This window comes from Hyperolius riggenbachi, unplaced genomic scaffold, assembly GCF_040937935.1.
Source record: "Hyperolius riggenbachi isolate aHypRig1 unplaced genomic scaffold, aHypRig1.pri scaffold_134, whole genome shotgun sequence".
Classification (NCBI taxonomy): Eukaryota; Metazoa; Chordata; class Amphibia; order Anura; family Hyperoliidae; genus Hyperolius; species Hyperolius riggenbachi.
The window spans coordinates 162,501-304,506 of NW_027152350.1; the positions used below are offsets into that span (position 1 = coordinate 162,501).

Consider the following 142,006-nt stretch of genomic DNA (forward strand, 5'->3'; position numbering starts at 1 on the left):
CATGTAGCTAATTCAGTCAGATCTGACAGTGTCAGAAACAACTGATCATACTTGTTCATCAGAGGCAGAGAATCAGCAGGACAGCCAGGCAACTGGTATTGATTATAAGAAAATAAATATGCCATATACCTCTTGCTACAGTTGTCCTTTAACCACTTGCCGACCGCCCACTACCGATGGGCGTCGACAAAGTGGCACCCCAGAACCGCCTAACGCTGATCGGTGGCGGCACCTGGGGGACTGATTAGCCGGGCATCGCACGCATAGATGCGCACGCATCCGCTGGCATTAGGCTCTGCCCACCCGCGAGGTCAACCAATTAGCAGCGCGGTGGGGGATGGGGGGGTTGTTAACCCTCGATCTGCCGCTAGAAAGTGTATAATACACTTTGTAATGTATATGTGGAAAATGACACTTGGTGAAAAAAAAAAAAAAAAATCAATTTCCGCTAACTTGTGACAAAAAAAATAAATTCTATGAACTCACCGTACTCCTAACGGAATACCTTGCGGTGTCGTCTTTCTAAAAAGGGGTCACTCGTGGGGTTCCTATACTGCCCTGGCATTTTAGGGGCCCTAAACCGTGAGGAGAAGTCTAAAAACCAAATGCCTCAAAATGACCTGTAAAATCCTAAAGGTAGTCATAGGACTTTGGGCCCCTTAGCGCAGTTAGGGTGCAAAAAAGTGCCACACAAGTGGTACCGCCGTACTCAGGAGAAGTATTATAATGTGTTTTGGGGTGTATTTTTTACACATACCCATGCTGGGTGGGAGAAATCTCTCTGTAAATGGACAATGGTGTGTAAAAAAAAAATAAATAAATACAAAAATCTCATTTAGAGATATTTCTCCCACCCAGCATGGGTACGTGTAAAAATATACCCCCAAAACACATTATACTACTTCTCCTGAGTACGGCAATACCACATGTGTGGCACTTTTTTGCAGCCTAACTGCGCTAAGGGGCCCAAAGTCCAATGAGCACCTTTAGGCTTTACAGGGGTGCTTACAATTTAGCACCACCCAAAATGCCAGGGCAGTAAACACCCCACAAATGACCCCATTTTGGAAAGTAGACACCCCAAAGTATTCAGAGAGGGGAATGGTGAGTCCGTGGCAGATTTCATTTTTTTTGTCACAAGTTAGAAGAAATGGAAACTTTTTAATTTATTTTTTTTTCACAAAGTGTCATTTTCTGCTAACTTGTGACAAAAAATAAAATCTTCTATGAACTCCCCATGCCTCTTAGTGAATACTTTGGGATGTCTTCTTTCCAAAATTGGGTCATTTGGGGGTATTTATACTATCCTGGAATTCTAGCACCTCATGAAACATGACAGGTGCTCAGAAAAGTCAGAGAAGCTTCAAACTGGGGAAATTCACTTTTTTGCACCATAGTTTGTAAACGCTAAAACTTTTACCCAAACAAAAAAAAAATCCAATAAGTGTCTATTTATTGATGAAAGACATGTAGCACAATAAATTTAGACAAAAATGTATATAGAAATGTTACTTTATTTGAAAAATGTCAGCACAGAAAGTTAAAATTCATGTATTTGATGAATATAATAAAAACTAAAAATCACAGCAGCAATCAAATAGCACCAAAAGAAAGCTGTATTAGTGACAAGAAAAGGAGGTAAAATAGTAGGTTGTATGACCGAGCAATAAACCGTTAAAACTGCAGTGGTCTGAATGGAATAAAAGTGTCTGGTCCTTAAAGAGACTCCGTAACAAAAATTGCATCCTGTTTTTTATCATCCTACAAGTTCAAAAAGCTATTCTAATGTGTTCTGGCTTACTGCAGCACTTTATACTATCACAGTCTCTGTAATAAATAAATGTATCTTTCCCCTGTCAGACTTGTCGGCCTGTGTCTGGAAGGCTGCCAAGTTCTTCAGTGTTGTGGTTCTGCTATGAACTCCCCCTTCCAGGCCCCTCTCTGCACACTGCCTGTGTGTTATTTAGGATTAGAGCAGCTTCTCTCTTATCTTTTACAAGCTGGATAAATCGTCCTCTGAGCTGGCTGGGCTTTCACATACTGAAGAATTACAGACAAGGGCAAAGCTGTTTGCAGGAAGAAACAAGCAGCCTGAAACTTCAGTGCATGAGAACAGGGGGAAAGAAACACACAAATGATCTCTTGAGATTCAAAAGGAAGGCTGTATACAGCATGATTGTGTATGGATGTATTTTCTATGTGTGGACATACTGTACATCAACCTACTTCCTGTTTTGGTGGCCATTTTGTTTGTTTATAAACAAACTTTTTAAAACTGTTTTTAACCACTTTTAATGCGGCGAGGAGCGGCGAAATTGTGTCAGAGGGTAATAGGAGATGTCCCCTAACGCACTGGTATGTTTACTTTTGTGCGATTTTAACAATACAGATTCTCTTTAAAGAGAACCCGAGGTGGGGTTCTGACAATGCTATCGGCATACAGAGAGTCTGGGTCTGCCTATACTGCCCAACCTCTGTTGCTATCCAGATCCCCCCTGTCGACACGCAGCGGGCTGTGTTTACCTATGTACTGTCAGTCTTGGCGCTCCCCCTGCCTCCTGCATAGCTCTGGTCCCCGCCCGCGTCCCTTCCCTCCCCGCTGATTGGAGGGAAGGGACACGGGCGGGGACCAGAGCTATGCAGGGGGGACCACCGAGACTGACACTACAGAGGTAAACACAGCCCGCACAGCGCAGCTGTGATTTATTGGGGATAGCAGAGCACAGGGGGGCTTAGGGGGCGATCTGGATAGCAACAGAGGCTGGACAGTATAGGCAGACCCAGCCTCTGTATGCAGATAGCATTGTCAGAACCCCACCTCGGGTTCTCTTTAAGAGGTTTTAAGGCTGCAGTTTTTAAGTGGTTAATGATCGACGCAAAATGGAAAAAATACACCTTTATTTCCAAATACAATATTGTCACCTTACATTGTACTAGGGAAATATTGTAAAGGTTGTAATAACCGGGACAAATTGGCAAATAAAATAGGTGGGTTTTAATTACAGCAGCATGCATTATTTTAAGACTAAGATGATTGTTTTTCCATTTTTTTTCTTATTATTCCCTTTAAAATGCATATAAAATAATTCTTAGAAAAACATACCACCCATAGAAAGCCTATATGGTGGTGAAAAACAAGATGTAGATCGTTTCGTGGTGATTAGTAGTGATAAAGTTATTGGTGAATCAATAGGAGGAGCGGTATACCTGTGAGAATTTGCATACATACTTGCATCACTCAGTATGCAGTAAGCTGTGTATGTGGAGCAAGCAGACTCCGGAAAGGCTGTGCAGCCGAAAGGGCTGCCAGGCCTGGAGCAGCAGGGAAGCTGATGTAATGTGCTGGAGGGAGTTGGACTCCAGTACTGATAATCCAGGAGAAGCCTGGGAAAGGTGAGTGGCCCAGGACTGCCATTAGACCCGTGGCTGGGTGTCACTGAAGAGCCGGTGTGGCTGTTAAAAGTACAGAGGGGTGGTATGCAGTAACCCCAAAGGTAACCCAAGGTCAGGGTTGACACAGAAGCTGAGTGCTGTACATACAGTGCGATAAATACCCAGTGTGGTGGATTTATGTTGCGGTTTTGGACATTGATTGACAATAAAAGCTGTACTGTTTTATTTTAACCCTAAGCAGACTCACTGTCTGGTATGTTGTGACCCTTGATACTGCTGACCTACTCTACCAATGAGCTAAAACCCCCAGAATATCAAAACAGTTACTGGTGCTGTACTGTATGTGGTACCCAGTCTATAACAGTATATAGGGATTGACTGGTTGGATTGGTCAACTCTCCCTCTCCCTAAACAGATCGGTCAGCTCTCCATGTCTCCCAGTTTATCAGAGCGGTATGGAAGAATAGATCGTGCTGTGCCCATAAAACACACCTCTTTCACCCTTCTGGCCCGCCCTTGTATCCTATTTACCTCCTTCTCTGCCTCTCAGATCTCACACATGTGCTCCTGCGCCGCTTCACTACAGTCCTCAGCAGTGAGATCTGAGAGGCGGTAACAGGATAGGGCGTAATCACCCGGCATTTAAGACGACCCCTGACTTTTCAGAAGATTTTCAATAGTTAAAAAGTAGTCTTATATGCCGGAATATACAGTAATTGAAAGGACTAATCAGAATGAAAATCGCTAACGGCAAATCAATATCACAATCGCTGCCAAAAAGCTTACACTTGTTAAAAGTTTTTACAATGGACAAACACTGACTAAGGAAAAAAAATGCATAAATGATTATAAAAAAAAAAAAAGGCAATTTTATTACTGTAATTACGTTATTTTGACTTTAGTTCCTCTTCAAAGGAATACAATGTACATGAAGCCTACAGTCAAATATTTTTAATTCATGCCTTACACTTTGGTGATATAATACACAGAGGATTCTGGTTGTTGTCCCGTAGAGACATTTCATAGAAGCTGGACAACAATGCTGTGGTGGAGTTTCTGCAGGGAGGACATAGGGGGATCCTTCCGTCAATCCTGGAGAGTGTGGACCAATGGCAGATCAGATCTTACCCCACTCTCTGGTATTATTCAGCAGGGTCATAGGTGACTGGAAGTTGAGACCGATGTCTGGCCATTGCCTCAATGTTGTTCATCCAGGCGCACTGTCATTGGACAGAAAGGGGGAAAATCTCAGACAACGTGGTCCAGGTTAACATCCACACACATTACCATCACTTTTCAAACTAATTTTCTGGGTCAGAGTTCCCTGAAGGATGGGGCTAGATTCTTAGTGCAATACTGCAGGGAATGACTGCTATAGGCATGTGTACTGCCCAAAAGCCACACCAAGTTGTGCTTCATTGCTAATGCACGGCCTGGCGCACTCCCATCCCTGGGAGTGTTCTGCACATGTGCAGTAGTACTGCGCAAGCCCAGAACGCTCCCAGCCACGGGAGCGCGCCTGGCCAGGCATACGCAACAAAGTGCAACTCGGCCAAACTTTCAGGAACTACTGTGGGTGACAGAAGCCATCTGGGGAGGTGGCAAGAGACGAGCCTCAAGGGGGCTTAAGGAAGCCCCAGGTATAAGCCCCCAGGTAAGTATGGTTCCTTGAGATGCTTTTCACCTCAGGTACACTGTGTTAGTGAGACTCAAACTGGACGTTTGAGTTAACTAGCTAATCAGTGTGGCTAACAGTACAACACTCTATTGCCAACACAATCAGGACGCACCGGTACATCCTGTCAATCATGTCGCTTGTTCATGGTGGGACTTACACTTTGGATTTGGTGAACAGAAACATGTGTTCCCTGAGCCAATTGAAGTCCCTGTATATGAATGAACATGACTCAAATCAGAAGCCATGTTCATTTATAATAATGAAAGGATTGAACACTTCCTGGCAACCCAGGACAGTGCGTAGCTTCATCTTGTGGCGAAAAAGATTAAAGAGACACGGAAGCGAAAAAAAAAAAAATTATGATATTATGATTTGTATGTGTAGTACAGCTAAGAAATAAAACATTAAGATCAGATACATCAGTCTAATTGTTTCCAGTACAGGAAGAGTTAAGGCCCATACACACGTCGGATTTTTGCGAACGGCCTGTCGTTTGAACGTTCCGTCGTTCGCAAGTCAAATCCGGCGTGTGTACAGACTATCGTTCAGGTGATAAGACTGGTTTTCAGCGATCCGCCGGGCGGATCGCTGAAAACCAGTCTTATCACCTGAACGATAGTCTGTACACACGTCGGATTTGACGTGCGGACGGAACGTTCAAACGACAGGCCGTTCGCAAAAATCCGACGTGTGTATGGGCCTTTAAGAAACTCCAATTGTTATCTCTATGCAATAAAGCCAATAAGCTCTACGACTTTGAAAGTCGGTGGAGAGGGCTGTTATCTGACTTTTATTATCTAAACTGTTTTCTTTTTCTCTGCCAGAGGAGAGGTCATTAGTTCACAGACTGATCTGAAAGAATCATTTTGAATGTTGAGTGTTGTGTAATCTGCACATATTAGTGAATGATGCAATGTTAGAAAAAAAACACTATATACCTGAAAATAAAAATATGAGAATATTTTCTTTGCTGCTAATCTTCTAGTAATTATTCATAGTACACAACCAATTCATTATATCATTTTTTTTTTCGCTTCAGTGTCTCTTAAAAATACATACAAAATGATATTTAACCTCCCTGGCAGTAAGCCCGACCTACGTTCAGGCTAGCCGCCGGAGGGGATCGCATAGCCCCTGGAGTTTTTTAAAATAAAATTTGTTTTAAAAAGGTTAAGCTAGCACTTCGCTAGCTAAATATCCCTCCCAAGTGCCTCCGGTCCCCCCCGATCACCGCCGGTATACTTATACCCCAGGGATCCCGCAACGGCGCAGCCTCCCAATCCGCTCCAGGCTTCACTATGGGGAGGATCGGGACTGTGCATGACATCATGACCCGCTCGTCGCCATAGCGACGAGTGACGCCGATTGCTGAAGTTGCGGCTCTCCCGGGATCGCGGACGGGTAAATATTACCGGCGGCGATCAGAGGGGAGCCGGGGGGCTTGGAGGGAATATTTAGCTAGCGAAGTGCTAGCTTAGGGGTTAAAAACAAAATTTAAAAAAAAAAAATCCTCCCGCGGACGCAGCATCGGAAACTGCACACCGCCAGGGAGGTTAATATAGTTATTACCTCCTTCTAAAATGAATGGAAAGTGCGCAGAAAGGTGAAAAGGGCTCTTAGCGGTAAGGTAAAATAGCCTGTGGGGTTAAGTGGTTAAAGTCAAAGGAGGTGATCCAACAGTAGTGATTACAATTACTCAAATTTGCAATCACAATGCCTACAGCATTTTTGGAGCGTTTACACAACCAAGTATAGGATCGCTGCAAAATCGCTTTTCAATGGAGGGAATTTGGTGCACTTTTACCACCCCCAAAAAATCACAAATCGTTATACAAAACCCTTGAAAATCGCCAGAAGATACTACAAAAACGCTTATGCAATTACAAATAATAGTGGGCCCCAGTTGGCCCTATCCTGTTTACACCTTTCTGGTACCTAGAGTGCTATCCAGAGATAGAAAGATAGGCAGGGTGAGGCCGAGAGAACAATCCTCATACACGAACGCTGTAATTACAGCGCAGGAGATGTGGGCGCAGCCAACGCCACCATAGACCATATATAGGAATTACAGCTATAGCAGCGCACAGTGAGTAACTTCTGCGCTGTCAGAAGACGGAGCTGAAGTTACTTTTAAAACACTAATTCGGCCGCCAGCAATTGCTGGAAGCCAAATTACATCATTCCCCACTATCTATGGCGACCTAGAGGGAATAGTAATTAACGCCGCCAGGAACTTGTGCAGCAGGATAAGCCATATCAGCTGTATCCTGCGCCCAAGTCTCCTGGCGGCGAATTCATATGTATATGTTACGGCCAGAACCCGAAGTGTGGCCACTTCTAGTTCTGGCCGGCCACTTCGGGTTCTGGCCGGCCAATGCGCGAAGTGGCCGCAGTGCAGCGGCCAATGTTAGAAATGGAATGTTTCCTTTTAATATTAATATAGTTTTCCGGCCGTCTCTGGCCAAAATGTAGCAAAACAGTTCGTTCAATGAATGAAATGAAGCTGGCGGCTCCGCCTCCACTCCTCCGGGCAGCCGGCGGGGACACGCGTGTCCCCGAGAGTCGTTCGTGGCGCCAGGAAAGCAGAGCGGGGAGGCTGCAGACATTGCTTCTGCCAGCACCCGCTCTGCAGGGACGAACGACAGGATTGCCTGCCGCGACGAACGACTCCGGGGGGGACACGCATGTCCCCCGCTGCCAGTATCGGGGAGAAGAGAGAGAGGCAGGGGCGGAGGAGAGGAGGCGGAGCAGAAGCCGGGCGGCTTCATCCTTCTACATTGCCGCCAGCTTCATTTCATTTAATGAACTAACTGTTTTGCTACATTTTGGCCAGAGACGGCCGGAAAACTACATTCATAATAAAAGGAAACATTCCATTTCTAACATTGGCCACTGCGCTGCGGCCACTTCGCGCATTGGCCGGCCAGAACCCGAAGTGGCCGGCAAGAACTAGAAGTGGCCACACTTCGGGTTCTGGCCGTAACATATACATCATACAGCACAAAACAAACAGCAGTCAGATTAGAGCAGGGGACAGGAACCTTTTTGGCTGAGAGAGCCATAAACGCAACATATTTTAAAATGTAATTCCATGAGAGCCATACAATATGTTGCAAATTGGGACAGTGCGCATGCGCAGCAGAGGGCTCACGTCCCTGTTGCCATGGTGATGTGTTTACAGTTGATCCGCAGCAGAAGTGTCAGATAAGTCTTCAGCTTCTCTTGGGTTTCAGCAACATCAGCAATTTCTCCGAGAGCCAGACAGGAGAAATACCGACTAACAGCTTGTACAATTATCTAGCTGACTTGCGGGTCGATTCACTTTGTAGGACGAGATCCCCGCACTTTGGCCCAATTGGGCCAAAGTGCAGGGATTTCATCCTACAAAGTCACCAGACCTGACAGGATCCAGAGTGGACAATTTGAGTAGCGGTTCATTTTGGGGGGAGCGCGAGTAAGTTAGTGTACGCTACAGCAGTAGGGTGCCAGTTTTGAAAGTTTACTTGCGCTGCCACACTAAGCTGTGCTGCTTGGGCCGTGTAGCTTAGTGAATCAACCCCTACTGATTTGTCTGTGTGCCAGATGTAGTCATCAAAAGAGCCACATCTGGCTCCCGAGCCGTGGTTTCCCAACCCCTGGATTAGAGGAAGGAATCTGCAAGCCTCTCTGCCAAACCCCTATTCTGTAGGCAGTTTGTGGGGAAAGGGGGGGGGGAAATAGCTCTAATGGGATCACCACCGTAGGATTACATTAAAGGGAACCTGAAGTGAGAAGAATATGGAGGCTGCCATATTTATTTCCTGTTTAAAGTGAACCAGAGACGAAGCACCCTCATGTATTTGACCATATACTGTATATCAGAGGGAACATTGGATAAAACACCTACCCTGCTCTCCATTTCATTCTTCACTGCTCAGCTTGCTTCTTATCAGCCCTGATAAAATCCCTGACTGCGCATTCAGTCTAGCTTTGCTCAGGAATCATTATAGCTAAGTCTGTCTTCTGCGATGTCTTTTCAAGCCCAAGCCTGCCCCCTTCTGGCTCAGCTCAGGAATCATTATAGCTGAGTCAAAGCACAGCCAGACTGAATGCTCAGTCGGGGATTTTATCAGGGCCGATTAGAAGCAGGCTGAACAGTGAAGAATGAAACAGAGAGCAGGGTAGGTGTTTTCTCTAATGTTCCCACTGATATATATATGTATGGTAAAATACATGAGGGTGCTTCGTCACTGGTTCCCTTTAACAATACCAGTTGCCTGGCAGCCCTGCAGATCTATTTGGCTGCAGTAGTGTCTGAATCACACCAAACACAAGCATGCAGTTAATCTTGTCAGATCTGACAAAAATGTCAGAAACGTCTGATCCGCTGCATGCTTGTTCAGGGGCTATGGCTAATAGTATTAGAGGCAGTGGAGCCAGGCAACTGGTATTGTATAAATGGAAATACATATGGCAGTCTCCACATCTCTTTCACTTCAGGTCTCCTTTAACCTACCAAATTATTTCCAGATTTTAGGGTCTAAAAGAGGTACTTTTTTTAAAATTAGATTTTAGACCCTAACATTTTTTTTTTTTACAGAATAACACAGCAGAGATCTGCAGCAGCTCTGCACATTACTCACCTTCCCAGGATCCAGCGCTGCAATTTTCCCTCTTGCCCTCCAGGTGGTGCTCCACCCCTATGGTGAGATCACCGTCTGTCATCACGTGCAAAGCGGCGATCTCAGCCGAGAGCCTTCGACGCCCAGTAGAAGATGGGCTGTAAGCACCTGGATTCCGTGGGGAGAGGAGTTCTAACTGTCCCCATACTTCTTTGCCGGCTACCCCGAGCCAGGCTTGGGATTACCGCTTCTGGCTTTTTTCCACCCCGAGTCTCAGGGTTACTGCCAAGGAGGTTAAAGGGACCTCTCATGGGTATGCCTTTAAAGAGACTCCGACCAGTACTGCAAAGTACTTAAAGGGACACTGAAGCGAAAAAAAAATTATATGATTTGTATATGTAGTACAGATAAGAAATAAAACATTAAGATCAGATACATCAGTCTAATTGTTTCCAGTACAGGAAGAGTTAAGAAACTCCAGTTGTTATCTCTATGCAAAAAAAGCCATTAAGCTCTACGACTTTCAAAGTCGTGGAGAGGGCTGTTATCTGACTTTTATTATCTCAACTGTTAGTGAACAAATTTATTTTTCTCTGCCAGAGGAGAGGTCATTAGTTCACAGACTGCTCTGAAAGAATCATTTTGAATGCTGAGTGTTGTGTAATCTGCACATATTATAGAATGATGCAATGTTAGAAAAAAAACACTATATACCTGAAAATAAAAATATGAGAATATATTCTTTGCTGCTAATCTTCTAGTAATTATCCGTACTACACAACCAATTCATTATATCATATTTTTTTTCGCTTCAGGGTCTCTTTAAATATACATACCTTGCTGTAGCTTGTGCTCTCATCTTTCATTTTATGCCTGAATCACCGTTCTACACCAAATAGTTTTCATTCGATTTCAATTTAAAAATCACGGCTGCCATCTTGGCTATGTTATAACTTCTGGGTCACCCCTGTCTTCTCTGTTAGAGAAGTGCATCACTGAATGAAGCAGGAAGAGGAAGGGACACGCATGGCCATTGCAAGAGGCTCCTTCAGAGAGGTCATAGCACGACTTTGTTGGAAGTCGCCTGGCTTAAAGGCATACCCATAAGAGGTGCTCTGAGTCCCTTTAATAAAGAACTTTTGGAATCCCCAACAAATCGCAGTCAATGAGAAAAATGCTGAAAAGTACTTGTAGTAGTGTGACCCAGTCCTTACTGTAGTTGTTGTGCTCTGTAACTTACCAATACTTTGGTGACCTCAAACACAGATTTCTGATATTCTGCCAGCCCCTGGACATTGTGGTTCAGTCTGCCCAGCTCAGAGCTCAGCTCCTCCATGGCTGCTTCAAACTCTACATAAACAAAAAAGAAAGTCAATCTATAAGCAGTCACTTGACCAGCATAACCATCAACCCATCCATCAGTCACATGACCAGCTAACCTCAATCCTCAGCAGTTACCACATCCTCCCACGCCGTGCTCCCCAGTTACCACATCCTCCCACGCCGTGCTCCCCAGTTACCACATCCTCCCACGCCGTGCTCCCCAGTTACCACATCCTCCCACGCCGTGCTCCCCAGTTACCACATCCTCCCACGCCGTGCTCCCCAGTTACCACATCCTCCCACGCCGTGCTCCCCAGTTACCACATCCTCCCACGCCGTGCTCCCCAGTTACCACATCCTCCCACGCCGTGCTCCCCAGTTACCACATCCTCCCACGCCGTGCTCCCAGTTACCACATCCTCCCACGCCGTGCTCCCAGTTACCACATCCTCCCAAGCTGTGCTCCCATTTACTTCAAATTCCCACACTGCACTCCTTAATTACCATAACCTACCATGCCGTGCTGCCAAGTTACCACAACGTCCCACGCTGTGCTCCCCAGCCAGCGCTAGTCTAGTTTAGGGGACCGAGCAGGAAACCTCATAGTGGCATTCCATTAACGTGATTGAGTGGACAGCACCCTTTTAAAGGCCTCTTGCACACTGCATGCATTTCCGCTTTTTAATCGGTTTTTACATCCGTTTCAGATTTTCAATCTTTACTGCATACTGCGTTTTGAATGTATTCAGGGAAAATTGGAATTTAAGATCGGAAACGGAAATCAGAAACGCAAAAAGGGATTTGCAGTGTGCAGGGAGCCGAACTGCTAGGCTTCAGATAGGTTGTATCAAACTACACCCACACTATTTGGTCAATCACATAGCTTCATGTTGAAGAGAGTGCTGTGATTGGGGGACTGTTCCCCATGAGGTTTTCTGCTTGGTTCCCTAAACTAGACTAGTGCCTCACAACCTCCCATGCCATACACCCAGTACTGCAACCTCTCACGTTGTTCTGCCCACTTTCTGCAACCTCCCACACCATGCTGCCCAGTTACCACAACCTCTCATGTCATACACTTGGTACTGCAACCTCTCAGTTACAACCTCCCACGTTGTTCTGCACACTTTCCACAACCTCCCATGCCGTGCTACCCAGTTACAACAACATCCCATGCCATACACCTGGTACTGCAACCTCTCATGTTGTTCTGCTCACGTTCCGCAATCTCCCATGCTATGCTTCCCAGTTACCGTAACCTCCCATGCCCCCCAGTTACCGTAACCTCCCATGCTATGCTCCCCAGTTACCGTAACCTCCCATGCTATGCTCCCCAGTTACCACAACCTCTCATGCCATGCTACCCAGTTACCACAACCTCCCATGCCATACACCCAGTACTGCAACCTCTCATGTTGTTCTGCTCACTTTCCGCAACCTCCCATGCTATCAGTGTTGCCAACTCATCCCTTTAATTACTGACACATATGAATTACAGGTTTTGTGGCTAGGTAGATGCAGTTAAGGCACTGATTATGTGCAAATAGCCCTAGAACCTGTATAACTTAGATGTGTCAGTAATTAAAGGGATGAGTTGGCAACACTGCATGCTATGCTTCCCAGTTACCGTAACCTCCCATGCCATGCTCCCCAGTTACCACAACCTCTCATGCCATGCTTCCCAATTACCCCCCACGCCATGCTCCCCAGTTACCGTAACGTCCCACACCATGTCCCCCAGTTACCACAACCTGCAACGCCCCACACACTGACCCCGTTACCACAACCCACCATGCCCCCCAGTTACCAGAACCTCCCACACCAAACTCCCCAGTTACTGCAACCTCCCACACTGTGTTCCTGTATAACCTCCCAGGCTGTGCATAGGTGTCACTACTGCTAAACATTCCTCAAACGTGTGCACACTAAGGATGGACAATGTGTGGGTACAAATAATTCCAAGCTGATGCATAAATAACTATTAATGGATTATGAAAGTGTATGCAGCTTGACAATATGACTAACCAGATCCTGCCAAGGTGGCATGCATACATTTGCATAATTGCATGGGAATGACCATCACTAGCACACACCAGTCCGAGGATCTTGTTTCCACCTTCTAGTCCTGGCCCCGCCTCCCGCACACCTGAGCCGCATCTCTTCTTCTAATCCCCCAATACCCGCACCTCGCAAAGCTCTGCTAGAATCCATCGTGAATATTTTCCCGCCTGAAACCGACCAATCAGCAGAGCGAGGCATGTAATGAGCGCTTCAGCCATTTATGGTGAGAGGTCGTGGCTACTGGCGCAGCGGCAGCCATCATTAGTGAGGGCGCAGTTAGCGGAGCAGCAATTAGCCATCATTAGCAAGGGCGTGGCTAGTGGCACAAAGGGAGCCCTCATAGGTGAAGGCGTGGCTAGCGGGAGCCATCATTACTGAGGGTGTGGCGCAGTGAGGGCCGGTGTCATGTCAGCTATTGCAGCCTCTCAGATTTTGCAGCCCCGCATGCGCAGTAGGAGCCTGCGCCCCATTACATTGTGCAGCCACGTGTGAAACGTCCTAAATATCTCCGCTTCCGCACCACGTACACCCCCGAAATTTTCAGGGGAGGGAGGGGACCCCCACATCTAGCTCTGTGCCGAATTGCAGCCCCCGAGCCCCGCTGGTTCCCGAGATTGATTGCAGCAAACCTATCTCGGGAACTACCGGGGCTAGGGGGCTGCAATTCGACACAGAGCTGGATCTGGGGGTCCCCTCCCTCCCCTGAAAATTTCGGGAGTGTACGTGGTGCGGAAGCGGAGATATTTCAGCTAAATAATGTCTAACTTCCCACTGAGCATGCGCGATACTCAGTGAGGAAGGCTGCTTCCGGGCTGCAATATCTGACATTACTCCGGCATCATTCAGGGCGTGGCTGGTGACGCATCGGGAGCCATCTTTAGTGAAGGATATGCCAACATGACGTGAGGTCTCGGACACTCTGTCCCTCCTATATTACAAATGGGACCACCGTGCACACCCATATATATTTAATCGTTGGGGTGATCCTGCTGGTGTCCCTTTGGGCGCCCTGATGCATCTGTATCATGATAGTTCATCTGTGAGGTCACTTCGTATCCCTAAGGGTACGTTTCCACTTGTGCGTTGCGCTTCTGACGCGAAAATCGTGGCAACGAATGCGGGTGCCGATTCCTTCGGGTTTCTATGCGGATTTTCACGCGGAATTGCTCGCGGTTTGCGCGATGCGATTTTAACCATGTCAATGCCGGTAAGCATTGACATGGGTTTTTATGCAACGACGCACGTGAAAACGCATGGAAAAACGCAAGACAAACGCTTGCGGTTTTCCTATTAAATTACATTACCGGCGATTCACGTGCGGGTGTGCGGCATGCAAATTCTGACAGGTCTGCCGTGCAGATTTTTTCTGCACAGCAAACCGCACAGAATTCCTGACAAGTGGAAACCGGCCCATCCACTTGTATTGTTTATGCGAATTTGCATGTGGGCAACGCATGCAAATTTGCATGTGGGCAACGCATGCAAATTTGCATGTGGGCAACACATGTGAATTTGCGTTAGTGGAAACGTACCCTAATCTAGATTTTCTACCAGAAGGATAAGCTATGCTCCAGCATGCAGGGCTGGGAATCGCCTGATTTTTCTGCACCCCAATTACCTGGGGGTGTGCCTAGTCTCTGTTAACTCAGTATTAACTAGGAAAAGCCTGCTGCTTGTGTACCTTTCAGCAACTGAATTCACTGACCCCTCACTACCTCTGCATGCCTTGATTGGTGGTCACCCTAATGTACTATCATTTAATATTCCATCAATAGTTACGTCACGTGGACACCCAGTGCCACACTATTGTCAGCCCTCAAACAATTACTCCTGCACTGTGATAGTGGCTGCAGCGTGCTTTGAGTCCGCCAGGACAAAAGCGCAATGTGTCTTGTCTAATGTGATACTCCATAGCTGGAGATACCCTTAGGGCCCGTTTCCACTTGTGCCGCACGCGTCAGCGAGACGTGCGGCGGCACTGCCGGGTATGCAGACGAATCCCATCACCCGTGCCATGCACGGCTATGGAATTCGCACCATTTCGAATGGAGATGCTAGCCGAATCGCTAGCGCAAGCATTTCGGCCAGCGCCGCTATTCATCCTTATGGCAGAGTTTCCATGCGCGATTTGCCTGCTGGGAAACTGCGGATTCGGTGCGGGCCCTAAAAGACACTGAAGCGAAAAAAAAATTATGATATAATGATTTGTATGTGTAGTACAGCTTAAGAAATAAAACATTAGGAGCAGAGACATAAGTCTAATATTGTTTCCAGTACAGGAAGAGTTAAGACACTCCAGTTATCTATGTAAAAGAGCCATTGAGCTCCACCACTTTCAAAGTCGCAGAGAGCTCTGTCTTCTGAAGCTTGTTATATCAACTGTCAGTCTGTAACGATCTTACCTTTCAGCGGCAGGTCCTGCGAGACTTCCGCTCCGTCGTCTTCTGATGGCATCCTCGGCATCCCTCCGGCGGTGGCACGCGTGTGCAGACCCTCCAGTTGGACGCGCGTGGAGCAGAGCAGCCTTTATAGGCTGAGGAGGCGTGTGTCTGACGTAGGGGCTGTCATCCTGGGGGCGGGATCCTGCTCTAACTTGTGGGTATATTAGGCCAAGTGAGTCAGTTGCTCACTGGCCTTGATAGTAATCAGTTCGCTGGTTCTTGGCCTTCGCTAGTGTCAGTTTAAGAGCTACATTAACCCTCCTGGCGGTTCATTTTTTTTCTGCCAAATAGGCAGAAATCCATTTATTTTTTGTTTGTTTGTTTGTTTCATGTAAAGCTACCAGAGTGGTAGCTACATGAAACACCACTAGAGGGCGCATGTATCCCTCTAGTGCGATCGTCGCCGGCATCCATAGCAAACAGGGGAACGCGTATATAACGCGTTCCCCTGTTTGGCTTCTCCTGTTGCCATGGCGATGATCGGAATGACGTCATAGACGTCAGCTGACGTCAGACATCTCCGATCCAGCCCATAGCGCTGCCTGGAACTCATTGGTCCGGGCAGCGCAGGGCTCTGGCGGAGGGGGGGCCTCTTCCGCCACTGTGTGCGGGCGATCGCCGCAGAGTGGCGGCGATCAAGCTGTGCGCGCGGCTAGCAAAGTGCTAGCTGCGCGTACAGCACTTTAAATGGGGTGAATCGCCCCACCAGGGGCTGAGATATCCTCCTGCGCGCCATAGCCCGAGCTCAGCTCGGGCTTACCGCCAGGAAGGTTAATATATTGCTCATCTGCGTGATATATATGTAATCTAGTCAGTCAGTATTATATATTTTAATATCGTAATATTATCTATTGTAAAATTGTAATAAAGTAATATTGTATATTATTTGTATATTGTATATAATTTGTGTACCGACCTTTGCCTGCCTCTTAACTAACTGCCTGCCTCTTTGTACTATAGCCTTCTGATCTCTGTGTTCGACTTCGGCCTGTTCTGACTACGCTTTCTCGCTAATTTGTGACCTACACACATACACTAGTACTCTGCACGCACCAGCGTGATAAAGTCACTGTATCTTCTTTGTCTCTCCAGAGAACAGGTCAATAGTTCACTGGCCTGCTCTGTAAAATCATTTAGAATGCTGAGTAGTATCTAAACTAACATATTAGAGAATGATGCAATGTTATAAAAAACACTATATAACTGAAAATATGAGAATATTTTCTTTGCTACTAATGTTCTAGTAATTACTTGTACTGCATAACCAATTCATTATATCTTTTTTTTTTTTTTTTTGCTTCAGTGTCTCTTTAAACTGCGCTGTATCTCCCTTATGTCATTGGTAAGTGTTCTACTACTTATCTATGGGTATGGGTGTACCTGCTTCAGGATTTCCTGTGTATGAAGCAGAGCAGTGGAGTCGGAGCAATTTTTGAGTACCTGGAGTCAGTCTGTGGTTTCATAAATGTCGGAGATGGAGTCGGATTTGGTGGTGGTAATTATTATTATTATTTATTGTATTTATAAAGCGCCAGCATATTACGCAGCGCTGAACATTAATTTAGGTTACAGACAATATTTAGGGGTGACATACAGCAATATAATAATACAGGAATACAAGAAAACCAGATCACACAGCACAATTATTATTATTATTTAGTATTTATATAGCGCCGACATATTACGCAGCGCTGTACAATGTATATATATATCTTGTCACTAACTGTCCCTCAAAGGAGCTCACAATCTAATCCCTACCATTGCCAAATGTCTATATTATGTAGTGTAAGTACTGTAATCTAGGGCCAATTTTAGGGGGAGCCAATTAACTTATCCATATGTTTTTGGAATGTGGGAGGAAACCGGAGTGCCCTGAGGAAACCCACGCAGACACGGAGAGAACATACAAACTCTTTGCAGATAGTGCCTCGGCTGGGATTCGAACCAGGGACCCAGCGCTGCAAGGCGAGAGAGCTAACCACTACGCCGCCGTGCTGCCCCCAAATGGCGAGATTTGGTGGATGGACCAGATTGGTAGTTTCAGTAGGGGGATTTAGCAACAGACAGACGGATTGGTTGACGTTAGCTGCAAGGGGTATGTTAGTGTTAGGTAGGTGGGTGTTGTGTTAAGCTTTGCTGAAGGGGGGCGGGTTGTTAATGTGAGAGTCAGGTTCCCATAGGCAATAGTAGGTTATTGGTAACATTATATTCATCTATCAGTATATTAGCATGCCAAAATTTCCAAGTGCTGTTGTTACGGTTGCCACTCCTACGCCCCCTATCATTGTGGCCACCTTAACCATTGTACCCCTACATTCCATAATTGGGGTTATTCCAGGGGCATAACTACAAATCATGGCACCCCCAGCAAAGTGTTGATGGGGCATCCCTAATGTCCACCCCCTTGCCTACCCTTGGTGACCCTCACAGCCTGGGGGCTCTTTCACCCGAGGATCTGATCCATGCGTTTTGTCCGATCGCTCCTAGGATGCGGTTAGAAAGGTAACATGAAAGTCTATTTGACTTTTATGTTAACTTTCACATTAGACAAAGCGTGTTCCGTGATAACGCATCTGGGAGCTTTGAATTGTCCAGCCGCTGCGTTTTCCCATCGTGGGAATTAGAACTTCCGCCGCTAATCGGCGTCGCACTGCAGGTTCCTGACGTCGCGCCGCAGGCCATAACGATTGCAGGAAATCGGGTTCATGCACGCATTATGTAATGTGAAAGCACCCTTGCGCCCATCTTGTAAGAGTCATGAAAAAGTGTGGCCAGGATAATATTTACAACCAGAACTGGTGTAGCCACAAAAACACCCGATCTGGAGGATGGACCCCTTTATTGGAGGAAGGGTAGGTTAGCAGTTGGGGCCCCTTACACCCCTCCCCCCCCCCCCCCCCCCGTGTGGTCTCTGGGGCTGGTCCCCTGTAGTTAAGCCCCTGGGTTATTCTGACACCCCCATACTTTGTATGGGATCTCCCTAACACTCCTGTACCCCAGATATTCCATGACTTGGCTCACTTGCCAGGCGATTCCCACAATGGCCATAACTGGGCTCACGAACACCAATATTCCATAGCTGGAAATACCTATTACATTCGCCATATGATGTGCAATTAGTGTAAAGGGGCCCATACATTGGTCAATTTTAGCCATCGATAGATTCTATAGAATCTATCGATCAGAAGTCGATTCTTTCAAATCAATCTATGCATTTGTGACCGATTTTGATGGATTTGATCTATCTGACAGGATGGAAGATCTAGGTCGATCTGCTGCTGGCAGCAGATCCATGGCCCTTAAGGCCATACACTTTATTATTATTATTTAGTATTTATATAGCGCCGACATCTTCGCAGCGCTGTACATAGTATAGTCACTAACTGTCCCTCAAAGGAGCTCACAATCTAATCCCTACCAGAGTCCTATGTCTATGTATGTATCGTGTAGTGTGTGTATTGTAGTCTAGGGTCAATTTTAGGGGGGAGCCAATTAACTTAGATGTTGGGAGAACAGGTAGGCACTCGGGGTTCACTGTGTTGGTATATGCTGTGCTTCACCATCCAGGTATAATGACTATGTGCTCAAGACTATAGCAATGCGTTACATCAATGTCCATGGAAGAAGAAGAAAATCTGGCACTATAGTTTATATTAGCAAATTAAAAATGCAGAGGTTTGTACAAAACGTTGCTGTGCAAAAATACAATGTACAATGCAAACTGCCGTGCAGTGCTTTTAGACATGCATTGAAAGAATCAAGGAAAACAAGATCCAATTGCTGTACCTGGGTGGTAGGAGGTGGCAGCTGTGGGCGCCGCTGGTGCACGGCCTTACGACCGTTTCGCTAGGCTGAACGCCAAGCTTCTTCTGAGGTGGAGTGTGCACATTGTGGCTAGAACGGCGGCGAGTTTAAATGCAGAATTGTGGCTGCACTTCCGGGTCGCCGTGAAAGAGAGACGCCCTTCCTAAATGATTGGCCCAAAGTATCAAGCCCTGTAATGGGGGTGGAGAGGGGCGCGGCCAGCCAGGGCAGTCATCCGAGCGCGTCATCAATGACGCTGCGATCAGATGATCCCCGGCTGGGCTTCCGCCCTCAACACCTTTGTAGTAGGTTCTTTTGTAGGGTTCCCATGGCAACCCAAGGAAGCTCTGTGCTGCGGAGTCATCGCGCACGCACAGAGCAAAGAGAACCTTTTAAACGTGGAGATATTCTCTCACGTATTGGCGTATTCGCCTATAGTTAACGTATTAATGATACGGGGGCAATGGCACAAGAAAGGGAAGGGCGAGGGGGAGGTGTTAGAGTCACCCAAGTGAGAGAAAAAGAAAAAAGGGGTGGAGCAAGAATGGCAAGAAAAGTGAACAAGCCAAAGAAAAAGAGAATAGAGATGGATGCACTAACCAAGAAATTGCGGAAAAGAAAAGTGGATAAAGTCTGAGAGGAGAACTTACACCATATCAAAAGAGAGGTGTTGGAAGAAAAATATATTCTATCTGGTTATCCTTATGGCAGGAGTAAAAACGTCTTAAACAGACGTAAAAATGATAGTTATGTAGTAACTTTATTAGGAAAATATACATAAAAATGGTTCCTGGAGAAAGAAACTTGTCTCCTAAGGAAAGAAAGAGGCCTTAATAAAGGACAAAAAAATCCTGCCAAGGTGAGGACCAGAAACAGAGGGGCAACAACCGGTAGCCATAGGGAGAGAGAAGAAAGAAACCGGGAGTCATTAAGGGTCTAAGAAACAAGCAAGATCGATATAATCGTTAAGACCCAAAGCGCCCATCGCATTGGTGCGTAAAATCCAGTGTGCTTCCTGTCTGAGTAGGAGTTTCTTTCTGTCACCCCCACGTCGGGGGGTGTTGCAGATATCTATGCATGCAAATGAGAACAGGTTGGGATCACTTTGATGGACTGTAGACATGTGCTCGACTAACCGTGGGCATCCTTTGCCCTTGGGTAGCAGTCGTACATGCTCAAGGATACGTTCTTTAATCATTCTTGTCGTCTTACCGATGTAGAATCTTTGGCAGGGGCACCAGAGCGCGTACACAACGTACTTAGTTCTGCAAGTCGCAAAAACCGCTGTGTTACGCGATATGGGGCCAAGTTGGAAGGATCTACCTGTTTTCATTAGATGACAGGCCTTGCAAAAGCCACAGCGATGATTGCCAGTAGAGGCAAACTCGTTCAACCAAGTACGCTGTGGACTTTCGCGAAAATCACTGTGTACTAAGGAGTCACCAATAGTGGGTGCTCTTTTAAACGCCACTAGTGGTTGAGCTGGTAAACTGCTCTTGAGGACTGGGTCCTCAAGTAATAATGACCAATTCTTACTAAAGGTCCATTTTATTTGTTTGGCCATAGGTGAAAAGTCAAACGTAAAAACGCCTGATCCTTTGGTGGATTGTTGATATTCCCTTCTCTTGACCAATGCTGACCTATCTTTTGTCATAGCTTTCTTGATCGCCTGGTCCAGGACACTCCCGCTGTACCCTCGAACCAGGAGTCTTTGTTTAAGATCCTCCGCCTGTGACAGAAAGTCTCCCAGATTAGTATTGTTTCTGCGTAAACGCAGAAACTGACCAAAAGGGAGAGATTCTGTGACATGTTTGGGGTGATAACTATTGGAATGCAAAATAGTGTTGGAAGCTGTGGGTTTACGATAACCTCTCGTGAGGATTCTTTCTTGTGAAACAAACAACTCAAGGTCCAGAAAGTAAATCCTTTCTGTTGACCATTCCATCGTAAAGTGCATGTTAACATTATTACAATTCAAATAGTTCAGAAAACAATTAAGAAGTGGCAAGCCACCTGACCAAAATGTCAGGACGTCGTCCACATATCTAGACCACATCCTCAGAGCCGAACGGTAGGGATTGTTGGGCGAGTGTATGTATATTTCTTCCCAAGCACCCAAAAAAAGGTTGGCGTAGGTACATGCGACCGGGGTCCCCATCGCAGTACCCGAGACCTGCTGGTACCAAGTATCCCCAAAAAGGAAGGCATTATGCGTGAGAACAAACTCCAGACATTCACACACATAATCATTGTAAAGTGCATCCTTCCTGTTTCTATCGAGATACATTCTTACAGCACTTAGGCCGTCAGCACGTGGAATCCTGCTGTAAAGACTAGTGACATCAATGGTCACCAACAGGTCTCCCCTGCACCACGACGAGGACCCCAAGCCTTCAAGAACGTCTATGGTGTCACCAAGGTGGGAGGGGATACGGGACAGCAAGGGTCGAAGGATGTGGTCCAGATACCTGGAGAGTCTCTCCGTTACCGACCCCAAACCCGACACAATGGGCCGGCCTGGAGTGTCGGCCACAGATTTGTGGATTTTTGGTAAGCAGTACCAGACAGGTTTGACTGGAAAAGAGGGCAGCAGATTATTCGCCAAGACAGGTGAAAGAAAACCATTTTCTACCCCTCTTCTGAGGAGTGACCTCAGGGCAGATTGATATCCCACCGTGGGGTCTCCCCTGAGGGGTTTATAGTTGGTGATATCTGGTAGTTGTCTTAGAGCCTCGGCTTAGTACTTCACAGTGGAGAGTAGAACAACTGAGCCGCCCTTGTCTGCTTTGCGTATTGTTAGATCTGGGCGATTTTTAAGCCAGGCGAGGGCCCTGCTCTCAACTGGTGTTAAATTAGGGGGTTCGGTGGGATAGACTAGGGCCTTAATCTCACTGTCCACTTGTTTTTCAAAAAGATCAATGCAGGAACCCGCTGTAGTGGGGAAGGGCACAGTAGAGCTACATGGTTTGAACCTAACAGGTTCTTGCGATGGTTCTTCAACCAGGGCTGAGTCTGCTAAAAGTTCATTTCAAGGCGGAAATCTCCCCAAGTTCCTTGTCATTCCAAGACCCAGTCGGGCAAAAGCCCAATTGGCCTATGAATGTTTGCTCGGTGGTCTGGGGGCCCATTAAAGATGCAGTTTTCTCCTTCTTCATTTTCCCGAAATGATGTTGTATGTTTAACTTCCTAATTCCTTTGTACAGATCTACTTTAAATTGTGAATAATTAAACTGTTGGGTTAAAGAGAAGTTCAGTCCCTTATTAAGAAGGCTCTCTACTCCCTCCGGTAGCTCCACTGTGGTTAAGTTCACCAAATTGGTTGTGATGTTAGAAGGCATCTTAGTCAACGAATTATCTTCCTCTTTTTGCCTTTCCCACGTGGCTTGTCCTCCCAGGTTACTCTTCTGTCTTTTCCCTCTCCCTCTCCCCCGCCTGATGCGCCGCCTAAAGGGGCGTCAGCTGGATTGGAGGTTGGTTTCTTTGGGTTTCGCTTAGGGTGGGGTTTCGGAGTGTCTTCGCTACTAGATTCTAAGTCAGTGGTCCAATAGCCTCTAGGTTTTTTAGGGATGTTAGGTTTACCTCTAGGTTTAATCCCAGGAGTCTGTACCCAGGAAAAAATTCTACCAAATTTATAATCTTCCCTGTCGCGGAGGAATTTGTGCAGTTTACGAGCTTTAATGTTGTCCTGTACGGATGTCAGTTTCTTATCGATTTTCTTGGTGGCAATCTTAAATTGTTCCTCAGTGACAAGTTTTTTGTATTCAGCTTTATTTTCAGTAATCGCAGTGGTAAGTAAGTCCAATTCTATTTTACTACTATTAAGCACAATGTCCTGTAGACGGGCTGAATGTTCTAGGAATTCCTGTTTCCAGGTTTCCAAGAATTTGGGGTCCTGCCTGTACTCGGACGGCTCCTGGTATCTTCTGAAACCCCTGGCCACCAGCTGCTCTCCCCTATACCTCTCCAAAGTGGTGACGGTCCAAAAGACTCCCACTTCTCTTTCCCACAATCTCCCCAGGTTTTGTTCTAGCACTTTGGCGCCCACAGAGCTGTTAGAACTGCCAGATCCTCCAGTATTAGTAAAGAAACTGGTAAGGTCAGACCTCCCTGCGGTGACGTGATCACCATGCACATTAGTAAACTGATCAGTGATGTCCAATTCTTCAGGAGGACTATCCTCTCCAGAGTTAGACATATCCGGTGCTCAATACCAAAGCAAACAAGCAGATGGATAGATGTTGGGAGAACAGGTAGGCACTCGGGGTTCACTGTGTTGGTATATGCTGTGCTTCACCATCCAGGTATAATGACTATGTGCTCAAGACTATAGCAATGCGTTACATCAATGTCCATGGAAGAAGAAGAAAGTCTGGCACTATAGTTTATATTAGCAAATTAAAAATGCAGAGGTTTGTACAAAACGTTGCTGTGCAAAAATACAATGTACAATGCGAACTGCCGTGCAGTGCTTTTAGACATGCATTGAAAGAATCAAGGAAAACAAGATCCAATTGCTGTACCTGGGTGGTAGGAGGTGGCAGCTGTGGGCGCCGCTGGTGCACGGCCTTACGACCGTTTCGCTAGGCTGAACGCCAAGCTTCTTCTGAGGTGGAGTGTGCACATTGTGGCTAGAACGGCGGCGAGTTTAAATGCAGAATTGTGGCTGCACTTCCGGGTCGCCGTGAAAGAGAGACGCCCTTCCTAAATGATTGGCCCAAAGTATCAAGCCCTGTAATGGGGGTGGAGAGGGGCGCGGCCAGCCAGGGCAGTCATCCGAGCGCCCTCAACACCTACGTAGTAGGTTCTATTGTAGGGTTCCCATAGCAACCCAAGGAAGCTCTGTGCTGCGGAGTCATCGCGCACGCACAGAGCAAAGAGAACCTTTTAAACGTGGAGATATTCTCTCACGTATTGGCGTATTCGCCTATAGTTAACGTATTAATGATACGGGGGCAATGGCACAAGAAAGGGAAGGGCGAGGGGGAGGTGTTAGTGTCACCCAAGTTAGGGAAGAGGGGAGAAAAAGAAAAAAGGGGTGGAGCAAGAATGGCAAGAAAAGTGAACAAGCCAAAGAAAAAGAGAATAGAGATGGATGCACTAACCAAGAAATTGCGGAAAAGAAAAGTTGCTATGGGAACCCTACAATAGAACCTACTACGTAGGTGTTGAGGGCGCTCGGATGACTGCCCTGGCTGGCCGCGCCCCTCTCCACCCCCATTACAGGGCTTGATACTTTGGGCCAATCATTTAGGAAGGGCGTCTCTCTTTCACGGCGACCCGGAAGTGCAGCCACAATTCTGCATTTAAACTCGCCGCCGTTCTAGCCACAATGTGCACACTCCACCTCAGAAGAAGCTTGGCGTTCAGCCTAGCGAAACGGTCGTAAGGCCGTGCACCAGCGGCGCCCACAGCTGCCACCTCCTACCACCCAGGTACAGCAATTGGATCTTGTTTTCCTTGATTCTTTCAATGCATGTCTAAAAGCACTGCACGGCAGTTCGCATTGTACATTGTATTTTTGCACAGCAACGTTTTGTACAAACCTCTGCATTTTTAATTTGCTAATATAAACTATAGTGCCAGACTTTCTTCTTCTTCCATGGACATTGAGCCAATTAACTTACCTGTGTGTTTTTGGGATGTGGCAGGAAACCGGAGTACCCGGAGGAAACCCACGCAGACATGGGGAGAACATACAAACTCCTTGCAGATGTTGACACTTATAGATTTACAGCAGCTTCGACCATTAGATAGATTTCTGTCAGATGCCTGTCAAGTCTAATCTGACAGGAATCTGATGTGTGCCACACACTAAAGGGGCCCATACACTTGCTCGATTTCCCGCCACTGTGATCGAATCTGCTGTGAAATCGATCCCGTCGATCTGTCCACGCTGAAAATTTCGCTTAATCGCCGGCAGGTCGGGAGTGCGTCGATAGCGGCGTTCGAATGTCCGGCGACCGACGCTAGCGGCAATACATTACCTGTACCGCCAGCGCATGTCCCCGCGGTCCCTTCTCTGCGCTGGGCTCCGACTGGCTTCACTTACTTCCTGTCGGGGGAAGTTTAAACAGTAGAGTGCCGTTTACTGTTTAAACTTCCCCTGACAGGAAGTAAAGTGAAACTGAAGCCCAGAGCGGAAAAGAGACAGCGGAGACTGGGGGACTTGCGCTGGCCGGATCAGGTAATGTATGCAGGGAGGGGGCGGCGGCGGCTCCACAGATTGTGAATCGATTTCACAGTGAAATCGATTCAAAATCTGTTTGCAGTGTAGGCAGCCAATAGATCCCTCTTTGATCAGATTCAATCACAGAGGGATCTATCTGCTGGTCGATCTGGTGGCAATCGACCAGTGTATGGCTGCCTTTAGAACAGATTTCCAATAGATTTCAGAATGAAATTTATTGGAAATCTCTTGAAAATCGATCTAAATGCATTATTGGACCATTAGATGCAATGCAACTCTATGGGCCATCGATCTGCTGCCAGCAGTAGATCGACCTAGATCTTCTATCCTGTCAGATCAAATCGATCGAAATCGTCCATAGATTGATCGACTAATCGATTTCAAATCAATCAATTCGATCGAATCGATCATTCAATCAAAGGCTGAAATCGACCAGTGTATGGGCCCCTATAGAGTTGCATTGGATCTAATGGTCCAATAATGCATTTAGATAGATCTCCAATAGATTTTATGTTATTAAAGTGCTTGTTTCAGGTCTGGGATTTAAAGCGGACCCAAACCAAACATTTTTTTTAATTCAAAATATTTAGTTGCACCACTCTGACACATACAAATATAAATAAACACTCCTTCAAGCCTATGAGCATTTCAGTGCCTGCTTTTCACCCTTCTCTTTTCATTACTAGGGTTATACAGGTGGCAGCCATTAGCAATTCCTCCTTTGCTGGACACCATCTACTCCACCAGTTTGCCGGATTCTGTCCCGGCAATATGAAAGGAAGGGAGGGGTTTCTCCAATAAATGTAAAATAATTTATATTTGTCATCATGCAGCTGAAAAAAAGCTGCTATTTATTATTATAATTTAGAAAATATATTTTATTTCTGAAATTTTGTATTTTTAGTTTGGGTCCACTTTAAGGAGCCCAGTAGCGGTACAGTATTTTTTTGGGATGCAAGCATTTAATCAGATTTTTACGATCGAACCAAGCAGTATGTGTAGAAAATCGATGTGAAATGATTCTTTGGTTGATTGGAATACAGAATTTTGTCGATTGGAATGTTGGATTTTATGAATGTATCTGAAGACAAACTGTGCCCTAATTTTCTGGTTTATGGGAACAATTGATAATTACCTTCCGATTACTTACAGTTCCTTAACTCTGATCGCATCTGAGGAAAATATTATAATGTTAATGGCCACCTTTAGTTACTACTGACCAGAAAGATCAGCAGGATGCCAGGCAACTGGTATTCTTTAAAGTGAGTGTTTACCATTTAAAAAATAAAAAAGTCGGATACTCACCTAAGGAGAGGGAAGGCTCGGTCCTAATGAGCCTTCCTTCTCCTCTCCCGGTGCCCGGTCCCGCGCAGGATCCCCCGTGGCAGTATTCGACCAGTTCGGTCAAATACTGCCACTTCCGCATGCCGAAGGGAGCTTTCGGAAGCCTTCGGGAGCACTCGGGCTCCCGAAGACGGGCCGCTCCATACTACACATGCGCGAGCGCCCTCTATGACGCACTCGCGCGTGCGTAGTATGGAGCGGCCCGTCTTCGGAAGCCTGAGTGCTCCCGAAGACCTCCGAAGTCCCTGCGGCGGCGGACGTGAACGGGGGAGCCAGCGCAGCACCGAGGGCACCGGGAGAGGAGAGGGAAGGCTCATTAGGACCGAGCCTTCCCTCTCCTTAGGTGAGTATCTGACTTTTTTATTTTTAATGTGATACCCATTAGGATTAGCCATACTATGACAGGGAAAAAAACACATATATAAGTAGATAAATACCTGATCTACTTACATAACACATGTATTGTACTGTCCATGGTTTGATTTCAGTGAATGTTATATAGTAAATGAAGATAATTCTGTTCCTTTTGGGAACCATGTCTTTTGCCCACAGTTTGAGGCTAAATCCTGATGTCATTTCTGCCCTTTACTTTTTTTACTTTTCTCCTCCAATCGCTGAGTCACCTCAGCCTTGCTTGTGAACACAAGTGAGCAGGGGATCATATTTCAGCTAGGCAGGGAAATAAAGGCAAGAGGAGGAATATATTATAGATAAAAATAATCCCCAGCATGCAACTGTTTGGCAATGACTACTAAAGGGCCAGTGCACCTTAAGTATATGATAACTCCAAATCATAACAGCAGAAAAAGTTTTGAATGCAGGATTAGCATCTTTATCACTTAATACACTCAGACCAGTTGCTGTTGATATTTGATTTTTATGGTGACAATCCCACTTTGAAGAGAATTATAAAAAAAGTGCCCCTAGGGCAGTGATGGCGAACCTTTTAGAGGCCAAGTGCCCAAAATGTGACCCAGAATCCACTTACTTATCACAGAGTGCCAACATGGCAATTTATATGGAAAACTGCAGTTTTAATTAAGAAAAAAACAACTCGTACATTTAAAATGCAGCAATATCCCCACATATGAAATGCAGAAATTACCAATCACTGAAGCGCGCCTCTGTCTCTTCCCAGCAGGAACTATAAGTTAATTGTCAGGAGGGGAACAGGGAGGTATCAATGCGCAGTGAATCGGCAGGTTAAAATATTGTCCTCTTTCACCTGCCTGCCTCTGCGCTGTACTAGACTAGATGGATTTGGAGGGTATGTAAGGGGGGGGGGGGGGGGGGGGGGGGTAGAAATACTTATTTTAATAATGAAAAAAACAACAACTCTACAATATAGCGGCGGTGGCGACCAGCAGTGCGTGCGCCCACAGAGAGGGCTTGGAGTGCAATCTCTGGCACCAGGCCTGTATTTACTCCACAGGAGTCTATAGGCACATATCTCCTGGCACTCTATACTACGGCCTCCATGTACCTACAAACCCCCGATGAACTGCACTGCAAGTGTGCTGGCTGTCCCAGCTGACACTTCTCCCTTACTTCCCTTGCCCGCCATAGATAGCTACAGGTGCCCCTTAGTATTAGGTAGCCAGAGGTACCCTCAGTATTAAGTAGCTAGAAGTGCCCCCAAGTATTAGGTAGCTAGAGGAACCTCAGTAGTAAGTAGCTAGAGGTGCCCCTGACTGAAGGGAGATCTCATCAGTGGAATGCTGAGAGCCAGGTGAGCAAACTCATTTACACTCTCATCAGGACTCTGCATAAAGAACGAGAGAGGGAGCCGCCTTTCCATCATCAGGCGCCTGTAGGCACGTGCCTTATGGTAAATCCAGCCCTGTCTGGCACGTGTGCCATAGGTTTGCTGCCGCTGCCCTAAGGGAACTTACCTCGGGATCCTAATGATGCTTCCCCCGTCCTACTCTGTTCCAGCGCTGTCAGCCGAAGATCCATCGTGGCTCCTGGATCATAATAATCCTGTGCCTGTAGCGTAGCGATTTTCCCTCGGGTTCAGGTGGAAATAGCCGAGCCCGTTCGGATCCACTCTGCTGCGCACGTGCAGATACCGCATGCCTGCGCAGTAGGGCGGATCTGACTCGGCTATTTCTGCCTGAGCCCGAAGGAAAACTGCTCCTGCGCGAGGCTCACACAGGATTGTTTTGATCCTTGAGCCATGGTGGTTCTTCGGCGGCCTGCAGCGATTTTTCCTGTGATTTTAATAAAAGTGAGTGGGAGCGATTTTTAAAAAGCGCTAATCAATCACAAGCGCTCAGAAAAAGCGCTTATACTGTGGATCCAGCCTTAGGGCTTGTTCACACTATGAGCGGTTTCTTTTTTTAAGCGCTGGCGATTTTGTAAATCGCTCTAAAAGTGCTTGTGCAATGTGCTTGTGCTATGTGCAATGATTTCCTATGGGAGTGTTCACACATAAGCGTTCCACTTTCTATTGAATCGCAAATGCGGCTCCTGTACCATTTTCTGAGTGTTTGTGTTCAATCGAAAGTATAGTATTCCCAGAGGCATCCCAGCCACCAGGCAAGGACAAATGGTGGCCTGGAGCGCCGGGTGGGGGAGGAGCGCCGCCGCGGGGGGGGGGGGGGGGGGGGCGGTCTGCCACCTTCCCCCGCCAGACTGTGAGACCCCTGTGGTGAACTGGCCGCGGTGTCTAATAGACGCCACGCCAGTTCATCCCCGCAGCTCACTGCTCCAGCTCTTCCGGCAGGCAGAGCAGGGCTACGGCAAGATGGCGCCCAAAGCCCTGCACTAGAGACTAATTGTGTCTCCAGTACAGGGCTTTATGCTCCATCTTCCTGTAGCCCTGCTCTGCCTGGCAGGACTTTCGGACGCTGGCTGCGCTGCTGCAGGAAGATCGTCGGGGGGGGGGGGGGGGGTGTGTGTGTGCTGCGCCCAGGGAGAGGAGTCTTCTGCAGGTGGGTAAATGCTTTTCTTTTTATAGATAATTATACATTTTTAGTGAAACGCTGGCCACGTTAGGATAATTTCCTGGTGAATGCTGGCCACATTACGATTATTTCCTGGTGAACGCTGGCCACATTACGATTATTTTCTGGTGAATCATTGCTGCGTTATAATTATTTTATGGGGAATCATTGTTGCGTTTTGATTATTTTCTGGTAAAAGTTTGCCGCATCACTTTTATCTTATGGTGAAACATTGGCGCGTTATGATTATTTTCATCAGGGGGCACCACACCTGGGGTCGGGTTGCGCCACAGGTTTTCTCGCCTGGAGTGGCAAAATGGCTAGAGACTCCCCTGCGATTTCCTGAGTGCTTTAATGAATAAATACATTGTATTTATGCATTTCCAGGTACAAGAGTTCACTGAAGTGTCAAAATTAATGGCTCAGCAAAAGCACTTCTCTAAGTGCAAAGCGCAGGGAAAACACTCCACAAATCGCTCAGCGCTTGCGATTACTTCAATATCTTTTTTTTTTTTTATTGAAAAAGTTATCTCTGGACTTGCTGAATGAGGGTAGCCTGGTTCTAGGTTTCTTGGATACAGAGGTGGTCTGGTTCACATAGCTGACCCCCCGCCCCCACTTCATAATTATCCCATAGGTGGAAATAGCCTGATGATCCAGCTGTATGAAGACAGTCATGTCATTAGAAGAACCTGAATGTTTTTTTTTGTTTCATAGTTGTGTTTTTCTGTCACCACATGGTGGTGCTGCAGGGTCAGGCTAGGTACTACTAACTACTACTGGTCCAGCATTGTAGTGTACTTGTACCTTTGCACCTTATCAGCTGCTGAGCACAATGCTGGCTGCTTCCTACAGAGAGTGTTTTCAGAGGCATTCATCAATCATGCAGTCTAGCACTCCATGCCTTCCAGACGTTTTTACACTGCTTTTCTCCTGTCTGCTTCTGATGCTATGTTATGGTGTATCAGTGTTGTGCCTCTTGTAGTATTTCTCTGTCTTCCCCATACTGTTTAGCTGCTGCTCCTCCTGAGGTGGTATTACCTCCTCCTGTGCTTCTCCTCACATGGAGCACTGATCCTGCTGTTCCCGTGATTTTTCTCCCCTCCCATCTTCTGCTTTTGTGATTGCCTTTGGTTCCCTAGCATCCTCCTGCGTGTATCTGGCAGCATCTCTGTTATCCTTTCTCCTCCCTCCTTGTCATTGCTCGCCTGGATGCCCCCTCCCTTCTTCCTTTCACAAGAGCTCTTTTCTCTTGCTTACCTCTTGTCAGTCTTCATTTCTCCTCCCTCCCGTCAGCTCACCTGGGTGTGAGCTGCAGCTCCCTTGGCTCTGCTGCTACGCGATGTCATGGAGATAATGAGCTTATTTGATGCTCTTCGCAGTGGAGGGCAGAGCCGGTCGGTGAAGGACGTCAGGCCGGAGCCCTCGTACTGACTGGAATATGGGGACTCCGATGAGGACTTCTGACTGAACACCATGGATGCTCGGAATGGGCAACACTCCCAGGCCAGCCGTGTGATGGTGGATGGAGAGGCTAGCATGGCCAGAGAAGAGGTGGCAGTGGTGTCCGGCATTCAGAGCCCCGGAACGGCTCAGCAAACTACATCGTCCATTCTGGCACAGAAGATTCCCACTGCAACAGTTGCTCAGTGTCCGGCAACTTTTACTCAGTGTCCTTTCACAACCGGACTGACCCAAAAAGCTCCGGGCACTGGATCACCTACCATCCCCTCTCCAGCAGTGCAGCAGCAGATCCTGACTTCAGTCCAAGCTTCATCTGCTTCCTCACCTAGCATGCTTACCCCTGACAGTCATACCTTTCCCGAAACAAACCACACTTCAGCTCCAGGATCAAGCCAGACATTTTCTCTAGAACCGACCAAACAAGCTGGTACCACAGTGTATGGTAAGACTGCTTCTACTACAGGTAATGTGGCTCCTGCCCCTACGGCCGTCCCACTTCCTACTTCTGGACTTGGGCAACCTCGTCTACTGGGAACAATGCAGTCCTCTACCAGACCACCGTTACAGCCTTCTGTCCCAGGATCTCTGCAGTCTCCCTCTCCAAGACCCAGCCAACCTCCAGAACCAGTGCCAGCCTTCACCCCTGCACTCACACAGCCAAATTCCCTGAAACCTGTGCAGCCTTTGATCCCTGCAGGCATGCACCCTGGCACTACAGGACCCACACAGCCTGTTGCTTTGGGATCCACATCTACTCCATCATCAGGACCAACTCTGACTTCAGCCTTTGAACCCACACAGCCTACAGCACAAGGTACCTTTCACCCTTTGTTGACAAATCTCATACAGCCCCCAATGACAGCAACAGATCAGGCACAATTTCTTGCTACGGCATCGATGCCAGTTCCTAGACAGACTTCCATTCCCAGGCCGAACCATGCTTTAACCTTCAACAAGACTGCACCAGGACTTCAGCAGCTACCTGCTTTAAGACTTGGACAGTCTGTTGTTGCAGGAGCAGTTCAGCCTCCTGTATCGCCTGTGGTCCCTATATCAGCAGCACCTAGTCAGCCTTTAAGTACAGGTCCTTGCCGCTCTCCTACCCCAACCAATGTGTCTAATCAGCCTTCAGCACTCACACAGAACCAGCTTCCTCCTACAGGGACCAACCAGACATCTGTTTCCACATCCAACCAGCCTTCTTTTACTGGACCAAATCAGACCTCTACCCTTTCACCCAACCAGTCTCCTGCCAGTCTGACCAACCAAACTGCCAATACAGGGGGTACTCTCCCTGCATCTACAGGATCCAGCCAAATACCCGCTGTTGCACCTGGACAAGCTGTTGCAAAAAGATCCAGCCAGACACCTTCCCCTTTACCAAATCAGGCATTTTCCCCTTCTGCCAACCAACCATTTTTCAATGGATCCAATCAGTCACTTTCCTCTTCAACCAATCAAACTGTTGTATCCTCTCGTAACCAGCCACCAGGTACAGGTCCAAACCCTACTCAGACCTCAGGAAGTGGTCAGCAGCCAGGCCCCTGCCAGCCCCTCAATCCTGATTCCAGTCAGACTCCGGCCACAGGGCCTAGTCAGCCTTCTGTGGGCCTCAGTCAGACCTCCTCTGGACTAAACCAAATGCCGGGTCTTGTGGAAAGTCAGTCTCCGGGTTCAGGTCTGAGCCAGTCCTCGGCACCCGGGTTCAGCAACCCTCTTCCTAAATCTGAGGCCCCGGAGCAGATAGAGTCGGAGGCGTCAAGCACCTTCATGCAGCGCCAGTTCGGAGCCTTCTTGCAACCGGCCGTCAACAAGTTTTCCCTGCGGATGTTCGGTAGTCACAAGGCGGTGGAAATTGAACAGCAGAGGGTTAAGTCTGCCGGCTTCTGGATCATCCATCCCTACAGTGACTTCAGGTTAGTACAACAAAATTTTGTCTCTATTTCACCTCATTCCTGCTGGAATAATTGCACTAGAAATAGTCTTGTTTCAAAAAATATTTTACTGCATGAATGCTAGTTAGCTAGATTGTTAAAATCGCATCCTGGTGGCTTACCATAATCCCTTCCAGCCTGGTGATTAACCTTAACATCACCATTCCTCCCCAGCCTCCTCCTGGTGCCTAACGTAACTCCTCCTTCCTAACCTTTACCACTTTCTGCCTATTGCCTAACCCTAACCTGCCAGGCCTGGTAACTAAAATTAACATGTTAGCTTGATCCCTTATCCTAATTACAAACTTACCTGCACAGAACATGCCCCCTAAAACTGCCATACATACAATGATTTTCTGGGCCCAACAACCGTCCAATTCGATAATTTTATCGAATCAGATAAAATTGGCGCTTTGAGTCCGCCAGGAGAAAAGCGCAATATAAATGTTATTTGTCTTGTCTAAATGGCGCAACATGACTGCTCGATAGATGGGACATGCTGGAAAATCTCGGTCAAAAGTGCTTGATTAGTTTCCGTGATGGTAATGGCGTTTGATACCGCGGTTTATGCGAGTGACCCCCGGCCGCGGTCCCCCTGAAGTATAAAATCTTGCCCAGTGCCTGTGTGCAGTGTTTTTTTTAAATTCTCATTTGACCTCTAGTGCGACTCCTCTGCCGTCACCGCCGTGTCCACAAGGCTTATGTGATGTCACACGCGCCTTTGTGGTGATGGAGGAGGAGACCGGGAGTCACACCAGCGTGACAAGTGAGAATTTACAGAGCATGGGCACCTGGGGGGACATTTTCATACATGGGGAGGGGTGGCAAGGCAGGTGGCAAAGGTGGCACTAGGCTGATTTCGGATAGATTTCATGTTAAAATCTATCGGAAATTGGTCTGCGGTGTATGCAGAGATGGATAAAGATGTAATGGGGGCCTAGGCAAGTTAGTAGATTTTGGCCCCCTTGTGGTGTTTTTGGTAAGCTACAGTGGAGAGAGGTCAGAGAAGGTGGCTGGTAGGCCCCTTGACACTTACTAGGCCATAGGCACCTGCCTAGATTGCCTGGTGGATGATCCGGCTCTGGGTGTATGGGCAGGCAACAGATCCTGTTCTAATCGGATTTGATCAGAGAGAACTGGTTGATCTGCCCAGAATACATTGCATGATGTATGGGCACCTTAGGTAAGTGTCTGACTAGGTGAAACACTAGGACAAGGAGATTATTTTGTCAGAAGACAGAGTACACATGCAACAGTCTGCTTCAGCATACAATCTCACCAACGTCTGTGTAACAGGAAGGCTTCACCTGAAGACCCTGAGTCTCTTTATTCCTCCTATGCTACACGGGGGCTGGTGAGATTGCTCATGTGTGACCTCCATATTTGTTTTTAGTTTAGCAGTGAGTAATATCAAGTAATCCTGTGCATATCGCAGCGCTGTGCTGTCACCCCAGTGCCGGCCTGTAAGAGTATAATGATCAGAGTAAGATTAGAGTGTGAGGATCTGACTATAATAGAGTACATATACAGCGCTGTGCTGTGACCCCAGTGCCAGCCTGTAAGAGTATAATGATCAGAGTAAGATTAGAGTGTGAGGATACAGCTATTATAGAGTACATATACAGCGCTGTGCTGTGACCCCCAGTGCCGGCCTGTAAGAGTATAATGATCAGAGTAAGATAAGAGTGTGAGGATCTGACTATAATAGAGTACATATACAGCGCTGTGCTGTGACCCCAGTGCCAGCCTGTAAGAGTATAATGATCAGAGTAAGATTAGAGTGTGAGGATCTGACTATAATAGAGTACATATACAGCGCTGTGCTGTGACCCCAGTGCCAGCCTGTAAGAGCATAATGATCAGAGTAAGATTAGAGTGTGAGGATACGGCTATAATAGAGTACATATACAGCGCTGTGCTGCGACCCCAGTGCCAGCCTGTAAGAGTATAATGATCAGAGTAAGATAAGAGTGTGAGGATACGGCTATTATAGAGTACATATACAGCGCTGTGCTGTGACCCCAGTGCCAGCCTGTAAGAGCATAATGATCAGAGTAAGATTAGAGTGTGAGGATACGGCTATAATAGAGTACATATACAGCGCTGTGCTGCGACCCCAGTGCCGGCCTGTAAGAGTATAATGATCAGAGTAAGATTAGAGTGTGAGGATCTGACTATAATAGAGTACATATACAGCGCTGTGCTGTGACCCCAGTGCCAGCCTGTAAGAGTATAATGATCAGAGTAAGATTAGAGTGTGAGGATCTGACTATAATAGAGTACATATACAGCGCTGTGCTGTGACCCCAGTGCCAGCCTGTAAGAGTATAATGATCAGAGTAAGAATAGAGTGTGAGGATACGGCTATTATAGAGTACATATACAGCGCTGTGCTGTGACCCCCAGTGCCGGCCTGTAAGAGTATAATGATCAGAGTAAGAATAGAGTGTGAGGATACGGCTATTATAGAGTACATATACAGCGCTGTGCTGCGACCTCAATGCCGGCCTGTAAGAGTATAATGATCAGAGTAAGATTAGAGTGTGAGGATCTGACTATAATAGAGTACATATACAGCGCTGTGCTGTGACCCCAGTGCCAGCCTGTAAGAGTATAATGATCAGAGTAAGAATAGAGTGTGAGGATACGGCTATTATAGAGTACATATACAGCGCTGTGCTGTGACCCCCAGTGCCGGCCTGTAAGAGTATAATGATCAGAGTAAGATTAGAGTGTGAGGATCTGACTATAATAGAGTACATATAGAGCGCTGTGCTGCGACCTCAATGCCGGCCTGTAAGAGTATAATGATCAGAGTAAGATAAGAGTGTGAGGATACGGCTATTATAGAGTACATATACAGCGCTGTGCTGTGACCCCAGTGCCAGCCTGTAAGAGTATAATGATCAGAGTAAGATTAGAGTGTGAGGATACGGCTATAATAGAGTACATATACAGCGCTGTGCTGTGACCCCCAGTGCCAGCCTGTAAGAGTATAATGATCAGAGTAAGATTAGAGTGTGAGGATACGGCTATTATAGAGTACATATACAGCGCTGTGCTGTGACCCCAGTGCCAGCCTGTAAGAGTATAATGATCAGAGTAAGATTAGAGTGTGAGGATACGGCTATTATAGAGTACATATACAGCGCTGTGCTGCGACCTCAATGCCGGCCTGTAAGAGTATAATGATCAGAGTAAGATTAGAGTGTGAGGATCTGACTATAATAGAGTACATATACAGCGCTGTGCTGTGACCCCCAGTGCCAGCCTGTAAGAGTATAATGATCAGAGTAAGAATAGAGTGTGAGGATACGGCTATTATAGAGTACATATACAGCGCTGTGCTGTGACCCCAGTGTCAGCCTGTAAGAGTATAATGATCAGAGTAAGATTAGAGTGTGAGGATCTGACTATAATAGAGTACATATACAGCGCTGTGCTGTGACTCCAGTGCCAGCCTGTAAGAGTATAATGATCAGAGTAACATTAGAGTGTGTAAGGATCTGACTATAATAGAGTACATATACAGTGCTGTGCTGCGACCTCAATGCCGGCCTGTAAGAGTATAATGATCAGAGTAAGAATAGAGTGTGAGGATACGGCTATTATAGAGTACATATACAGCGCTGTGCTGTGACCCCAGTGTCAGCCTGTAAGAGTATAATGATCAGAGTAACATTAGAGTGTGTAAGGATCTGACTATAATAGAGTACATATACAGTGCTGTGCTGTGACCCCAGTATCAGCCTGTAAGAGTATAATGATCAGAGTAAGATTAGAGTGTGAGGATACGGCTATTATAGAGTACATATAGAGCGCTGTGCTGTGACCCCAGTGCCAGCCTGTAAGAGTATAATGATCAGAGTAAGATAAGAGTGTGAGGATACGGCTATTATAGAGTACATATACAGCGCTGTGCTGTGACCCCAGTGTCAGCCTGTAAGAGTATAATGATCAGAGTAACATTAGAGTGTGTAAGGATCTGACTATAATAGAGTACATATACAGCGCTGTGCTGTGACCCCCAGTGCCAGCCTGTAAGAGTATAATGATCAGAGTAAGATTAGAGTGTGAGGATCTGACTATAATAGAGTACATATACAGCGCTGTGCTGTGACCCCCAGTGCCGGCCTGTAAGAGTATAATGATCAGAGTAACATTAGAGTGTGTAAGGATCTGACTATAATAGAGTACATATACAGTGCTGTGCTGTGACCCCAGTATCAGCCTGTAAGAGTATAATGATCAGAGTAACATTAGAGTGTGTAAGGATCTGACTATATTAGAGTACATATACAGCGCTGTGCTGCGACCCCAGTGCCGGCCTGTAAGAGTATAATGATCAGAGTAAGATAAGAGTGTGAGGATACGGCTATTATAGAGTACATATACAGCGCTGTGCTGTGACCCCAGTGCCAGCCTGTAAGAGTATAATGATCAGAGTAACATTAGAGTGTGTAAGGATCTGACTATAATAGAGTACATATACAGCGCTGTGCTGTGACCCCAGTGCCGGCCTGTTAAGGTGGCCACTAATGGTCCAATTTCTAGCGAAAAATCGTTTTAGCGATCAAAAATTCTGATTGGAAGAAAAATCGTTCACTACACCATCAACGAACCAATCTTTACTTCCTATCTACCACAACCAATCAAGAAAATCCAAATTTTGGCATGGAGACCGGGACGGCAGCTGCGGAGAGCGGAGTGGTTGGCGTGGGACAGTCAGCTTCAAGGGGCTGCAGAAAGCCCCAGGTGAGTAAAGCTCATTTTGTATAATTTCCCTGATAACTCCTTTAAGAGTATAATGATCAGACTAAGGCCTCAATTCACGAAGCTTTATCAAACACTTTATCAAACGTTTGATAATTTACCTCATGGGTAAAATCTAATTTAGAATTCACTAAGGTGTTAAAGAGTTATTGAACGTTTTATCGATAAAACATTCGATAGAAATATAACACCTTAGTGGATTCAAAATTAGATTTTACCCATGAGGTAAATTATCAAACGTTTGATAAGGTGTTTGATAAAGCTCCGTGAATTGAGGCCTAAAGGTGCGTACACACATGCGACTATAGTCGTTTGTAACGATCGTTCCCCGATCTTTACCAACGACGATCGTTACAAAAAACGAACCACCGACTATTAAGGCAAACGACGAACGAGCCAAATCGCTACAAAAGAAAGTTCTGTCTCGGCGGATTTTTACCAACGACGATCGTTTGCAAAAGTAGTACATCGTTGGAAACGGTCGTTCGCACTAGGCTTGACATGCGCATTTCGCTATTTCTCCATGGAACTTCTCATTTTTATGCGCAGGCGCAATAGTTGCTTTATGTGATGTAACGTTCGTTCTAACGATCAGATCGTTACACACCTTTTAAAACTAACTTTACTTAGGTCGTTCTTTCATCAATTAAAAGTTTGTCCGTCGTTCTCAACGAACGATCGTTGTCGCATGTGTGTACGTAGCATAAGACTAGAGTGTGAGGGGATCTATCTTCTATATATATAATAGAGTAAGTGCCTCAACCTTCGAGCAAGAAGAAGAAGTACTTTGCATGAGAAAATGTATGCGTGCTCAATCACCAAGTTTTAGGCTTCTTTTCCACGGACTGTTGAGCTGTGTGCTCAGCAAGCAGTTACCAGGCAGCAGCAAGCAGTTACCAGGCAGCAGCAAGCAGTTACCAGGCAGCAGCAAGCAGTTACCAGGCAGCAGCAAGCAGTTACCAGGCAGCAGCGAGCAGTTACCAGGCAGCAGCGAGCAGTTACCAGGCAGCAGCGAGCAGTTACCAGGCAGCAGCGAGCAGTTACCAGGCAGCAGCGAGCAGTTACCAGGCAGTAGTGAGCAGTTACCAGGCAGCAACGAGCTGTTACCAGGCAGTAGTGAGCAGTTGTAAGAGTTTGAGAGGCATGTTACTGCCTATCAACTGTCCGTGGAAAAGAGGCCTACCCTAGCAAGTCTGGCTTTGCAAATCTGGCCTAATTGGCTATTCATGAGGCAATGCTCATGCAAATATGCATTTGCTTTTGCATGCCAAACTATGCAGGGTCAAAGCAACACTGCTACATGCTACATTAGCACTATCCAGGAGCGCCACGGGGAGGATTCCCAATGCCCCCCTTTTATACAACCGGGGGGACCACAGGGTCCTAGGCTCTCTCACTGCCTGGGAACCACAGCGACACCCCAGAGGGGGAGGCGCAGGCGACCCCCCCCCCCCCCCAAGCGTGGCCAGCGTCGGGGAGAGCCGTCCACACCCACCTCCCAATATTAAAAACAGGCACTTACCTTAACATCCATTGCGTTCTGCTACATGCGCATTAACTTGGGGGCACCACATGAGAAAGGAGTGAAGCATGGGTCACCCCGAGCTTTAGAGCTCAGGGCTGGCTCACATACAGCACTCCAGAGGGGGGGGGAGGACAGGTGCAGACAACTCACTCCAGGGCTCACACCACCGGAGCAACCCATCCACCACCTGCCTCCAAAGGATACAAACTGCAAAAAATGCTTTCCATGAGAAAATTAATGCGCATGTAGCAGAACGCAATGGGCGTTAAGGTAAGTGCCTGTTTTTAATATTGGGAGGTGGGTGCAGACGGCTCTCCCTGGCGCTGGCCACGCTTGGGGGGGGTCGCCTGCGGCACCTAGCCTCCCCCTCCGGGGTGCCGCTGTGGTTCCCGCGGTCCCTCCGGTTGTATAAAAAGGGGGCATTGGGAATCCTCCCTGTGGCGCTCCTGGATAGTGCTAATGTAGCATGTAGCAGTGTTGCTTGCGAATTTTCGCCTGTCATTTTCGCATCGAAAATCCTGTTTTCGTTTTTTGGCGAATTTTCACGAAAATCTTCAGAAATATTTGTGTTTTCGACCAGCATCGAAAATTCATTGTATGCGGATGCTTATGCCTTTATGCGGAAAAATGTCCACAATAATCCGCATGGAAATATAGACTATGAATGTATTTTGTAGGTACTGATCTTTTGCAGGAACGGATCGTTTGCAGATAATGATCTTTTGAATGTGTACAGCAACTTTGTGTGCAGCATCTTGCAAATATTTCTATCTAATGGGGAGTGCAGCTCAATAGAATAGACTGTGTAGGTGTGGCTCTGATACTACATGGAAGGGGGTAAAATTGGTCTGTGATCTTTCATTTTTCCAAAGACTTTTATCTGATGTGTGTACCCACCTTTATTCTTCTTGCTTCAAGGTTGAGGCACGTACTCTATTAGATAGATAGAAGATGCGGCGTATGCTACGACGCGGGACGGCTAGTATGGCTATAATAGAGCACATACTGTATATTCTGGCGTATAAGACTACTTTTTAACCCAGGGAAATCTTATCAAAAGTCGGGTCATCTCATACGCCAGATGTCGTCTTATAGGGCCGGTGCTGAAACTTTTGAGCTGGACTGGAGAATCTGCGGTTGCCACATACAGTGGGGGGAGCTCAAAAACGTCTGCATCCCCACCATATGCGGCGACTGTATGAAAGCAGCAAGGGCGGTGCTGTATAAGTATGGTAGATGATCCACTCACCAGGATACCTGGAAAGAAGTGACTTAACGCGGTCCTGATGACGAGGTGAGGGGGTGCAGCTTATAGAATTGGAGGGGCTGCTACACATTGAGGGCTGCACATGTAAAGGGTGTATCTTATAGAATGGGAGGGGCTGCTACACATGAAATAAGAACCTGTATATAGAATGGGAGGGGCTTCTACACATAGAGGGCTGCACATGGAAAGGGGTGCAGTTTATAGAATGGGAGGGGTTGCTACATATTTGGGGCTGCACATGGAAACAGGTGCCGCTTATGGACTGGGAGGGGCTGCTACACATTGGCGGCTGCACATGGAAAGAGGGGCAACTTTTAGAATGGGAGGGGCTGCTACACATGGAATAAGAGTCTGTATATAGAAAGGGATGGGCACCTACACATAGAGGACTGCATAAGGAAAGGGGTGCAGCTTATAAAATGGATGGGGCTGCTACACATTTAGGGCTGTACATGGAAAGGGGTGCAGCTTATAGGATGGGAGGGGCTGCTACACATTGGGGGCTGCTCATGGAAAGGGGTGCAGCTTACAGAATGGGAGGGACTGCTACATATTGGGGGCTACACATGGAAAAGGGTGCATCTTAGAATGGGAGGGGATGCTACACATTGGGGCTGCACATGGAAAGGGGTGCAGCTTATAGAATGAGAGGAGAGGGGCTGCTACACATGCAGGGTTTCCCATGGGGAGGCTGCTGCATATGGCAGGGGCTACACATGGAAGGAGGGACACAGGAAAGGTAACCCAGGCAGGCAGAAAGTATAATTTCTGTGGAAATAGCGGAGCTGCTGGTGACGTGCCCAGCTGTGCTGAGTGCAGAGTCTGTACATGGAACGTATGCCACACGAGGTGCCCAGCTGTGCTGAGTGCAGAGTCTGTACATGGAATGTATGCCACACGAGGTGCCCAGCTGTGCTGAGTGCAGAGTCTTTACATGGAACGTATGTCACACGAGGTGCCCAGCTGTGCTGAGTGCAGAGTCTGTACATGGAACGTATGCCACACGAGGTGCCCAGCTGTGCTGAGTGCAGAGTCTGTACATGGAATGTATGCCACACGAGGTGCCCAGCTGTGCTGAGTGCAGAGTCTGTACATGGAACGTATGCCACACGAGGTGCCCAGCTGTGCTGAGTGCAGAGTCTGTACATGGAATGTATGCCACACGAGGTGCCCAGCTGTGCTGAGTGCAGAGTCTGTACATGGAACGTATGCCACACGAGGTGCCCAGCTGTGCTGAGTGCAGAGTCTGTACATGGAACGTATGTCACACGAGGTGCCCAGCTGTGCTGAGTGCAGAGTCTGTACATGAAACGTATGTCACACAAGCTGCTGGGACATCGATTTACATGAGTAACCGCGTTAACTGCCTGCTGTGTGCATCAGTGATGTGCGTATATATCCATGCGTAGCATCACTCTCCATCCTCTGCTGACCTCCTGTTCAGGCCACATGCTCCGCATTCCTCAGGGGAACAGGAACTGCTCTTTCATTGGGCAGAACCGCCACTACTGTCAATTATATTATTTCTGAGGAGCGTTCCTCACACTGTATACGTTGTGTCTACAGAGCAGAGATGTCATTTCTATAAGACACAACTTACATCTGGAGAACAGTGATGTCACTTCTATAAAATATAACTTACATCTGGAGAACAGTGATGTCACTTCTATAAAATATAACTTATATCTGGAGAACAGTGATGTCATTCCTATAAAATATAACTTGCATCTGGAGAACAGTGATGTCATTCCTATAAGATATAACTTATATCTGGAGAACAGTGATGCCACTTCTATAAAATATAACTTACATCTGGAGAACAGTGATGTCACTTCTATAAAATATAACTTACATCTGGAGAACAGTGATGTCACTTCTATAAAATATAACTTACATCTGGAGAACAGTGATGTCACTTCTATAAAATATAACTTACATCTGGAGAACAGTGATGTCACTTCTGTAAAAGATAACTTACATCTGGAGAACAGTGATGTCACTTCTATAAAATATAACTTACATCTGGAGAACAGTGATGCCACTTCTATAAAATATAACTTACATCTGGAGAACAGTGATGTCACTTCTATAAAATATAACTTACATCTGGAGAACAGTGATGTCACTTCTATAAAATATAACTTACATCTGGAGAACAGTGGTGTCACTTCTATAAAATATAACTTATATCTGGAGAACAGTGATGTCATTCCTATAAGATATAACTTACATCTGGAGAACAGTGATGTCACTTCAATAAAATATAACTTACATCTGGAGAACAGTGATGTCACTTCTATAAAATATAACTTACATCTGGAGAACAGTGATGTCACTTCTATAAAATATAACTTACATCTGGAGAACAGTGATGTCACTTCTATAAAATATAACTTACATCTGGAGAACAGTGATGTCACTTCTATAAAATATAACTTACATCTGGAGAACAGTGATGTCACTTCTATAAAATATAACTTACATCTGGAGAACAGTGGTGTCACTTCTATAAAATATAACTTACATCTGGAGAACAGTGATGTCACTTCTATAAAATATAACTTACATCTGGAGAACAGTGATGTCATTCCTATAAGATATAACTTATATCTGGAGAACAGTGATGTCATTCCTATAAGATATAACTTACATCTAGAGAACAGTGATGTCACTTCTATAAAATATAACTTACATCTGGAGAACAGTGATGTCACTTCTATAAAATATAACTTACATCTGGAGAACAGTGATGTCATTCCTATAAGATATAACTTATATCTGGAGAACAGTGATGTCATTCCTATAAGATATAACTTACATCTAGAGAACAGTGATGTCACTTCTATAAAATATAACTTACATCTGGAGAACAGTGATGTCACTTCTATAAACTATAACTTACATCTGGAGAACAGTGATGTCACTTCTGTAAAATATAACTTGCATCTGGAGAACAGTGATGTCATTCCTATAAGATATAACTTATATCTGGAGAACAGTGATGCCACTTCTATAAAATATAACTTACATCTGGAGAACCGTGATGCCACTTCTATAGAATATAACTTACATCTGGAGAACAGTGATGTTACTTCTATAAAATATAACTTACATCTGGAGAACCGTGATGCCACTTCTATAGAATATAACTTACATCTGGAGAACCGTGATGTCACTTCTATAGAATATAACTTACATCTGGAGAACAGTGATGTTACTTCTATAAAATATAACTTATATCTGGAGAACAGTGATGCCACTTCTATAAAATATAACTTACATCTGGAGAACCGTGATGTCACTTCTATAGAATATAACTTACATCTGGAGAACAGTGATGTTACTTCTATAAAATATAACTTATATCTGGAGAACAGTGATGCCACTTCTATAAAATATAACTTACATCTGGAGAACCGTGATGCCACTTCTATAAAATATAACTTACATCTGGAGAACAGTGATGCCACTTCTATAAAATATAACTTACATCTGGAGAACCGTGATGTCACTTCTATAGAATATAACTTACATCTGGAGAACAGTGATGTTACTTCTATAAAATATAACTTACATCTGGAGAACCGTGATGCCACTTCTATAAAATATAACTTACATCTGGAGAACAGTGATGCCACTTCTATAAAATATAACTTACATCTGGAGAACAGTGATGTCACTTCTATAAAATATAACTTACATCTGGAGAACAGTGATGTCACTTCTATAAAATATAACTTACATCTGGAGAACAGTGATGTCACTTCTATAAAATATAACTTACATCTGGAGAACAGTGGTGTCACTTCTATAAAATATAACTTACATCTGGAGAACAGTGATGTCACTTCTATAAAATATAACTTACATCTGGAGAACAGTGATGTCATTCCTATAAGATATAACTTATATCTGGAGAACAGTGATGTCATTCCTATAAGATATAACTTACATCTAGAGAACAGTGATGTCACTTCTATAAAATATAACTTACATCTGGAGAACAGTGATGTCACTTCTATAAAATATAACTTACATCTGGAGAACAGTGATGTCATTCCTATAAGATATAACTTATATCTGGAGAACAGTGATGTCATTCCTATAAGATATAACTTACATCTAGAGAACAGTGATGTCACTTCTATAAAATATAACTTACATCTGGAGAACAGTGATGTCACTTCTATAAAATATAACTTACATCTGGAGAACAGTGATGTCATTCCTATAAGATATAACTTATATCTGGAGAACAGTGATGTCATTCCTCTAAGATATAACTTACATCTAGAGAACAGTGATGTCACTTCTATAAAATATAACTTACATCTGGAGAACAGTGATGTCACTTCTATAAACTATAACTTACATCTGGAGAACAGTGATGTCATTCCTATAAGATATAACTTATATCTGGAGAACAGTGATGTCATTCCTATAAGATATAACTTACATCTAGAGAACAGTGATGTCACTTCTATAAAATATAACTTACATCTGGAGAACAGTGATGTCACTTCTATAAACTATAACTTACATCTGGAGAACAGTGATGTCACTTCTGTAAAATATAACTTGCATCTGGAGAACAGTGATGTCATTCCTATAAGATATAACTTATATCTGGAGAACAGTGATACCACTTCTATAAAATATAACTTACATCTGGAGAACCGTGATGTTACTTCTATAAAATATAACTTACATCTGGAGAACAGTGATGTTACTTCTATAAAATATAACTTACATCTGGAGAACCGTGATGCCACTTCTATAAAATATAACTTACATCTGGAGAACAGTGATGTTACTTCTATAAAATATAACTTACATCTGGAAAACAGTGATGCCACTTCTATAAAATATAACTTACATCTGGAGAACAGTGATGTCACTTCTATAAAATCATGGACTGCTCTCTTCAGCGTTGTGTAGGCTTCTGCAGTCAGAAGCACTTGAGCTTCCAAAGACGGGATGCTCCATACTGCGCATGCGCGAGCGCCCTCTCTCTAATGCACTTGCGCGTACAGAGTTGCCGGTCTTCGGGAGCCAGAGTGCTTCTGAAGACTGCACAATTCTCTCGCGGCGTGAAAGATTCAAATCGGAGGAGCCTGCGGGGAACGAAGATACCGTGAGGAGAATGGGAAGACTCTATAGGACTCTGGGCCTTCCCTCTCCTTAGGTGAATATCTGTTTTTTTTATTTTTAAATTTGCTTCAGACTTGCTTTAACCACTTCAGCCTACAGTGTCGAAAATCATATGCATCCGAGCAACGTTCACCTCCCATTCATTCGCCAATAAGTTTATCGCTACTTATCACAATTAATTGATCTATATCTTTTTTTTTCCACCACTAATTAGGCTTTCTTTGGGTGGTACATTTTGCTAAGAATTATTTTTTTCTAAATCCATTTTAACAGCAAGATTAAGAAAAAAAATGGAAAACATTCATTATTTCTCAGTTTTTGGCCATTATAGTTGAAAATTAATACATGCTACCGTAATTAAAACTCATTTATTTTATTTGCTTATTTGTCCCGGGTTATTACACTGTTTAAATGATGTCCCTTTCACAATTTATGGCGCCGATATTTTATTTAAAAATAAAGGAGCATTTTTTCAATTTGTATCCATCACTATTTACAAGCTTATAATTTAAAAAAATATAATTCGATACTTTCTTGACATGTATTTTTAAAAAGTTCAGACCCTTAGGTAACTATTTGTTTTTTGTTTTTTTTTATTGTAATTTTTTCTTATTTTATGTTTTTGTATTTGGGTAATTTTTGGTGTGGGAGGGAAACCGATAATTTTAAATGTAAAATAATGTAATGCTTTAAAGAGACACTGTAACAAGAAAAACGTCCCCTGGGGGGTACTCACCTCTGGGTGGGGGAAGCCTCCGGATCCTAATGAGGCTTCCCTCGTCCTCCTCTGTCCCATGGGGGTCTCGCTGCAGCCCTTCAAAGCCGGCCCGACAGATCTGACAGCCTGTTCAATATTTACCTTTCCAGGCTCCAGCGGGGGCGCTGTTGAGGCTCTTCTGATGGAGTCTGCAGGCGCAGACGGAGATCGGCTATTTCCGCCTATCTCCGTGTGAAGGAGCGGATACTGCGCTTGCGCTGGAGCCAAAAGGTAAATATTTACATCGCCGCCGCTCCAGGAGGATTTTCGCCACCACCGTGGGACCGAGGAGGACGGGGGAAGCCTCAATAGGATCCGGAGGCTTCCCCCACCCGAGGTGAGTACCCCCTAGGGGATGTTTTTTCGTTACAGATTTTCTTTAATAAAAAATGTATGTGGGTGTAGTTTACTATTTGGCCACAAGATGGCCACAGTCAAAGTCCTTGAAGCATACGATCACGCTTCCAAGAACTACAAAGCGGAAGGGAAACTTTATTTTGCAGAAATACCGCGGTCTCTGATAAGAGACCGTCGTTTTTTCTGCTTGGGACTTAGGCTGTGGGAGCAGCACAGTCTATCTGGACGGATATATCTGTCTGTCCAGATAGACTGAAGAGGTTAAAGAGCAAAATAATAGGCTACATGACCTGGGGGGCTAAGCGGATCAGGTAGCCTTCATGGCCCACTTTCACTTTCGTGACTTCTGGGTCACGACGTTGGAATGAGATATATTCATTCTCTCATTCACAGCATGCTGGGAGGCGGGGGATCGGCAGGGGCGTGGCAAGGGAGAGACAGCTGCCCAATGGCAGCTCTGGGAACCCTCAGGAAAGCCCTGGTGGGCGTTTTGAACAGGGAATCCCTCTCCCTGTGTTTACCTCCGAGATAGCGACAAATATTGTCACTAATCTCGGGGGAGCTTTAGCGTGGCAGTAGGGGGGGCAGAGAGCGGCGGTTGGGGGACACAGAGGCATGTCATGAGGCAGAGAACATGCCTCTGTGTCCCATCTGCTCACCCCCCCAAAAGAACACATCGGTTTCTATTTAAAGTAGTTGGAACACATGTGCACTTCTTATTGTAGTCTATGCCCCCTTTGAAAACATTCCCCTTATGCTGTCGCCGGGCAATCTGGTTGCTGCATCGTTTATTTAGTATGAGAGCACTTCTAAGGAACCTGATATTCAATCTGTTCCGGCCTCGTCCTAAGCAGTATACTGTATGTGGTATGAGGAGGAATGAAAGTGATTAAGGATTCTTTCATACAAGAGGCTGAAGGTGATGATTTCACTGCCTGTCTACTTCTCTCCTGCTTGGCACATTCTATTGACCCGAGGAAGCAATCTGGTACAGCGAAACGCGTTGTCTGTCTTTTTGTGCTTATATCCATTCAAAGCAGTCTTCTAAGAAGTAAGAGCAACGCTTACCTTTCTTTAAGTGTTATTTTAAATATTTTATGCATCTTTAGGTTCCTCTAGTATCACTGTTGTAACAACAGGCATGTTGTTACAAACGCTGCCATTCGGCTGCATGATATTGCAGCTGAGAGGCGCTAGTGGCCAAGAGGAGGCTGAACTACCTGACATGAGCACAGTTCAGCCTCCCGTGTGAAAGAGCCCTGAGGCAGACCGCAGTCAATCCAGTCTGTCTCAGTCTGGTTTAACGGCATACAAACCATCAGAAGCAGCATAGAATACAACATATAGTCATACAGGAAGGGGACGCAAGCTTGCAAATCAGCGCAACAACGCTCGACCACGGAAGGCAAATCTATGTGTGACGGATTCATGTTTGACTGCCTGCTGGCCAGAGAACCATCTCAGCAGCACGTTATTCCTACTACAGTGATGTGTTGAGAGAGTGATTGGGTTACACAAGGTGCTACAAGGAGCCTGTGCTTAAAGGGGCACTATGACATAAAACTGTAAAATTTGTGTACACGTATACCTAAGATGTACATTTGTTCCAGAGTAAAATGCACTGTAAAGGGCTTGTTCACACTAAGGGCGTTTTTGCGTTTTTTTAAGCGCCAGCGATTTTCAAAATCACCCTAAAAGCACTTGTGCAATGATTCCCTATGAGAGTGTTCTGAGCAGTTTGCGTCCGATCCGCTCACCAAAAGTGCTGACTGTACACTTTTTGGGGATGATTTCCCTATAATGGAAGGTATAGGGAAATCGCAAAACGCTTGAAAAAGCGATTGGTATAGCTGTTTCCCCAGCGCTTTTAAGAATAAATACATTGTATTTATTCTTTTCCGGGTCAAAGTGAAAAAACAAGTCGCTCTGCAAAAGCGATTTGATAATCGCTTTACAAAAAAAACGAAGCACGCAGGTAAGTGACGGGACATGGAAAAAAAAATCACTCACAAAATCGAAAACGAATAAATCACTGGCGTCAGCGATTTCGATTTTACATGTGAACAAAGCCTAAATGACTTTCTTTCAAGGTAGCTGTCACTTACAGAGAGTGTTAGTTCTGACCTGTTAGCAACAGGTTTTGCACTAGTCTATCTCCTCATGGGGGATTCTCAGAATATTCCTTATTTTCAAAGGCAGGAACGGCAGTTTCTCAGGCTTACTGCAAGAATATGCGAGTGTGGGGGATGGGCTGGGTGACTACTTGGTTGTGATCCTTAAAGAGTACCTGAAGGGGGAAAAGGGTCCCTAGGGGGTACTTACCTTGGGAGGGAAACGTCTCTGGTCCCTCAAGAGGCTTCCCCCATCCTCTTCAGCAGAGGGGATCCAGCACTGGGACCTCTAAAGTTCCGCTTGTGAGGAGCCTTGCGCAGGCGCAGTATCAGCTTCACCACAATAGCCGAGCCCTAGAGTGGACCTGATCCGGTTCGCTCTTTCCCCCGGAGCCCGAGGGGAAAGCCGGTACTGCGTATGCGTGGAGAATTGTAGCTCGTTGTTTTTTTCTTTTTGGGGGGCTGCCAGCGCTGGGACGAGGGGTGGAGAGGAAAGTCTCATTAGGAAGGATCCAGAGGCGTCCCAACACCCCCCATGCACCCCCCCCCCCCCCCCGAGGTAAGTATATGAATTTTATTGAAGTCACAGGTTTTCATCTAAAGGTCAACTGAAGAGAAAGGGATATGGGGGCAGCCATACTTATTTCCTTTTAAGCAATACCAGTTGCCTGGCTGTCCTGCTGATCCTCTGCCTCTAATACTATTAGCCATAGACCCTGAACAAGCATGCAGCAGATCAGGTGTTTCTGACGCTATTGTCAGATCTGACCAGATTAGCTGCATGCTTGTTTCTGGTGTGATTCAGACACTACTGCAGCCAAACAGACTAGCAGGGCTGTCAGGCAACTGGTATTGCTTAAAAGCAAATAAATATGGCATCCCCGATATCCCTCTTGTTACAGTTGTCCTTTAATTGTAAAACATTTTCCTGTGCACCAAGTCCAAAGGCACGTAAGTTTAAGAATAGAGGATATGTAATCACTACAGTCAACAGAGAAGAACTGGTTCAAAACCTGTCGGTCGCAGGTAAGAACCATCAGATTATATATACTTACTGTAAAAGTTGTGGAAAGTTACATAGAAATAAAGTCATGTACAGCACATTATACCCTGGAACAAATGGGTTGAAAAAGTATTCGGCACCCTTGAGGTTTTCCACATTTTGTCACATTACTGCCACAAACATGCATCAATTTTATTGGAATTCCACATGAAAGACCAATACAAAGTGGTGTACATGTGAGAAGTGGATCGAAAATCATACATCATTCCAAAAATGTTTTACAAATAAATAACTGCAAAGTGGGGTGTGCGTAATTATTCGGCCCCCTGAATCAATAATTTGTAGAACCACCTTTTGCTGCAATTACAGCTGCCAGTCATTTAGGGTATGTCTCTACCAGCTTTGCACATCTAGAGACTGAAATCCTTGCCCATTCTTCTTTGCAAAACAGCTCCAACTCAGTCAGATTAGATGGACAGCGTTTGTGAACTGCAGTTTTCAGATCTTGCCACAGATTCTCGATTGGATTTAGATCTGGACTTTGACTGGGCCATTCTAACACATAGATATGTTTTGTTTTAAACCATTCCATTGTTGCCCTGGCTTTATGTTTAGGGTCATTGTCCTGCTGGAAGGTGACCCTCCTTCCCAGTCTCAAGTCTTTTGCGGACTCCAAGAGGTTTTCTTCCAAGTTTGCCCTGTATTTGGCTCCATCCATCTTCCCATCAACTCTGACCAGCTTCCCTGTCCCTGCTGAAGAGATGCACCCCCCGAACATGATGCTGCCACCACCATATTTGACAGTGGGGATGGTGTGTTCAGAGTGATGTGCAGTGTTAGTTTTCTGCCACACATAGCGTTTTGCATTTTGGCGAAAAAGTTCCAGTTTGGTCTCATCTGACCACAGCACCTTCTTCCACATGTTTGTTGTGTCCCCCACATGGCTTGTGGCAAACTGCAAACGGGACTTCTTATGCTTTCTGTTAACAATGTCTTTCTTCTTGCCACTCTTCCATAAAGGCCAACTTTGTACAGTGCATGACTAATAGTTGTCCTATGGACAGATTCCCCCACCTGAGCTGTAGATCTCTGCAGCTCGTCCAGAGTGACCATGGGCCTCTTGACTGCATTTCTGATCAGCGATCTCCTTGTTCGGCCTGTGAGTTTAGGTGGATGGCCTTGTCTTGGTAGGTTTACAGTTGTGTCATACTCTTTCATTTCTGAATGATCGCTTGAACAGTGCTCCTTGGAATGTTCAAGGCTTTGGAAATCTTTTTGTAGCCTAAGCCTGCTTTAAATTTCTCAATAACTTGATCCCTGACCTGTCTTGGACCTGTCTTGTGTGTTCTTTGGACTTCACGGTGTTGTTGCTCCCAATATTCTCTTAGACAACCTCTGAGGCCCTCACAGAGCAGCTGTGTTTGTACTGACATTAGATTACACATAGGTGCACTCTATTTAGTCATTAGCACTCATCAGGCAATGTCTATAGGCAACTGACTGCACAAAGATCAAAGGGGGCCAAATAATTATGCACACACCACTTTGCAGTTATTCATTTGTAAAAAAATGTTTGGAATCATGTATGATTTTCGTTCCACTTCTCATGTGTACACCACTTTGTGTTGGTCATTCATGTGGAATTCCAATAAAATTGATTCATGTTTGTGGCAGTAATAAGACAAAATGTGGAAAACTTCAAGGGGGCCGAATACTTTTGCAACCCACTGTATGTATGTATGTATACATATGTATATTAACCACGCCCCCCAGCAGCACACATGCATACGGGTCCCGAAGCATTGCTGCACAGTGAATATTTATAAAACGTCCTATTTGCACTAAGTGGTTACATTGTACAGTTTTCGTCATGGTGCCCCTTATTGCAATAATCCATCCTTCTTGGCTAAAAATAGCTGCCTATATTCCAACCTGTGAACTGCATCACAACAGAGCTATTCATGCCCGCTCTGCACATAACGTTTATTACTGGGACTCAGCGCCTTGCCGAAAAATGTGTGCAGCCTCATTAGGATCCAGAGATTTTCCTCTCCTTAGGTGCATGTCTCTTTAAACTGGACCTAAACTCTTGCACAGGGCAGAAGGAAAACCTAGAGCAGGGTCTCAAACTCAATTTACCTGGGGGGCCGCAGGAGGCAAAGTCAGGATGAGGCTGGGCCGCATAAGGAATTTCACAATCGCGGCGCATCGCCGCCTCTGCCCGCCCCTCACTCTTCCTTCACAGAGAGGGGCAGGGAGAGGCGGCGATCCGTGCGGCAATTGACGTCAGGAGGGGCAGAACTGAAGCTGAAAGCTCTGCCCTTTCCAGGAAATGCCGGCGGATTGCCCCCCAGGCGATTTGGGGGCTCTGCAGCCCTCGTTTAGCGGCGGAGATGCGGCGGATTACTTGGGAGCACTGAAGCGAACTATAAGGAAGCTTTTGCCGGCGAGGGCCACAAAATATTGTATCGAGGGCCGCAAATGGCCCGCGGGCCGCGAGTTTGAGACCCCTGACTTAGAGAAATGCACCCTTTATGTATTTAGAGAGTTTAGTCTGTCTAATTCCCCCTCATTTGTGACTAAGCACAGGTTGTAATTTGATCTAAATTTAAAAAAATGGATCGTATGTTACAAAAGCCGGCGGTATTCAGTTCACCCATGACACACTTTCCTCCGCCGAACTGGTCCCTTCCCTACCCCAGAGCAATCAGCACAGCGAGCAGACATCTCATGCATCAAACTTAATTGGGAGCAAATTGGGGTCCTGAACCTTTTCTAGAGGGAATGCACGCATCACGCGTCCAAGCAGCTCTTCCAGGAAACAATCAACTCTCAAACCCACAGCAGCATTCCGAGATAAATGAGCTGCAATGGCAGGAGGACGAGAGCCACACGGCTTCATAACACTGTCCCAGGAATAGAACCAGGGATGGCATATCTCTTAAAGCAGTATTGTCACCATACAAATCAAATTTCACAGCAACTGGTCTGAGTGTATTAAGTGATAAAGATGCTAATCCTGCATTCAAAACTTGCAAAAAAAATTCTGCTGTTATGATTTGGAGCTATCACATACTTAAGGAGCACTGGCTCTTTAATAGTCAGTGCCAAATAGTTGAATGCTGGGAGTTATTTTTATCTATAATATATTCCGCCTCTTCCATTTATTTCCCTGGGTAGCTGCTTTTCAGAAACACCCTCTGATCACTTGTGTTTACAAGCAAGGCTGAGGTGACTCAGTGATTGGATGTGTAAATAAAAAAAAGACAGTGCAGTTGTTAGTATACACCTCAGTGGGATTGTCTGAAGACTCTGGGAGGAGGGCAGCTAATGAATACACAATGAGCAAGAGAAGGAAGGGGGGGGGGGGGGAACGAGAGTGAGGGAGGATATGATGTCAGTGTTAGCTTAGCAAGATGGCCACTGCCTAGAATAGGATTTTCTGCTTTTCCTTTATAAAGTTCACAGGAATCATTACGTGGATAGCACAATACATCTGTTATGTAAGTAGAAGTAGTATTTATCTATTTATATATGTGTTTTTTATTTCTATGTTAGCATGGGTGTCACTTGTTCTTTAAACCAAAAGTGCCCACTAATGATTCAGGGCTCGTTTCCACTACTGTGTCGCGATTCAGTCGCGAAAAACGTGAACGAATTCGCATGCGGTCGCGGATTCGTTTGTGTTTGTATGCAGATTTTAACGTGGATTCGCTCGCGATTTGCACTATGCGATTTTAACTATGTCAATGCCAGTAAGCATTGACCTGGGTTTTTATGCGAAAACGCACTGAAAACAACGACCAAAACGCTTGCGGTTTTTCTATTACATTACCGATGAATCACGTGCGTGTGTGAGGCATGCGAATTCTGATGGGTCTGCCATGCAGATTTTTTCTGCACGACAAACCGCACAGAATTCCGGACAAGTGGAAACAGGCCCATCCACTTGTGCTGCAGATAAGAAGACAGAGGGATGACTGGCACTCATTGCTCACTGGATGTTCAGCAATTGGATGTTAAAACCGATTAGACTGTGCTCACCACCCAGGAGAAAATCCATCCAATATACGAGAAAGAAAGTAGGTCTGGCACCAGTCTACTGCTTCAGTGAAAAATGTACTCCAATAGGTACAGTAAGGTTTGCATCAAAAAGTACCTCTGAGGAAGCGGGGAGACCTGCGAAACGGCTGTCAGGCCATCCACTTGTATTGCTTATGCGAATCTGCATGCAGAAAACGCATGCAGATTCACTGTAGTGGAAACGGGCCCTCAATCTTATGCCTGGTACACACCATGCAAATTACTGTCACATGGGTAGAATTGATTATTTCCGACAGTCCCGATTCCGATCGATTTTCCGAAGAATCTATCAAAAATCAAATTGGACTTGTCGGAAATAATCGATTCAACCCGTCTATCTGACGGGAAATTGCATGGTGTGTACCAGGCATTACCACTTCTATGTAATATAAGGGACCACCTTAAAGAGGAACGGTAGTGAAAATAAGAGAACATGCATTTATAGATTTAGTCAGCGTTTGGCCACTGTAAAATCTTTCCTCTCCGTTTTACCTTCTGACATTTATCCCTTGTTTTGTTCTTTAGTTCTGCCAGGTGATCTGTACGGAATGTTTGTTACTGAGAGTTCTATGCAAAGAGGGAGATGCTGCTTGCTTGGCAGTGGAAAAAGCCGTTACTTCCCAAAATGCAACAATGTTCACAGACGGCAAACTGTCAGGCCCATAGTCATAACATCACACCATGGGAGGGCTTTCTGCACAATATCAGCCATACAGACTCCCCTGATGATCTATTCCAGAAAAGGGACAGGTTTCTTATGGGAAAGGGGGTATCAGCTACTGATTGGGATGAAGTTCAATCCTGAGTTAAAGTTCCCCTTTAAGAAACCATTTAAAGAGGAACTCCAGTGAAAATAATGTAGTAAAAAAAAGTGCTTCATTTTTTACCATAATTATGTATAAATGATTTAGTCAGTGTTTGCTCATTGTAAAATCTTTCCTCTCCCCGATTTACATTCGGACATTTATTACATGGTGACATTTTTACTGTGGGCAGGTTATGCAGCTGCTCCTAGCTGTTTTGGCTGTTAGAGACAGCTGTAAACAGCTAATTCCTGTCTGTGAACATTGTTACATTGTGGCAGTTCGCCCAGAGTACCGCGGTACTCAGAGCTTCTTGTAGGAGGGTTTTCAGCACAAAATCAGTCATACAGCGCCTCCTGATGGTCTGTTTGTGAAAATCATTATATTTCTCATGTAAAAGGGGATATCAGCTACTGATTGGGATAAAGTTAAATTCTAGGTTGGAGTTTCTCTTTAAAGTCTATTCACTCTGTTTACTCTTCTATTACATAGATTTGGTAGGATTGTACAATCAAGATTGTTTCATTTGAAGGCACCTTTAAGCTACGTACACACGATAACTGTCGGGGATTGGGAAGCGATCCCTCAGGCAAGGAATGGGAAAACGATGTGTAGACACATCCCTAGCCTTGCATAACCGCAGGAGTACAACGGTAACGTGTTATTGACATGGGGGTGGGGCGGTGGCCGATCGCGAACCTCTGCCGCAATGTGACGCAGTAAGTGTGCTAGGCCCCATTGTCGTGCATTGTCACTGGGTTACACTGCGGCAAAACCGGGTAATGCAACACACACTTGTAAGGCAAGTGCAAAAGGGCCTTAAAGTCCTTGGATGATGAGGTCAGTATTATTTGCATATCTCCACCTATTACATTGGTCCACTCTGCTTATTACCTAATATAGCAGCATAATGCATAATATAGTCTAGAACATACTGTATATGTCAAACTCCGGCCCTCAGAGCCATTAAATTTGGCCCCCAAGTGGTCTCCCCACTTTGCATTATGTTTGGCCCACTCTAGACCACCAGGGAAGATATATTAGAGGTGAAGCCCTAGAACACCAGGGAAGACATGGGGGAGGTAGAGTGAAAGCAATAAACACTAGGGAACTGTATAGGGGAGGGTGGGGGCCTGTAGACACCAGGGAACTGTATAAGGGATGCGATGGGGGGACCACTAGTAGGGAATTGTATTGGGGAGGGAGGGGGTCCACTAGACACCAGGGAACTATATTGGGGAGGGAGGGGGTCTACTAGACACCAGGGAACTGAATAGGGGAGGAGGGGGTCCACTAGACACCAGGCAACTGTATAGGGGAGGGAGGGGTCCACTAGACACCTGGGAACTGTATAGGGGAGGGGGCCAGTAGACACCAGGGAACTGTATAGGGGTTTGATGGGGGACCACTAGACACCTGGGAACTGTATAGGGGAGGGGGCCAGTAGACACCAGGGAACTGTATAGGGGTTTGATGGGGGACCACTAGACACCTGGGAACTGTATAAGGGAGGGAAGGGGTCCACTGTATAGGGGAGGGGGCCAGTAGACATTGAGGTTGGACCGCTACTTGGTCCCAGTATATAATTTCGGCCTACTTTGTATTTGAGTTTGACACCCCTGGTCTAGAAGGATTTTTTCTTTTAGCCTTTGAACAATGGTACTTCCCGATGAGTGAGTCACATAGTTGCAGTGTATCCTCTTTCTGTTTGCTTGTCAATAAGGTGCTGTTTGTCATTTGTATCCTGTTACCGCCATAACACAATCCTTGGATACGCTGACATGTATCGGCTATGTATACCTTACCATCCTGTTCTCATAAACGTAGGCCCATTCATTCTGCTGTAATATATGGGTGACAGTATAAAGAGCTCATTTATGAGGGTTTTTCATGATGAGCTTGTACTATAGGTTTCACTATAATAGATGCAATAAAAAATATACATTTTTTTGTGTGCACTGTGAGTAACTTTGGGCCCCATTGCAAGTTTTATGCTATTTATAGACTCTAGATTAACCACTTTGGGACCGCTCTGGCGCCTTAAAGGACTCCTAAAGCAAGTAGCATAGGGAGGCTGCCATATTTATTTACTTTTAAACAGTACCTGTTGCCTGGCAGCCCTGCTGATCTATTTGGCTGCAGGAATGAGTGAATCGCACCAGAAACAAGCATGCAGCTAAACTTGTCAGATCTGACAATAATGTCAGAAACACCTGATCTGCTGCATGCTTGTTCAGGGTCTATGGCTAAAAGTATTAAGCCTCATCTACACTGTACAATTTTCCATCAGAGAGACGGATCTATTAGATAGATCTAATAAAAATTGCATTATGTGTAGACATCCAAATTGTTTCAGATCAATTTTGCGATAGATTTTGCTTTGACAAGTACCCAAAATCTATTGTAAAATCTGCAATCCGATTGGACCGGTTGGAAATTATCTAATAGAGCTGTCTAATAGATCCGATCTGACTTAAAATTGTACTGTGTAGATGAGGCTTTATGCTGGGCGTACACGGCTCGATTTTTGCCGATCGATTCCGCGGGCGATTCTCTTCCGCTCGTTTTTCTTATTTTTTCCATTGTGTTCAAGGAAGAATAGAGCGGCAAAACGATCAGGCGGGAGATCGGACATGTTGGACATTATCTATTGATGGCTCAGAATTGAGCCGTGTATTCCCAGCATTGGAGGTAGAGGATCAGCAGGACTGCCTGGTAACTGGTATTGCTTTAAAGGAAATAAATACGGCAGCCTCCATATACCTCTCATTTCAGGTTTCCGTTAAGGACCAGAGCCTTCCTTTCCCTTTATAAACCATGATCACTGCAATTGACTCACAGTAATTACGAGGTCAGGAGTCAATGAAATTGCCTGCTGACCGAGATATGAGCTCTTCTTTTATGGTGACAACCAAGCGAGCAGGCTGTAGTGTCACAGTATCGGCGCCAACAACAGGAACAGCGGATTGTAGAATTTGAAATCTATGTCCTGGCAGGCTAATGCTGGATACACACCATGCGTTTTCGCGTTCGATGCGGCCGTCGATTCGCGTCGATTCGATTATTTCCGACATGTTAGATTCAAGCTTCGATGGATCGTTAGGTCGATTTGCCATACTTTACATGGCATTCGACCTAAAAATAATCGAAATTTGTTCGGAAATGTTCGGAAATAATCGAATCGACGCGAATCGACGGCCGCATCGAACGCGAAAACGCATGGTGTGTATCCAGCATAAGGCGGACGTAAATGGGTAGTCATAGTTGTCCATTACCCCCCCCCCCTCCCCAGCTAAATCCCTGATCTGAGTCTGAGGGTGAGCCAATGTTTTCAGGAGGCAGGTACGGTGTGCGGGAGCCAATTGTGGGGCTACAAAATCCGATGGCTGGGACATCCGGCGATCCACATGGGACATATTTGTGGCTGGTACGGGCATTCCGAATTTTGGAACATGTTCCAGGTAAACTGGGGTCGTCTGGTCACTGTAGTGAAAAGGACCTCATGCTTGTATTATTGTACAGTACATATAATGCATTGATTTTCCAGACCAAACTAGACTGAAAGTATCATTTTTACAGCTTTATACCTGTGGATCCTCCATATATTCCATTTCTGTGCACAAAATGCCTCTGGCAAGTCTGCTATCAGAAAAGACCAGGAAAAAATGTGGCCCCCGGGGTCATCGCTGTGGGAATTAAAAAAACAAGACGAGGCCTGAAACCTGAATGGCGACACGTGTTCTGCTCATGTCTGCTGTGTTTTCTGCTGACTAACGAGCGCCGTCTGTTTCCTGCTGCTCTGCACGTCTCGCTCAGCCATCTCTTCTGTCACATATCTGATCTGCCTCCTGTTTAATGATGTGCCTCCTGCCTCTCATCACTAACTCCGAGGTTCTCAGCGATTGGTGCAGGCAGCCATGTTTATTCTGCAGCTCAGTACTAATCTGTATATGAACTGACGCAGTGTCAGATCATATACAGATTAGTACTAAGCTGCAGCTCAGGGCACTGTACATAAGCGTGTGACTGGCTCAGTGATTATGTGAGCAGCCATGTTTATTCTTCAGCTGTCATGTATGTTATCACACACTGCCTGCAGCTGAGGGCTCTCTACATAATGGTGTGACTGGCTCAGTGAGTATGTGAGCAGCCATGTCTATTTTCCAGCTATGCATTGTCCTGTATGTTGTCACACACTGCCTGCACCTTAGGACTCTGGCTCAGTGAGTATGTGAGCAGCCATGTTTAGTCTCCAGCTCTGCACTGTCCTGCATGTTATCACACACTGCCTGGAGCTGAGGGCTCTATACACAATGGTGTGACTGGCTCAGTGAGTATGTGAGCAGCCATGTTTATTCTTCAGCTGTCATGTACTATATGTTATCACACACAGACTGTAGCTAAGGGCTCTCTACATAATGGTGTGACTGGCTCCGTGATTATGTAAGCAGCCATATTTATTCTCCAGCTCAGTGCTGTCCTGTATTGTTATCACACACTACCTGCAGCTGAGGACTCTCTATAGAATGGTGTGACTGACTCAGTGATTATGCGAGCAGCCATGTTTTATTCTCCAGCTCTGCACTGTCCTGTATATTATTGCACACCGTCTGCAGCTTAGAGCCCTGTACATAATGGTGTGACTGGCTCGGTGATTATGTGAGCAGCCGTGTTTATTCTCCATCTCAGCACTGTCCTGTATGTTATCGCATACTGCCTGGAGCCAAGGGCTCTGTACGTAATGGTGTTACTGGCTCAGTATGTGAGCAGCCATGTTGATTCTGCAGCTGTGGTGTATATATTATCACACACTGCCTCCAGCTGAGTGGTCTGTACAGAATGGCATGGCTGGCTCAGTGAATATTTTCAGGTATTTTTATTCTGCAGCTGTCATGTTGTCAGCTGAGGGGTCTGTACATAATGATGTGACTGGCTCAGTGAGTATGTGAGCAGCCATGTTTAGTCTCCAGCTCTGTACTGTCCTGTATGTTATCACACTTGGGGCCTGATTCACAAAGTGGTGCAAACACTTTGCACGCCTGTGAAAAGCCCTTTATCACGTCTAAACTTAGTTTAGGCGTGATCTGAAGTAACTCGTGCGAAGCTCCCGCGCGCAAAGTCTTGCGTGCGCAATCGCGCAGGCGCGCGCATTAAGCCCTATGGGACTTTGCGGGCGCGCCTGCGCGTTTGCGTGCACAAGACTTTGCGCGAGTTACAGCACAAAGCGGTGATAACTTTGCTAGTGCAAAGGTTATCACGCCTAAAGTATTTAAGGCGTGATAACTGAGTTATCACCGCTTTGTGAATCAGGCCCACTGCCTGGAGCTGAGGGCTCTGTACATAATGATGTGACTGGCTCAGTGACTATGTGAGCAGTCATGTTTCTTCTCCAGCTCTGCACTGTCCTGTATATTATCACACACTGCCTGGAGCTGAGGGCTCTGTACATAATGATGTGACTGGCTCAGTGATTATGTGAGCAGTCATGTTTCTTCTCCAGCTCTGCACTGTCCTGTATATTATCACACACTGCCTGGAGCTGAGGGCTCTGTACATAATGATGTGACTGGCTCAGTGATCATGTAAGCAGCCATATCTATTCTCCAGCTCTGCCCTGTCCTTTATGTTATCACACACTGCCAGTAGCTGAGGGCTCTGTACATAATGGTGTGACTTACTCAGTGATTATGTGAGCAGCCATGTTTATTCTTCAGCTGTCATGTATGTTATCGCACACTCTCTGCAGCTCAGGGCTCTCTATATAATGGTGCGACTGGCTCAGTGATTCTAGCAGAAAAGCATTTGAGCGAGATGCCGGGCTGCTGGTTGATATGCCCGTCGCCCGTCTAAACCAGCCTTTAGATTGTAAAAAGCGGGGCAGGGATTACTGTGTAGTATAGACTGAGTTACAGATTTCCTAGCAAGCTCGAGGTGCACCAGAACTCCCAGGCTGTAAGGGGGCTATAAAGGACCAAAGAGCCCCCTTACTAAAATGCTATGCAAAACAGAAGTGTGCCTTCTTAAAACAGAAGGTATTTGGAAATATTCAGGCAGAATTGAGCATATGATGTCTTCCACAATGCATCAATGCTGAATATGCAAATCATCCCTTTGTTGTCCCTGAAAGCCAAACACAACTCCAGAGCTACTGGAATGCATGATGTGTCAGCTTGTTAATATACTGTAGACTGAGTGAGACTTATAGTATGGTGAAGGACAGACTGACATCACTGTGTAGTATAAAATGAAAGTAAAAAAGATGCTTAGGGTTTATTGTATAGCAAGGCCGGATTTACCTGTAGGCATGTGTCTATAGGCGCTTGATGATGGAAAGGCGGCTTACTTCCCTTCCTGCTTCCCTGTGCAGAGTCTTCATGAGAGTGTAAATGAGAGGTTAATCCCCCAGCTCTCAGCATTCCACTGATGAGATCTCCCTTCAGTCAGGGGCAACTCTAGCTACTTAATACAGAGGGTTCCTTCGCTTCCTAATGCTAAGCAGGGCCGGGCCGAGGCATAGGCTGGAGAGGCTCCAGCCTCAGGGCGCAGTGTAGGAGGGGGCGCACAATTCATTCAGCTGTCATTCCTAATTGTGTTTGAAGCAGAAAGAAATAAGAAAAGGGGATACATGGCAGTGACTGCAAGCCAGATAACTAGATATTAAGGTGTTGGGGAGGTTGTGGGCCCTGTGGCCCTCTTAGTCTAATAGCAATCAGTGTATGATGGCTGGGGTGGCAGGGATGGAGGGGCACACTTTGGTGTCTCTGCCTTGGGTGCTGGATGACCTTGTCCCAACTCTGATGCAAGTTTTGGATGCCAGGACATTTGTGCCTATAGGCTCCTGTGATGTAAATCTGGGCCTGATTGTATAGCATGTTTCAGAGTGAGAACAATGAGCAAGGGGTCATTATATATTATAGCACACACTGACCAAAGTGAGAATAGAGGATCCTGGGAGTGAAGGATAACTGACAGGTACAGGTTTTGCCAATACTTGTCTCTATATAACACCCAGAAATGTACCTGCCTCCTATATCCATGGCTGCCGCCTGCCCTCGCCAGCGTCCCCTGCACGCTCTAATCAGCAGCATCATCTATAAGCTGCGTGCGGAGATTGAAAGTCATCCTGCTGCTGGAGGGCAAGCGACTAATCTCCAAACAATATCTTCATTAAGAGCCAGGATTTAGCTGCAGCGGGAGCCTCTGCCAGTCGTCCCATCTGACCTGGAGGCACCCCTGACATCACAAGCAAGAGATGGCCTCAGTGTCAGGAGTGTGCCATTATCACTCGCGTACGAGTCCATTACCCGACCGTGTGACGTCCAGACTGCTGATCTTCAGAGACTCGTCATTTCTGCTTTATAATCTCGTCTTCATGGCGTGCGCTCGTCTTTTTCAGCCATAAATTGTTGCAACGGTAACATTTAGGAAAGTTTGACCGCAAATTACATTTATGGCAGCAGGACAGAAACCGCTTCATGTTTCTGACAGAAGGAGTTTATGGGAGAGAAGGCAGCTGTGATGGGTCAACAGGTTTGTCCTGCCATGTTAAAGGATACCTTACCGCAAAAACTGGAGGAGCAGGCATGTGTAGTGAGCTCTCCTCATGCCCACTGCTCCCCCACGTACCGATGCCCCGAACTTAGTTCCTGGTCCAAGTGGTTGTGGCTGACTGCGCAGGCGCTGTCTGGTGATGCACATGCTTGCTCCCGCGGCCAGGTCACTCTGCGTAGGAACACTACCTCACAACTACAAATTGTGCCTATGTAAAATGCTTGCGAGCAAGGCAGGGCCGGGCCGAGGCATAGGCTGGAGAGGCTCCAGCCTCAGGGCGCAGTGTAGGAGGGGGCGCAGAATTCATTCAACTGTCATTCCTAATTGTGTTTGAAGCAGAAAGAAATAATAAAAGGGATACATGGCAGTGACTGCAAGCCAAATAACTAGATATTAAGGTGTTGGGGAGGTTGTGGGCCCTGTGGCGCCTCTTAGTCTAATAGCAATCTGTGTGTGACAGCTGGGGTGGGAGGGATGGAGGGGCGCACTTTGCTGTCTCAGCCTTGGGTGCTGGAGGACCTTGTCCCGGCTCTGGAGCAAGGATGCACGTTGCTGGGCAGTGCCTGTGCAGTCAGCTGCAACCACTTCAAACAGGAGATAAGGTTGGGGGATCAGTATGCAATAACGGAAAGGAACAGAGAACGGGCGGGGGGGGGGGGGGGGGGGAGGGAGGGAGCAGTGGGCATGAGGAGAACCCACTACACATGCCTGCTTCCCCTGTTTTTAAATAGTTTTTGCACGGGGGTATCCTTTAATGGACACCTGAAGTGAGAGGGATATTGAGGCGGCCATATTTATTTCCTTTTAAACAATACCAGTTGCCTGGCAGTCCTGCTGGTCTGTTTGGCTGAAGTAGTGTCTAAATAACACCAGAAACAAGCATGCGGCTAATCTTGTCAGATCTGATAATGATGTTAGAAACAACTGATCTGCTGCATGCTTGTTCAGGGGCTAGGGCTAAAAGCATAAGAGGCAGAGGATCAGCAGGATAGCCAGGCAACTTAAAAGGAAATAAATTGCTTAAAAGGAAATAAATATGGCAGCCGCCATATCCCCCTCGCTTCAGTTGTCCTTTAACCTCCTTAGTGGTAACCACGAGCTAGACTTGGGATGGAAAACTGCAGCTCAGAGCAGTAACCCCAAGCTACACTCAACTGTCGGGAGGTCCATGCAGAGCATTGTGCACAGTGGGCGATTTCACTCACCTCTCGAGCGATCCAAATGCTGGCGGCCATTACTCTTTCTGTCCACAGCGGCTCTGCATCCCTCTGGTGAGATCGCCGACTATCATCATGACGACCACTGGCAATCTCACTATAGGGTTACAGTGCCACCCAGAGGATGGAGGGAGAACTGCAGCGCTGGATCCCAGGGAGGTGCATAAGTGCAGGGGTTGCTCCAGGCTCGCTCGTGGTATGATTTGTTTCTTCCTTTTAGGGTCTAAAAGCACATGAAAAATTTGTACCACTTTTAGACCCTAAAATCAGGAAGGAATCAAACCCCCAGGAGTATGGGGGAGTTTAAACGTGTTACACTCTTTCAATTATGATTGGCCAATCACTGGCCGTGTTTACCACCTCCATGTAGTATGGGGCTTTACCTACACAACCTGCTTGTAATTAGGGATGGCCCTGTCTAGGAGAACTCATGGAGAAGCATGTGATCAGTTTAATCAGCTGATAGATTTGTATGGTTCTGATTTGCTGGTCATGATCATGTGTTAAACCAGGAAGTCATCACAGCAAATCAGAACCTTACAAATCTATCAGCTGACCAAACTGATCACATGCTTCTCCATGAGTTCTCCTTGGCAGGGCCATCCCTACTTGTAATATTCAATATCTGTTCACCCTCCTACTACATGGAGGTGGTGTAATTGGTTGGTGATTGAACAATCATGATTGAAAGTGTATACCAGGGTTTTGATTGACCAACGATTGGCCAAATTGCCCACTTTCATGTGGTATGAGAACTTACGTACTCAGGTTTTACTCTTCATACCAGACGATCAGCAATGCTTGAAAAAGTGATCGAATATATATAAATTCTTATTTGACAGGAACTGGAAATGTGTGTTGGTGCATCTAAAAATGTACCGGTAAATAGATTAGTTAATTGCTTGTCAACTGTGATCAGCAGCCAGATAATGGGATCAACAATTGTCAACGCACATTTCTGGTTCCTGTTGCATGCTTGATTAAGTTGTAGCACGTCGCTGCAGAGGAATATGAGATAGGAGCCATGATAGATCAGCAGCTGTATTCTCCTGTAGGATGATGTGAGGACTGCATAGCGCCGCCTGCATGTTTCCAGTAATGGAGTACACCAGGAAGTAAGGAAGATGCACAGAGCTCTGGAATTCAGGGTGTGTGTACAGCAAAGCAGGGCGGCTTTGGACCAGGAAAGTTTTACTTTGACATGTGGATTGTTATTTCTCCCCAAGTCCTGCAGCCCTTCCTTCTGCTTTTTCAGCTCCCAAGGCCATGGCTTTTGTGGCAGCCATGATGGATCTGCAGCTTTATCCTTCTGCAGGATAATGATTTGGACTACTTAGCACCTGCATCATGTTTCCAGTAGCAGAGGATTTTGAGATAGAAAGAAGAGGTGGCAGCCGCCCGTGATAGATCAGGAGGTTTATGTTGTTGTAGGATAATGATAGGTCCACATGGCACCAGCTTCATGTTTCCAGTAGCAGAGGATTATGGGTAGAAAGAAGAGGTAGCAGCAGCCATAATAGATCAGGAGGTTTATCCTGTTGTAGGATAATGATAGGTCCACATAGCATCAGCCCCACATCTCCAGTAATTGATAATTATGGGCAGAAAGTAAAGGTAGCAGGCATGATAGATTAGCAGCTTTATCCTCCTGCAGGATAATTATAGAATCTCATAGTACCAGCTTCATGTGTCCAGTAACAGAGGATTATGGGATAGAATACAGAAGTGGCAGGCCTGATGGACCTGCAAGATTGTTCTCCTACAGGATAGTTATATGACTAGTCTGTATGGCCGGTGCTAGTAGAGATAAAACGCACACACGTACACCGGGAGCCTGCTTTGACGTAATATAGCCAGGTAATGGACAGAAGAATGTATGTAGAAGATATATACTCACAAGTGTGGGTTGCTCCAAGAGGCAACCACTCCTATGGGCTTGTGGGGAAGTAACGTCCTCACTCGGCCTTTGGGAAGAATATACTGGTCTCAGCTGCCAAAACAGAGGTCCACGCCACAGCCAGTTTGAGGGGTGAGTCCCCTTCCGAAGTAGTGTAACTGAGATAAACCGAACAGACAAACAGGTAGTGCCCAAAAGCGGAAGCTACTGCAGAAAAATAATAATTTATATATCTGGACTGAGCCTATCTCGGGCACCCGAGATTCATTTCTTCTATCCAACAGGCACGCTAATTGCCCTGAGGAAGCGGCTTCTGCCCTGAAACACGTTGTCCTAAGTGCCGAATAAAAGTTTGAACCTTTTTTTATTATGTATTTTGAGCCTCCTTCTTGAGATAGGATCAGTCTTTTTTACACTCTTTTATGATTTATAATTTTTTTCTTCACTGAACATTGCAGTACCTTACACTTTTGCGCACCTCCTGTTGGTCTATCTAGTCTGTATGGCCTTTATTAACCACACACAGTACATGCACAGCACTGAAAGTTGTCCCTGGACCTACATTCACCTGGGTGATTAGATTATCATTGGCAAATATCCAACATGTCTGAATCCATGACCTATTGGTGGAATATATCACAGTCTTTTCATGACCTTTTTTCTCCATGTTGGTTTTACGTCACATAACTCTAGAGGCTGTTCTTGTATTAATGTGTCCTTTTCTTCTTCTCTTTCTTCCTCTCTACTTTTCTTATCTGTTGTCTGTACCCTGGGGTGCTTTTACTGTTTATATTTTGTCTGGGTTTATCTCTGTTAATGCAATCCCTGTTGTCCTGTTACCATCATCCTGATCACACTATGCTTTGAATGTCCTCCTTATATTCCATGTGCCATTACTGCCATTCTGGTTCTTGTTGTCTTATAATTGTTATTCTACTCCTTGCTATCTTGTTACGGTTATCGCATTACTCACTGTTGCTATGATTGTCATCCTGATCCTCACATGTGCTCTCTTTATTATGTCCATGGCTGCAAAATCTTACTCACTGTGGGAGGATTTTGGCTTTCTTTCTTGTGGACTATACTGTATCTGTGTTACTTCCATCAATAACTTTGGCCATGCTGCTATTCTATTCCTATGTCTCTACTTCCTTGAGTCTGTTTTTTCTCTTTCCTGACACTTCCTTGCTTCATCTGTCTCTTTCCCCTTCCTGTTTCTTCTTCCTCACCCCACCTACCTCTTTCCCCTTTCTGTTTCTTCTTCCTCACCTCACCTACCTCTTTCCCCTTTCTGTTACTTCTTCCTCTCCCTGTCTTCCTTTTTCTTCTTCCTCACCCGCCTACCTCTTTCCCCTGTTTCTTCTTCCTCACCACGCCTACCTCTTTCCCCTGTTTCTTCTTCCTCTCCCTGCCTATCTCTTTCCCATTTCTGTTTCTTTTTGTTCTTCGCCCAACCTACCTCTTTTCCCTTTCTGTTTCTTTTTCCTCGCACCGCGTACCTCTTTCCCTTTTCTGTTTCTTTTTCCTCGCACCGCCTACCTCTTTCCCCTTTCTGTTTCTTCTTCCTTAACCTGTCTACCTCTTTCCCCTTTTCGCTTTCTTCTTCCTCGCCCCGCCTACCTCTTTCCCCTTTTTGTTTCTTCTCCCTCGCTCTCCCTACCTCTTTCCCCTTTCTGTTTCTTCTTCCTTACCCCGCCTACCTCTTTCCCCTTTCTGTTTCTTCTTCCTTACCCCGCCTACCTCTTTCCCCTTTCTGTTTCTTCTTCTTCGCCCAACCTACCTCTTTCCCCTTTCTGTTTCTTCTTCTTCGCCCAACCTACCTCCTTTCCCTCACCTCTTCTACCTCTTCCCTTTCTGTTTCTTCTTCCTCTCCCCGCCTACCTCTTTCCCCTTTTCTGTTTCTTCTTCTTCCTGCCTACCTCTTTTTCTTTTCTGTTTCTTCTTCCTCGCCCCACCTACCTCTTTCCACTTTCTGTTTCTTCTTCCTTATCCCGCCTACCTCTTTCTCCTTTTTATTTCTTCTTCCTCGCCACGCTTACCTCTTTCTCCTTTTTATTTCTTCTTCCTCGCCCCGCCTACCTCTTTCCCCTTTCACTTTCTTCTTGCTCATCCTGCCTACCTCTTTCTCCTTTCTGTTTCTTCTTTCTCCACCCATCTCTTTTCAATTTCCCTGTCTATTTTCTCTATTTCTTCTTCTTCCACTACTGTCTCTCTCCCACCAATGGTCGATTTCTTTCCTTGTTTTCCTACCGTCTTATCTTTCGTCGTTATCTTTCTCTATACTCTCATTCCCTATCTTCTACCTGTTTGTCTCTTCTTCCTCACCACCTGTTTTTCCCACTTTTGTTTCTTTTCCATCTCTACCTGTCTTTTTGTCCTCCTATCAAGCTCTTCTTCCTCACCACATGTTTCTTCCTTATCTGTCTCTTTTTCATCCTCACCTGTCACTTCCTCTTCCTATATGTTTCCTCTCCCTCCCTACCTGTCTTTTTCTCTCCCCATCTATCTCTTCCTCCTCCCCTTCATTCAGGTTCTATTGGGACCTCATCATGCTCCTCCTCATGGTGGGGAATCTCATTATCCTGCCGGTGGGGATCACCTTCTTCAAAGATGAGAACACACCACCCTGGATTGTCTTCAATGTTCTTTCAGACACATTCTTCCTGGCGGACCTGGTCCTGAACTTCCGCACAGGCATTGTAGTGGAGGACAATACAGAGATCATTCTGGACCCACACACAATCAAGATGAAGTATTTGAAGAGCTGGTTTCTGGTGGACTTTGTATCCTCTATCCCTGTAGACTACATCTTTCTCATTGTGGACCTGGAGACGCGTGTGGACTCTGAAGTCTACAAGACGGCCAGGGCTTTGCGAATTGTGAGGTTCACGAAAATCCTCAGCCTTCTGCGGCTGCTTCGACTCTCACGACTCATCCGATATATCCATCAGTGGGAGGAGGTGAGACAGTAGCACACACAAAAATATATAGACATCCTACAAAGTATACCCACTGGACTCAATGGGGAATTCTTAATGCCATTTGAGTATAGATAGATAACATTTTGTTTCTGTAAAAATTATGTATACACCATACTGTGCTGTACCTTCAGTTCCTTATGGAAGCCATCAACATCTAAACAATCAACTACCAGCTTTCAAGACAGATGCTATAATATGTTATCAGGTGTGTCAAACCGAAATACAAAGTGGGACGAAAGTGGCGGGCAAACTTTAATGTCTCGTGTCCAACTCTCTCCCTTTTAAAGTTCCCTGTGGTCTAATGGCCCCCTTCCCTCCCCTATACAGTTCCCTGGTATCTAGTGCTTTTTCCTTTCCCCATATGGCTTCCCTGGAGATCTAGGACTTGAGCTCCATCCAGTTAAGCTTCCCTGGTGGTCTGGAGTTGGCCCAACATAATGCAAAGTGGGAAAATCACTTATGGGATAAATCTTATGGCTCTGCAGGCCAGATTCGGCCCACAGGCCAGAGTTTGACATGTATGTGTTAAATTCTTTCATGAGCCTGAGTCTACTCTTTGAAAATATCTGAAATAAGAACAGTCAGTGTTGCACTACAGCTGCTAACCAGATGCACTGTGAAATAACAGATTTCGAGTCTTTGCATCTGTTTGGTTTCTATGGGTAATTCATGCAGTAGTTAGCGGCTTTCAAAGAATAATAATAATAAAATATATATATAAAACTATCCCCAAGTTATATTTGTTATTGTTGTTAAGCTTTACATTCCTTTTGTTCTTTTCCATGTAAATGGCTTTGAGATATTGCTCACGTCCCGGCAGGCTGGTTATAGATTTCTTGTCGCCTGTGAAGCAATACATTGTGAGGACGCCCCCCCCCCCTCCAAGACAGCATCTCCTCCCTGCTGGCCCGCAACATCTGGTCCCCAGGATGCCGGGTATGTGCTGCACTGGAGGAGCCACATCACTCACCCGCTCTCAGCAGATGAGCGATGGGATCACCAGCCACATGTGAAGTCCTGCTTCCTCTCTGACTACAGAGGCGCCTCATGTGACCCGGCAGCATGTAACAGGTCCCATGAGGCACCGCTGTAGCCATAGATGCTGGACAGGCGGATGGAGATCCCATCGCTGGGAGGCTGAGATCTCGTGAGTGAAGTGGCACCGTGCATCTAGAGAGGAGGAGACAGGCAGTGCGAAGAGGGGGACATTTTGGTTGGGGAGCCACCTCTTGCCGCCCGGCGCCCTTTAATTGTTGCTGCCCTGAAGCACGTGATTCACATTGCTTCACGGAAGAGCCATCACTGTGTCTCGGGCCATGTTATGCTGGAGGGGAAACGTATTCAGACTGACGTATGAGCTGTACCATTGGCAGGGTTTGTTGCATGGTCTGCTGTCATTTTGAATTGGAGGCATGCCAAATGAATGGCAATGCAAACCACAGCATGCAGGTAAGAGTTGTTTCACAACTGACAGCAACAGATTCAAACAGAATTTGTTGTTATTATTATTATTATTATTATTATTAGTATTTATATAGAGAACTTTACAGAGTATATAATAGTCTTGTCACTAACTGTCCCTCAGTGGAGCTTACAATCCAATCCCTACCATAGTCGTGTGTCCATTGTAACTAAGGAGAAAAGCTGGCCCTTTAAGAACCGCACCGAACAAATTGAGTCTAATCAAAAATAGCCTTTATTTGTATACGAAATGAAAAGATTGAAAACATATAAAAATAAAAACAACTGGATGGCAACAGCCCAATATGATTGCATAATATATTGCAGATAATGGAGCATAACACATGCACAAACTCCTAACCTGGGGTGCACAGAGAGAAATTGTAGGTGCACATACAAAGGCAGGAAGTGGTGCTAGAAGAGCAGGTGCAATGCACACGAAAAGGAAGGAAAGAGGGGTGGAAAGGTGCAAGCCATGGGAGGATAATGGTGTGCAAAGGAGAGAGGTCAGAGACCGATGGTGGCCAGGAAAGTGCCCGTCCAAACCATAAAGGCAGAAGAAAGAACCACAAGTGCCAGTCAGGGTGGTAATGCCGCCAGTCAGTCAGGGCCGGAGCTACCATAGGAAAAAATGGGCAATTGCCCCAGGGCCCCAAAGCCTGTAGGGGCCCCCAAGGTGTCCCTCCCCATCTTAACTGTTGCTCCCCAGGGACTCTGCAGTCTGTTAAGTTGGGAGGTGATTTGGGGGGAGGGTCAGCAGCCAGCTCTGGAGCCCAGGAGGGAAATTTGGCTGCAACAAAGGGCCTCTAATGACTCTTTTTGGTCGGGGGGTGTCTGTTGGGGGGCACCCAGTCTAATTTTTCCCTAGGGCCTAATTGTTACTTGAACCGGCCCTGCGGTCAGTGTAAGTGCACGCTTACCAGTGAGGAGAAGAGAGGAGCAAGGACCACCAGCGTGGACACCGTCGTGATTCTTCCGGGCATGCGACTACTCGGCTGTGACGACAATAAATTGAGTCTCAGCGCGCATTGGAGGGTGGGCCGGGGCGTGCCCAAAAGTGTTGCTGGGTGTGCGGGGCAATGCATGTGTCCATTGTAGTCTAGGTTCAATTGGGAGGAAACTGGAATGCCCGGAGAAAACTCACACAGACACAGGGAGAACATACAAACTCTATGCAGATAGTGCTCTAGCTGGGATTCAAACCTGGCTGGGAAACGGAATGTCTGTGGTTAGAGTATTAGTAAATATGAAAGACTCTGCTACATAAGGGTACATTTGGGTCATGTTTAATGTTGTTCCAATGTACAGCCCACTGAATTAATTTACAATCCTTTGTCTCTCAAAAATGTGTTCTAGAAATTTGCCCCAAGCAATTGATTTTGTTGCATGAAATCAAATCATTGCTACATGGTAGTTGTGTGTCCCTGTATTGTGTGTCCCTGTATTGTGTGTCACTGTAGTGTATGTTCATTTTGTTTCATTCTATGACTACGAAGATGACTGTAGATTGTGATTGAATGAGTGGGTGTTTTCTTTCAAGTACAGTACCAGGAGTTTTAGTAAACTTGTTGTAGTTTTGGTTAGTGTGAAAAGGAATGAGAACCATAGGGCAAGTATAGCGGAGGCAATTGCCTGACACTTTTATCATTTAGGGCTCGTTTCCACTAGTGCGGTGCAAATCGCCGGGATTCCACCGCTGACAAAATTGCATGCAGATGCAATTCCGCGTGTGTTTTTTGCCGCGATTTCGCATGCGATTTCGCATAGGCAGGGTATATGCAAATTTAAGCATGTCACTGCCTGGTTCAATTTACATTAGTTTTCATGCGAATTTGCACGCAAAATCGCGGGAAAAACCGCATGTGCGTTTTCCCCATCAAATACATAGCCTGCGAATCGCCTGCATTCCACACGCAGGCGAATTCTGCAGGCTCTACCGTGAAGAAAAATCCTGCACAGAAAAATGCAGGAAAAAACTGACAAGTGGAAACAGTGCCATCCACTTGTATTGGTTATGCGAATCCGCATGCAGACAACGCATACGGATTCGCTCTAGTGGAAACGGGCCCTTAAAGAGTACATAGTCCTGTCACTGACTGTCCCTCATAGAGGCTCACAATCTAATCCCTACCATAGCTAGGGATGAGCGTAATGACCTAATTACGAATTTCCGAAATTTCGCGAAATTACTACAATTACGATTTTAGCAGTAATCGAAATTTCGTAATTTTTGCAAATTACGCAAATTTTCGTAATTACGATTACGAAATTTAGTATTTTAAAGTTTGCAAAGGTTTCTATCCCTCTAGATGCCTAAAATGAATAACCAACCTCCTCCTCCCTCCCTCTCTCTCTCTCCAGAGATTTGTAGTATTTCAAAACCATACTCACATTCATGACATGTCCAGGGATCAAACCCAGGCCAACCACATGGAAGACAGCTATGCTCACCACCATACCACCAAACACACACTAAATAGACTGCTAACCTAAATCTTACTTGTAGACAGTCATATGAGACACATGCTGGGTGCAGGGCTTTGTGATTGGACCATGCGATAGAGTGAGGTGCAAAAATGAAATCATGCCTAGCAGAGGATGGTTTCACAGTGCTAAATGCTAGGCTGGCTGTGGTGCAATTGGTTAGTGTGTCTGGCTGGTAACAGCAAGGTTACAGGTTCAATTCCATCCAGGCATGTCTTTTCCTTTTGCGTTCAACAGTTGTCCAAACAGAGCCAACAGAGCCCCAGATAGCCATGTAGAGTTAGGTCACAGCTAGCCTGGCTGTGGTGCAATTGGTTAGTGTGTCTGGCTGGTAACAGCAAGGTTACAGGTTCGATTCCATCCAGGCATGTCTTTTCCTTTTGCGTTCAACAGTTGTCCAAACAGAGCCAACAGAGCCCCAGATAGCCATGTAGAGTTAGGTCACAGCTAGCCTGGCTGTGGTGCAATTGGTTAGTGTGTCTGGCTGGTAACAGCAAGGTTACAGGTTTGATTCCATCCAGGCATGTCTTTTCCTTTTGCGTGCGCGCGCTGCGCCATTGAACCCCATGGGGTATTTTGCGTGCGTAAAACTTTACGCATGCAAAACTTTGTGCTCGGTGTTTGGACAACTGTTGAACTCAAAAGGAAAAGACATGCCTGGATGGAATCGAACCTGTAACCTTGCTGTTACCAGCCAGACACACTAACCGATTGCACCACAGCCAGGCTAGCTGTGACCTAACTCTACATGGCTATCTGGGGCTCTGTTGGCTCTGTTTGGACAACTGTTGAACGCAAAAGGAAAAGACATGCCTGGATGGAATCGAACCTGTAACCTTGCTGTTACCAGCCAGACACACTAACCAATTGCACCACAGCCAGCCTAGCATTTAGCATTGTGAAACCATCCTCTGCTAGGCATGATTTCATTTTTGCACCTCACTCTATCGCATGGTCCATGGTCCAATCACAAAGCCCTGCACCCAGCATGTGTCTCATATGACTGTCTACAAGTAAGATTTAGGTTAGCAGTCTATTTAGTGTGTGTTTGGTGGTATGGTGGTGAGCATAGCTGTCTTCCATGTGGTTGGCCTGGGTTTGATCCTTGGACATGTCATGAATGTGAGTATGGTTTTGAAATACTACAGATCTCTGGAGAGAGAGAGAGAGAGAGAGGAGGAGGAGGAGGTTAGATGAGACTTTTGGTTGCCTGAGTTCTGGATAATGGGGACTTTGCTGTACCTCTGTGTGTTGTCTTCTCCTTTCTTCAGTCCCTCCAGCCTCTCTCTAATCAATCCTTGAAAAGTATGACTTTTGGCTAAAGTCATATTTTCAGACAGGAAGCGGCAGGCTTGCCACGATGGGAGTAAATGGTAAGAGAAGAGGAGGGAATGGGAGCGGGATAGGCAGGAACATCACAGCAGGCCTGCCTCTTCCTGTCTGAATATTTGACTTAAAGAGAAACCATAACCAAGAATTGAACTTCATCCCAATCAGTAGCTGACACCCCGTTTTACATGAGAAATCTGTTCCTTTTCACAAACGGATCATCAGGGGGCTTTGTATGGCTGATATTGTGGTGAAACCCCTCCCACAAGAAACTCTGAGGACCGTGGTCCTGGCAGTTTCCTGTATGTGAACCTCATTGCATTGTGGGAAATAGCCGTTTACAGCTGTTTCCAACTGCCAAAAAAGCAAGCGGCATCTCCTTCCAGTGACATCATCTGCCAGCAGTAAAAATTCACCATGTGATACATGTCAGAATGTAAATCAGAAAGAGGAAAGCTTTTACAATGGGCAAACACTGACTAAATCAATTATAAATAATTATTGTAAAAATGAAGCACTTTTTTTATTACATTATTTTCACTGGAGTTCCTCTTTAACTACTTGCCGACCACTCCACGCCAATTGGCGTGAACGCGGCGGCAGCCCCAGAAACGCTCCACGCCTGCTTAGAAGGTGGAGCTCCACTCCGCCTTCAGTCTTCCAGCGGTGATCGCTGCTCGGAGACTGTTAGACACCGAAACTGCCGTCCATAAACATTGTACAGCGCTGCGATCTGCGAGCATCGCTGTACTGGGGACAACCGTGTGACACGGCTGTCCCCTCCGTTACTGCGGAAGTGATCCGAAGCCGATCAAGCTGATTTGCTAGCGGGGGGGAGGGAGAGGGAAAAAAGAAAAAGAAATATATTATAAAAATAATAAAAGAAATATTTATTTAAAAAGAAATAAACACATGGGCGATCAGACCCCACCAACAGAGAGCTCCGTTGGTGGGGAGAAAAGGGAATCACTTGTGTGCTGAGTTGTGCAGCCCTGCAGCTTAGCCTTAAAGCTGCAGTGGCCAATTTCAACAAAAATGGCCTGGTCTTTAGGGTGGGTTAACACTGCGGTCCTCAAGTGGTTAAGGCAATAGTCACATTTTTCAAAGGCATGATGACGAAGACTGGACGATGCACAGAGGTGTGTGGATTCAGCACGATCATACCGTTATGCATTCAGTAGCAGGGCCGGATTTGTACACTTTACCGCCCAAGGCCAATGTCACCAACCGCCCCCCTTCAGTATAGGAAGCGAGAAGGCCCCTCCTCCTTCCCTCCAGCATAGGTAACCTGATGACTCCCTTAATCCCTCCCTTTCCCACTCCCCCTCTTTCAGTACAGCTCGTCTCCACACCTGCAGCGGCCATCCGTGTCACTCACTACTGTGCTCATCTCCAGTGCAGAAGCTTCCTCTTCTTCTTTGTCTCCAATGCTACCCAAGTCCATAGCCGCCCGCCACAATGCCATCGTGCAAAGAGAGCAAGGTGGCTGCTGCACAGGTGGCTGGCAGCAGGGAGATCAGGCCCTCACCTGATCTTCCTGCATTGCAGCATTTTCAAGCTTGCAAATGCTGCACCAGTTTAGTCTGCTGCATTGGTGCCCCTGCTCATGTGGTGACCTAGGCCATAGCCATTAGGCCTAGGCCTAAATCCGGCCATGCTCAGTAGGTAGCTTTGGGTTGGGCCAGGTATACTTTAAGTGATATCTTGCCATCTTGATTTAAACAATTGTACTGTATACCTCTCCTTCTGGGTGCTAGTTGAATGTACAGTAGGTGATCATTCAAAGAGTGATGAGCGTGGCCAGAGGAAGGCGTTTGAATTAGAGATGTGATAATCCTGATGTCATGCAGAAATGTCTAATAGAGGTCTAACGAATGTAATCTGTTGGTCAGATCTTCCACATGACCTATGACCTGGCCAGCGCTGTGGTTCGGATCTTCAACCTGATTGGGATGATGTTGCTGTTGTGTCACTGGGACGGTTGCCTGCAGTTCCTGGTTCCGATGCTCCAGGACTTCCCGGAGGACTGCTGGGTCTACATTAACAAGATGGTGGTGAGTGATATGCCTTATCTCAGGCGGCGTGTGCTTGCAACATCTCATGTAAAGAGTTAATATCCTCGGCCAAGGCAACAAACGGTGAAAAACAATGATTTGGCGCACTCCCCGGCGCTCCTCTCGGCTCCAGCAAGCTTGCTGGTGACTATGTTTGGCCAGATGTCTCCCTCGACGTTTCTGGCTCAGCACTTGCCGAGCTGTTTCGACACACAGTGTTCCTGACGCTCAGCAATGCCATCCCTGACTGCTGACTATCCCGGGGGGGGGGGGGGGGGGGGGGCTGTAAACGTCAAACACAGCAGCAATCAGCTCTCACCTGCAAGTCTTCTTCTCCGGCTTGCAGGTACTGTGAGAGTGTGAAGGAGCTCGGCCAGGCTGAGGAACTACAGTTCCAGCATGTCCTGCCACTGTTGAACCTTGGTGATGTCGTAGATGGTAGAAGGCACAGCTGTTTGCAAATAACCTGTCATCTCAAGAGAGGAAATTTCATGTCACATCGTTATTACATATAACATCTGAGACCCATTAATGAGTGTTGCTCATCTGCAGGTGACTGAACCACTGGAATCTGTCACTGCTGCCGTTACATCATTCTATGCATCAGATCAGGCTATCGGTACTGACTCTGCATAAACAGTATTCTCACACAGGTGCATCAAAGCATATATGCCAAAGGCTTCTGACCATTCATTTGAGCTACCCTGCTATACAGTAGTAGAGACACAGGAGACCAGAGGGTGGCCATGGTTGACACAGGAGACTAGAAGTTGACCATAGTTGACACAAGACCAAGGTGGACAAGGAGGGGATTGACTGTAGTTGACATAAGAGACAGTAGGAGGGCCAAAGTTGACATATGAGACTGGAGAGTGGCTATGGGTTGCATCGAAGAGTAAAGGATGACTGTGTGTGATACATGAATGCAGAGCATGGGTATGAGTTACATAGGAGGCTGAAGGGTTACCATGGTTGACAAAGGAGACCATAGAAATTGATCCTGGTTGACACAGGAGCCTGGACGGTGACCATGGTTCATGTAGGAAACTGGAGGATGACTGTGGGTAACACAAAGGACCAGAGGATGACAGTGGGTCACACAGGAGACCTAAGGAAGACAATGGGTCACACAGGAGACCAAACGATGACTGTGGGTAATACTGGAGACAAGAAACTTACCTTGGGCCACACAGGAGACAAGAAGATGACCATACGTAACAGCAGAGGAGGACAGCAGGAAACACAGGAGACCAGAGGATGATCATGGGAAACACAGAAGACCAGGGGATGACTTTGGGTAACACAGTACACCAGAGGAAGGCCATAAGTCACACAGGAGACTGGAGGGTGTCCAGGGGTAACATAGGAAACCTTAGTATGACTGCAGGTAACACAGGAAACCAGAGGATGACTATGGGTAGCAAAGGAGACTAGTGGAATACTGCATGTAGCACAAGATACCAGAGGAAGACTGCAGGTAACACAGGAAATCAGAAGAATACTGCATGAAGCACAGGATACCAGAGGAAGACTGCGGGTAACACAGGAGACTAGAGGATGACCTTGGGCCACACAAGAGACCAGGGATGACCGTGGGCCACACAGGAGACCGGGGTGACCATGGGCCACACAGGAGACCGGGGGATGACTGTGGGCCACACAGGAGACCCGGGGGATGACCGTGGGCCACACTGGAGACCGGGGGATGACCGTGGGCCACACAGGAGACCCGGGGGATGACCGTGGGCCACACAGGAGACCCGGGGGATGACCGTGGGCCACACAGGAGACCCGGGGGATGACCGTGGGCCACACAGGAGACAGGGGGATGACTGTGGGCCACACAGGAGACCCGGGGATGACCGGGAGCCACACAGGAGACCCGGGGGATGACTGTGGGCCACACAGGAGACCCGGGGATGACCGTGGGCCACACAGGAGATTGATGGTTGACTGTGAAAGTGATGGAAGGGGGGGGAGGGGGCAAAGGTGTCCTGATCTTTTCCAGCGTTCTCTTACATAAACCCCTGTTCTGCACCCATTCTTACAGCTTGTCATGTTACTTCACACAAGCCTCTGAATAAATTACAATAATTTCTCTTTCTGTACTTTTGTTTTTTAGAGTTCTTCATGTATTTTATACTTTAGCCTTTCATGTCTGTGAATTGTGATTCATGTCTGTGCATTCGGATTCAATTTAAAACGGTGGTTCTTCAGTATATGACTAGGTAGCCTATTTTTACATGGAAGGACGATTTTGTAGATTTAACTATGCTTTTATGATGTGTAATTCCTATGGCAAGCTCACATTGACAAAATAGCTCATATTGTCAAAACAGTCTTTATATATAGATCAGAGATGGGGGGGTGCTACATACGCTTGACTGGTAAACCTCCCTTCCCGCTATATGCCTAACACTTGGCTGTGCAAAGATCACCCCTCACCCTCCCCCATATTTAACACTGCCTCCCCTCTCTTCTCACAGTTCAGCTCATTTACTGCTGCTACAGCTCCTAAGCAATGCAATGCTTCAGACACTTGACCTCACTAAAAATGCTGCCGTCACCTTACTATACTGGCAGCGCTAAAGACACCTGACCTCACTAAAAATGCTGCCGTCACCTTAGTATACTGGCTGTGCTACAGACACCTGACCTCACTAATAATGCTGCCGTCACCTTACTATACTGGCAGTGCTACAGACACCTGACCACACTAATAATGCTGCCGTCACCTTACTATACTGGCAGTGCTACAGACACCTGACCTCACTAATAATGCTGCCGTCACCTTACTATACTGGCAGTGCTACAGACACCTGACCTCACTAATAATGCTGCCGTCACCTTACTATACTGGCAGTGCTACAGACACCTGACCTCACTAATAATGCTGCCCTCACCTTACTATACTGGCAGTGCTACAGACACCTGACCTCACTAATAATGCTGCCGTCACATTACTATACTGGCTGTGCTACAGACACCTGACCTCACTAATAATGCTGCCGTCACCTTACTATACTGGCAGTGCTACAGACACCTGACCTCACTAATAATGCTGCCCTCACCTTACTATACTGGCAGTGCTACAGACACCTGACCTCACTAATAATGCTGCCGTCACATTACTATACTGGCTGTGCTACAGACACCTGACCTCACTAATAATGCTGCCGTCACCTTACTATACTGGCAGTGCTACATACACCTGACCTCACTAATAATGCTGCCGTCACCTTACTATACTGGCTGTGCTACAGACACCTGACCTCACTAATAATGCTGCCGTCACCTTACTATACTGGCAGTGCTACAGACACCTGACCACACTAATAATGCTGCCGTCACCTTACTATACTGGCAGTGCTACAGACACCTGACCACACTAATAATGCTGCCGTCACCTTACTATACTGGCAGTGCTACAGACACCTGATCACACTAATAATGCTGCCGTCACCTTACTATACTGGCTGTGCTACAGACACCTGACCTCACTAATGATGCTGCCGTCACCTTACTATACTGGCAGTGCTACAGACACCTGACCTCACTAATGATGCTGCCGTCACCTTACTATACTGGCAGTGCTACATACACCTGATCACACTAATAATGCTGCCGTCACCTTACTATACTGGCAGTGCTACAGTCACCTGCCCTCACTAATAATGCTGCCGTCACCTTACTATACTGGCAGTGCTACAGACACCTGACCTCACTAATAATGCTGCCGTCACCTTACTATACTGGCAGTGCTACAGACACCTGACCTCACTAATAATGCTGCCGTCACCTTACTATACTGGCTGTGCTACAGACACCTGACCTCACTAATGATGCTGCCGTCACCTTACTATACTGGCAGTGCTACATACACCTGATCACACTAATAATGCTGCCGTCACCTTACTATACTGGCAGTGCTACAGTCACCTGCCCTCACTAATAATGCTGCCGTCACCTTACTATACTGGCAGTGCTACAGACACCTGACCTCACTAAAAATGCTGCCGTCACCTTACTATACTGGCAGTGCTACATACACCTGATCACACTAATAATGCTGCCGTCACCTTACTATACTGGCAGTGCTACAGACACCTGACCTCACTAATAATGCTGCCGTCACCTTACTATACTGGCAGTGCTACAGAGACCTGACCTCACTAATAATGCTGCCCTCACCTTACTATACTGGCAGTGCTACAGACACCTGACCTCACTAATAATGCTGCCGTCACCTTACTATACTGGCTGTGCTACAGACACCTGACCTCACTAAAAATGCTGCCGTCACCTTACTATACTGGCTGTGCTACAGACACCTGACCTCACTAAAAATGCTGCCGTCACCTTACTATACTGGCAGTGCTACAGACACCTGACCTCACTAATAATGCTGCAGTCACCCTACTATAATGGCTGTGCTACAGCCACCTGACCTCACTAATAATGCTGCCATCACCTTACTATACAGGCTGTGCTACAGACACCTGACCTCACTAATAATGCTGCAGTCACCCTACTATAATGGCTGTGCTACAGCCACCTGACCTCACTAATAATGCTGCCATCACCTTACTATACTGGCTGTGCTACAGACACCTGACCTCACTAAAAATGCTGCCGTCACCTTACTATACAGGCTGTGCTACAGACACCTGACCTCACTAATAATGCTGCCATCACCTTACTATACTGGCAGTGCTACAGACACCTGATCACACTAATAATGCTGCCGTCACCTTACTATACTGGCTGTGCTACAGACACCTGACCTCACTAATGATGCTGCCGTCACCTTACTATACTGGCAGTGCTACATACACCTGATCACACTAATAATGCTGCCGTCACCTTACTATACTGGCAGTGCTACAGTCACCTGACCTCACTAATAATGCTGCCGTCACCTTACTATACTGGCTGTGCTACAGACACCTGACCTCACTAATGATGCTGCCGTCACCTTACTATACTGGCAGTGCTACATACACCTGATTACACTAATAATGCTGCCGTCACCTTACTATACTGGCAGTGCTACAGTCACCTGCCCTCACTAATAATGCTGCCGTCACCTTATTATACTGGCAGTGCTACAGACACCTGACCTCACTAATAATGCTGCCGTCACCTTACTATACTGGCTGTACTACAGACACCTGACCTCACTAATAATGCTGCCATCACCTTACTATACTGGCAGTGCTACAGACACCTGCCCTCACTAATAATGCTGCCATCGCCTTACTATACTGGCTGTACTACAGATACCTGATCACACTAATAATGCTGCCGTCACCTTACTATACTGGCTGTGCTAAAGACACCTGACCTCACTAATAATGCTGCCGTCACCCTACTATACTGGCTGTGCTAAAGACACCTGACCTCACTAATAATGCTGCCGTCACCTTACTATACTGGCTGTGCTAAAGACACCTGCCCTCACTAATAATGCTGCCGTCACCTTACTATACTGGCTGTGCTAAAGACACCTGCCCTCACTAATAATGCTGCCGTCACCCTACTATACTGGCTGTGCTAAAGACACCTGACCTCACTAATAATGCTGCCGTCACCTTACTATACTGGCTGTGCTAAAGACACCTGACCTCACTAAAAATGCTGCCGTCACCTACTATACTGGCTGTGCTAAAGACACCTGACCTCACTAATAATGCTGCCATCACCTTACTATACTGGCTGTGCTAAAGACACCTGACCTCACTAAAAATGCTGCCGTCACCTACTATACTGGCTGTGCTAAAGACACCTGACCTCACTAATAATGCTGCCATCACCTTACTATACTGGCTGTACTACAGACACCTGACCTCACTAATAATGCTGCCGTCACCTTACTATACTGGCTGTGCTAAAGACACCTGACCTCACTAAAAATGCTGCCGTCACCTACTATACTGGCTGTGCTAAAGACACCTGCCCTCACTAATAATGCTGCCGTCACCTTACTATACTGGCTGTGCTAAAGACACCTGACCTCACTAAAAATGCTGCTGTCACCTTAGTATACTGGCTGTGCTACAGACACCTGACCTCACTAATAATGCTGCCATCACCTTACTATACTGGCAGTGCTACAGACACCTGACCTCACTAATAATGCTGCCGTCACCTTACTATACTGGAAGCGCTACAGACACCTGACCTCACTATTAATGCTGCCGTCACCTTACTATACTGGCAGCGCTACAGACACCTGATCACACTAATAATGCTGCCGTCACCCTACTATACTGGAAGCGCTACAGACACCTGACCTCACTAAAAATGCTGCCGTCACCTTAGTATACTGGCTGTGCTACATACACCTGACCTCACTAATAATGCTGCCGTCACCTTACTATACTGGCTGTGCTACAGACACCTGACCTCACTAATAATGCTGCCGTCACCTTACTATACTGGCTGTGCTACAGACACCTGACCTCACTAATAATGCTGCCGTCACCTTACTATACTGGCAGTGCTACAGACACCTGACCACACTAATATTGCTGCCGTCACCTTACTATACTGGCAGTGCTACAGACCCCTGATCACACTAATAATGCTGCCGTCACCTTACTATACTGGCTGTGCTACAGACACCTGACCTCACTAATGATGCTGCCGTCACCTTACTATACTGGCAGTGCTACATACACCTGATTACACTAATAATGCTGCCGTCACCTTACTATACTGGCAGTGCTACAGTCACCTGCCCTCACTAATAATGCTGCCGTCACCTTATTATACTGGCAGTGCTACAGACACCTGACCTCACTAATAATGCTGCCGTCACCTTACTATACTGGCTGTGCTACAGACACCTGACCTCACTAATAATGCTGCCATCACCTTACTATACTGGAAGCGCTACAGACACCTGACCTCACTAATAATGCTGCCGTCACCGTACTATACTGGCAGTGCTACAGACACCTGACCTCACTAATAATGCTGCCGTCACCTTACTATACTGGCTGTTCTACAGATACCTGACCTCACTAATAATGCTGCCGTCACCTTACTATACTGGCAGTGCTACAGACACCTGACCTCACTAATAATGCTGCCGTCACCTTACTATACTGGCTGTTCTACAGATACCTGACCTCACTAATAATGCTGCCGTCACCTTACTATACTGGCAGTGCTACAGACACCCGACCTCACTAATAATGCTGCTGTCACCTTACTATACTGGCTGTTCTACAGATACCTGACATCAGTAATTATGCTGCTGTCACCTGCCAGTACTAAATAACAGGGATGCTCAACTTCGAATTTAAATGAAACCCGGATAGTTGTTATCCGGATTTCACCCTCCTAATTACAATCACCTGTGCGGGCTGGGGGGTGTCAATCTTACCTAGCTGACGTCTTCTTCTTCGGTCCGTCCCTTGGCGCCTCCCACGATACGGTCCACGCGGCGGTCACGTGAGTACAAACACTTCCTCCTTCCGAAGGAGAAGCACAGGTGATTCTAATTAGGAGAGTGAAATCCGGATAACAACTATCCGGAGTTTCACTCGAATTCGAAGTTGAGCATCCCTGCTAAGTAATGATGTAGTCACCTGACCATGCTACACTGAGATCTGACCTCACTAATAATACTGCAGTCAGCTGACTACACTGATAATACTGCAGTCAGCTGACCACAATGAAAATGCTGCAGTCAGCTGACCACACTTATGATGCTGCAGTCAGCTGACCACACTTATGATGCTGCAGTCAGCTGACCACACTGATAATGCTGCAGTCAGCTGACCACACTGATAATGCTGCAGTCACCTGACCACACTGATAATGCTGCAGTCACCTGACCACACTGATAATGCTGCAGTCACCTGACCACACTGATAATGCTGCAGTCACCTGACCACACTGATAATGCTGCAGTCACCTGACCACACTGATAATGCTGCAGTCACCTGACCACACTGATAATGCTGCAGTCACCTGGCCACACTGATAATGCTGCAGTCACCTGGCCAGTCTGCTGATAATGCTGCAGTCACCTGACCATACTACTGATAATATTGCAGTCAGCTGACCATACTGATTATGCTGCAGTCAGCTGACTACACTGATTATGCTGCAGTCAGCTGACCACACTGATTATGCTGCAGTCAGCTGACCACACTGATAATGCTTCTGGTTTTGTTGGGCTACTCCAAAATAGATTGATGGGGCAGTTTGCAGTTTTGGGGTCCTGAGCGAGGGTAAATGTCACACACGGGGCAGGACACGTCATAAACACAGATGGTAAATGAAATGTAAATAATTCTGGCTTGCACAGTTATGGTGCGTACAGACATGCGACTATAGTCATTTAAAACGATCGTTACCGACGGCATTGCCCGACGATCGTTCGTAAAAAGTGCACTAACGATCATTAAAACGACCGACCAACGAGATATGTCGTTGGTAAAGAACGATCCATTCTGCCAGATCTTTTCCAACGACCATCGTTCAAAAAGTAATGTCTGTACAACGATCGGTCGTTGATCGTTCGTTCTCAAAGCTTTGCACATGCTCAAACAGTTCTTTTTGACACTTGTGTTTGAAATCAGTTTATACATCATGTTGCGCACGCAACGCTCGTTCCAAGATCGTTCGTACACGAACGATGTTCAAAGTAGCCTTTCTTCAAACGATCATCGGCCGATACCTCCTTTAACATCGTTCGTCATTCAGAACGAACGATCGTTATCGTATGTCTGTACGTACCCTTACTCAATGCAAATTGTATTCATCTTGGAATTGAGCCAAGCAGATGTAATTCCTGATGATTTTGACTGTCCCAATTGCAAGTTGCGTGCAAGCCGGAATTATTGCCACCTTATCGGGCGTCTCTAGTGTTATACACGCAATAAGTGCTTGCACAAGTGATGCACAAACAGATGATTAATGGATGCATTCTTCTGCTGTCCAGATGTTTTCTCATTTCATGTCACTGTAGGTATGGTTGTCTCCTTCCTCTCTGCAAGGGTCCCATGTGCAGGATCATGCGTGCTGCATGTAGTGCATCCAGGATCATGCATGCTACATGCAGTGTGTCCAAGAGCATGCCTGCTGCATATCACGTCTGCTGCATGTGGTGTGTTCAGGATCATGCCAGTGGCATGTAGTGTGTTCAGGACCACGCTAGTAGCATGTACTGTGTTTAGGCTCATGCCTGCTGCGTGTGCTGTGTTCAGGATCACGCCAGTAGCATGTACTGTGTTTAGGCTCATGCCTGCTGCGTGTGCGGTGTTCAGGATCACGCCAGTGGCATGTAGTGTGTTTAGGCTCACGCCTGCTGCGTGTGCTGTGTTCAGGATCACGCCAGTGGCATGTAGTGTGTTTAGGCTCACGCCTGCTGCGTGTGGTGTGTTTTGGAGCGCACTTGCTGCATGCTCTGTATGTAGTAAAATGCCGCATGTGCATGTGGGAGAATAAAGGACCACTACTGCGTAAAATTGTAAAATTGAAAACACACGTGTGCACATACTTCTAAGCCGTACATTTCTTTCAGAGCAAGGGATGGTTCACACGGACGTTGCTAAAAGAGGAACTCCAGAGAAAATAATGTAATAAAAAAGTGCTTCATTTTTACAATAATTATGTATAAATGATTCAGTCCATGTTTGCCCATTGTAAAATCTCTCCTCTCTCTCATTTACATTCTGACATTTATCACATGGTGACATTTTTACTGCTGGCAGGTGATGTCAGTGGAAGGAGATGCTGCTTGCTTTTTTGGCAGTTGGAAACAGCTATAAACAGCTTTTATTTCCCACAATGCAACAAGGCTCCCACAGAACCATAGTCCTGACATCCCACTGTGGGAGGGGTTTGACGACAGTGTCAGCCATACAGAGCCCCCTGATGATCCGTTTGAGAAAAGGAATAGATTTCTCATGGGAAAGGGGGTATCAGCTACTGATTGGGATGAAGTTAAATTCTTGGTTACAGTTTCTCTTTAACGCTGTCCATTCAGATGGACAGCCATCGGTACTAACGTTTACCGTTGTTTGTACAACTGTTGCGTTTCAAACCCCGTATTTTTGCTGTCGTCTGCCCGGCGCTTAGCAAAGCAACATGCTGCTTCCAGGATGGTTTACCACCATGCTTCCGTGTCCCCCTGCGAGGATGAAAAATGCTGCATGCCAGGAAGCACCGCCAAAAGCTGACAAATGTCTGCAAGCTTGCAGAAAAGCATTTAGAATGAGATGTTGCGCTGCCGCCGGCAGCTGGTTCTGACATCCGTTTGAACCAGCCCTAAATTGCTATAAACAGCTTTTTTTCCCCTATGTTGCTTTTACAATGGGTATCAAAAATCTCACCGATCTGACAGGCTTTGGACTAGTCCATCTCCTCATGAGAGATTATCAGCATTTCCTTTATTCTTTACAAAGGAGTGCCTTAAAAGGATCTATACAAAGATGCCGACCAGCCTACCTACTCGATCGCGCACTCTTCTGGCAGTTCAGTGCTTTTGAAAAGAAAGAAAATCCTTAAAGGGGAACTGAAGTAAGAGGTATACGGAGGCTGCCATATTTATTTCCTTTTAATCAATACCAGTTTCCTGGCAGCCCTGCTGGTCTATTTCTCTGCAGTAGTATCTGAATAACACCAGAAACAAGCATGCAGTTAGTCTTGTCAGATCTGACTTTAAAGTCTGAAACACCTGATCTGCTGCATGCTTGTTCAGGGGCTATGGCTAATAGTATTAGAGGCAGAGGATCAGCAGGGCTGCCAGGCAACTGGTATTGCTTAAAAGGAAATAAACATGGCAGCCTCCATATACCTCTCTTCAGTTGCCCTTTAAGAGAAAACCCCATGAGGAGATGGACTGATCCAAAACCTGTCAGATGACATTTTTACAACCAACTGTAAGTGACAGTGACATAGGAAAAAAAGTAATTTACAGTGCATTTTACTTGTACTTTTTATACATATGCATTAACATTAACATTAATTTTAAATGTTACAATTTTAGCAATAGTGGTCCTTTAGCCTTTCGCACATTGTGTACATGGGTAAAATCCTATTTGAATTCACTAAGGTGTTATAGAATTATCAAATGTTTTATCGATAAAACATTTGATAAACATGTAACACCTTAAGTGAATTCAAAATGAGATTTTACCCATGAGGTAACTTATCAAGCGTTTGATAAAGTGTTTGATAAAGCTCCATGAATTGAGGCCATCATAGGATGTGAATGAAGAATGAAGACTTGCATGCTTTACCTACAGTATGTAGTATATTGCAGGACACATCTTGCTGTATGTATAAAGTGGACCTAAACTCAGAACTTCCTCTCTGCTCTAAAATATTAGTCACAGCACGATAAACTTCACGGGAAAAAAAAATTCTTCATTTAAAATTCGCGTTTGCAGATGGCACTGAGGGAGTTAAAGAGACACTGAAGTGAAAAAAAAAATATGATATAATGAATTGGTTGTGTAGTACGGATAATTACTAGAACATTAGTAGCAAAGAAAATATTCTCATATTTTCATTTTCAGTAACATAGTGTTTTTTTTTATAACATTGCATCATTCTCTAATATTTGCAGTTTACACACTACTCAGCATTCTAAATGATTTTACAGAGCAGGCCAGTGAACTATTGACCTGTCCTCTGGAGAGAAAAAGAAGATACAGACCCATATGCAATTCACTTTTTCTCCTGAGTTTTCTCCTAGGAGATAATTTCACACCTTATCATAAAATGGCTTTAAAGCCACCCGAAAAGCACAAAAATACTCAAAATAATTTTAATAGTACTTTTTCACCCCCTTTGGGTTCTTTTTACAATTGTAAAATGCTGAAAAGTTAATTTAAAGAGAAGATGAAAATTATCTCCTAGGAGAAAACTCAGGTGAAAAAGTGAATTGCATATGGGCCACAGTGACTGACAGTTGTGATAACAAGCTTCAGAAGACAGAGCTCTCTGCGACTTTGAAAGTCGTGGAGCTCAATGGCTCTTTTGCATAGATAACAACTGGAGTTTCTTAACTCTTCCTGTACTGGAAACAATATTAAACATGTCTCTGCTCCTAATGCTTTATTTCTAAGCTGTACTACACATACAAATCATTATATCATAATTTTTTTTTCGCTTCAGTGTCTCTTTAAGCCACTGTGTTACAGGGGTGTAAAACTCACTCACGTAAGGGGCCAAAATCTAGAACATTGTCTGTGCCAAAATGTTGATTAAGATTTAACATTACGGTACTGAATAGTCTCAAACTATAGTGACCATGGGGGCCCCTTCCCCTTCTGCCGAGCTGTACAGTGAAGCGGTTTAATATTTATCTGCTTCAGTGCAGCTTCAAGTCTCCTCTGGTCTTCCTGACAGCCTCATGCTCTATGCAGCCATTCTCTGGCCCATGAGGCATATCATGTGATCAGGAGCAGGATGTGTGGAAGTATAGAGCGTGCAGAGGCCAGGAAGAACAGAAGAGGCCCGACGCAGCGATGGAGTAGGTACTGTAAATATTACTCCGCTCTGCCACTCTGCTATGTGGAGAGATTGGGGGGGGGGGGGGGGGGGAGGTGTGTAGATGTGTGTGTGTGTGTGTGTGTGTGTGTGTTTTATCAGCCACATGGGTTGTTGCTGCACCCCAGCTTAAAGTGACATTGTTTCAACCACAGATACTGTGACTGGTGTGTTCCTTTGGATGGGAAGGCAGTCTGCCCCTGGATTTGAGTTTGACACCTGTGGTTTACTATATGGAGAGCTGCCTAGGCAGAGCTCTCCTGCAGTCTATTCACAGCTGCTGGTAAGAACATATTAGCCATGTTAATATTTCCAAACAAACACAGAGAAGTGAATTTCTTCAGAAACTTTTTGTGGAATAAAGACTTTTCATTGTGTGCTGTGCAAGAGTTCAGGTCCGCTTGAACAAGTAAGAGAGATTAGTTTGAGGATGTTGTGGATGACGACAACTTTTTGGTAGTATTTTTAGCAACATATGAAAAGCATGGCATGTAAACGTTTTCTTCGTACTCAGGTCTTGCCCGTACTTAGTATGATTTCAACCTTACTACTCATATGTTTGAAGAAGAGCCGCTTACAGTACAGTCATTTATGAATAACTTTCTTCATAAGGCTGTAACTTCAGAACTGACACTTTCACCTCCTGCATCCGGGAATGACTGCCCTTTCCTCTTCCATCATGGCTTTTCCCGTTACTGACTCTTTGTCTCTCCTCCACTAGAACGAGTCCTGGGGTAAGCAATACTCCCATGCCATCTTCAAGGCCATGAGCCACATGCTGTGCATCGGCTACGGTCAGCAGGCTCCAGAGGGGATGACCGATGTCTGGCTCACCATGCTGAGCATGATTGTGGGAGCCACCTGCTATGCCATGTTTATTGGCCATGCTACAGCCCTCATCCAGTCCCTGGACTCCTCTCGCAGACAGTATCAGGAGAAGGTAGGTGGGATAATGGGAATAAGGGTGGAGTGCAGTTTGGCCAATAATCTCTACAGCCATGTCTATTCCATGTATTTCACAGTACAAGCAAGTGGAGCAATACATGTCCTTCCATAAATTGCCTCCGGATACACGGCAAAGAATTCATGAATACTACGAGCACCGTTACCAGGGCAAGATGTTTGATGAGGAGAACATCCTTGGGGAGCTTAGTGAACCTCTCAAAGAAGTAAGTACTGACTTGCCAAATAAAAGGTCTCATCTTCATAATGAACAGTTTCCATACTTGAATAATTGAAACTGCGTGTGGCTTCTGCAAACTGTGGCAAGCACCTTTCTGTTACTTCTCCTTCTTAGTTGTGTGCTCAGGGTCCCTCACAATCACTGGCCTGACTTTTCTGGACCTGGTTTTGATATTAATGCTTAAAGCACAGGGGCAGTTCTTCCATGTAGCAATGTGAACCACGTGCTTCATGACGGAAACAACTGGATGCACGGCGCCGCTTCACTCACTTGCTCTCAGCATTCCAGCGATGGGATCTACATCAGCCCGCCAGCAACCTGTATCCATGGCTACAGCGGTGCCTCATGTGACCTGTTACCTGCTGCTGGGTCACATGAGGTGCCGCTGTATTCACAGAGGAAACAGGACTTCATATGTGGCTGGTGATCCCATCGCTAATCTGCTGAGAGTGGGTGAGTGATGCGGCGTTGGTGCAACACAATACCAGGTATCCTGGGGAATGAGATGTAGGAGATGCTGTCTTGAAGGAAGCAGAGGGAGGTAAGCGTAGTGCCAGTGCCTACAATGCACAGCCCTATGTGTTTATCTTCTCCGGTCCAGCTTTGCACACACACTTTGCGCCCTGTTAAAGTTAACCTGAACTCTTGCACAGAAGAGTAGGAGAACACAGAGAAATCCACCCTGCGTGTGTGTTTATAGAGAACCGCCTGTCCAATTCTCCCTTATCTGCAAGTAATGTGCCAGTGTAATTTGAGCTATCAGCTCTCTGCCGAAGTAACCACACTGCAGCATCTCTGTGGAAGTTCTGTAAGTTGTAACAAAGAAAGGTTATAATGCTGTTAACCTCCTAAGCCGCCGGAGGGTGCCGCTCAGGCCCTGCTGGGCCGATTTGTTTAATTTTTTTTTTTGCTGGACGCTGCGCCAGCACCCCGATCGCCGCCGCCGCGCGCCCGATCGTCGCTATCCGGTGCGGCGCGTGGCCCCCCCCAGACCCCGTGCGCTGCCTGGCCAATCAGTGCCAGGCAGCGCCGAGGGGTGGCCCGGGACTCCCAATGACGTCCCGACGTCAGTGACGTCGGTGACGTCATCCCGCCCGTCGCCATGGCGACGGGGGAAGCCCTCCAGGAAATCCCGTTCTTTGAACGGGATTTCCTGATCGGAGATCGCCGAAGGCGATCGAAGAGGGCGGGGGGATGCCACTGAGCAGCGGCTATCATGTAGCGAGCCCTGGGCTCGCTACATGATATAGAAAAAAAAAATTAAAAAAAAAAATGCTGCGCTCCCTCCTGGCGGATTTTTTTATACCGCCAGGAGGGTTAAGTAACTTTTAGACCAGAGAAGAAGTTGTGAGTTCAGGTCCACTTTAAAGAAAACTAATAGTAAATTGTTGTCATAAAAACTTATAGCCGGAGCTCTGAGGAGAGTCACATGCTTAGCTAAGGCCAGGCCTGTCCAACTCCAGTCCTCAAGGGCTGAGGTCCTCCCACATTTTTGGCACAGCTTAAAGGAATACTGTAGGGGGGTTGGGGGAAAATGAGCTGAACTTACCTGGGGCTTCTAATGGTCCCCCGCAGACATCCTGTGCCCGCGCAGCCGCTCACCGATGCTCCGGCCCCGCCTCCGGTTCACTTCTGGAATTTCTGACTTTAAAGTCAGAAAACCACTGCGCCTGCGTTGCCGTGTCCTCGATCCCGCTGATGTCATCAAGAGCGCACAGCGCAGGCCCAGTATGGTCTGTGTCTGCGCAGTACACTCCTGGTGACATCAGCGGGAGCGAGGACACGGCAACGCAGGCACAGTGGTTTTCTGACTTTAAAGTCAGAAATTCCAGAAGTGAACCGGAGGCGGGGCCGGAGCATTGGGGAGTGGCTGCGCCATCACAGGATGTCTGCGGGGGACCATTAGAAGCCCCGGGTAAGTTCAGCTCATTTTCTCCGACCCCCCTACAGTACCCCTTTAAATTAATTGATTGGCGTGAATCAGGAAAGGTGTGGTTCATGAAGTAGAACACATTTCTCCATTTCTCAGTCCACCCTAACCACTGCCATGGATAGGGCCTTCAAGGACGGGAGTTGGACAGCCCGGCCTGAATCAGACACTGAAAATGCTGCAGAATGAAGTTATGGGACCTTGAAAATTAGGGTTCAGTATTAGGTTGGTTTGCCATTTCATGAATGACATGATGAACAAATTACTAAAATGTAAAAAAAATTATATTTCATTGCTAAAAGTATTGGAATGCCCCTCTAATTCAATGTAGGTGTATTAATCAAGTGACTAGGCATGCAAACTACAGCAGTAGTCCCTAAGTATCTGGCTATCAGCAGTAGTCCCTAAGCCCCTGGTATCTGGCATCGGCGGGGACTGCTTAATGCCCGATACATTTGCTTGCCGGTTGCTTGAGCATCCTGCACAAACCTCCTCCCTTTTGCAGGATAAAATGCTCACCGAGCCTCCAATGACATCCTGTAGCTCCTAGCATAGTGGGCTTCTGGCGGCTTTCCAGCATCCTCCGTGTTTGGTTCCTGGTGTGTCACCTGACCGCCGTCAGGTCATGTGACACAACCGAAAGCTATGCACAGATGCTGGAAAGCCGCCGGGAATTCTAGAACGTCGCTGGAGGCTCGGTGAGTATTTTGTGACCAGCAAACCCGCTCCCATTCTCCCCCAACCCCCCCTCAAACAACAGTCACTGTTATCCACTTGGGCATGGCGGTTAGTTGAGACTTACGGATGCCCGAGTTCCTGATAATGGGTACTTTGGTGTACTTTGAAATTTCATGAAACTTCTTCACTAAATATTTCAAAGTCAGCTATTAGTGGTATTATAACCAGGGGTGGGCCGACGCAGAGGTGTGAGAGGCTCCAGCCTCAGGGCGCAGTGTAGAAGAGAGAGTACAACTCACTCAGCTATAATTCCCCGATTGTGTTTGAAGCAGAGATAAATAAGAAAGGGGAGTGACTGCAAGCCAGATAACTACAGATTAAGATGTTAATGGGGGATGGGTTTGCCGGGCCCTGGGGCATCTCTTAGCAATTGATGTGTGGTGGCTGGAGTGGGAGGGATGGAGGGTTGCACTTTGGTGTTGCAGCCTTGGGTGCTGGAGGACCTTGTCCCGGCGATTATAACAAAGTGGAGGCAATAGGGAACAAAAACAACTCAGCCACAAAGTGGTAATCCACGTAAAAAATCACAGAGCTATGTCACTGCATAGTGAGCTGTACAGTGTGCAGAAGTCGCCAACTTTCTGCAGAGTCTGCAGCTACAGATCTCCAAAACATTGTATGGCCTTGAGATTAGCTCAAGAACAGTGCATTCAAGCATCACAGAATGGTTTACCTACCATGGTCGAGCAATTGCATGCAAGATTTACATCACCATGTGCAATACAGTGTTCGGAGGCAGTGGTGTAATGCACATCGCCACTACACTTTAGAGCAGTAGTGACGCCTTCTCTGCAATGGCGATTCACAGTTCTCTGTCTGGCAATCCAATGGACAAGTCTAGGTTTGGCATATGCCTGGAGAACAGTACTTGCCTGCCTACATTGTGCCAACTGTAAAGTTTGGTGGAGTAGAATTATTTTGTGTGTGTTTTTTAAGGGGTTGGGGTAGGAGTAGTTCTAGTGAAAGAGACTCTATAACCTTCAGGATACCAAGACATTTAGGACAATTCATTGCTCCAAACTTGTGGGAACAGTTTGGGAATGGCCCTTTCTGTTCCAACGTGACCAGTACCAAAAGCTGGTTCCATAAAGATATGGATGGACGAGTATGTTGTGGAGTAACTTGACTACACAGAGCCCTGACCTAAACCCAAAAGAACTTCTTTAGAATGAATTAGAGTGGAGACTACAAGCCGGGCCTTCTTGTCCAACACGAGTGCCTGACCTCACAAATGCTCATCTAAAAGAATGGTCGAAAAAACGCCATAAACATTTAAACCTTGTGAAAAAGCCCTCCCAGAAGAGCTGAACTTGTGCAAATGGTGGGCCAACTTCACATTCAAGCCTATTGGGTAAGAATGGGATCATTGACGTTCATGTGTTTGTAAAGGCAGACATCCAATACTTTTGACAATATAGTGTATCTGGGTAGTAGCAGCTGACATTAAGTTATTAAGAACCTCTATGATATAGAGTAACCATATCAATGTGTAGAGCAAGGGTTGGTGAACTTCTGTGTAGGAAGTGGCAGGCTCCCTTTAATCCACCTGATTTACTGACCACCTTCTTTCTCTGTTATAAAGGAGATTGTCAACTTCAACTGCCGAAACCTTGTTGCCAATATGCCACTATTCGCTAACGCTGATCCCAACTTTGTTACGGCCATGTTAACCAAGCTCCGCTTTGAGGTGTTCCAGCCTGCTGACTACATCATCCGTGAGGGCACTGTGGGGAAGAAGATGTATTTTATCCAGCATGGAGTGGTCAGCATCCTTACCAGGGGCAGCAAGGAGACCAAGCTTTCTGATGGTTCCTACTTTGGAGGTACGTTGCAAGGTGGACAGAGGAGGTATAGAGGAGCTTTTAGTTCTCCTAGCTTCCCATCTTACTTTATTTCTTCAGTTCAGAATCCGATTGGCTGATTCGCATTATTTTTGAGACACTTCTTGACAGTGATGCCCATTTTGGACCATATTTTTCCATTATAATCTACTCACTTTGTACACCATGATGGCTAGAGGGTTACTGTAGAACACTTAAGTGTACAAGATAGAGTCCTGTCTGGTTTAATTTACTCAGAATGTGGGTGGAGGAAGCTTGCCCAGACACGGAATTACTAATTGAGCTTCAGTTTCTTGCCTGTTTCTTGAAACTGGCCATCTGATCCTGTGGTAGTATAGATAATATACAGTGGTGTGAAAAACTATTTGCCCCCTTCCTGATTTCTTATTCTTTTGCATGTTTGTCACACTTAAATGTTTCTGCTCATCCAAAACCCATTAACTATTAGTCAAAGATAACATAATTGAACACAAAATGCAGTTTTAACTGATGGTTTTTATTATTTAGTGAGGAAAAAAAACTCAAAACCTACATGGCCCTGTGTGAAAAAGAAATTGCCCCCTGAACCTAATAACTGGTTGGGCCACCCTTAGCAACAATAACTGCAATCAAGCGTTTGCGATAACTTGAAACGAGTCTTTTACAGCGCTCTGGAGACATTTTGGCCCACTCATCTTTGCAGAATTGTTGTAATTCAGCTTTATTTGAGGGTTTTCTAGCATGAACCGCCTTTTTAAGGTCATGCCACAACATCTTAATAGGATTCAGGTCAGGACTTTGACTAGACCACTCCAAATTCTTCATTTTGTTTTTCTTCAGCCATTCAGAGGTGGATTTGCTGGTGTGTTTTGGGTCATTGTCCTGCTGCAGCACCCAAGATCGCTTCAGCTTGAATTGATGGCCAGACATTCTCCTTCAGGATTTTTTGGTAGACAGTAGAATTCATGGTTCCATCTATCACAGCAAGCCTTCCAGGTCCTAAAGCAGCAAAAAAAACCCAGACCATCACACTACCACCACCATAATTTACTGTTGGTATGATGTTCTTTTGCTGAAATGTTGTGTTTCTTCTACGCCAGATGTAACGGGACACGCACCTTCCAAAAAGTTCAACTTTTGTCTCGTCGGTCCACAAGGTATTTTCCCCAAAGTCTTGGCAATCATTGAGATGTTTTTAAGCAAAATTGAGATGAGCCTTAATGTTCTTTTTGCTTAAAAGTGGTTTGCGCCTTGGATATCTGCCATGCAGGCCGTTTTTGCCCAGTCTCTTTCTTATGGCGGAGTCGTGAACACTGACCTTAACTGAGGCAAGTGAGGCCTGCAGTTCTTTAGATGTTGTCCTGGGGTCTTTTGTGACCTCTCGGATGAGTTTTCTCTGCGCTCTTGGGGTCATTTTGGTCAGCCGGCCACTCCTGGGAAGGTTCATCACTGTTCCATGTTTTTGCCATTTGTGGATAATGGCTCTCACTGTGGTTCGCTGGAGTCCCAAAGATTTAGGAATGGCTTTATAACCTTTACCAGACTGATAGATCTCAATTACAGTAATTTTGTTCTCATTTGTTCCTAAATTTCTTTGGATCTTGGCATGTCTAGCTTTTGAGGTGCTTTTGGTCTACTACTCTGTGTCAGATAGCTCCTATTTAAGTGATTTCTTGATTGAAACAGGTGTGGCAGTAATCAGGCTTGGGGGTGACTACAGAAATTGAACTCAGGTGTGATAAACCAAAGTTAAGTTATTTTTTAACAAGGGGGGCAATCACTTTTTCACACAGGGCCATGCAGATTTGGAGTTTTTTTTCTCACTAAATAATACAAATCGTCATTTAAAACTGCATTTTGTGTTCAATTATGTTATCTTTGACTAATAGTTAACGGTTTTTGATGAGCAGAAACATTTAAGTGTGACAAACATGCAAAAGAATAACAAATCAGGAAGGGGGCAAATAGTTTTTCACACCACTGTATATAGTATTTCACATTTACTAGATAAAAATATAAGTATTCAACCCCACTGTGCTTGCTCTTGATGTGACCAAGCAGCTAAAGCCAGTTTCTTTCTTGTAGAGATCTGCCTACTGACACGTGGTCGCCGGACAGCCAGTGTACGTGCTGACACCTACTGCCGCCTCTACTCACTGTCTGTGGACAACTTCAACGAGGTCCTGGAAGAATATCCAATGATGAGGCGGGCGTTTGAGACAGTGGCCATGGATCGCCTGGACAGGATTGGTGGGTGTCAGAGGCAGAGAAATTCATTGGATCTGTCCACTCATAGCAGAGTCCATGAGACACCATAACGAATACATAAAAACTAGGGTGCACCATGCAAGTCTCTGGTATCCTGAGTTTGTGTAGCCAACACTTCCCCATCATCTTTGACATTCACAACTTACCCCTAACCCTTCATACTCGCTGCTTTCACCCTAACCTCCATGTTCACCATTTACCTCATATCTACCATACTCACCACTTTCTGGGTGTCCTCCACACTTGTCAAATGAGTCTCATTCTCCATACGTACCTCCCATCACCCTCGACATTCAGCACTGTGCCGTCATCATTCAGGGTCATTCTTTGCTCCACATCCTCTACTCTCATAGCTTTACTGTTATCCTACACAATTATTTGCCTCATCCTCCACATTCACCACTTGACATCTTCCTCCTAAATCGCCACTTAGACATTCTCCATAGCTGCTTCCAACCCATTAGCATCAATACCGATATGGGTTTCTCTGCATTCGCTGCTTATCCGTCATCCTCCACACACAGGTTGCTATTGACTCTGTCGCTCATGTGATATGCCCTCATTTATCATCCTCCACAACCACAACTTTCCCATCATGCTCCACAGGCACCGTTTAAACTTGTTCCACATTCATTGCTTTCCCGTCAGCCTTATTCCCAGCATCCTTCACACTTGTTGCTTTCCCATTATCTTCCAAAATCAATGCTTTGCCATCATCATCCACACTGTCTGCTTACCTCTCATCTCCCACAATCTTGTCTTATTTCTCATCCCTCATAGTCAACTCTTATTCCTTATCATCCACACTCAACTTTTACCCCTCATCTCTTCATACTCACCACTTATCCAACATCTTTTACCCCCACCACTTTTTAATTTCCTTTACACCACTTACCTATCCCATTACCCCTCATAGACACAACTTTGACATCAACCTCCACACCCTGGCTGAAGAATGGGACTCAAGGACATAGGGCTTGACTCATTAAGCTGCACTGGTAACAATTTATTATTCATGATTCATTAAGCTTCACTGATGACAATTAACATATTAATTGACATAGTAGCAGCCGCTAGTGAAGTATTGCGAATCGTTCAGAAACAGCCTTATCAGTCCGCCGACAGACTGTACACACGCTCTACTGTCAGCAGAAAGCCTGCCCGTCATTCCGTACAGTAGTGCGTGTGTACGCACCTCTAGCCTCAAATGAATATTCCTCCCAAATATGAAACAGAACTCCAACAAAAATGCTAGCTACACGGGGAGGCAATTATCAGTTACCTGCCAAATAGTAGTAATCCTGCAACACTGTATAGCCAATTTATGAAAAACAGTGCAAGGAGAATTGGAGGAAATGTGGTGCAAACTGGTGAGAGGTGGACCGTTTTTGCACCAGTACTGCTCCAGTTTTCCTTGCACTGGTTTCGATAGATATAGCCTAGTGTTTCCACTATTAAAGGTTGCAGATATGTCCTTCCTGACTGTAGTTTGCCTATGACCCATTCCACAGGTGAGAGTAAGGGTGACCATGCATAACTCGATATTGCGGCCCAATCAACCTCTCCACAACAACTGAGATACCCTCCACGCTCTGGGTTTTAAAGTCTCTCTTCTCTGCCGGCACAACTCCTGGGTCCTCCAGTGTGTGCCGTCACCACAGGCGCCTGTACCACGTGACAGTGGCACATGTGACGTCACAACATGTGCCAAGTCACACAGTACCAGCCCTCTAGGTGACGGTGGAGAAGTGAGACTTTAAAACACTGAGCATGGCCACGGGGAGGGGGTGGAGTGGGGGAAGGAGGGGCATTTCAGCCTGGCAGGGAGTAGCAGCAGGATAATTCCCAGTAGATTTCATGCTGGAATCTAGGATGTCCCAAGGTCAGTAATTGAGGGTAAATATTCCACCTGGAGACACAGAAGCCTAAAAGGTTTTATAAGCTCGTTCTACTCTATCCAAAAATATTTTTTAATGGCTTTAATGCAGAGCTAACTTTCCCTGAATATATGTAAAACAATGAAAAAGGACAATCGAGAGCCCCCTATAGTGTATTATTGATGATAACAATAGAGATGATAATAGTAGCAAGTTTATACTCACAAGTGTGGGTTGCCGAAACCAGGCAACCACTAATTGCGCATGAGGGGAAATTAGACCTGGAGTTCTGATTCATTCTGAACCTTCTGATTCTTATTTTCTCCTCAATTTCTGCTAGTTTTTGTCATTCATGTTAAGGTTCTTCTGATTTCCCTTTTATTCTGTTTATGTCCTGATGCCGTCTGCATTGTTCAGCTTCTTTCTTGCTCCATCATCTATGTTGTCCATCTAATACCTCTTCTCCTGTGCTCCATCCTTTGATGTATTGTCCACCCACCCTTGCCACCCCCTGAACATCATGTTCCTCTCCTTGTGTCCGTCTCCTCCCCAGGTAAGAAGAACTCCATCCTTCTTCGTAAACGGGCAGAAAACAGCACAGGCTCGGTGAACAATGAGATCATTCAGCAGATTGTGAAACATGATCGGGACATGGCGCATAACATTCAGGATTTGCAGGCACTGGGGACCATGCGGGATCCTAGTCACAATAAGACTCTCATCTGGGAGCCCCTTGTTCATGCACCTTTACAGACTGCTGCAGCCACCACCAATGTGGCCATCGCTCTCACTCATCAGCAGAATCTTCACTCCCATGTCTTCCTACCACCATCATCCCTACCCGAGACAGCCTTTGCGAGCCGGCAAGCACGTAGGTCTCAGCCCAATATTGGTGTGTCTCGACTATCTTCTGCAAGTTCTCCTTCTGGTGCACAGTCCCATCTGCAGACTCCAGTTGGCATCTCCCCATCTTCTCCAAGTTGCCTCCAGAAGCAGGGTGTTGCCGTTCCTCCCTTGCGGCTAAGCCAGATACAAAGAGTGGAGCCTTCTTCGTTGGCAAAACCAGTAATGACTTCACAAGTGCAACTATCCCGCTCTCGAGGGACTTCAGCCTCCACCTCTGTCTTGCAGCAGGCAATGGGGCATGCAAGCTCTCAACCAGCTGTGGGACCTCTTTCTGGCAGAACTCTGCACTATAGTCTGTCCAGAGCAAGTGGCTCTCATATTTCTCTGCTCATGCAGCAAGCAGCCAGCTCTCCCCAGCAGTTGGTCAAGTACAGGAGTATACAAGGACTGCCCATACGGAGACTGTCACAGGATGTTCGTCTCCTATCTGCCTCTCAGCCTTCACTGCCTAACAAAGCACAGCAGCAGGAAAGTGAAGCCTCTCCACAAGCCTCTGACTCTCCTGATTCCCTTAGTAATAAATCCTCACCTTCAGTATCTATAACACTTGTAAAACCACCCACATCATCATCTTACACACAGCCGGTGCCTTCAGAGCCCCCCGCCTTGTCAGGACCTTCAGTTAGTGGTTCCGTCACTCCACAATCTCCTGTGTCCACAGCCCGAGCACCAGGACCATCTCGGAAGGGATCAGTAGCCTTTAGCCCTGAGTTAGACATTGCTAAACCAAAACTCCCATCAAACATGTAATGAGTTTCCCCGACAAAGGGATGACTATTCCTAGGGACCAATGTAAAGGCCAAACATCTTTTAAACCATACAGTTTATGGGCAAGAGGAATCTAAGGGAAACAAAAACTGTAGTTTGTTGTGTTTGCTTCTACCAGGTAGATAATACACTTTTTTAGGGTCCATCACGCTTAATAGCTGTGACCTGGCCAAAGCACATGTCCAAGTCTGGCATTGTTGTTAAAAACCAGACCTGAGGCTGTTCTCGTGGATTGGATGTTACCATGCCTTACTCATCCAGCATAGCTTTATAATCAAGAAAGGAAAATAAACTCAGAATCTTTCGCTGGTCACTGAGAAGGTCGGCTGGATCTGGGACCAGCAGGTCTGTCTTGTAACCTTATCAGTGGTTCATCCTAAATAAGTGGAACTTTTAGTAAAAAGTGTGTCCTACTCCTCAGCATATCACCACCTTTCAAATAACAGAGACTCTGAGGTCCAATAATCCTGTTTGAGAATGTGCCAAGATGTATATGTGTGACTAAGGAAGTACCCAAGATGGAGTCAGTGTTGACTAGGCATAGAGTTCCCCACTAACATTTTCTGTGACTGCCTTGAGTTTTTCATATTGCCTCCAGTGTTAAGCCCTCATTGCAAACCTTTTGTGTCACCCCAAGGTAGAAAATTCTCCTGACTCTTTAGGATATTCAGTTTTCCTGTGTCTCCTACAGTTTGTGAGCCCATCTAACTTTCTAGGCACCCAACTTATCTACGTTTCCAAATTCTCCCATGATTCTAGTAGGAGCTTCAGTTATCCTAGGACTCTTCAAGGTTCCTCTATGTTCTTGTGTTCCTCCAACACATTATCCCGTGTAGCCTCCTGGGTCTCTAGTTCTCCCTAATCCCTCCTAGGTTCCACAATATTTCCCTCCTGGAATTTTCTTAGTACTTGAGTTTGTTTACAGTTTCTTTTCAATCATTTTGCAATTTTATCATGCTTATGATTTTTTGCACTGCGATGCATTGATGCTAATATTACTGCCTTTGCATTCATAATAGGGGCCTGCCTGAAAAAATAACAGGACTATAGGTCTCTATTATGTACTGCAAAAATTGATTGGGTTCTGTTTTCTCAACATTCTACACTGCATAAGTGCACACGTGAATCTGAAATATCTTTATCCTTTAGAATGGTTAATCTAACAGGTTTTGGTCTTGATCTCCTGACCCTCATGAATTATCTTGTCAATTCTTCCAAAGAGGTCTTTCACAGAATTGTGGAAGTCCAAAATGTCCTCTTAGATTATGTAGAGCACATGTCGTCGAACTCCAGGCCTGGAGGGCCAGATCCATGTCAGTGTTTAGGATGGACTGAGAAAGAGAGGAATGTGTTCTACCTGATGGACCACACCTTTCCTCATTCAGACCCATCAATTCATTACAGCTGTATCAAAAATGTGTCAGGATCTCGGCCCTCATAGGACTGGTTTGACGTACCTGATGTAGAGTATGTATCTTTATGCCCATTTTCTTTCAGACTTCAATGATTTTACAAACATTTCACCTATTTTGTAAATATCAGTATCCCTACATTGTGCAATTGTTACATACCTGAAAAGGATCAAATTTAATAACATTCCGTCTAATCCCCAAAAAGTGGCTCCAACTGTAGAATATTGACCTGGGAGAGTATCTGGAATACTTTGGTATACGAAATGAGTTCAAAATGAGTCACTATGCTAGAAGTCAATACTTTTTAAAACCTTCCAATCCGATCTCCTTCCTAAATTATCAATGTAGGGTCTGTTTTCCTTAGTATGATTTCCAGTCAATGGCCTCAATTCACTAAGATCATGCTGGAGATAATAAGGCAAGAGAAAACTTACCTCCACACAGTGAGAGAGTTATCTTATCTCTTCATTCCTTAAGTTACCTCCTCTGTAGTTAATTTACCCCCTCTGTAGTTAAGTTACCTCCTCTGTAGTTAATTTACCTCCTCTGTAGTTATTTTCATATGCAGTTAATTAACAGCCTGTCTTTAACTCTGGAGTTATTTTAAGGACTGGAGAGTTAACTTAAAGACAGAAGAGTTAACTTTAGGTTTGCCTGAGGTAAAATGTTTCCTGAATACTACATGCCTTATCACCATGGTAACAACTCTAGAAGAGTTATTAAAGACAGGAGATAATCTTAGTGAATTGAGGCCTTTATCTGCTGATCTGCTCTGTAGCTCCTGGTCTACTTTGATGGCCATCAGATCAAGTCAGACCACTGCCTACTAAGTGTTGTGATTGCATGATGATCACAACAGGTTTTATTATTATTTAGTATTTATATGTTGCCGACTTCTTCCACAGTGCTGTACAGAGTATGGCAATTTCACTAACTGTCCCTCAGAGGAGCCTACAATCTAATCCCTACAATAGTCATATCTATTAGGGGGAAGCAAATTAACGTATCTGTATGTTTTAGGGATGTGGGAGTAAACCAGAGTGCCTGGAGGAAAACCAAACAGACACGGGGAGAACATACAAACTCTGCCGGTAGTGCCCTGGCTGGGATTTGAACCGGGTACCCAGCACTGCAAGGCAAGAGTGCTATCCACTACGCCAACCTCTGCTCTAGCTCCTGTGACCTCCTGACCACATCTATGGCCACACCTCTGTGGCATATTTTCAACTTCACTGAAAGCCACAGTTCTTTTATTGGACTTCGGTCAACTCTGAGTTCCACTCAGTGTCATCCTTCCCTCTTCTTTTTACCTATTCCTCTCTCTTAGAAACTCCCTGTCATTATTTGAATTGGACAATGCCAAAAATGACCATATTCTTGCTTTGGGATTTGATAATGTCTGCTGGCTCAGAATTTTTACCTTGCCCGTGCTATTTCACCTTTGCAGGTCACAAAGTTTCCAGCTCATGACGAATGATCCAAATATACTCATCATGCATTGTGATATATTTTTCAGTTTACAGTGAAGTCAGGTTGTAAAAGGAGTAACAAGTTAACAACTTCATGTTCTTTCCGTATACTTTGCACCATGCTCAGACATTCAGCCAGCCTAAATGGCGTTTAAGAGGCATTTTTGCAGCAAATTCAATAAACTCAGAAATGTAGAAGACAGAGACTCAGTCTAGCATTGACAATCTCCAGCCATGCTTCTCTGCACAATCACAAAACCCACCACCCATCGATGGTCATCCATTGTTAAGCTGTATGTTCCCACGATGTTCCTCGGTGGTTGATAACCCGCTTATGCCTCTTCAAACATGGTTTTTTTTTGGGACAGCTTCATGGATGAAGTTCTTCAGGTATGACTGGGCTAATGCAGTGCTGGCCAAGCATCACGCAACGTGTTTAGTATCCTATAAACCGGACGCTATCTATTTCATGAGAACCTGTTGGTAACTTCTTAGCACTTTATGACGATAGCAAAAATACCTTGTGATTCTCCTAAGTCAATTTTTATAGAAATTCATGAATAGTCCTCTTTCACTCGGTTTAGACCTTCAGAGCAAGTCATGGCTTGTCTGCTGCTGTGACGTGATGGACCTCCAACATCATTATGCTGTGTAGTCTTAGTTGTGACCTCATCATTTTTAGCTTATGGTGAAATAGGAGGCATCTCAGTCTATAAAACAATTGTGACAGTGTTGGACAGAATGGGATCCATTGTTGAGACATCTTTGGGAAAGCTGATGAAAGTGGGTAGACGGAGCAACTCTGTTGGCTTAGAGCCATATACTTTGCAGTTTTTTATGAATTAGAGAAGGGATGGAATTATCTTTTACTGCCAGTCTTGGTGACACTCATGGTCCTGCTGTATGGTCCCTGGTTGACAATGGATAGGAAGTGGTGGTAGTGGGTAGCTCAGCTTGTGGGGGGGGGGGGTCTACAGGGTGTGAGTGATCTACAGGTTCCACTGCACCCTCTGCATAGGGGATGGAGGTCTCTGGAACCCTACACTGAATGGGAAGGGGACTCACTTCATTACTACCTATACTGGGGGAGGGGGGGGGAGCACTCTCTGGCTTACTGCTCTGGGATTGGTGGGGAGGGCTCTCTGGCTACCTATAACAGCTACCTATGAAAGGTGGGGGCATTCTCTGCCTACCTATATTTTGGGGACCTCTTTGCCTATCTATACTGGGGGAAGGGAAGGGGGCACTTTCTGGCTACTTGTACTGGGGTTCACTCTCTGCTTAAAGTGGGGGGCTCTCTGGCTGCCGATACTTAGCGGTATGATTCTTTCCACAGGGAACATTGTACCACTTTTAGAAACTAAAAGCTGGAAAGAATCAGACCACTAAGGCCGTTAAATTTACCATTGACTAACTAAACCCAGCACAGATTTGATGGTTGACCCCTGACCTATTGCCACAGTTTTTATGTGTGTGTTTTATTTTTTTAACATTTTTGGGGAACATCCATTCACAAAACATTATTTTCGGGGCAGGCCTTGGGGGAGCGGTGTTAATTATTAATTAGGGGGTGGGTTACTTTTTTTTTCCCCTTGTTGTGTATTACGTTTATCCCAACCCTATCCCTTATATTGACTTCCGTATTGGGTTAAGTGATTATAATAGCAAATATGCTTTATTAGTGCATTTGGAACTAGAATAGCAGTGAGTTAAGGGGAAGCGGACGACATCAGAGGATGCAAAACAATGATTATTGGTTTGGCCAATAAACCGCCAGCTTGTGTACATAGCATTAGATGTGGTATGGTTGTTAATGTAACTCAGATCTTTACAGGTAAGTAAACAGGCAGTACATGGTCAGACATCAAGTACTGGCCATTTGGTTATATTCCACATCAAGGCAAGTTTTTCTTGAACGTTGAGATATTCAATAGTTATTGGTTCCTGCACTGATGCAACAAGCACATTTCTAAGCCTAGGTTAAAATATTGGGCATCTGTTTGAACTCTCGAAGGGTGAAAAGATGAATATGAAGCCGCCTCTAGTCTGAACTCTGTTTGGGCTGCTGGGAAGGAGGTTTAACGTTGTGGAGACTCAAGACTAGAAAGTCACACGATTCTGGGGAAATCTTGAAGATCCTTGCAGGTTGTCCACATTCCACTTGGAGGACGAGGCTTCTTCTCATTTCTAGGATACTTTTCACCTAATACATGGTTAGTATGTCTATGGACATTTTCATCTATGGGACATTGGGCAGATTGGGGGGGGGAACCCATTCTACATCACTGTAGAAAAATATTTTAACTAGCACATCTGACAATTTGTTTTCTTATTTTATTTTTTTGCTGTACATATGTTTGTTTTGGAAATAAGTTCTGTAAATAAATTAAAAAGTAAAACAAAAAGATTCTTGTTTTTCTTATCTCACCTCCAGTGTGGTGGCTTCCCTCCAAAGTGCACCATTCCCCTTCTGGCTGCTGGAAACCAGGTCAGGCAGCCCGTGATGAAATGGAAGGAGAAGTGGGTTAAACTATTCTGTCCTCAGGTGAAATGTCCCAGCACATTACATGATAGATGATGTGTGCTGAGCACAAACGCTGCAAGGCCTGAATCCTGAGCACAGAAAGTATAAAGTGCAGCACAGGTCATCTCTCCCTGAACACAAGCCACTGGATGACAAATTACTGTATATATTGAGGATCGGTAAGCAAATCAGGTTAGGCTGTAGCCACACGAAGCTCTTTTCTGAGCACTTTCTGGTCATAAGGGCTTAAAAAAAATGCTCCCATTCACTTGCATTAAAACCTTATGCAATCACGGCAAATTTAGAAAGTGCATATGACCAGAAAGTACTCAAAAGTGCTTATAGTGTGTCTACAGCCTTAAGGTGCGTATACACGAGACTATAGTCGTTTGAAACGATCGTTCCGATCATTTCAAGCGACAATAGCTTAAAGAAAAAAAAAAGCCAACGACCATTAAGTCTAACAACGGACAAGCTAGATCGTTAAAACAAATGATCGAGCTTGGCGGATTTTTTTCCAACGATGAACAATAGTTTGCAAAAGTAGTCGTTCATACTAAGCTTGACATGCACATTGCGCTATTTCTTCATGGAACTTTTCATTTTTATGCGCAAGCGGAATAGTTGCTTTACGTGATGTAACACCTTTAAAAGCAAACTTTACTTAGGTCATTCTTTCGTCAATTAAAAGTTTGTTCGTCGTTCACAACGAACGATCGTTGTCATGTGTGTACGTAGCTTTATGCTTGTACTCTGAATTTTAAGTAACATTAAGGGCCCTTATGCATTGCGTTTCGGTAAAAAAAATAAGTTGCAGCACAACAAAGTCCCAAAAAGTTGCATGTGTTACAACATACAGCTGATCAATTTTTAGTGGCAATTTTCCCCTCTACAATATGTACACATCCTTAAGGGCTCATTTACACTGCTGGCTTTTTCTCAATTTTTTTTTCCTCCCGTGTGCACTTTTTAAATACACCCAACAACCCCCCCCTCCCAACGCTTGTGCAACGAATGTCTGTCTAGGAGAAGGTTCATATCAGTGCAGGTCATGTGCTGGGTGGGCAGCAAAGCAGTGCGTGGACCATTTTTGAGGCAATTCTGCCTCAATGGAGCAGAGATTGCGTTCACGTTTTTAAGAATACATACATTGCATTTATTATTTCCCGGGTCAAAGAGTTCCACTTCCTGACTTACGTCAGGGAGTGAATTAAATAACCGCTCGGGGGAAACTTAAAAAAAAACCCCAAAACTGCATAGCATACAAATTGCCCACCCAATCGCCGGGAATTGAGAGAACAAACACTTGCTTTGCGGCAGATTTAATGCATTTGGCGTGTTAGGGCCCTTAGAGACACCCGAAGTGAGAGAGATATGGAAGCTGCCATATTTATTTCCTTTTACACAATACCAGTTGCCTGGCAGCCCTGATCTATTTGGCTGCAGTAGTGTCTAAATCACACACAAGCATGCAGCTAATCTTGTCAGATCAAACATCAGAAACGCCTGATCTGCTGCATGCTTGTTCAGGGGCTATGGCTAAAAGTATTCGAGGCAGAGGATCAGCCAGACAACTGGTATTGTTTAAAAGGAAATGTCAGGATCCCTCACTTCAGGTGTGCTTAAAAGGAAACCAGAGCTGAGGGATCCTAAAGATTATACACTCACCCAGAGCTTCCTCCAGCTCCATAAGCACGAGTCCCTCACCGTCCTATCTACATAAGGAGGCAAATACCGCCTCCTTATGTAGATCGAGAAATAAGCCCATTTGCAATTAATGTTTTTAATTCTAGATTATATTTTCAAATCTTAGAAATACAATGCCTTTTAGACAAGAAGCAAGTAACAAAATACTCAGAATTGACCACTTTTCACCTACTTTTTGGTACTTTTAAAAAAAATACCCTTTACAGCACTTCACAATTAGGAGAACATGAGAAATCATCTTCTAGGACACAGGGGCACTGAGCAATACCACACGGCATCTAGTGTGCTTTGTACTTGGTCTTCACTAACTTGTGTCTACACTAACCGCAGATGATTCCCAGCAACTGTGCGGTGTGTGTTCTAAACACACCCCAGTGGTCAGTTAAGCATATGTAGAAACGCAGGCATTGTGCAGTTTTTGTTTGTTTTTTTTAAAGGTCATGTGGAATGGCAGATATCTCCTAAAAATGCAGAAGCTCCACAAGACAATCATTGCAGCATTTTCACAGTATGGCAAAATGCTGCAGTTTGAACCCTGCCTTATGCCAGGTACCCGATACAATTTTCTGGCCGATTTACTTGCCAGATTGACTATTTCCAACATACATCACTTTTCATAGAAGTGAACAGAAAAACAATTGGATATGTTGGAAACGGTCAATGTGACAGGTACACAATACAATTTTCTGGCTGATTTACCTAGCATTACATACCACTTCTAATAGATCCACCAGCTAAATCCAGAAAAACCAGCAGTAAGCTGTAGTGCAGAGGCAAGCACATATGGCCAAGATAAACCCTGGTACACACCATGCAATTCCCCATCAGATAGATGTCAATAGTTAGTTGACCGATCTATGCAAATCAATCGGAAATCAGATCTGTCAGAAATCATCAACCCATGTGATGGGAAATTGCATGGTGTGTACCAGATATAACAGGTACTCTGTCCTCTGCATTGCTTCTATAGACTGTTTATCTCATGCAGGCTGTGGATATCAGGAACAGCCACCATCATTTGCCATGTATTGAAGCACAAAGTTACACACAGACCAGCAATGTTGACAGAGGCGCTCTACCCGGTTTATGACCTGACCTTTTGCACCCTCCAAAAAGTTTGCCTGAAGAAGCGGGACTGTTACTTGTGAAACGCATTGCACTTGGAGTTGCTAATAAATATTACTTTAGACTAACCTGTCCATTGTCCAGCCTTTTTCAGAAGCAAGGCCACCCACTTCCCCCTTTAACAATTTTATTCTGCTTGGCGCCTGTTATATTATCTAGTCTGCCCTTGGTGGAGGGGTGTATCCCCATTTTCTCCTATCTACAGAGCAACTTTTTAAACCCGAGCAGGGTCAGGTTACAATTCTCCCCGCCGGCCTGTCCAGTGGTTGCCTTTGTGGCAACCCACCCTTGAGTATAATCATCTCATTTATTCATAACAGATCTCTCCATATTAACATACTGCACCATATTGCGCTCTCGGTTTCTACCCCATTTTCCAGCAATGTTTGTTGGCCCAAACCAACTGCCCATTACTAGATTAGGGCTATAGCTGATGTTTGGCCTGGCATTCCCCCAACATCCTAATCTAAAGGTGGCCATACATGGTACAATTTTCTTCATCCAATCTTACCAATTCTATGGAGGTATAAGGGAACTGCCTAAATTATCCTCAGTATATTCACTTAGTTTACCCTTCTACTACATAGAAATGTAAGATTGTATGAAAAAAAAAAATTGTACCATGTATGGCCACCATAACCCAGAGCTAGGGAAAGGCCCGTGCATCAAAGCTGTGTTCCCCAACCCTGTCCTCAAGGCCCACCAACAGTGCAGGTTTTGTATAAAGCCAAAGGTAGTTAATCAGCTCTGCTGAGACACTAATTACCTCACCTGTGAATGTTTGTGGTTTCCTGCAAACCATGTACTGTTGGTGGGCCTTGAGGACAGGGTTGGGGACCCCTGTGTTAAAGGACCACTGAAGTGAGAGATATGGAAGGTGGCATATACATTTCCTTTTAATCAATACTAGTTGCCCGACTGTCCTGCTGATCCTCTGCTGCTAATACTTTTAGCCATAGCCCCTCTGAACAAGCATGCAGCAGATCAGGTGTTTGGCCCAGTACACAGAGCGGTTTTGGATGCAATCCGCCGGCCACATCTGCCTGTAAACCGCTTGGCTAATGTATTTTAATAGGCTGGTGCACACCGGCGGTTTGAAGCAAACGTGCCTCCTGCTGCACGTTTGCAGAAGTGTTTCTGCCTCAAAGTATAGGAAAACCACTGAAAACGCTACATCAGAGCGGTTTGCCAAGTGTTACAGAAGCTGTTCAGTAACAGTTTTTACTGTAATATGTGTAATCTGCTACACAAAACACACCCAAACCCACTAGGTATGTTTAGAAAACCTCTAAACATACCTAGAATAGCTCTGAAATCAGCTCCAAAAACCACTAGTGTTTTGTGGATCTAGCGGTTTTGGTGTGCACTGGGCCTTTGACATGGTCAGATCTGACAAGATTAGCTGCATGCTTGTTTCTGGTGTTCTGTAGACACTACTAGACCCAGAGAGGCAAGCCATGCAACTGGTATTGTTTAAAAATGAAAACTATGGCAGCCTCCATATTCAATTCGGTTGTCCTTTAAGGTGGCCACTAAGGATCCAATTTCCAACAGTGAATCTGAAGGGAATACCAAATCCAATGATTGGAAACTATATAGCTTGATTGTTGCTGGCGATTTGCAGAAAACTAAAACAGTGCAGCACTGTAGTGTATTGCAAAGTTGTAGAACTGTGATTGCTCAAAAATAGAGTTTTGTAATCCATGTGTGAATGGTGCCCAAGGACTGGTATGCCAGGCGGCTGCAAGGGACCAGTACAAGACAGGCCTGGACTTTTTTGTACTGGAAGATTCGATGTATATACGTAGGATATAAACTGGCATGCCATAGAGCACAGGTATTAACCACCACATCTTACGCAGCCCTCAAGAGCTTCCAATGTCCATCATTGTAAGCTGCAAAAGACGATTGAGGTGGCCACACTACAATAAAATCCAATTTTACAGCAATTTGATAAACTCTGTTGTCTCGAATAAACCAATTTTTTTTGATTCGTCCGAGAAATCTGGATTTCCTGTATTTGATAAGATCAGGAGTGTTGGATTTTTAGATTAATTTTTATGAAGAGTGAAAATGGCATGTGTGGTAGATTGTCAATTACTTGATATACAGACCCAGGGAATATTAATTTTTTCATAATTTGGGAAAATTGAATGCGCGGTACATTGGTCAGATTTTTGAAAGGTTATGCAGGGAATACACTGAGATTTTTGGCAGATTGTTTGGAAAATCGGACATTCTGAAATCTATCATTCACTTCTATGAGAAAGTGATCAAGCAAAAAAAAAAAAAAAAATAAAATCTGAAAGTAAATCTGCTAAAAAAAAAAAAAATAAAAAATTCCCAGCATTAGTCAACAATGTATTGCAATTTTTAATTGCAAAGAAAAAAAAATTTGTATGGTGTGTTGCCACCTTTAAGGGCTCGTTCCCACTGTTGCGACGCGATTTCGGCCGCATTCCGACGCTTGTAAAAACGCATGCGTTTCCACATGCGTTTTTACCCGCGATTTCGCATGGCAGGGTGCCATGCGAAATTAACCATGACACTGCCAGGGCTAAAAATTGAAAAAGGTGTGAAATCGCACGCGAAATCGTGGGTAAAAACGCATGTAACAAACGCATGCGTTTTTACTATTAAATACATTAGCGGCGATTCGCACGGATTCGACGCAGGCGAAATCGTTGGCTCTTTTGTGCGTTTTTTTCACGCTGAAAAAACGCACCTCAACAACGCTACAGTGGAAACAGGCCCATCCACTTGTATTACATGTGCGGATCTGCATGCAGATTCGCGATAGTGGAAACGAGCCCTAAAGCTTAATTTGGCCTGCGATTTTTGACTAGGTTGTAGATTTTGGCCCTTTATGTGATTGAGTTGACACCCCTGCCATAGTTTTACTGAAAGACTGTATACATACACCGATTATATACTAAAGTCACAGGAGTAATTAAGAAAACGTGTCTTGCGCATGACATAGCAGATGTGTAGGGTGCAGATTACCCCTAATCTGTCTTGGCGTTGGGCAGGTGTGCCATCTTCAGAGCTGTTACTCTGCATCCTGATGTAAAGCGATTACTACAGGGTCACCCCAGTCAGAAAGGAGGAGGTTGCAGTATATATGTTGCCATTCTCTATACAGTAATGGTCATTAGCCTAGGATGGGATTAATCAACCGCTAAACCCATTTAAACTGGCGTCCAGATGGCCAGTAAAGTCATTTTCCTGAGCTGAGGCTAGAAGAAAAGCTTGCTGCTGCCCCCTGCGCATGCTAAGCCACCAACAGACAGAAGGCTTATTGGCCAATAATCTGATAAGTACTTTCACTAAAGCTCACAGTAATCAACTGCTGCCGTTGGCTGAGCAGGAGGGGAGGAGGGAGGCGCTGAGCAGGAGGGGAGGCGCTGAGCAGGGAGGGAAGAGGGAGGCACGGACACAGACAAGAGACACCAGACGAAGCTGTGCAAAAATGTTTAATGCAGGGTCACCCTGCACACATGTGGAGTGCCAGCTCTGCCAGGCAACACAACAGGAAATGACTTTAGGAGACTTTGACCACTTGCATGATGTTGGTGAATCCAGCTCCTGGTCTCCAGCCAGTCACAATAATGACGACATCTTCCTTGTTCAGAAATCCTCTGACCTTTCCTAGAAAGAGAAAATAGAAAAGTTACGATGCAGAAAAGATGGTATGTGAGATATAGGTGCAGTTATCACTTTCTATTAAAAGTGAACCCAAGGGGAGCTTTATGGATGCTGCCATGTTTATTTCATTGTAAGCCATACCAGTTGCCTGGCAGTCCTGCTCATAGTCTGCCTCATACTTTTAGCCATAAACCCTGAAAAAGCATACAGCAGATCAGGTATTTGACATGGTTAGATCTGACAAGATTAGCTGCACACTTGTTTCTGGTCTTGCAGCCAAATGGAACAGGACTGCCAGGCCACTGGTATGGTTTAAAGGAAATTAGTATGGCAGCCTCCACATCTCACCTCAGGTTTACTTCGATGTGGCCTTTAACTGTTCCACAAAACATTTGGACGACAATGCAAGGGGCGAGCGCTGTGCAGACACAATTACACTTCAGGCGTGCAGAGCGCACATGTCACTTTTATTGATCCACCATGGCAGATGGCTTAACAGGGCAGCATGCACATTAATCTTTGGCCAGAATCTCAAAAATAATCTAAAGAGTACAAGACTTGCAGTACCACCTCATGCAATAGTCTATGGTGTAAGCACACATGAAAGTCTCCATGGTTTCCTGCTCTGTTCATGTCTGACTGCTCCCACCACCAGGGCTGCTCAGACAGTACTCAGCCCAGGCAAGGAAAGTCCTGAATTTAGTGTGAAGTGTTACTAAGGGGAGGGATGGTGGCCCAGGCTGCAGACCACATGCCTAAAGTACTTTCCCTTCTCTCTCCCTGCAGAGTTGCAAGTAGGCCATAACAGTTGGGGGTGAAAAAAATAATCTTACCAGATCGCCGATTCCAGCATCACGCCATCAGGATGTGCCAGCCACTGGCACGTGACCACATGGAATTGGTGACCAGGTAAGTTTTAACGCACTTTCATCTCCCGCGACTCTGCATTGAGGGAAGTGGACAAAGACATCCATCTGCCTATCCAGATTACCAGCACATGCTGTAGTTTGCTCAGTGCTGCTCTACCTTCTGATTCTGTTCAGACAGACTTCTATCATCTCATCTGGACCACACCTCTTGGTTCCATCCACCATAGCCATAAGCTTGGTATAAACATTTGTTTTTGGTTGACCAAGGATTGGCCAATTTTACCACCTCCATGTGTGAGTGCTAACAGATTTTGTAGGCAAGTTTTCATACTATGTGGGAGTGGTAACATTGGCCAATCATAATTGAACATGTGTACCATGCTTAAATGCCAGTACAGATGTTAAGATTTTAACTACTTGGCCAGAATGTTTAGGTGAGCTCTCATACTACATCAACCTATGCCAGTCTCACCTATTTCAATAGCAAACTGCACCCTGCGGTCCACGTCATCCGCCCAGGTCTCCAGCTGCTGCTCGCGGTACAAAACAGGAAACACCCCACGGTTCAGATGCGCCTGGCGAGCCACCTGGTCATTCCGAGTCACTGCGATGATGGGAGCACGAGGGCGATAGCGTGAAATGAGCTGGGCAGACCTGAAGGAGAGAAAACAGAATGAAACTATGGTGGGTGAATGCCCCCTGCAGGTGAACTCAGCCAATGACAGGGTCCAACTAGTGGGCCAGAGTGGCATGATTAGAGCTAGATTACACACACCTGAACGGCAAATCAATTACCAAAATTTTTGCCACCTCCATGTAGCATGAGGGCCAACAGATTTTGAATACCATGTACAGATTTATATCATAGAGACCAAACAAAAAGTTAAGCGTTTATAGGCCAGTGAGAGTGTCAAGTATATATAGAATGCAACTTTATTCCTATACAGGAATCAGGTATGTAATCAATAACACAATTTCCATGATCAGCGCTTTGAGTCCCCAGGGAGAAAAATCGCTATACAAATATGGTTATCATGCAAGTATGCAGCCTAACATTTCGTAGCTACACAGCTACTTCAGAGGCATGGTATTGCAAGTAGAGGTTCATGGAAATATCTATAAACCAAGAAATATATACACAATCCAGAAGCATATAATAGTGTTGTGCATACCTGGTCATTATGAATCATTGCCAGTGCAAACAGATATGAGGCATTTGGCTTCCTGACTTTGTATGCATTGGTTGTTTTCTACAACATTTCTTGGTTTATACAGGAGATACTAAGATTTTGTCTCCATACACATCTACTTGCAGTTTTATGCCTCTGAAGTAGCTGTGTAATGTGTTAGGCTGCTTACTGTATCTACTTACATGATCATGAAAGTTGTGTTTTGAGATTTACATACCTGATCATATTGGAATAAATGCTACGTTTTAGTTATACTTTCGACTCAGATGTCAGTAATCACATCTTTACTGATTTCTATTTGTAGACCATAAACAGATTGTGAAGACAAGTCCTAAATACATGGAAGTGGTAAAATTGGGCAATCAAAACATTGCCTATGTGTACTGGGCTTCGGTCCAAATAGGGCCCGAGGCAGAGCATTTGCTGATCAGCATGCTGGGGCCTCCACATTGAGCTGCATGTAGGCATTGCCACATGCCAGTGGGTCACACAGGTGTTGCTATACTGGAAGCCATGGAGATGCCAGCATGCTGCTCAGACAGGCTAATTACAGCTCCAGTATGTTCTGATCGCTACTCTGCATTTACTTTGCTGACCTCATGAAGACCTGCAAAAAGCCCCCTATGAACAGGCCCATGACCAGAGTTGGGACAAGGTCCTCCAGCACCCAAGGCTGAGACACCAAAGTGCAACCCTCCATCCCTCCCACCCCAGCTGTCACACTGATTGCTATTAGACTAAGAGGCACCCCAGGGCCCCCAAATACCTTAATCTCTTGTTATCTGGCTTGAAGGCACTGCCATGCATTACCTTTTCTTATTTCTCTCTGCTTCAAACACAATAGGGGAATGATAGCTAAGTGATTTGTGCGCCCCTTCTATACTACGCCCTGAGGCTGGAGCCTCTCGCCTTTGCCCAGCCCATGACCATTGCCTTTGTGGCCCTGGGTGGGATCAGTTGCCAAGAGAAGTAGACCCAGGACTCAGCCTGGATTTTCAAGCAACTAGCATAACTTTAGTCAGAAGATCTTTAGCAAATGCATTTAACCACTTCAGCACCACAGGGTTTTTTGCTTAAAGGGACTCCGAGCAGTGCAGAAACTATGGAAAGATGCATATCATTTTAAAGCTCTTTCTCCTCTTTCCAATGATATATAAAACCACCACCCTACGTCTTTTAGTTTTCGCTATTTTCGCGATTGAAATTGCCGCGGCCGCGATTTCGATCGCGAAAATAGAGAAAACTAAAAGGCATAGGGCAACGATTTAGGTGTCGTCAGAAAGAGGAGAAAGAGCTTTAAAATGATATCCATCAAGCCATAGTTATATTGTATTACACAGGACGACACTTTCCCCAGTGTCAGCAGCTCCATTCTGCTGAATGCAGCTGCTGACTTTGACAAAAAGTCGCCCTGTGTAATACAATATAACTATGGAAAGATGGATATCATTTTAAAGCTCTTTCTCCTCTTTCAGACGACACCTAAATCGTTGCCCTACGCCTTTTAGTTTTCTCTATTTTCGCGATCGAAATCGCGGCAATTTCAATCGCGAAAATAGTGAAAACTAAAAGGCGTAGGGTGGCGGTTTATATATCATTGGAAAGAGGAGAAAGAGCTTTAAAATGATGTGCATCGTTCCATAGTTTCTGCACTGCTCGGAGTCCCTTTAAAAACCAGAGCAATTTTCACATTTCAGCGCTCCTCCCATTCATTCACCAATAACTTTGCTACTCATCAGATGTAAATGATCTATATCTTTTTTTTGCCACAAATTATGCTTTGTGAGGGTGATATTTGCTTTTAGTAATTATGCTATTATCTGTGCATTTTAAAGGGAAAAATGAGAAAAAAAATTACACTATTTCTCCATTTCCATGCACTATAGTTTTCAAATAAACAATGTTACCATAGGTAAAACCCACACATTGTATTTGCTAATTTGTCCTGGTTATCTCAACATTTAAATAATGTTCCTAGTACAATGTATGGCGATAATATATTAGTTTCTGGTTTGTGTTTTTTGTTTTCTCATTGTACTCTATCAGTAATTAAAAGCCCTTATCTTCATGATTAACAGTAATACACTCTCATGGCATACATATTTTAAAAGCTAAGTCCCTAGGGTAACTATGTATTCTCTTTTTGATGCTGTCACTTTTTTTTTTACAAGTATTTATTTAGGGGTATAGAGTACATGAAAATAACAGTTTTATTGCTATTCAGTTTTCCGGAAAAAAAAAACAAAAAAAAAAAAAAAACACATGACTTAGCCCTCAGTTGTCAAACACCACAAAATCTATTCTCTCACTTGTCACGGTTAAAATGATACCCTATATACATAATCCGATAGCTTATTGGGCATACAGCACACTGTTTACCACAAGTACGCCTATCTACTCCCCTGAGCTTCAAGTACAGTTTTGTGGGGAGTAGATAAGCGTAGCAAGGGAGGTAAAGTGGTTAATAAGTTCTTCCAACCAAAATGTCATGCCATTGCTTGCATAGCTGCATGAAAATCTAGGTTGAGCTGTGTGTCTACTATCTAATGCTAGGTAAACCATACAGTTTTCTGGCAGATTTACCTGCTAGAGCGATTTCCAACATATCCTGATCTGAATTTCGATCGATTTTTGTTCAGGTCAAAGAACCATCTGATCACTTACAGTTAGAGGTAAACTGAATTTATGGACAGTGTTCATCTCAGCTATGAGAAGTGCTAACCATCCTAGCAACCATTGAAGGACTATTAACCCTGCTAAAATGAATCTAGGACCCACAACAGTGGAGATGAGGCCATTTAGAGGGCGTGGCTTTTTGTAGCTCACCTGCCAGAAGTGGTGAGGACAATGATGGCTCCAGCGCAACATTTAAAAGAGGCCTCCACAGCACCGATGGCGGTCACCTCTGTCAGATCTGTTGTCAGGGGCGTCACTCTGCGCAGTTCCTCAAAAAGCTGCTGGTTGTAAATGGCAGCTTCAGCTTCTCGTGCAATCTACAAAAATAGAAAACTGGTCATCAGATTAAATAGTGAGCAAAGAAAGTTTATGCCAAGACTTCCATCCAATCCAAAATTCACTTCAGAAGGTGGAACAAATCTCGTGTACGATTACACAGTTCTGTTTCTCTGCCTTTCTGTTGCAAGAGGTTAGATAGAGCACCGTCCCCACCTGCTCTGCCAGCCCATGCCAGGCAAGGTGGAACAGAATCTCCACATACCAGATGCCCTCTCCACAGCAGTCACTTCCGGCTGGGAATTTAGGTCAAACATTTTGTCATAAAGCAAGGACACCTGTGCTATCAAAGTCATGTGATTACTTTAGCTCACGTGACTGACATCACTGAAATACTAGACAGTGTACCAGAAAGAAAAACTGCATGAAAGTGTCCAAATCATGTCAGTTATTCCGTTACAAGAACCCCCCCCCCCGGAGTCCATATTGATCCAAGCCCTTTGCCAGCAGCTTTGAGGATGAAATCAAACTCCTAAATTGGTCAACACAAAAAGGGTAGTCTTATCCTGTTCATGGATGACAGGGCAGGTAAATTGAGTGGGCAGGCGGGAGCGAGAAAAATAAATGAATGTCAGACAAACTCAAAATCTGCTGCTGAGATTCAGTCTCTGGACTTTGTACTGGAATCAGTCAGGCTGGAGATATGAACCTGCTGCTGTGGTGACAGTTGCACATCATATACACAATAGGCTCAATCTACTCCAATTCATCAGGCCGAATTCAATCTTCCACAGTGATTCAACTGAAAAGATTCACCAACTGACCTTCCAGACCAGCCCCAGCAGCTCCTGTGCACAGAGACTGAATAGCTGGTCATTGATGCTACACTCCCACTACAGTATGTAATATCTGACTCACATCCTGAATACCCACAATGTAATATCTGACTCTCAGCCACAGAGTCTCAGAAACCTTTTACAAACATGTAACAGGTCTTAGATGTGCCCCAGTACAGTCATCACTCTCCCCATAGCAATCTGTGCCCCAAGATGCCACTAGATTGTGTCAGTGATTGCAACAGAAGAAGCCGATATCATTGCGCCCCTGACATGTTTGCAGGCGCCGCAAGCCAGGGGACACAGTCTTGAGCAGCGCACTCTGCACACCATGTTGCAGGGGATGTGGGGCACAGCCAGCCAACTGGCAAGCGCAACATCCTTACGCTCCTCTACCAAGAACAAAACCTGCTCCACTGACTTGCATATAAGCCGAGTGGTATTTTATGGTGCTGAAAAGTTAGGCTTATACGCAAGTATACAAGGTAGATTGCGTCAGAGGTATTGAAAGGGTTGGTTTACACTGAATGCATTTGTCCACTGGATGGAGGGCTTGCCAGGATAGAGGGAGGGGGGGGGGGGGGGGGTTGACGAAACAAGCTAGGCCTCCAGTTGAACAGCACTGTAAGTGGTTTCCCTCCAGGGTCCCCCCCACAAATACTGGTGCACTAGAATTACCCTTAAACCATGATTATATCAGTTTTCACCTTGCCACTTATCTGCATTCACCCATCACCCACTCCTAAATAAAGATTTTTCTACCAGTCTAACAAAAGCCACTACTATTCAATAGAATTAAACAGCTGCCGGCTTGTCCAGATCCCACCCCATCTCACCGCGTGCTGCATATGGACAGCTTCCACTGGGTACAAGCCCTTGGCGGTCTCTCCGGACAACATGATGCAATCTGCTCCATCCAGGACAGCATTAGCCACATCGCTGCTCTCTGCACGGGTGGGGCGAGGCTTGGTGATCATGCTCTCCAACATCTAGAAGGGACACAGATTAGTCTACAGGCAAACAGGGTGTCCTTTTTATTGCTTAGATGGAGGAAGGAGATCAACCAACTTGGCCAGAGAGTCTCCAGTTACACAATAAATTTGTATTCTGGGGAGTTTTACCTGTGTGGCACAGATGACTGGCTTCCCAGCACGGTTACACCGTCCAATCATCATCTTCTGGGCTAGGAACACCTTCTCTGCTGGGATCTCAATGCCAAGATCTCCACGAGCCACCATGATCCCATCGCTGGCCTCTAGAATCTCATCAAACCTGATAACGAGACAAAGCATGAATGCCAGAGACTGATCTACATAGTAGTACACACTTAAAGCACCTCGGCAGGGGTCACTGATTTGGGTTTCCCACTAAGGATAAATCTAGACTCAGGACAGATATCCGCAGCTCAGAGCTGTAACCCCGAGCCGGACTCTAGGTAACCGCCGGTAGGTATAGGCAGAGCCTTTGGATCCCAGGGAAGGAGAGTTAGACCCTGGCAGCCATTCTTCTGGTGCTCACAGCTTTGTTCCTCTAGTCACTAGAGTAGGCTTTCTCAACCAGGGTTCCTTGAGTACTCTGCAGGGGTTCCTTGGCATTTTTCCCCCATCGTGGGGAAAGTATAATTAAGCACACTATAATGTAGTACTGTAACAAGAAGCTCTACATTGGGGCATCAGGAGATTGTATAATGAGTGGCAGTGTAATAAGGGGTAGTGAAATTAACAGCCACACATACTTTTAAAGGCCATGCCTCATGCAAAATAAATGCAGGGGCTCCTCGAGACCAAAAAAAAAAAGTTTGCAGGGGCTCCTTGAGATCCAAAAGTTATTTGCAGGGTTCCTCCAGAGTAGAAAGATTGAGAAAGGCTGCACTAGAGTCTAGTGAGATTCAACGGACTGCTATAGGCATAGATCACCACCTGGTGGGCAGAGGGAGAATTGCAGTGCTGGATATAGGGGAGGTATGCTGTATGCAGGTCTGCCGCAGATCTAGCAGTATGATTCTCTTCCCCCCCCCCCCCCCCAAAAAAAAAAAATTGCACTTTTAGACCCCAAGTCTGAAAGCAGTCATACTGCTAGGGAGGTGAAGGTAGCAAACATTACATTCCTGGAAGATTCTCTGTCAGACCATTGAGATTCTGTGAATGCACAGGGATTTCCTGGCACTAGGAACATGAATACTGCCAGACAATGTTGGTTTGTGAACTTGACTGGGTCCCCTTGATCTTTTAGGGTAAGTTTACACTAGAAGCATGCAATTTGCATGAAATTTAGGATGGAAGAAATGAAATTGCATGTTAAGCCACATTTAAATTTGCATGCAAATTCACATGCTTTGCTCCAAGAAGGTAACCAATCCTAAAACAAATTCTGTGTCGATTCCCACTTGTGGAAACAAGCTCTTATAAACAATTATAACACCAACTAATGTGTGAACTAGCAGCACAAGTAGTAGACCGGTTACCTTTTTACACCCTCGTGATTCTCGATCTTGCTGATGATACGAATGTTCTTCCCCTTTTCGCCCAGTACCTGGCGGATGGAGTGTACGTCCTGCGCCTTGCGGATGAACGAGGCAAAAATCATGTCTACCCCCTGCTCAATGCCAAACTGCAGGTCCAGCCGATCCCTGTCCGACAGGGCAGGCAGGTCCACCTCAGCCCCAGGAAGGTTTACACCTTTTCTGCTGCACAAGTTTCCTCCATTTTCCACTTCTGCCAGGCAGTAATCTGCACCTAACAAGAGAGAATGGTCATCGGGTCACAGCTGTGATCTGATTAGATAAGTCACCTGATCATGTGACACCTGAGATGGGGTTAGATTTCTGAGGTCTGTCACCATCTCCCATAACATTCCAAATTGTAACCCCACCATAGTTGATACATGATCAGTGTACTGTCAGTAGAACAGGGAGCCAGGTTTTGGAGAGGAACCAAGCACCATTAACCACCCCAGGACAGCTCAATAGCACATTAAAAATGCATGCAAATATAAAAAAACCCAACTCCCTTTACATTTGAAGAGAATCTAAAGGTTCGTATACACGTCCGATAAAGATCGTTCGTTACGAACGATTCGTGACGTTTACACGATATTCAAATTAGACTGAAAAGATCGTTCGTAATGAACGATTGTGTACACACGTGAACGATATAAGTATAAAGTACTGAACGACGAACGATAAAAAAATGCGTGCGCAAACGGAAGTGACGTTATGACAGGCAATAAGAACATGCGTTATCGGACGATCTTTGTACACACTGCAACGATTGAACGATTATCTTTCGAAAAAATCCGCCGGGTTGGATCGGTCCGATTGAACGATAACGATCGTTATCGTTCACAAAAACGATCGTTCACACTTTTTGAACGCACGATTATCGTTCCGATTGTCGTTATCGTTCGTTTTTGAACGATCGTTATCGTACGTGTGTACTCAGCTTAACTTTAAAAAGTGTTCGGGGGGGGGGGGGGGGGGAAGGTTACTTTGAACTTTGATCACATTGAGGCTTCTCCCGTCATGTTCCATCCTACTGTGGTCTCGCTCTGAACAGCGGCCATGTAAATATATTGCCAGGCTCCAGCGCAGTAGTGGCTCGGAATCAGGCGGTAAGGCTTGGTGCACACCAAAACCCGCTAGCAGATTTTGAAACGCTTTCTATTTTCTGCAGCATTTCACCTAGCATTTTGCGGTTTTGTGAAGCGTTTTTTGGTGTAGTAGATTTCATGTATTACAGTAAAGCTGTTACTGAACAGCTACTGTAACAAAAACGCCTGGCAAACCACTCTGAAGTGCCGTTTCAGAGCGGTTTGCGTTTTTCCTATACTTAGGATTGAGGCAGAAACGCATCCGCAATCCAAAATCTGCAGCAGCCCGGGAGTATGCGTTTCTGCAAAACGCCTCCTGCTCTGGTGTGCACCAGCCCATTGAAATACATTACCCTAGCGGATCAGCACCCGCAAGCGGATCGCAAACCGCAGCAGAACCGCTCGTGTGCACTAGGCCAAATAGCTGATCCCAGTCGGGTCTGTTCTACTGCGTAGGGGGGGGGGGGGGCGGTTGTGGCTTACGAGGGGCACAGCGAGACCACCATGGGAGGGAGGAGGATGGGGAAAGCCTTGTTAGGATCCAGAGGCAAGTACTCCCTAGGGGCACTTTGTAAAGTTTAAGAGTCTCTTTAGGGGTTAATTACAGGCAGTATTCTACTTGTTCCCCCCCTGCAGAAAATGGGGGGGGGGGGGGGGGAGAAACACTGCTACAGACAGATAAGTCACTTTATGAGCTTCACACTGACCCTGGATAATTGCAGTGAAAGTTTGTGCGCGAGTGAGTTAACTTCTCAAACATAGCAGCTCATGGTTTCAAATATCTGAAAGTGCTGCCAAGATCCCTTTAAGGCCCTCCCATCCCTCATCCTTTGCTCTCCACTTCATTACTTACCGATTTCTTTGACTAGCAGTGAAATGAGCCCATCGTCCACAAATATCCGACCGCCAACCTTCACCACCTTAGCAATGTTCTTGTAGTCCACCCAGAGTGTCTTCTCGTCACATTTATCCTGGAAAGCCTCATCTGTGGTGACCTTGATGATGGAACCTTTAACCAACTCCACCTCTGCGTTCTCCCCCTGCCGAGACGCAAGCAATGATACAATAAGAGGATACAATCCAAGGGTAGAGATTGGCACTAAATACACTGGCAGGTAACACTAGTAGCCTGCAGTAATGTGCTTACTCCACTTCAGCAGACCATAAATCCAAAGCAGAGAGAAGAGGCAGGGCACCAAACCACAAACACTACAGCACATACATCCAGCCATATCAGGCTTAATTGGGTTTCAGCCTGACAGCTCGCTGGCATTTCCGCTGCTTTATAGGCCACAGTTAGGGCCTGAGCCCACTAATGCAGTTGTGTCTGCTTCTCAGCATTTGTGACATTTGTAACTGAACAGCGACAGAACTGTTAGTGGGCTCAAGCTCTAGAGGTGGTGGCCACACCATACAAGTAAAGGATCAAATTTTCCACCAATTTGATAATTACGATTGATCGGTTGTCCCTCCCCCTTCCCAAAAAAGACCCCAACCACACAAACAAAACCCGAGAGCTTCTCTTTGGAGCAGAGTCTGTTTTTTTGGCATGTTGGAAATTGCAGATCAACTTTATCAAGAATTGTATGTGTGTGATGGATGGTCAATTACTTGATGTACAGTGTCATTTTTTTCTGAGCTTTCAATTTATTTAAGATTGGAGAAAATAGGTGTGTGGTACATTGGTCAGAATTTTGAATTGTTAGTCAGAAAAAGCCATTCTTGAATTGAACAGAATATCTGCGATCTTTTTGCAAACTATTTTATATGCGTATTTGTTATGCGATTGTGTGTGCAGACAAACTGGTAGTGCACTCTGACACTTAAAGGGAACCTAAACTGAGAGGGATATGGAGGTTTCCTTTTAAACAATACCAGTAGCCTGGCAGTCCTGCTGATCTTTTTGGCTGCAGTAGTGGCTGAATCACACACACCTAAAACAAGCATGCAGCTAATCCAATCTGACTTCAGTCAGAGAACCTGATCTGCATGCTTGTTCAGGGGCTGTGGCTAAAAGTATTAGAGACAAAATGATCAGCAGGAGAGTCAGGCAACTGGTATTTTAAAAGGAAAAATCCATATCCCCTCAGTTTAGGTTCCCTTTAATGTTTGTGGCCTCTGAAGCAGCAGAATTGTCCAAAATAGCTAGGCCAAAGGCTTAATACAGTAGAGTCTCAGTTATCTGGCCCTAATGGGGATTGGCTTAGATAGATATAAATATTAGTGCTGGCATATTATGCAGCGCTGTACAGAGTATAGTGTCTTGTCACTAACTGTCCCTCAGAGGGGCTCACAATCTAGTCCCTCCCATAGTCATGTCTATGCATGTGTAGTGCATGCATCAGTCTAGGGCCAATTTAGGGAGAAGCCAATTAACTTACCTGTTTTTGGGATGTGGGAGGAAACCGAGTGCCCGGAGGGGGGGGGAGATTATAGCTGCCCAGAATCCCCCCCCCCCCCCCCCAGACCTGTGCAGTGTCTGGGGACAGGCGCAAGTTGAGACACCAGAATATCTGCAGGTATCCTGCAGCTCACAGCACTGCCCCATTTCTTTCCCTGCTACAGCTGCCTTAGCATGGAGCAGCCGCGTGTGTACAGAGCATGGAGCAGCCGCGTGTGTACAGAGCATGGAGCAGCCGCGTGTGTACAGAGCATGGAGCAGCCGCGTGTGTACAGAGCATGGAGCAGCCGCGTGTGTACAGAGCATGGAGCAGCCGCAGGGAAATGTACAAGCACAGCCCTGCTGTGTGAATGCTTCACTTTCCCCTTCATTACTAATGTCGGCTGTCCTGATTCATTTCTGTATCCAAACTGCTCCTAATCGATCCTGTTGTCGATTAGGAGCAGATTGGACATTAGGAAATCAGATCCCGTCAGTTGAATGGGAAATTAAATTGTGTGTACCCAGCATGATGTGCTACCATATTATTATAACTAATGTGCGTGGTTGAGTAAGACCTTTCAGGAATTTCTTCCCCTCCACTTTGACACCAGGCAGAATGGGCATGCTGACATGTCTGAACTGATTGTACACGTCCAATGTATCCCACTTCCATGTAGCATGAGGGCCTACAGGTTTTGAATACAATGAACAGATTGTGTAGGCAAGCCATCATACTACATGGAAGTTTTACTATTGGATGACTTGTTTGCACCCTGTTGATATGTCCATTACCATGAAGCAGACTTTTGGACTGTAGTGTGAACCTAGAACTTTTTTGTAGGAAATCAAGTTGACGAGATGACCCATCTGTAGGTGTATAGCTGGCTTTAAAGGTAACCTAAACTGAGAAGAGAAGGATATGGATTTTTCCTTTTTTCTGGACAAGCATGCAGATCAGGTGCTCTGACTGAAGTCAGACTGGATTAGCTGCATGCTTGTTTCAGGTGTGCGATTCAGCCACTACTGCAGCCAAAGATCAGCAGGACTGACAAGCAACTGGTATGGTTTAAAAAAGGAAACATCCATATCCCTCTCAGTTAAGGTTCTCTTTTAAAGGTTGCAAATATTCCACTACAGAGAACACAAAACAAAACCATTAAGCTCCCTCACCGTTTTGATGATCCCAGTACGAATTTCAGGTCCCTTTGTATCCAGGGCGATAGCGATTGGTCGGTAGAACATGGGGTTTTTAGAAAAGGTCTCGGTGGCCTCCCGAACATTCTTAATGGAACCTGCATGATACTGGAAGAAGGAAGCCAATCAGTAGTGATGCCACTGCACTAACTCGACCACTAATGTTGTGCCAGCTCACCTCATGGGTCCCATGTGAAAAGTTTAACCGAGCGACGTTCATACCGGCCTTAATCATTTCAGTCAGCATTGCCACTGAGCGGGAGCCGGGGCCTAAAGTAACAAGCAGAAAAATAGACATGACTGGGGGATGCAGCATACACGTCAAGAAAACAGAATCACTAGAAGGCAGGGCCTGGGCTGAAAACAAGATGTGGTAATTTGGAGGCAGAACCTGTCAAAAAACTGGAAGGCAGGATTTACATTGTAATATGATGACTGCATAGTTGGGAGATGGGATCATAAAGGACAACTGGAAGCAGTACCGGAGCCATAACAGGACAGGGATGAACATTAAAAGTGCACTATGATGAAAAATTGTAAATTTTTTTAAATATATGTGCAAATGAAGCACATTTTTCCCAGAGTAAAAAGGAGACAGAAATTACTTTTCTCCTATGTTGCTGTCACTTACAGTAGGTAGTAGAAATCTGACAGAAGTGACAGGTTTTGGACTAGTCCATCTCTTCATAGGGCATTCTCAGCAAGGCTTTTATTCTTTATAAAGATATTCCCTAAAAAGGATTTAAACAACGATGCTGGCCAGCCTCCCTGCTCCCTACACAGTTTATGGCAATTGGACAGACAAACTGCCATTCACTAAGTGATTTAAAAAAAAAAAAAAAAAAAAAAAAAAAAAAAAAAATCTATAAATCCCTGAGAATCCCCTATGAAGAGATGGACTAGTCCAAAACCTGTCGCTTCTGTCAGATTACTACCTACTGTAAGTGACAGCATTATAGGAGAAAATTTATGGTTCATTTTACATTTTTCCGCCATAGTGCCCCTTTATGGAGCCTAAAGTGAGAGTGATAGAGGCCACCATATTTCCTTTTAAACAATACCAGTTGCCTGGCAGCCCTGCTGATCCATTTGGCATCAGGAGTGTGAACCACACCTGAAATAAGCATGCAGCTAATCTAGTCAAACCTAATGCTTCATACACATTTGAGAAAAGTCTTTGGAAAAGGCAAGATCACAGACCAATTTTACCCCATTCCATGTAGTATGAGAGCCATACCTACAGTCTATTCTATGGAGCTGCACTCCCCATCAGATAAAATCTTTGCAAGATGCTCGTAAACACTCAAAAGATTATTATCTGCAAAAGATCCATTCCTGCAAAATGCATTCATAGTCTATGAGATCTGCAGATCATCATATACACCTTGTTTGACAATCTGCAGATCAGATCCACCAGGATGGATATTCAGATCTGCTGATGATTGCCAGATCTGCAGATAAAGTCTGTTAAGCAAGGTGTGTATGATGATCTGCAGATCTCATAGACTATGCATGCATTTTGCAGGAATGAATCTTTTGCAGGAACAGATCTTTTGCAGATAATGATCTTTTGAGTCTGTACAGCATCTTTGTGTGCAGCATCTTGCAAAGATTTAATCTGATGGGGAGTGCAGCTCCATAGAATAGACTGTAGGTATGGCTCTCATACTACAGGGAATGGGGTAAAATTGGTCTGTGATCTTGCCTTTTCCAAAGACTTTTATCTCAAGTGTGTATGAAGTATTTGGAAAATGAAAGATTACAGACCAATTTTAACCCTTACCATGTAGTATGAGAGCTATACTCTACACAGTGTATTCTATGGAGCTGAACTCTCCATCACATAAAAGTCTTTGCAAGATGCTGCACACAAAGATGCTGTACAGACACAAAAGATCAGTATCTGCAAAAGATCAATTTCTGCAAAATGCATTCATAGTCTATCTGCAGATCGCATACACACCTTGTTTGACAATTATCTGTAGATCAGATCTATCCGGTTGGATCTTCAGATAATTGTCTGATCTGCAGATGTATGTTCATTAAACAAGGTGTGAATGGGATCTGCAGATATAGACTATGAATGCATTTTGCAGGAATGGATCTTTTGCAGATACTGATCTGTTGCGTGTGTACAGCATCTTGCAAATATTTTTATCTGATGGGGAGTTCAGCTCCAGAGAATAGACTAAGTATGGCTCTCATACTACATAGAAGGGGGTAAAATTGGTCTGTAATCTTTCACTTTCCAAATAATTTTATCTGACGTGTGTACCCACCTTTAGTCAGAAACACCTGATCTGCTGCATGCTTGTTCAGAGTATGGCTAGAAGCATTATGCTGGGTATACATTACGTTTTTCATTAGATGCGTTTGATAAATTCCGTCATGTTCCTCTTGATCGTTTTACTGCTTGATTCCTCATAGAAGTGAATGGAAAAGGATAACAAGCGGAAGAGAAGAGAATTGAGCAGAAAAAAAAACCCCCACACGATTGAGCTGAGAATCGAACAGGAAAAACATAGTGTGTTCCCAGCATTAGAGGCAAAGGATCAGCAGGACAGCCAGGCAATCTGCAGGGTTTAAAAATAAAGGTAACCCCCATATCCCTCACTTCAGATGTCCTTGAAGATAAATACTGGGAGGCCAGATTAGGCCATCCATAAAAAAAGGGGACACCTAAATCTACAAGCTGCACCATGTTACAGAACAAACCAACCAAATTTTCAACTACTACTTTTACTACCCGAGCTATGAATACTCTTATAACGTTTTTTCACTGTCCTGGTGTCCCCTAAAATGTCTCCACTTGGTCCTGGCGCTGGATTTACCCACTAACACAATAACTGCACTTAGGCAAACAGCTTGCACTGCCACCTTCTGCACTGGCCTACAAACAGCCTGAGCAAAAAATGGTCTACTTACCAATGGTGCAGATGATGCTAGTGTTCCTGGCGGTGGTGGGCTCAGAGTCGATGTCCAGCAGGCACCAGTGCTCCAGATAGGTGTCTGCCATAAAGGCACTCAGCTGCTGCTTCTGGAAGAATGCCTGGCCCAGCTCCTGGGTAAGTTGTGCCATGTTTTCTGACAGACGTCTGCTGGTCACTAAGGGTCAGAGTAGGAGAGATGATGAAGTAGAGCGGACACGAGAAAGTAGAAACAGTAACATTGCTCATATTTATACTGATCAATGCTTTACCAACAGTCAGACTGTCCCTTTTAGTGAAAGTAACCCTTGCCATGCTTCACAGAGAGCAAGCTGCCCAGACGATGTAAAGACCTTCCTATCAGCCCTACACACAGGTCTACCAACACACGGATACACTCAGTGGGGTTCCTCAGAGACCACCTGGTCATACAGTCACTGAGATCCCACAGAAAGACTGCTAAGGTACACAGGCATGGTCAGCTGGTTGTCCTGGTTAAACATTAACCTTTTGGACCTGGAGAAAGTTCAGTTCAAACATTGTGGAGCCCACAGGGAGGAGTAACACCACCCACACAAAATGCTATTTAGCACAGATAACTAAATTCAGTCATTAATGACGAGACCAGCGAGCAGATGTCATCCAGCAACCCCCAGCAGATGGATAACAGGCATAATTATTTGAAGAGCACGAGACTGTCACGAGGAACAAAATCGCCATAATGGAGGCAAGAGGCCATTGCAGGGCAATGTGAGTAGAGAAGTATGGACATTATAGGAGAGACTGGCCAGGCAGGAGGAAGATAGAACAGGAATCAGATAAGCAAGGTGAAAGCAACAGCCTGAGAAGAAAGCAAGCAGCAATGGGCATTACAGACAATATTGAGGAAAGGCAGTGCGGCAGCACAAGGGTCACATCTGAGGTAGGGCAAAGGCCAAAACCTGTGTGAGCTCCTAATTGCTCCAGTACAGCTTGTTGATCCTTTGTGTGCCATGTCCTTTCTGTTCTCAAGTACTTGTGAGCAGGAGTGGTGTACCTGTGGGATAACTGGCACCAGCTGACCGTGGTTCTATATTGGCATATATTCTGGCAAGGAAAACTTCATTGCTTAGCATAAGGACCCACATGATTGTGATGTGGTGTATAGGCTGCATTGGGACACAAGGGAAGGACGGGATATGGACAGAAGAGTTGTGGTAAACACATATGGAGACCTCTTTAAAAAAAAAAAAAAAAAAAAAGTTTTGAAACCAGGGATGTCGTAGTCAGCCAACTTCACTATGCTAGAACTACGCGTAGTTCTACGCAATTACACTTTGCAAACTACGGTTTCGAAGTCAAAAGCTTCGCTACGTTGCCATTTCGTAGACTACGTGTTACAATACAGAAGCTTTGCATAGTGCAAAGTGTAGTGTATGCGGACACTTATGTCCTTATGCGGAAAAATTTCTGCAATAATCCGCTAAATAGGCGCATGGGTGAATATATGTGTACATTCCACCTTCCAAAGTGGAATTGTATACGTATAGAAGGGCAATACTATTTCTGCGCATGCATAATAATCCATATAGATGTAGTTACCGCACACAGTTGACTTCGCAATACATACGTCAACTACGCATAGCAGGCGAAGCTTTGAATAGCGGTACTACGACTACGCGGAAATACGTACACAATGTTTTTAAACTTAGTCTATGAACTACGATACGTAGTTGTGGACTACAATGCGTAGATTCGCACTGGTGTAGTTTACGAGCAACCCTGTTTGAAACCCCACCCATCATATCCCAAATTGTAGCAACCCAAAAGAGTTGGTCGCACTATGGTGGCAACCAGCAGAGTGCCTTCCAAGGCTGGAAAACCACCTGAAGGCACTGCAGAGCATACTTGGTGGGTGGGAAAAGGGTGGGCTAAGGTCCAATAAATTATGTACACCTGCTGAATGGAACTAGAATGCACTTTGCAGAACACTATACAAGTTGACGGACATGTTGGCCGAGTTCTCCCACTATGGGGCCCTATAAACCTGCTCTGTGTGTACGTTGACCATTAACTGGTTCACAACAGCTTTGTGCAGCAGCTTCTACTCACATTTGCTGAAGTCAGGAAAAAATTGGCAAGCCATGCGGATGGGCACAGCATGCCATGCTGAGAAAATGGGGTAGGGAGGAAGTTGTGTGGCGAGCATAGCGCATGGGGGTAAAAGTACGTGCACCAAACAATTGCCATGCACCAGGATGTGGGTGGAGCCAAATTTACATGAACTTAGCAATGGTGGGACATTAGACTAGGACTATAGTAGGAGTAGATTGTGAGCTCCTCCAACACAGGTGCCTCCCCAGTTTAGGCAGTGACAGGTGAACCCCAGGTTAGGTAGTGAGGTGGCCCCCCCTCCCATTTAGTGACAGGGACCCCCACTCACCATCATTCAGCCAGTGTTAGACCTCAGAATCAGCCGACAAGAGAAACAATCCCAGCGCCCTCAGTTGACGCCCTCAGGCAGTTTGAGGCCTCCTGTCAGGTGGGTCATCCAAGCCGCTTGGATCCCTTCAACACTCAACCACCGCATTATCCACCAGTAGGGGTGCCTTCACTGCTAAAAATTATACTCCCAAATTACCAACACCACCCAAACTATCCACAGGGCACCGCCATAGCTGCAGTTATCAGTCTATGCTGCATCCATTTTACCAAAGTGATGATGGCACCCAAATTAACTGGTTTAACCCCCTTGGCGGTAGGATTCTTTCTGGATTTTAGGGTCTAAAAGCGTTGCAATTTTTTTGCATGCTTTTAGAATACAAGAGCCTCTGGGAGGTGAGTAAAAACACCCTCTATGCACATTACTCTGCATAGACCTCCGGCAGCTACCACGAGTACAGCTCAGGGTTACTGCTCCGAGCTGGACTCGTGATTATCACTCCCTCTACGCCGTCATCCGCCTCCTTGGTCCTCCTGGTAACTTCAGGAGGAGTCGAGGCTTACTGCACATGCACAGCCTGGCCACCCCCATGAGCATACTGGCAGTCTCCTGGCAGTGTGAGCGGCCACACTGCGCATGCAGAGACTGGCAGAAGTTACTGGGAGCCCTTATTGAAGATCTAGGAAACTGAGGACGACGTTGAGGGAATGGTCAGGCCAAAAGGGGCTGGAGGTAGCCCCAGGTATGGATTTTTATAATGTTTCTAACAGGGCTGTGGAGTCGGAGTCGGGCAATTTTGGGTGCCTGGAGTCGGAGTCGGGAAAAAATGCACCGACTCCGACTCCTAATGAATTTGTAACTAATTAAAATAGAAAATATGATAAAATGTTCTATTTCTCAGATAATAGTCATTAAAAATAATGTATATATACAGTATATATAAAGTAATAGCTGTGCTCAGTCCACAAAAATGAAATAAACCAATCAAAATTAGTTACTTGTGCTGCTTCAATAAAGCAGTCCCCGTATTTTTAAGGTCAGATATACACATCTGATTGTGACTGTACATATGATGTGTACACAGGAATCTCTTATATATACACTAAACAACATCTATGCTGTAAGAATAAAGCCTGATGTGTAGCTGTGTCACTAATAGAGATGGTCAATGAGATGGAAATAATTCTGCACTGATGCTGATTTATGCAAATGTATGCACTCCCTTTGCTGATGAAATCAAATAATTTGATATGTTAAAATTTGGTTTGGTGACTACAAATTAAAGGGTAACTGAGACGGATGAAAAGTAAAGTTTTATACATACCTGGGGCTTCCTCCAGCCCCCTTCAGGCTAATCAGTCCCTCGCTGTCCTCCACCACCCGGATCTTCTGCTATGAGTCCTGGTAATTCAGCCAGTCAGCGCTGTCCGGCCGCATGCCGCTCCCACAGCCAGGAACATTCTGCACCTGCGCAATAGTGCTGCACAGGTGTAGTATGCTCCTGGCGGCGGAGTGTGTGCATGCGCACTACGTCCGACTGGCTCAAGTACCTGGACTCATAGCAGAAGATCCAGGTGGTGGAGGAGGACAACGAGGGACTGATTATCCTGAAGGCGGCTGGAGGAAGCCCCAGGTATGTATAAAACTTTAATTTCATCTGTCTCAGGTTTACTTTGTTACACAGTAGTACTATACTCTACATATGCGCTCCCCACAGAGCTGCAGGGAATCCACTGAGAATGCTGTGCACATTGAACACAGAGGTGTTGTCTGTCAGCCATAAACCTTGTTCAGATTGTGCATGAAGAATGCGTAATAGAGGAAGAATCTCCTCATTCCCCTGCAGAGTACCTGCACATCATTCTTACATGTACCCACACTTACACTGCCTAGGGCCTGATAGATGTTCTTTGTTCCGGTTTGTACCTTTTACAAGTACTCTTACCAAGGACTAGTTTTAGTCTAAAGGGAATAAATATAGTAGTCTACATATCCTTCTCACTTCAGTTGTCTTGTAAAATTCCTAAGCGTTGGCAGTTAAGAGACGAATTTCATGTTACATACTTTTAATCAACAAAATTGTAATATGCAAATTAGAGGAGTCGGAGTCGAGGAGTCGGAGTCGGTGGAATCCTAAACTGAGGAGTCGGTGGATTTTTGGACCGACTCCACAGCCCTGGTTTCTAAAGCTAAGAGTGCAGTACCTCAGAATCTGCCACTAACCTGATAATATCCAATCTAGGACAACATCTTATATTGAGTGGACCCTAGTAAAGGTGCATACAAATCCAATTCCGATTGGCCAATTTTTACCACTTCCTTGTAGTAGGGAGGCCAACAGATTTTGAATACTATTGTGTAGGTAAGCTCATACTACATGGAGGTCACAAAATTGGATGTGTGTACACACCCTAAAACCTGGTACACCACACTTTTAATAATGATTTGCCAATCACTAACCAATTTTTCCACCTTCATGTAGTATGAAGGTCAACAGATATTGAGGCCCCCGTTTACAGTGGTCAGTTGCATTGCAGAATAATTCTGTGGGTCAACTCACTGCCCATACAATTCTATGGGGCTGTTCACAGTAACGGACAGCATTACTAACTCGCTGCATGCAGGGTTTGCGTTAAAGTCTATGTCCAGGCTCCACTGCACACTCCTGCGTGCGTTATGCAACCGAGGACCACTGTGAACCTAACCTACCCTCATGAGGCAGAAGGTCAGTAATTACCATGCCTTATTTCACTAATCCCTGCTCGGTAAGTGACTTACCAGCATGCAGCAGGTCAGCAGGCAGGGGAACTGTAGGACTCAGGAGATTTTCTTATCAGTGCAACCTTGTTATCCCTTTAGATGTGCTACAGCCACCAGGGGGAGCTCTTCTGTATGCTACAATTCAAATAAGCACATCTAAAGGGATGCTTTTTGAAAATTCCCTCCACTGCTTTGCTATAGGAGAGTCCCACCTGATTACACTTCCTTTCAAATCAGCGTGAGAAGCAGGGTTGTGTGGCTCTCCCTATTGGCTGCCTGGCTCTCCCTATTGGCTGCCTGGCTCTCCCTATTGGCTGCCTGGCTCTCCCTATTGGCTGCCTGGCTCTCCCTATTGGCTGCCTGGCTCTCCCTATTGGCTGCCTGTCAAACCTACCGCAGAGAGACAGCATGGGGAGAGCCAGTTAGCTGCTGTCAGCTGGAGAAAATTGAAGAACACTTTTGGCCGGTAAACATAATGTGAAAATCTTTGTAAATTACAATTTGACATTTGAGGCAATTCCCGCACAAGTTGGTAATATACCTCACTAGTCGGTAATGTTTATTTGCTGTGCGGTGATGGTTTAGTGAATCGGAACGTGGGAAGGTGATCAGTAAAATCAACTGGTTTCTGCATTGCTGAATGAGAATGCTTTGCAAATAGAGCCCATTGTGGTGTTAAAATTGGTCAGTGATTGGTCAAAGTGTGTACCATGCTATATGCTATGTACACTTGAGATAAAAGTCTTTGGAAAATGAAAGATCAGACCAAATCTTACCCCCTTCCATGTAGTATGAGAGCCACACCTACACAGTCTATTCTATGGAGCTAAACTCCCCATCAGATAATCTGTGCAAGATGCTGCACACAAAGATGTACAAACATGCAACAGATAAGCATCTGCAAACATATCCTTTAAAGAAAAACTTTTGTTACAGCTGATACAGATCCTGCAGTGTGTCCACTTCCTGCTCTCATGGAAGCAGACTAAAGGTCCGTACACACGCCGGACTTTAGGCAACGACGGGTCCGTCGTTGCCTCCCGCTGGGTGGGCGTGCCAGCGACAGTCCGGCGTGTGTACGCTCTGTCGTCAGACTGATGCGGCTGTTTCTGAGCCGTATCAGTCTGACGACAGAGCGTACACACGCCGGACTGTCGCTGGCACGCCCACCCAGCGGGAGGCAACGACGGACCCGTCGTTGCCTAAAGTCCGGCGTGTGTACGGACCTTTAGGGTTAACATCCTGTGTTTACAAATTGGCAGCTCTGTAGTGGCAGAGGAGATTCCTGAGCACACAGCTGAGATCTAATTACAGAGGCGATTAGTCACAGATAAGGGGGAACTAGACAGGCTAAACTCATAAGTACAGGATACATTTCTCTGTTTTCCTTCTGCCATGTGCAAGAGTCCAGGTCCACTTTAATAGTCCCATGCCACATTCTTGTTCCTCCCCCCACTAATCCAGGTTCCAGTCCTCAAGTACCCCAAACAGTGCAGGTTTTGTGGAAATCCACGTAGTTAGTTAATGAGCTCTGCTAAAACACTAATGACCTCACCTGTGAGGCCCCGTTCACATCACAAACGCGGATGGCCATGCGTGCGGACCGCAACGCGTACGAACGCACGCCATCCGCGTTTGTGTGCGTTGCGTGGCTGATCCCATCACTGAAAAGTGAATTGGACAGCCATGCGTTTTTACAAAAAATGCATGCAGCATGCGTTCCCGGACCGCACAGGTCCGGAACGCACGCAGTGTGAACATCAGACATTGCACTCTATGCAATGTCTGATGTCGTGCGTGTCGGCCACCTGCACGCGTTTCCAAAACGCGGCTGGAAACGCGTGCAGTGTGAACGGGGCCTGAAGGTTTGTAGTTTTCTGCAAAAGTATGGACTGTTTGCAGATACTTCAACACAGGGTTGAGAACCCCTGCTGTAGAGAAAAGAATTCAGGTAGACAGACAAAAAAAAAAAACAACAAAAATCACTGCAATTTTTGCGCATGCGATTGCAAAAATCACTGCGATTTATCAATTTTAATGAGTGAATGGGAGAGATTTTAAAAAGTGCTAATCAATTGCAAAATGCTCAGAAAAGCGCTTCTAGTGAGAATTGGCCCTTTATCATTGCACTAAGGGACTTCTTCACACAGGTGTGTTCCTGATATGCAGACCTAGAAGTGGCAGACAACAGTGGGCCCCTGTGCAAAATAAAAAAGGTACCCCATATATGACAACAAATTCCTGTCGAAATACAGCAGATTCGTTCACTGATCGAATCAGCGGTGAAATCTTTAACCTCCTGAGCGATATGGACGAGCTCAGCTTGTCCCATTACCGCCGGAGGGTGCCGCTCAGGCCCTGCTGGGCCGATTTTCCCTAAAAAAAAAAAAAAAAAAAAAAAAAAAAAAAAAAAAAAAAAAAAAAAAGGGAGCACACGCAGCCGGCACTTTGCCAGCCGCGTGTGCTACCTGATCGCCGCCGTTCTGCGGCGATCCGCAGCGAGCAGCGGCAAAAGAGGGTCCCCCCAGCCGCCCGAGCCCTGCGCAGCCGGACCAATCAGTTCCGGCCAGCGCTAAGGGCTGGATTGGAGGCGGCTGACGTCCATGACGTCACTTCGCTAAAGCAAAACGAGGGCCGCTCATCGCGGCCCTTCTTGTTACTTCTGATCGCCGGAGGCAATCAGAAATATGCGGCAGGAGCGCCCTCTAGTGGGCTTTCATGCAGCCAACTTTCAGTTGGCTGCATGAAATGATTTTTTTTATTAAAAAAAAAAAAAAAAAAAAACAAACGCCCTGGCGATCTTAATAGAACGCCGGGGAGGTTAATGCAAATGTTAACCGATCGATTTCCAACCAAAATCAATTGTCGATCTGCCCAGGTGGAAGATTTAACTTGATCGCCAGCAGGTTGGAAGCACGTCATTGTGAGAAAGCAAAGTCTACTGTTTGAACTTTCTTCTTGTCACAGAAAGTGAAGCAAAGATGGAAAACGCTGGAAGAAGACAGACTGCAGGGATCCCGTAGGATGTCCGATGACGTCAGAGTGATGGCGTGAGGCGCACGTTGGAGCGCAGAAGAGCCCGACCAGGAAGCAGACCTGGCCAGGTCCGCCACCGGAGAAGACCGGGAGCCTGCAGAGTGGTGCCGAGGGCACGCCCTGCCTGCCACGGTCTAGAGGAAGCACCAAATAAGTGGATTTTTTTTTACAGAGCAACCGTGAACCTTCCCTTTAAAGCGGATCAGAGATGAAAAACTATGACAAGTAACTCATCTATAGCTCATCTTTAGATAGTTTACACAGCAAATCTAGCTGCAAACAGCTTCAACAGTTTCATGTTTATTTATTCCTGTGATACAATGACAGCAGCCATGTTTTGTTTGTCACATTACACAGGCAAGCTGCTCTGCATCTCCAGCCCTAAGCTCACTCCCCTCTCCTGCTCCCTCCCCCTCTGCCTCTGAAATCTCTGGCTAGTAACCTCCTCCTCCTGCCCAGACTGAGCTCCCATAAGCCCTTGCTACATGGAGTGCCAAGGCACTTTGAGCTGTGGGCAAGGCTTGTTTAGTTTAGGGAATTAGGATTTAAAAAAAAAAAAAAAAAAAAAAAATTGGCTGGAGAAATGCCCTATAAACTATATGTGAGGAACACAATTATGCAAGGAGTAAAAGTTTCTCAGATCCACTTTAAGTGTAGGGTCCCACATGCAAATGGCCATAACAGATCATGGGTGGATCCAACTGAGGTTTCTAACAGCCACAAGGTGGGTAGTGACATAGGAAGGGAGAGACAGCCACATGGGGTACACAGATGAGTAAAGCCTCAACAGCCATAGGAGGTGGGAGGGGAGTTGGTGACAAGGAAAGACAGCTACAAGTTGGGTAGCGACACAGGGTAAGAGCAAAGCAGGTTCAACCACCAGGCAACCTAGGCAGGTGCTTGGGGCCTTGTGGGCATCAAGGGGGCCACCTGCCCCCATTATTTGACCTCCCTTCACTTCAGCTTACCAAAAAGGGGGGCCCCAAATCTACTGCCTTCTTTAGGGCCCCATTCCAGCTTAATCATCTCTGGGTAAGAGAGTGATACAAAGAGGAAGAAATAGCCATATAGGAAGGGCAGGTTACAGAGAGATACACAGACAAGAGGATAATCCAGCCCTGACTACAGCTGCACAGGCCTATTTTCACCTCAGACCTGGCTAGGCATAAAAAGCTTTCCCTATGGAAATCTATGGTAACAGTGCAATCATTGCCCACAGCACCATGCTAGATAGTGTGTATGGCTATAGCTGGAAGACTCTGGGCAGTTTCCGCACAGACAGGAGATACTGTGCCCACAGGAAGTTACTATACAAAACTTCCTAAAGTGCTAAACACAATAACAAACGCTAGACTTTGTAACACAGCTATAACAGAAAGTGCAGGAATACAGCATGTGAATGAACCCTTATGCTCTGTCTGCAGACACTCCTAACGCTCTATCAATAGACTTTATACATTCCAGCCCCTCCCAGGTGTGTGATGGCTGAACCCCTCCAGATCTCCTGACTCCCCTCTGCCTTACTCCAGACACCCCCCATACATCCCCAGAGCCCCACAACAGTGCAAGTACATCCTTATCCCTCCTATAATACAGAGGCTCTCTCTCCACTATACCTGGCAGGCTGATGGGCTCTGGCTGAGCTGGAGTTCAGGAAATAGACTGAGCAGGGCGGACAGTTGGCGATTCTCCACCCAGCCTCACTACTACCTCCACCCATCCAAGTTATATAGCCGCTGGTGGGACCAGCATTAACCCGTTATGGTCTGTGCGCCCCCTGCTGGGCTGCGGCTGCCTGTACAGGATGTCAAGACTTCCTACACAAGATGCTTGTCTGAACACATTTGCTGGATGCGTAGAGGGGGCGGCACGGCAGAGGTCTTAAAGGGATACGCCACAAAAACGAATCGATACAACATTTGTCGCTGACACTCAAAGCCATTCAGATTCAGTATTATCTTTTACAAAGGTGGATTTGTAAAGAACACTTTAATATACACACACTGAAAATTAAAAAAATCACGTTTGAAAACTATTCTTAATTATAACCAAACATCAAAAGATGAATAGGCCAGACTGACTCTGAACTACATATAGGGGCTCTATTCATAAAACTTTACCGCAAGTTTTCCGCTCAAAACAGGACTTTCCCGACCATTTAGCAAAGTGGGCATTCATAAAAGCTGTTCCCGCATGAAAATCTACAATTCCCCAGCAGAAATTTCCGCCTTCTGCAGTGTTTTTATAGATTTATCTAGAAAAAAGTAACAAAATGGCCATTCATAAAGATTAGAGGAAGCGGTATGTGGACGGGAAATACCGCTTCCTCGAAGCCTGCGGATTACATACAAGTGAATGGGACAGACCTCCCAGAGAGAGCAGTGCACGCTGCCGGCGTAAGTGTTTCCGCATACCTTCCGACAGCTTACCGCCAGCCTTCAGCGGGAGATCTCTGCAACTTGCATCGCAGCTGGCAAGATTTTTATGAATGACCACACAGAAGTCTAAAATACTGATGCGGTATTTTCCCTCCACAATTTTTTCCGACTCCAATGTTTTATGAATAGAGCCCATAATGTATGGGGCTGCAGTCCCCAATGGGCTCTATTCATAAAAAACTTGTGGCGTAAATACTTGTAGAGGTAAAATACAGCAGCGGTATTTTACACTTCTGGGTGGTCACTCAAAAAAATCTTGCCAGCTGCGATAGCAGAGCGGAGATCTCCCGCTGAAGGCTGGCGGTAAGCTGTCAGAAGGCATGCGGAAACACTTCAGCCGGCAGAGTTTCTCCGTGCACTGCTCTCTCTGGGAGGTCTGTCCCATTCACTTGTATGTAATCCGCAAAATCAGAGGAAGCGGTATTTCCCGTCCACATACCGCTTCCTCTAAACTTTATGAATGGCCATTTTGTTACTTTTTTCTAGATAAATCTAGAAAAACACTGGAGAAGGCGGAAATTTCTCGCTCTGCTGGGGGATTTTAGATTTTCATGCGGGAATAGCTTTTATGAATGCCCACTTTGCTAAATGGACGGGAAAATCCGCTGTTTTGAGCGGAAAACTGCAATGCATATATCCAGGAAGCGAATGGTGGATTTATCTGATTTATACTTTTTATGGCACTAGGCTAACCTTTTTATGACTCCCCTTTCATGTGCAGCAGCCCTCTCTCATTCTATGCAAAGCCCCTTTTGCATGTGTGACATCCATGTCCAGATCCAGAAGCCCTCTCATATTCCATGTGCAGCCCCCTTCCATGTGCAGCAGCCCCCCATTACAGGTGACGCTTTTTTTTCCATGTGTGACATCCATGTGCAGCAGCCCTTACCCATTCCATGTGCAGCTTCAATTCCATGGCCAGCAGCCCTCTCCTATTCCACCATGTGCAGCCCCCCTTCCATGTGCAGCAGCTCTCTCCCATTCCATATGCAGCCCCCTTCCATGTGCAGCAGCCCTCTCCCATTCCATATGCAGCCCCCTTCCATGTGCAGCAGCCCTCTCCCATTCCATATGCAGCCCCCTTCCATGTGCAGCAGCCCTCTCCCATTCCATATGCAGCCCCCCTTCCATGTGCAGCAGCCCTCTCCCATTCCATATGCAGCCCCCCTTCCATGTGCAGCAGCCCTCTCCCATTCCATATGCAGTCCTCCTTCCATGTGCAGCAGCCCTCTCCCATTCAATATGCAGTCCCCCTTCCATGTGCAGCAGCCCTCTTCCATTTCATATGCAGCTCCCCTTCCATGTGCAGCAGCCCTCTCCCATTCCATATGCAGTCCTCCTTCCATGTGCAGCAGCTCTCTCCCATTCCATATGCAGCCCCCCTTCCATGTGCAGCAGCCCTCTCCCATTTCATATGCAGCTCCCCTTCCATGTGAAGCAGCCCTTTCCCATTCAATATGCAGCCCCTCTTTCATGTGCAGCAGCCCTCTCCCAATTAAATATGCAGTCCCCCTTCCATGTGCAACAGTCCTCTCCCATTCCATATTCACCTTCCCCCTTCCATGTGCAGCAGCCCTCTCCCATTCCATGTGAAGCCCCCATTCAATGTGTAGCACCCCCATTGCATTCCATGCAAAGCACTTTTTCCATGTTTGACATCTATTTGCAGCACCTCCAACCATGTGCAGCAGCCCTTCTTTTTGTAGACTGTAAAAAGGGATGGTCAATGTGATGTACATTAATCCATTAATCTGAATTGATGCAGGACTATACACATTTCCTTAGAATTATTAGCCTTTTGTTGACTGTTCCTAATTGTAAGCTCTCAAGGTTTGAGTCCTCTCCCCCTAATGTTCCCTGGTTCTGCTGTATGTGAGAGAAATATGGAGGCTGTCATACTTATTACCTGTTAAACAATACCAGTTGCCTGGCAGCCCTGCTGATCTCTTTGGCTGCAGTAGTGTCTGAATCACACCTGAAACAAGCATGCAGCTAATCCATTCAGACTTCAGTCAGAGCACCTGATCTGCATGCTTGTTCAGGGTGTATGGCTGACAGTATTAGAGGCAGAGGATGGTCAGGATAGCCAGACAATCCACATCGTTTAAAATGAAATAAATATAGCAGCCTCTATATACCTCTCACTTCACTTTAGGTGAGCTTGAAACAAGCATGTGGCTAATCTAGTCAGACTTCAGTCAGAGCACCTGACCTGCTGCATGCTTGTTCAGAGTCTATGGCTAACAGTATAAGGCAAGCGTCACGCAAAATTGAAATCTCATCACATGCTGCATGAGATTTCCATTGCCAATCATTACCTGAATCACAGAGGCTTTTGGAAATCATGGCAGGCCCGCAGAGAATACATCACTTGCGTTTAGCAGTGCGATTTCGCATTGCGTGAATTTAGTGAATGTGCCTTCTACAGAACCGTATCAGAACCATACAGTTATTGTCCGCTTCTGATCCAGTTCTGTATAATGCCTGAAGAAGAAACATTTCGAAAGCTTGCAATAAATTGTGTACAATTAGTCATTAAGGGCCCTTTTCCACTAGCAATCGCTAGCGTTCGCGCTAAACGCTAGCGATTGCCATTCAGCAAAGTACAAAATTTTCCGGCAATTTCCCGGCGATTGCAATGCACTGCGGCGCGATTGCTCTTGAATAAAAAAGGAATCGTGGTAGTGGAAATTACCTACCGTGATTCCTATGTTAAAAAGCAAACTGTAGCGATTTTAAAATCACTAGCGTTTTGCGATTTTGCGATTCAGCATCGCAATTGCCGCTAGTGGAAAAGGGCCCTAAAGGTATCATCGGAATCAACATTTGTTGGTTTGATGTGTGATTTTGCCTGTGCTTCCACCAAGTGTGACCCCTGTCTAAAGCTGGAAGCATACTTGTTCAAATCGCACTGCAAAACACAAAGGATGTATTGCTATAGGCCTGCCGCCTGACACATAGAAGCTGACAACATGTGCTACTTTTTCGCATACTGCATGCAATTCAGAGGCAGAAGATCCACAGGCAATTTGCATTGTTTAAAAAGAAATACATTTGTCGGCCACCATATAACTCCTGTTGGTTCTGCTGGCGGGTCCATGTAGCTGCTACGTACAAAAAGCTGCTGCCGCACTGCTGCGCGCTCCCGCGCCTGTTTGTGGGCTCCTGTGTCACCGCCCGTTAGCCCGGAGATCAATGAATGGGAATGCAGGTCCCATCCATTGATCTAAGTCCCCATTAGAAAGACCGACGGCTTCTGTGATAAGCTGCGATCTTTCTGAAGAAAGAAAGTTTCACGTCCTCCCTTCACTTCCTGTAAGCGTGATCGCTCGCTTATAGGACAAAAAGAAAAACATGACTGAGGCCATCTTGTGGCCAAATAGTAAAACTACATCTACATACAATTTTTTAATAAACAGACACACAATTACATTTAAAATTAACTGTTTACCTCCCACACTCTTCAAAAAATACCCAAAGAAAATTTTTAATAAAAAAAAAAAAATGACAATTAAAAAAAAAATTGTTACCTAAGGGTCTGAACTTT

The 142,006-nt window shown here is 45.5% G+C and overlaps 2 protein-coding genes across 3 annotated transcripts; one reads left to right on the forward strand and one right to left on the reverse strand.

Moving 5' to 3' along the window:
* The first annotated feature begins 30,921 nt into the window (after nt 1–30,921).
* On the forward strand, nt 30,922–103,812 carry LOC137543636 (potassium/sodium hyperpolarization-activated cyclic nucleotide-gated channel 3-like). The gene is made up of 8 exons (XM_068264759.1): nt 30,922–33,157; nt 68,201–68,630; nt 75,818–75,979; nt 89,214–89,432; nt 89,515–89,661; nt 93,926–94,166; nt 96,249–96,413; nt 98,862–103,812. Exons 1-8 carry the CDS (start codon nt 31,254–31,256, stop codon nt 99,962–99,964), a joined length of 4,371 nt encoding a protein of 1,456 aa, XP_068120860.1. The 5' UTR covers nt 30,922–31,253; the 3' UTR covers nt 99,965–103,812.
* Nucleotides 103,813–111,679: 7,867 nt separating this feature from the next.
* On the reverse strand, nt 111,680–137,733 carry LOC137543631 (pyruvate kinase PKM-like). Of its 2 annotated transcripts, none has more exons than XM_068264751.1 (11): nt 137,638–137,733; nt 127,802–127,981; nt 125,055–125,146; nt 124,853–124,984; nt 122,153–122,339; nt 120,176–120,446; nt 118,833–118,983; nt 118,548–118,700; nt 116,750–116,916; nt 113,206–113,387; nt 111,680–111,867 (listed from the first exon to the last, which is right to left on the reverse strand). In XM_068264751.1, the coding sequence occupies exons 2-11, from the start codon at nt 127,953–127,955 to the stop codon at nt 111,761–111,763; spliced, it is 1,596 nt and encodes a 531-aa protein (XP_068120852.1). In that variant the 5' UTR covers nt 127,956–127,981; nt 137,638–137,733; the 3' UTR covers nt 111,680–111,760. The 2 variants fall into 2 exon arrangements, with proteins under 2 accessions (XP_068120852.1, XP_068120851.1); XM_068264750.1 differs by lacking the exon at nt 137,638–137,733 and adding an exon at nt 128,076–128,251.
* Between the last annotated feature and the right edge of the window lie 4,273 nt (nt 137,734–142,006).

Coding starts and splice junctions, on each gene's coding strand:
- LOC137543636 (XM_068264759.1), top strand. CDS start 31,254: ATGGATGCTCGGAATGGGCAACACTCCCAGGCCAGCCGTGTGATGGTG. Junction 33,158..68,200: donor CATCCCTACAGTGACTTCAG/GTTAGTACAACA, acceptor CCCTTCATTCAG/GTTCTATTGGGACCTCATCA. Junction 89,433..89,514: donor GCAGACAGTATCAGGAGAAG/GTAGGTGGGATA, acceptor TGTATTTCACAG/TACAAGCAAGTGGAGCAATA.
- LOC137543631 (XM_068264750.1), bottom strand. CDS start 128,118: ATGGCAAGGGTTACTTTCACTAAAAGGGACAGTCTGACTGTTG. Junction 125,147..127,801: donor TAGCATCATCTGCACCATTG/GTAAGTAGACCA, acceptor TTGTTACTTTAG/GCCCCGGCTCCCGCTCAGTG. Junction 111,868..113,205: donor GCAGTTTGCTATTGAAATAG/GTGAGACTGGCA, acceptor TTCTCTTTCTAG/GAAAGGTCAGAGGATTTCTG.